General features: G+C 27.0%; 1 protein-coding gene across 3 annotated transcripts; it reads left to right on the top strand.

The window, feature by feature from the left end:
• Window positions 1–35,782: 35,782 nt before the first annotated feature.
• LOC113558818 lies at window positions 35,783–125,103 on the top strand. 3 transcript variants are annotated; one of them, XM_026964372.1, is made up of 8 exons: window positions 35,783–36,083; window positions 66,219–66,442; window positions 99,736–99,880; window positions 100,818–100,940; window positions 102,443–102,634; window positions 110,885–111,010; window positions 119,900–119,939; window positions 122,361–125,103. In XM_026964372.1, the coding sequence occupies exons 1-6, from the start codon at window positions 35,957–35,959 to the stop codon at window positions 110,989–110,991; spliced, it is 918 nt and encodes a 305-aa protein (XP_026820173.1). In that variant the 5' UTR covers window positions 35,783–35,956; the 3' UTR covers window positions 110,992–111,010; window positions 119,900–119,939; window positions 122,361–125,103. The 3 variants fall into 3 exon arrangements, with proteins under 3 accessions (XP_026820173.1, XP_026820172.1, XP_026820171.1); XM_026964371.1 differs by having other exon boundaries at window positions 100,812–100,940; XM_026964370.1 differs by having other exon boundaries at window positions 100,809–100,940.
• The last annotated feature ends 19,076 nt before the right edge of the window (window positions 125,104–144,179 follow it).

The following is a 144,179-nucleotide window of genomic DNA, read 5'->3' as shown; positions in this document are numbered from 1 at the left end:
AAAATAAAAAAAATCTTATCGCGCCTCCCTATTGAATAAATAAAAAAAACATTTTTTATTAGTGTATAATAGTACCATGTCAGTACCTATAGTTTATAAGCACAAAATCAATTTTTACATCGCCCATCCCTTGTTGAGTGCTTGCGGTCTTCCAAAAGAGGCGCGCCTCACAGTTTGAGAACGACCGTTATAAATCATTTTTCGCAACTAATTTTTAGTAATAATGTATGTATATATTGTATATCGTTAGGATGTGTTTGTGTGTGTGTATGTGAATGTGAATGAGAGGTGGGGGTAAATACAAGAACATATACAGTTATATTAGCAATTAAAAATTCTGAAATTACGAAAAAAAAATATAACGAAATTGTAAAATGATTAGAAATATATGTTATTTGTAAATGCTAAAATTAGAGTAAGTTTAAGTCATTGTTTGAACGATATAATATTGTACTTAATGATTTAATACGTGTATCACATTTACTATATACATTTTTGGAAAAATAAATATGATAATCTACAAAATACAAAATGGTTTATTTAATTAAAATACTAAATAAAAACAAACAATTTATTTAGTTTACTAATAACGTAGACAAATAATAAGAAATTAGATTTAGTTAGTAAGTTCAGAAAGTAAATTTAAAAATCTAAGTTATTTTTTTTCTATAAATTTTGATAAAAAATTGTATACTGGGTCACAAACTTTGAAAATTCAATACAAGATTTCTCATAAGTTATTGCTACTGGAATTAAAACAAAGTTGAGTATAAATTAATTATTAATAAGTTTCTGAAGTATAAATTTTGACATAGTAGAATATTCTTACTTAAAATAACGATTTACTATCGAACAATTTTCTTATTTTGTTTTATAAAAAAACACAAATAATTGAAAATACTTCAAATTCTAAATGTTAATATTAGAATTTTTTACGCATGCTAAATTTCAAAATGTTTTCAGTATTTTTTAGGTAATTGAAATATGTTTAATGCATGTAATATTCAATATACTAGAATCAAAAATCTAAATTATATATAAACTAGAATTTATATACATTTCAAGTTAAGATTTGAACGAAATTAAATATTAAATAAAGACTAATAGTTTTGGTAGTATTTTAAAATAATTTAAAAATATTTTGAGACTGATATTTGAAACTTTTATGTATATTAATATTATATTATGTCTATAATGTGCGTACACATTGTTATTTAAAACATATAGAACATAGATAATTGTTTTTATACTATTGCCTTTTTATAGTTTATACATTATACCATATTACTAATAGTAAAATAAATTATTATTATTATTATTAATAGTGATGTGCCAATATGTCGATATATTTTATTTATATGAAAATAGTTTTTCCTATGTAATGATTTATCATTGAATTTAAATGTAGCATATCCATCATAGATTTCTAGCTGACGAGTTTCACTCAATCACTTATTTTAGATATATTTTTATTTTAATTGGATTATTTAGTTATATTGATAGAACGCTTATGGTATGGCTTGATTAAATTAAACTAAAAAACAAATTTTAAGTCGTTTTAAATAGTTTAACTTAATCAAGGTTATTTCCAAAAGAATATACAGAAACGGTACAACTATATTTTACTCGAGAACCAAATCAAATATTATAAGTTAGATTTAAGATTTTGTTCAAGTCCTACGTGGATAATAAAAATAATAGTGGTACAGATAATCACAAAATAATAAAAATATTTATGTGACTTCGACGACCATAATAATTATGGTGCTCTCGGTAACGAATTTACTTTCGGGCAAAGGCGACAAAAACACGATTAGTCGTGATTCGACAAATTTCGCACGGAAAACTGGTTCACCTAATTGGCTTTGGCATAGGCGGATTTACAGCACTGAAAAAATTACCTTTGACACCTAAGCATGCAAGGAAGGGTCACGAAGCGATCGTTTATATGAGTATAGTCGAGTAGCGATAACTCGAAATAGAAGACAGATAAAAATTCGCTTCGGGATATCTAACTCGAAATTATATTAATTTATATTTTTAGTTGTATAAAAAAAAAATTCGAGTTATCGTGACTTGACTGTATATATGTGTATGCTTGGCCTTTGATAACTTGCACGAACAGTCAGTTTGGTTTATTATTTTTTTTGTCTGAATAATCAAGTGTAAAACGTATTTATTTGCATTTTAATTAAAAACTAAATTGTGTTTATAAGTACAGTCGAGTCGTAATGACTCAAAGTTGGAGGGAGATAAAAATTCGCTTCGAAATATGTATTATTCGAGTTGTCGCGACTCGACTGTATATATATTGCAAATTGATAGTTTGAAAAGTGAAAAACTTATTTGGTTCTAAATATATTTTAATCGTGTACATTTATTTTATATCCATATGCATGGGTAATACACCGGATGTAACTATGATTATCGAAATTGCAATAAACTATATCAGTTTAAAATTTAAATTGTTTAAATGATTTATTTTATTCGATAAAATTAATAAATATATTATATATTACATTTTTCTTCGGACAACTCAAAATGCAAATTCCAGAAGCAATCAATATATTGAACTTAACAAATGCAAAAACAATCATCTTAATAAACTAAATTTAATAGGTATTGGAAAACTTTTAATAAAACTATATAAACAAGATCGTTTCCTTAGGACAACCATCTGTCCATATTCTTGATGAAAATAATCTCTTTTCTTAATCATTAATATCAGATACAAATGATTATATTGAGTATTATTTGACTAAATTGTCAAAATTAATTATTTTCGTTTTTATTTAGTCGGGATTTTTAGGATTTTTATTTTGAAATACCAAAGTACCCAAGTCTTTATATTACGAGAGTCTAAAATCTGGTAATCTAATTAAATCTGGGTAATTGTTTAAATATTTATTGGGATAGGCATTAAGTTTACAGCTTTATTTATTACGAAAATGTTCTACAAAATATGTTCAATTATTATACACAAATAATATGGCTTTTAGTACAACTGTTTTATTCTGTTTTATTCAATTGGTTTTGTGGATTATTTCAATGAGCATATTGTAAAATTAAAATTATACTCAATTTAGTTTATTTTTAATATTATCATATATTATATTGTGTATTCTATACACTTAGTATGGTTTGATTGCCTAATCTACTTACTTGATTTAAAATAATAATATAAATGATTGTAAAAATAATGTTTTACTAAAAGGGTTAGTTTATTTTATTTTAATACACGTTTTACATACTTACTTAAAAAAAAAAAAATCAAGTAAAATTATTGATTAAAAGAGGCTGAAACATAAATACTGATTTATTATTTATAACCCATAATATATTATAATATTATAAAAATGCAAATTAATTTTTTTTTTAGATTTAAATTATAATGTTAAGTTTTAAGCATACTGTTCATGGAATCACACTCGATATGGTAAAATTTTAATATTACTGAAGTGTAAAAAATTTTAAATACTTATTTTTACAATATTAATAATTACTACTGTAACTAAAGGTGTAACTAAAGGTTCCTAAACCGTTATACACAAAAACCGAAAAGATGATAATGGTACATGAAAGAGTACGTCATGATAGTACTGAGTACTGAATATATATTTTTTTATATATTTACATATTATGTTTCTTGCAAATCTTATTAAATAAACTATTACTTACTATATAGCCTAAATATTTAAATGGCGGTAAACACCTATTCATAAATATAAAAGTATAAAGTATAAAAAAAACTTAATAAATCATCTAGTAACTACATTTTTGTCATTTAAATTTTTTTAACTGGAAATCATGGGTCTAGTTCCCGCTCCACCCTCGCACCACCACCTGATACTATAATAATTTATTTTAATATATAAATATAAAAAACAATAATTTGTTAAAATATTTGTATCACTGTATGATGACAATGAATAATATAATTTTCTACTTGAAATTTTATAAGGTTCCACGTCATTTGTTTAATTTCAGCACGAGTCATAAGAACAAAGTAATTTTGTTACGAACAATTTAATCGTGCAATCAAAAAGAGCGCAGTTTAGTATAAAAATACAACTATAATACAATCTAATTAAAAAACTATAATTTTAAATTGTTGTTAAATAAAAAAATATATGAATACTGATAATTAAAACAAAGTTATTATAAAAATACAATTATAATAATATAATCTAGTTTAGATATAATCAAGAATAGATTTAATCGAATTTAATGCCACAGACTTCGACTATATGAATCTTCGGATTTATCGGTCAAAATAACGTAAACTAATGGTATTACATTTGTATCTATAATACTATGAATCGTTTAAAGTTGAGTAAACTATTTTGGGGAGCATGAAATGTGCTAACGGCAAACCAATAATAATTATTCTGTAATAATTCTGAATTTTACATTCTGAGTAAAACGTTGAATGTAGTTATTTTCCTATGATTTTTTTTTTTTTTGTGTGTCTTTGTGTAATTTTTGTACACAACAAGTAATCGTCCAAATGCTTAGATTTTAATCTTTGAGGATGGTTTTGGTTAGAAAATTAGATCTTGTTTGTTCTTTGGAGGAATTCAAGATCAAAAATGTATAGTACATATTTAAATTCTTTTTGTAATCATGAAAAACGAATAAAAAATCAAGGAAAAGTTGGTAAATTTCACAAAATATTAATACGTATTATTAATTTTTATACCTACGCCATGGTATAATTTTTAAAGTAATTTGATTCTTTTTGAGATATTTATAGGCATTAATTTTCAATTTTCAAAGTGTCAATAAAAAATATTCTTGAAATTTAATACAAGATCCCACGTATGTTATTTTTATATCTGAATACAAATTTAACAATTCATAATATGCAACATTTTTTTTTTTTGCATAAAAAATTGTATTAACCTACTGTAATATTAAAACTAAAATAAATGACTTTATAGCTATTTTCCCATTTAACACTTACATAACAGTGACCCATTCGACACCTAATGTATAATAGAACGGTACAGACTTGCCTATCTTTTTTAACGTTTAAAACATTAAAATCATGTATTATCATAATTTTTTTCAAAACGGTCGTACATTAAAAATTGTTCACTTTAAAAGGCATTTTTATACCCATTAGGAATACTTAGATTAGTTAAATTTTTTACTGGATTAGGCGGGTTGAGGTCATTTTTTTTTTTTTTGTACGTTATATTATTTGTTTAAATTGGATTGTTGGTGAAAGTTGACTAGCAGTATTAATATCAGTCTAAATAGTTTTTAAAAATAATATTATTATCAACACTTTTTTGATTACAACATAATTTCAATTATTTCTTTTTGAATCATTTCTATTTAACCAACGAATTTATATTTTCTTGTTGACATTTTCATGCCATTTTGAGCGAAATAATCTAATGCAGACGTTGTGCGGAATGTGGTGAAAAAATATATCTGGGGTAAAGCCTAAAAGTCAAAACCAACAAAAAGCAAACACGTATTTTATCACCTTCTTTTCAATGCAATTATTTGAATTTCAATAATGGTAGTATTGTTGTAACAGAACACATCTAAAATCATAAGATTAGGTTTACTCATTCAAAGTTGTTGGAAGTGCTTAGATTTCATTAGAATCACTATGTAACACACTAGATAAAGTATTAATACTTTTGAACCATCAAAAAAATAGGTTTGTGGTCATATAAAATATTGAAAAATACATTTTTAAAAGTTGATATAATATGTCAGCTAATCCTATCTACCGCCAAATTTGTGTACAGAATTGTATGTTCCAAATACTAAAACTCAATTCCGGAAAAAAAAAATTTTTTTAATTATCAAAATCTATTTCTTGCAAATAATAATAATACACTTTTTAATAACTAATAAATACGGTTTTCAATTTTAACTTTAATAAAATGCAGTTTAAATATTATTTTTTATTTATAAACTGCATTAGGAACATGTAAGTGTTTACAAATATTCAATTTGATCCATCACTGGTCATAAATTCAGTTAACTAAGAATAAAAACAAATAGTAATAGCAGTAATAATAAAAATATTTTAGAACAAATATTATTAATACTTGGAAAATATTCGTTCCACTCACTTGCAGGTAACTGCGTTAGTTAATGTTTCGATGCATTTATGTTTATGTTTTTTTCCTTAAAATGTCTTTGATAAAATAACCTCTAGTTATTTTACAACAAAAATTTATTTACTAAAGAAAAAGTAAATATAAATAAAAAAAACAAAACAAATTAAAAAAAAAACTGCAACTTTCATCATTGTTCCGATTATTATAGTCAACAAAGCGAATAATAACTTGTAGGTTAGGTATAATACAGTGGTAGTGTTCATGACAAAAAAGCATAGGGTAATCGTCAGTTGCATCGCTCATTATTTTAAGACCCTAAAATATATTAAAATTATACCTCGATATCAAAGACGTTTGATTTAAAATTGATCAAAATCATAAAATACATTATATTATACATTATAGATACTTCTTATTATTTTAAAAATAAAAGTTATAAAATATTTTATTGGCTAGAAAACGATACCTGAACAATCATAATATATAATATATTTTTAAACTACTATAATTTTGAGTTTATGAACCATGATATCAATAGTTATGAGAGCGATTTATTGATTATAAATTTATAACATATTTTAGATTAGACGCATAAATCTAAAAATGCATAATATATTTTTTATACATTGCGTTATATTTTTGATTTTTTTTTTTTCTAATTTTAAGTGTGTTCCGAAGGTTTAAGGTAGCACTGTAGATGTTGAGGTGGTAAAATACAAGGCATACATTTGAATGTAATAAAAAACTACTATATTTTAAGTATTAAAATATTATGGTAGAAAAAGTGTCTTTGTGGGATGCCTTGACTAGGATGATGTGTGGAGACGGTTCAGTGTTCTCATGAACGTCATAAAGAGAGTTTACGGTCGATGTGGTAATAATCACTAAAAGATTCTTTTCAATATTTAAATAGCTTGAACCACGTTTTTCCTAATATTTATCACGTTTAGATATCGATTATTTCAGCGAAATTATATTCCGTAGATAGGATAAGTTTTTTAAGTTTTATACAAAATATTTAGAAAAAAAATTATTATCCGTCAACTATATTTTAACGTTTAAAATAGTGGTACATAGTGTGTCTTTATGAACGACTTTGATTAGGGTGCTGGTTGATGTGAGGTTCGGCCTGGGCACAGACCAGTTTGTGGTGCTGTTCTCACAAGCGTCTATACTAAAACATTTCAGTAGTTGTGACAAATACTACGATCTTACTGTCCATAAAATAAACAGGTAGCTTTTATACTTTAATAATTTATAATATGTTTTATTTTTTTCATTATCATCGGTTTTCTCAATCACAAGGAAAATATACGGCCATAAATGCCGAACAAGTTTTATAATATAAATAGGTGTGATTTTATTAGTGAAATCCGAACATACATTTAAAAATATGTATTATCATCCTAATCATTCAAAATTTATTGAGATTTGACGCAAAACCTTTAAAGACCAGCCATATTTTTATTTTGCATTATCAGAGTACCTACTACCCACCCAAACGATCAAAATTCAAATCATTATTATGCAGTATAATTTACAAGAGTTGTCTATTGACGCTCTTAATTATTGATAAATGATTATGTGTCTTATTATTACATACTATATTTATTAAATTTAGCATGTATATATACTTGTGAAAAAAAATTATGATTCATTTTTTATATTTTATTTATTCATAAAAACAAAATTATAATTACGGAATTAATACACATGATATTATTATGTATTTTATGATGAATTTATTATCATTATTATAATGTTATTATTTCACCAAGCAGTAATTTGTTATTTGCTTAGAATAACAATTAGCTATTATTTATAAATGAAAGCCTTTTAATAGTCTAAGTTTAACATTAGACTGTTATTTTTTAATTATCTTGTTTGTATATAACTGTACTCAGTGCACAATTTCAAAGTAATTAAACCATTTTTGTTCGTTCTGACGTGTGTACCTATTACAATTGAAACAGTATGATAATACGGCGTACTGGATAGACTATACGTGTTTAGATACTTCATTATTAATATAATATGGGTTCATATTTTATTTCTGTCGGTATGATAGTTTTTTCTATGTATTTTCATAATAAAATGAAGAGAAAATTGTATTATGCAAAAAAAAAACAGACATATAAACACGAGTATACACTAGTATCTACAATTCCTTGTGATCATAAGTTTATAGTTACGTACGAGGTGTGCTTCGGTGCACCTCGTGTTTGGTTCGGTTAGGTTAGGTAAGGTTCGAGTGCGCCTTAAGGCTTTTTCTTTGAGTGTATGACATGACTAGAGTGGCCGACTAGGGTATAGCACAAATGTCAATTTTATTTTTATTTTTTATCTATTTCCAAGTGTTTTATGTACATGGTATGTTAATATAAATTAAAGTACGATATTTGTGAGTATAATAATCAACGCTAGTTTGCTAGTATGTTACAATTATTATGACTATAATGTAAGAATGGAAATGGAATGCAGCTTTAGGATACTAATAATGAAATAATTAGCATAAGTATCTTATATACTTTATATTTAATGTTTTGAAATGTCAAAATCTGCATAAATATATTATAAGTATCACTAACAGGTGGTTTAAAATACAGTAAATTTTTTATGTTAATATTATTAATTTAAGAGTTTTAGTAAAAGTAGCGTTGGACGTATTTAAGAATAAAAGTATATATATATATATATATATATATATATATATATATATATATATATATGTATTGACAAATAGTTATCTTTAGCGATTGAAATTACGATATTTTTTAGGACATAATATCACTATATTGACATCATAATATTATGATGTATATACATTTATATTAAACGCACTACTTTGTTAAATTAAATGAATTTATTATTTTATTATTACCTAAAATAATAATCAAATTGAGTATAATTTTGTTTATTTTACGTCGAACTTTACTTTTACCTTTTGTCTTATGCTCCTTTTAAGGTATCCTTAATTTATTGATTTGAAATTTTAAAATAAATATTTTCTGAAACAATATCGTATATTCGTATATTAATCTTTAGAAAATGATAGGTACTATTTTAGGAACGTGATGAATAATTATTTTAAAATAATTAACACAAAAATATCATAACTCGCTTATATTTAAGCACCTTTTATGTATAAAATGTTTGTTCAAAATTTTGATTAAATTATTATTATGATAAAATATTTACAAAATTCGTTTCGAACATAATTATAGCTCCTTTTAATGTAAGAATGATATTTAGTTATTAAGTAGACAAATTTAAGAAAATGTATTTAATGAATTTTCAGCACGTGTCAAGTAAAATAGGTAATGTACATTGATGAATCTAATTAGGACATTTAATCGCCCACATGTATGGATGAGCTGTTTGAATATACATTTTTTTTTAATTGATGCACTTTCATACGGACAGGTGTATATAAATTAATATTATGGTCTCATTTATTTAACCGCCTGAAACGACATACAAGTGTGATACCGTATAAAGAAAACTGTAGTATTTCGGTTGAACTAATTATGATTATTAAAAAAGTTTACGTTTAATCGAAGTGATTTTTAACATTCAAAGAGCTGTTTAGGCTATGATAAAAAAAAAAAATACATAAAACACGGTTTTATTATTAATATTTCATTTGAATATAAAAATTAAAATTAAATGTTTAAATAAATTAAAAACTTGTCAATGATTCAGAATCCACTTTCATAATTAAAATCCGTTGAACTAAAAGGTCCAACAGTTTTTTTCATAATATGATTAAACGCTATAGTTTTATATGATGGACAGCAGTATATCTTTAATACTTGTACGAAGAAAGATACAAAAAAAATATTTAACAACTATTCATATTTATAAGATATTTTAATCAAATATCTATTTTGTATATTTGGAAATGAAAAAAATTGAGATCCTTTTCCATTAATTATATTATGATTGTATAGAGCCATAGATAAATTAACAAATTATTTTGATTGACATTTTAAATTGGTAGGTACCTATGAATTGTTCTAAGTTGATTTTATACATATTTATACCTCTATGTTAAAATATATAATTAAATATTGATCTTCAATATTATACAATTTCCAAAAACAGTGTATGGTTTACAACAAAATCAATTTTCCTTAGGTTCCTTAAATGATTCAAGAGTTTAAATTAGTAGTAAATGATTTATAGTAATTTATTTAACGTAAGAAATAAAAATACATTTTATTACATTATATCATTATACACTTAATTATGTATTATATCTATCTTATTTTATAAAGTTACGTGTATAATATACCAGATAATTCGTTTAGCATAACACTAATTGTTTCAAAAACTATTAACTTTTATGAAACTAGTTTTTTATATTTAATTTTAAGCCATTAAAAAAATATATTTCAATATTTGTTATTGTTGTCAGTTTTTATATTTTTAATAACATTTGACAATACATATATTTTCAATTCCTTATTTTAAATATTATTTTGTTTTATTACTACCTCCTTAAAATTATGTAAAAGAAATATTTTTAAAAATGTTGATTTTGATATTATGAAAATACTATAATTTTCTTAGAATGTCATTGCAATATTTGTTTTTTCTCTTGGGAGTCTCAAGGCACACATGAACCATGGATAAAAAAAACCATACATTTTTAGAATAAAAACACATATTAAAAAAAAATCAAAAAATAGCACCTGATGTAACATTATTTTATATTATTTTTCTTTCAGCTTTAAAAATAAAAAACTAATTTTATAAGTTAATTCAATCAGATATTAATTGTTTTAGACAATATTTAGATATATCGATACGTTTATAGTAATTTATACTTTATAGTATATCATATATTATAAAAAGTACATTTTATTACATTACATCATTATACACAATTCACTTAGGTTTTATACTAATATTACTTAAAAACACTAAAAAAAATTTTATTGTGTCTATTTTGTCTATGTTTTGTTTGGGCAAGAGAGAAAAAACAAACAGTTGTGCGCTGACATTCTCTTAAGATTTAATATATTCATACATTATTCATCTATAATGCACACTTTAATAATTAGTTAAACAAACATATCGATTCAATTGTTTGATAACATTATAATAATATATTAATATGTATTATTCTAAAACGCGCTACTCTGAACTTCAGTTTTTCCTCGATATTGTCTATCTCAAAGTCCGCGGGATTCTAAAATATGCAGAAGTGTTAAATAAATCAAAATCGAAAAAGTTAATTTTTGTAATCACAGGCCATCGGTCCAAACGTAAATTTAATATTATGTACTATCGGGTCACAAATATATTGTGATTAGATATTACCAAATGGCAAATACTAAATAGATAATAATTAATAAAAATTACTAGGCATTATATAATATTACAAAAAACACACCATATAAAATTGGATAGTTCTGGAGATACTTTAGATACTACATAAAGTATACTAAAGAAATCGGGCTGACTAAAATAAGACGTAAGTTTTTCGTAACATAATATAATTATTTATTTTGCTTATGTCTAATAATAAACATATCGATATTTTCATCATATTATTTGAACTGTATTTCCAAAGTTATAATCTTCATAGGGTTTTAAAAAATTATCTTTGATTAACCTAAATAATACACTATAAAAGATTCATCAACTTGTTACAACTGCATAATAAATAGATTTGAGAATTAGTAAATTCCCATATACGTTTGGATTTTATTTGATCGAACTCCACAATTTATACTTTTATTGTAAATTACCAACAGCTCTGTACTTAGGATTATATATTATTATTCAATACTATATATTAAACCAAAATAAATTGTCAAAACATAACTTTGCTTAATCTTTTAGAAAAGAATAATTGTTTATCACGATTTAACATATTTGTAATAAACATGTGTTTCAGAACTAATTTTTATTTTTAATTTTCGTAATCCTTATAACAAAATCTATATCAAGTTAAAAATTATTTTTAAAAATATATAATAATAAACATTAAGTGTATATTATAATATTTTATTTGACAAAATAATAATTTCGCATTCCTTGTGATTTATAATACTCTTATAGTAATTTTTTTTTCTCCAAATTATATTGTTTTTTATCATTACACATTTTAATCAATTCATATTCAATTTAACCATCAAGTGAAAACCACGCAAAATAGTAAGTTATCTTCATCAGAAATAATAATAAAAAAATATGAATATGATAAAACAAACACAACCGCAGTTATGTTTTGCTGTTTTTCTTCTTTTATTATGACATTATATAAAATTATAATCTCAACTCAACATCGTTAAATATTAAGATAAAACTTGGAGTGAACTAAAAACTCGTTGACAAAGCATATTATTATACAGATTTTCATTAATAATGTAGTATTTTATTTTTATATTTTCTTTTGGAATTAATAAAACAATACTATTCCTTTATTATATTTTTAATAAAGTACAAGACAACAGTATATAATAATATTATAATGTATGTAATTCGTATCTACAAAATCCAAATGTTAATTTCAACAAAAAATAAAAATAATTTTAAATATTTAACAGAAAACTCACTGTAAATTAATTAATAGCATGCATACTCTTTCATTTACTAGATATCCCCCCCCCCAAAAAAAAGACTCAATAGAAAATGTTGCTGTGATCTTTTGATTTAATTATCTTTAACCGTTTATTCCATGCAAGATATGTTACTAATGGGTGGCTGGCTTCTTATATTTATGTGACTAACATTAATGTTTCCTTTGCCTCTTTATCACGTATACATATTTTGACAAATCTGTATAGATAGTAATGATATTATATTTTAAAGAAAAAAATTAACGCAAAGAATAAAAAATAATAAAAAAATGAAAAAAGGTTTTTAAATAAATAATAGAATTCTTCCATCATAGTCCACTTAAAATCGTCTTTGCGATTATTTAATTAAAAAACAGTGTAGAGATGTTTTCTTATAATTCTTTGTTTTGGTATATAATATAATAACATAAACTATAATATTATAGAAAATTTATATTCCCCACATTATTATATATTCAGGAATGAAAAGTTTTTTGTACTATTTTCTATTTAATGTATTCTGTAAACTTTATCGATAAGAACTTGTCGTATATATTTTAATCAAAATGTAAATATCCAGTAATATAGCTAATGATCTAGTTTCCGTAACTAATAATAATAATAATGAAAAAAAGCAAGAAAAAATATTGTGTTACTATAACGATGTGTACCTATTGCATATATTATCCACTTCTGTAAATATTTCTTAGAATTTGATTTACATTATTTTTGAAAATTGTATTGGACATGAAAAATAAAAATATAAATAACAATGAAATGTTTCAATTTTTATGGTTAATCATTTTCGAAAAACAAAAAAAAAAAATGAACAATACATCAGTAGACGATATTGTCAATACCTAGCCTTTTAACATAGGCTATGTTGTGGAAATAAAATATTTTGGTAAACACCTTTACTAATATGACTGAAAAATTACTTTAATTTCTAATGCTGATAGAAAATGTTGGTAATTTAATTTGACAAATATTTAAAGTTAGTCAATAATATAAAAATATAAAATAAATTATACATACCTAATAATTGTTTATTTTCACAGTTATTGTGTGACACTTTGAATTACATAAAATATTATTTTTTTTAATAGCACATCCTTCACATCATCTATTGCTTTTTAACCATAATACTGGTAATTAATTCGTCATAACCTATTAAATAACTCTAAATGTATCATTGTCTGAAAATGATGAACGTTAACATTATTTCTGAGTCAATATCGTATATTATCTAAATAATATATAAAGTTAATTAGGATATCTTAAATACATTTTTAACGGGTACTGAAGTATCCCAATACGGACATCTAAGTCATAATTTATTCAAACCTTTAAATCATCGAAATTTTACCAAATACGGATGATTTTGTATTCCAAAAAATTGAGTATATCAATAATCATCAAATCCTTAAACTTAACACGTTTAATAAATAACCTGAGTTTGTCTCTTAATCTTGATTAATATATATATATATATATAGTAATTTTAATTTAAATATTTCGTCATTGTATGTTTTTATCGTATTCTCTAAACGAAATTGCATTATAATACGTCTCCATTATAAAATATATAGGAATCCACTATATCTTTAACCTTTGTTTCAGTTACCACAAGGACATAACTGTAAGAAGAGCTTAAAACTTATTTGAGATTTCACTAAACGCAACACGAAACTCTTTATCTTAATCAGCTGTCTCCGTGCCTTTAATTTTCTTTAGTTTAATACTTACTAATCGAGTTTGGAGCTGTCATTTGGTATCCCTATCTATCTAATAACATAAACTAAATTAAGCCATTGTAAAATACATTTTTTGATTATAAGATATTCAAAATAAAGGACTCCAATTCTTTTAAAAAAACTATTAATACTCTTATTAGTGGTTTGTTAGATTTTGAAATTATAAAATAATTTCAAACATTTGTATATTTTCAGCTTGGTATTTAGTTTTAATGTATGTATATTAAATAAATAAATAATAATAAATAACTTTCATTCCCACATTTTCACAATTTTGACGAATTTGAACTTTAAATGTCAAAATTGTAAATATGTATTTTTAACATTTTAAATATATATAAGAATAACTTATGTAGGATCATGTATTAAATTTGAAATCTTTATTACCGAGCTAAAAAAAACTGTATCAAAACATTAAATTTTAAAATATCAAATTATATTATTCAAAAATATTACAAAGAAAAGGTTCTTCGTAATATTTTCGTATTCTATTTTAAAAATGTTTAACCAGACTCTAGAGTAATTTTTTTCAACATTTATACAAAAAAAATAGTAACTTACGCATTTAGAGATAATTATTTATGGGTATTTTATTTTAATTATAAAGAAATAGCAGAATTGATTTTATCAATAACTGGTTTTGAGTAAAAAAGAATCTCATTTTCTTTGTTTTGATTTCCCACATCTAAATTATTAAGAAAAAGTGCTAAGAATTTTAATCTTCTCCTCATCTTTGATTCAATTATCAAATAGGTAATTTTGCTACCAGAAAAAAATATTATATTGAAGTTAGAGATTAAAGGATTTTTCCGCTATAAAAAATGTCTTCATAAAATGCCTACTTACATCATTGTTAAATCAATACAATAGTATCGCTTTACTTAGAATTTAATAAAGTTCATGTAAATTTAAATTATAAATTTTCCATTGTAACTAAGAAACTTAAGTGAACGCTAGTAGTTAATACTCGGTTTATGCAATATGTTTAGTTTTGACAAATTTCTAGAAAATCATATATAAATTATATAATTTTTTAAATCTTTTTTATTTTTTACTATAATTTATTTTTCTATCGCAAATAGTCTACCTTTAGTAATATAAAAAAATGTATTACTGGTATATTTAAATATAGTTAATTTGTTAAAGTTGTAATTAAATATCAAATAATTGTTATTGTCAAACGAAAATTTTTGTCTCTGTTTATTCGCTTATAAAAAATAATTTTAATGAAATTTCACTACATCGTTAACATAACGTATACCTGCTAAAACATAGTAGATAATATTGGTTTCGGAAGTCTTTACATAAGTCTCTGTTGACGATGTAGCCTTATATCCAATGCATTTTTCCAAGAATCATAATAGTATTTTCCGAATACTATTTAGTATATTAAAATGAAATACATTTTTAAGCTCATATTCCATAAATTAGACCATACTATATATAAAACTCAGAGTATCTCAATGTGGTTTGAATTTATAATATTATAAACTTATATACGCATGTGACTGACCTATTTTATTTTTTTCCCCTTATTCAATTCTAGCTGACTATGCCAATGATAAAACATTTTTTTTTTCACAATGACTGAATAGTTGCATCAGGAAACCTCTAAATTCAATTAAATTCAATACAATATTGGTTTAAAAAATGTAGGGTCAAACCTAATCAAGAGATTCAATCCCTTTACACTGCATTTGCATCACATAGTATATTTAATTTAATGAGCTAAAAAGGAATTCCACAAATTCATAAATTGTTTTGTAAAAAAACCTTTCCGTGAAAAAAAAACTACTTATTATTTAATTAGATGAAAATTCAAATTTATAGAAAACACTGAGTACAATATTTTTAAGCTCTTATTTTTTTTTAGATATTATTAATATTTAAAACGTTATTTAAATTTGAAAAACACAAAAAATAACGAATGATGGAAAAAAAATCTCTATGGCATAATACATTGATTAGTGACCACTTTAACGTGTAGTTATCTGGTTTCTTAACTATAATCGTAGCCTAATTGGTTTTTTTTTACAGCAATTATTTTTCTGTTTATCTTTTAATATTACGAAATAACTAACAACGGTACTGTCATCAGGTCACCTCTATGTTAAGTTAATCATCCTCTTAAACAATTACTTAATTCCGACTAATCTCTAAGTTGAGTTGGTAGACTTACATTACTTATATAGTTGATTCATCAATTTTAATACACAAAATAAGATTTACAATTGAGGGGTGGAAATCCAAAACGTACTATTGCCAAAATTGACAAATACGAGTTAGATATCTATTCTTATTAAAAAAAACGTCGACTAATCGATTGGTGTTGCCAGAATAGAACAAAACGTACTATCTCCCGGTCAAATCAGCCGTTAAAAATGACTGCTTAATCCAAAACGAACCTTTTCCATGCATAAAAATTATATTTAGATAATCAAAACGTACTTTTTCCAGCTTTACGCCAAAACGTACTATTGCCTATGTTAAAAAAAATAGGCACCAATCATTAACTATATCAAAACGAACTATTTCCATAAATTATTCCAAAACGTAATTTTTTTTTATGTTATGTCAAAACATACTATTGCCTATGTTGTAAGTATAGGGAAATAAAATAGTTAATCCAAAACGTACTAAAATATAATTTTTAATTTATAATATTAAGTTATTATCACAATCATTAAGTTTGAAATTAAATTAAAAATATAATCCTAGATTATTAAACACATTTGAGTCGTTTTTAATATAAATAATATATTATTAAATGATTTAAAAAACTTCCTTATCTTCAAAATAATTTGTCTATTTTATGAAGGTGAAATTACTAGAGTTGGTGTCATAAAAAGGTTTTAAAATCTTCAGAACATCGATCAAGTCGATATTCTGCCAAAACAAAACCATGTTAAATTAGAAAAAAAGGAAGATGTATTCAAATTTCAAATTAAATAATTTTTTTAAAATACCAATGGTTGCTGAAAAATTTTATAATGATATCTTTCAAAATTTAAATAATAATATTGAAAGTGATGAAGGCGGGGTTTATGAATAAGACCCTTACTAATTAAGAATTTTTATTATTTTTATTGTATTTATTATATAAGAATTAATAATAAATTGAATTAGCTGAATCACAATATGATTAACTGTATTTTATATACTTTTCAGGAGATACAAAAAAATGAAAAAGCATTTAAATACGTAAACCAAAACTATAGTCATTGATTTAAATATTTACTTATTATTCAGAAACTTAAGATCAATATTATTTTATTGTAATTCAATATCATATGAGTTATTAACTATCAAAATTTTAAAATTGGAGATACATTGGAATTAAGTATTTACGTGTCATATATTATCAAGCATATTATTTTAGAATTATCATAAACAACGTTAAAATTTAAAAACAATAAAATAATTAATAATAATTTTATTTTGGAAAAAACTCATTTTGGAGTACATTTTAATAGGTTTTCCAAAACGTACTATTTCCATTAAATTAATGAAAAAGGTACATTTTGGAATATTATACATTTTTATATGACAAAAAAATAAAGTTTATATTTAAAAAATGAATTTTTTTTTTAAGTCGCTTTAACTCCTTATACTTTACATTTATAGTGCTTTAATTAAAGTACGTTTTGGATTTCCATCCCTCAATTATTTAATTACCTATGAGATAAAATACAATTAAAACATTTTATTTTATCAATTACAAATAATTATGACTAATATTTAACTAAAACTTACAAAACACAAACGTTTATACATAAACCATTTTACACATACGAGTCATACGACATACATACCTAATAGTTATTATTAATATGAAAGTACGCATTCTTTATCATCATTGAGAGTATTCTATCAAAACTAAATACTTTTCAATTCATAACATTCATTGTTGAAAAAAATCTCAAATTCATACAATGTATATATCATACACAACATTTTTAAAAACAAAACAGTTCCTAAAGTCTTGAAATTAATTAATATCTTTATAGTTTTAATCAGTGAAAATGTAAGCAAATCATCTCTCGGGGAACTCAATAGTTATTATTAATATATACCATATATTATCTAATAAAAAAATTTAATCTTTTGATGGTTTAATGCAATAGAAATCGTTTTTAGAACACGCGAACCTTTTCTAGTCGTTTTTTCACGGGTTATCACAACTATGTCGTTACATAAAACTTTACCGTTAAATACACCAGGTGTACCACGTAAGTTTTATAGTGGTTTGTGTACTTCAAAATAAAGATTTTAGTTGTTCATGCTTTTACACAATATTAAAAATACATTGATAATATTATAGTTATATCATAGTGATTATATACTAATCTATTTTTACAATAATAAATCAAATACAATATCACCGAAACACGTGTACTGGACATTTTGAACTAAAATAATAGGATTCTAGTGTATGACGTGTCAAATTAAAACTGAAGAACTTAAAATAGTATTATTAAACAATATATATTCCTCAAAAACTAACCATTATCTTCCATCATTTACTTTACTTTCTTTTATCAATTGGATCGTATTTCTATTTGATTATTTAGTAAAATTTGATACACTTAAACTATGGTAAATATAATCAATTTTTAACCGAACAAGTAATATTTAATAAGAAAAACCGTTTTGGATAACTATAAAACTAAAAAATAATTATTGTTATTTATTTGAAAATGTAGAGTCCTATTTGCGTATTATTGCTATATAATTTTATGTACGACACAGATTAGAGGAAATATGCATAAAATATACTTATCCAATACTACACAAGTTTTGTAACTTCAATGTTAACTATAATATTGTAAGTATGTACTTGATATAAATATTAAAGTTATATTTTTTTAATCGTATGATACAATAAATTATGACAAATTAAATTTATAGTACGTGTATAAATAAATATTAACTTATAATTACTTAATATTTTTTTTAACTAAATAATATTTTAATACACAAAAACTATACTACATTACTGATGTTCCTCATCAATTATTGTATTTATTAAAATACTTATTTAATATTGTGTGTACCACAATCAAATTTTAATGAACAAATTGCAAAGTCAGAAGTTTTTAATAACTAATACTGTAAAAACGTATAAAAATAATAATTCGACAACAGTCGAATACAGTTATTACTCAATATTAAAGTGCATTATGCTGATGACTTGAAAACTATAAAAACTATTTTTAAAAAATAAAAAAATTAAAATCAATTGGATAAATGGGTATTTTATAATATTTTTTAAATAATCCACGATGGTTTTTTTTTAAAATTAATTATTGATGATTTTAAGTATATAAAACAAAGAATATTTAAATAACTTAAAAATGAGTGATTTAAAAAAAAATATATTATTTTATCAGCAAAATCTTTATAGAATTTTAAAAGTCAAATTTCTATGATAATAAATATTTTTTGTTTCAATAATTAATTAATGATTATTTATTTTATAATTCAATTTTAAATTATTTTTTTACAGAAAAATAATAACCTTCAGTATCATGGAATTCAAATTTAATTTTCTTTTTTGGACCTTCGTATTGCAATTTGGTTATATAATAAATATTAAATAGCAATGGCTAAATGTTAAAGGTTATATTATAATATGAAACTTAAGTTTATATATTGAGTAAATTATGTTAAATTAACTTGTTCAATCCGGTTGGCCAAAGGAACGTGACTTTATGTGTTGAAGTTGACCAGGTTTGGTCCGCGGATTTCAAAGGTAGATTATATTTTGCACCACCAGTAGATACATTTAATTACATACATAATTTACTCAGGAATATAAAAATATAATATGTATTTTGCGTCACGACAGAAAACGAAATGTAATATGTAATCTGTGCCAAACTTTTAACTTCAATTGTTGGCATTTCCCGGCTGATGAATTTACTAATACCGCATCGGCTATTGGATAATACCAACACACACATAATCTAGTCTAATCTAATAAAAAAAAAAATATCGAATAATATTGAACAGCAGTATCGTGATATTTACAGTTTGTTCGATATTAATCGAGTGTACGTTCATATTTTACATTTCAAAATTGTATTGAAGTAATGGATAAAAATATTGGTAAAATTATAAAAAGTACCAGATAAAATTTTGCAAACTTTACGTATAAAAAAGTTCATAAATCTTAATATTGTTCAATACGATGGCGTTGTACTGTCAGAACTTGCATTGCGCATAAGTGTATAAATCATTTCACAATTTTAAAAATATTTTTGAAATTAACGGACACGATCAACTAAATTTCGACAGAAAAATATATTCAAACGGATGTAAGAGAAAAGTAATGGAAAATCTATATACGAAACCAAGTAAGATATTAATACCGACAGAAATTGTTGAAAATGTATCTAATTTACAAACCATCATTAGGTACCAATGCTGATGTATTCCTAGTTCCACGAAATATTCACAACGCACATAGAAAAATAGTTCTACCGTGATTGCCAAAAACATAAAGTCACAAAATATAATCTCAAACTCTTTTTCTAAAGTTCTGAATGTGTAAAACTAATCATCAATATAAGAATAACCAAATAGCTTATAGTAATCATATACGTAACACAAAATTCAGATGATGCATAGTCGTCATTTACAAATCTACAATGAACATGTTTATTATTAGTAATTTTTATTTAATTATCATTATTACATTATAATAATATGTTTTAAAGTAAATTGCAATAATTTATTTACATTACATTACGAAAATAGGTATTTAAATTGTATTATTTTGTTCAGTATTTATTTTTATAAGGACTAGGAGACATTTTGCAATATTAAATTACATAATACCCTAACATCTTTTAATAATTAATAATGTTGTTATCAACCCTACTATATTTATTTATCATAATAATAATTATGTCGTGTCTGTAATATTATATAATCAATTAGTTATTAATTGCAAATAATTGTATTTGTATGGTTTTATTTTTATGTCAATATTCACAACATACCTTTTGTTTACCTATGTAATTATTTGAATAACAATTACAATAATCATCAAAATTCCAAAAATTTCAATAATCACTGGTGACTTTTAACACTCGCAAGGTCATACACCTTTGCATATTATTTTATAATGAAGTAATTTCACTTCAGTTTTACTTTATATTAATCTCAATTACATAGTACGGTCTTTAAAAACGCATAATATGTTTTATTGTTTATGAATATTAGTGAATATTTTTATCAATTTTAAAATTTTTGTGCAATAAGAGCTATTATAAAATTAATTATAAAAAAACAATAAATTAAATAATCATATAACGTATTTACATATCACGTAACATAAATTTAATATAGTGCAGTTATTAATCGTAATATCTAAATATTGCCAGTTTCGTAAAAGGCTGAAAACTCTTCTTCTTTAATATAAGATACATTCAACAATCTATTTAGTTTATAGGTCTTAAAGTCGTTAGTATATCCGTGCAAGGTATATTGCAATTACAAAAACACAACATTATTGGAATATGTTTTTTATATTTTATTATACTCGGAATATCAGTAACAAATACAAGTATGAACTAAGTGTGCCGTTTCAAAGTATAAAATCATTAACAATGTCGAGGCCATGTAATGAAAATGTAATATCATTTGCGTAAAAAAAAAAAGTGTTTCGTGAAAAGCCGCTAAAAGAAATAGTTTTTATTTTGTGAATTTAAGATTCGTAATGTTTTTTGTTTTATGCAAAATTAAACGTGAGCACCATTTGAATTAAAAAAAATATAATTACCTTATAATACCTTATAGGTATTATTATTTACTAAATCTATTATCATTCTGATAACTATTATATTAAACAGCTTTATATCCTATTGTTTTTTTTTTTTTTAAGACTAGTAAATTTAAATATATTAAGAGTGTCGTATTTTGAATAGGTGTGCAATTGAAAATTTTATATTTATTTATTTAAATATTTACAAATATGTTATTGACGGGGTAGGTTGGATTTCATGGATTTAAGATGGTTAAAAATCTAAGATTTTCAATTAAGTGGCAGTACGTGTATATAATAGCAACCTATATATTTTAATATATTATTAATGTTGTTAATGAAATTGTTTGTATAGTTCATAGTTTTGCAACACCTATATAGAATAAAATATTGTATTCAGCCGATTTAAAAATGTATTAAAACACAAAAAGATAGAATAAATAAACATATTTAAAAACAAAAATATATTTTTAAATAGTTTTTTTCATCGTTGATGGTTAAAATTATCACTATTTTATATACTATAATATTTGATATTTTTATATGAATATAATTTGAAATTATATAGAATAAAATGTTAATAACAATAATAATGCATTATTACACAAAACAAAAATAAAATAAATGGAAAAATATTTAAATTTTCACCTGAACAGCTGAACAGAATAATACTTCCTAGGTATGAGAATAATCCAAGTTCTAACCTTAAACAAATTTTTTTTAAAGAAATAAATATAAATAAAAATTCAAAGACAACTTTGAAAGAAAAAAAAAATGATTTACTGTCTTTGAGGCGGATCAGTTATAACACATTTTTTGATATACCTAATGCTCGACCATTACAAAAGACAGGTTTTTGAAAAGGATGATGCATATCTTACTGGACATAAGCCTTCTCTGGTTTTTATAAAAATTGCGAGTAAATAAAAAAAAAATAAAGAACAAACAGGCAAAGTATAATTTAAAAAAAAAAATTAAAGGATAATAGAAACCGCACAGGCAAGCAAAGGATATTTTCCTTAATACGACTTAAAGAAAACTGTACAAAGGTTATTGAGGACGTTTTTATAAAAAAAAAATAGTTCAATGTTCAGTAGACAGCTGTACAATAACCGACTAAAAGAAGCATATATTTATAAACAAGATGTACAATATAATAAAACATAAAGGATAATGAAATAAATGGAAATACCCTAAGTACAAACGTCCGTTTCAAATAAAAGTGACATTGTTATTTAATACAATATCCTCTGTTCTTTATACATAACACATTATTATAAACTTATTATAATTTTTTTTTTGTACGATTTTTGGAACTAAATTTACATCATTAATTAGCAATGTGTGTTTTAGTATTTACTGTGATTTAAATCAAATATTTTAAGTAATGCACTATTTTAAATCGTCTAAAATGTATAAGAATTCATATATAAATGTTTAATATTATATTCAGTAAAATATAAATACCATAAATGTATATTTATTTTACCTAAGCAATATGGTGATTTTAATCAGCACCCACACTGAAAGGCAGTAAAAAAAAAAGAACAGTAAATAAATTCCTCCCACAATATTTTGTTTTCAGTTATGAGTATAGTTATTTGTGACCACAGAACATTTTATTGATAACATATTATTGAGATTCAGTAAAATATAAACAGAAAAAAAGAAAAAAGAAAATATAAACAAAAATCATTGAACAATATAAATAAAAAATACAAAAGTAATATTTTATATATAGGTAAATATTGTGTAACATTACTAACATTACTTTACTTAGGTACAAAAATAACATACATATAAAATCGTATATATTATGTACGCATATAGTTTATTTTTCATTTTTTATTTTAACCAGACCAAAAATAGTTTTAGGTATATATTGAAAGCCAGCTCCTCGTGGTGTCTTCAAGAATCCAGATAATCCTTAACTAACATTACAAATATAATTGTTCGAACCAAACAATATTATTGCGCAGCAGATGGGAACGTCGGGTTTACGTGCGTGGATTGACACCTCCCCCTCTCCATCTTGACCCTTCATTGTCGTCGGTTCCAGTTTTTTTTTAGTTTTTTTTTTCGAGAATGTTCTGTTTTTTATTTGCTAAAGGCTGATTTATTGTTCAAATGCTCAAGTTTTCCTGATTTGTTACTTACTCGCTTAATTTACAAATGTACGGGTACTTATAAACCCTGTTAGTATGGAATTTATAGTTTGCCGTTCACAATTCGGTGAACGTTGAATCTGTAATTCTCAGTTGCGTCGAAAGAGAAGTTGTCTAGAAAAACTGTTGTCGAGTTGCTGATATCGCGTTAGTAAAAGTACTTTTAATTTGTTGTTTATTTTTTTATTGTTATGTGCCGTTTTATTGAATTAATATAATTTGTAAAATTGATTCAAATAGGTAATGTGATAAAAGTTTCTGACCATTACGTGCAAATGAAAACATAATTTTCAATTAAAAATCACCAATTGTTTTGATTCGTGAGATAAGCCCATAAATTAATATACGTCTTAGTCACAGCTATTTTTAAATTTTTAATGGTGTGAAAGTATTATTAGTCATTCGTTAAAATATTATTTTAACGTTATTTGATTCCAACCAAATCGAGAAAAAGAACCTATGGTTAACATTAAAGAGGAGTTGAGTCCAGTGGTGTAGTAGAGCGTGTACATGGGCTTACTGCGTATAATGACTTCTTAGAATTTTTTTAGTTGATACGTATACTTTTAAATTATAATATAATGTGGGGTGCATAAGTATTAGACGGGTATACTTATTCTAGCAAAACACAATTTTTACCTTTAGCAACAAAAAAATGTCTGTTATCTCTTTATCTCTTAGTTTAGAAGTTATGGTTATCTATGTTATCATGTTTACATTTTCAATATCTATTTAAAATTGTATATGGCATGAAAAATAGTTTAAAACGCCGTTAGAATCTATAGCTGTTAGCAGCTCAACTGTGGTAATTTTATTTTCGCTTCTCACATCTTGATAACCACGGTGTTGACCATTGACTTTTAAATTTTCATCAGTATTACAGACAGGAAGTATTAATGTAGGAAATAAGTTTGCACTTTCTTAATTGTATTCTCGTGTGTGCTTTCTCGATTTACTTTATAATAATTGTCAACCCAAACATGGAAATTGAAGCCAACAAAGTTGACGACAATGACATTATGATAAATAAAGAATTAAAATAATTGGATGTGCTAATTAAAACTTCACCAGATCTACTGCTGAATGTGAGAGAGGCTTTATTAATCTTATAAATTCAATATGTTCCGATCTCAGATCTGAATTAACAATACATAACATATCTAACCTCAAGTTCATAAATATTAATGGACTACCAATCTCACAAAGGAATCAAACAGATTATGTAAAATCGTGGCTATTTAAATACAGGTCTGCTGATAATAACAGCATTTTAATACAGGTCTCTAGAAGAAGAAAATCATATTTTGTCAGATACCTATTATTAACGTCGATATATATATATTAGGTCGTGTGTATAGTACATACGCAATCTCAGATATTTTTTTTAAATATTAAAATATTTAATATGTATATAAATATATATTAAATAAAATATAACTAAGTATAAATTATTCTGAATGTTCTGTAATTTGAAGTATCGAGAATATGACTCGTAATTTATTAAACTTGTCATTTATGTGCAATAATTGATCTTATGTATCACGTATCTTTATAAATTTAAAAATCGAAGAAGCAAAAAAAAAAAAACTATAGAACATATTATTTTCTTAGTCTAATTATTCGAACTATAAGATAATGTAAATTTCACATAATATTTTAATTAAAACCTTTAAAAGCATAATAACTAAACGATAGCTTCTACAGGACTTTATATTTTAACTACAGGATTCAACACATTTTACTTAGAATTTAGGTTAAATTATTTTGTATTATACCCACATTATTTTTTGCAAAAAAATTAACCAGTTAAGCTCATACACGCGTGTACTGTGTTTTTTTTAATAATAATTGAGAATTGAAGATAACAAAACAGTATTAACAGGTTGAATACAATACATTAATTAATTTAAATCGACGACAGTTAACATGCAATTGTATTTATTGTTATATCACAAACGTACGTATGCAATCAACAATTTATAAATGTGTACCTACGGCTAATACAGCTTAAGCATATTTTTTTCGATATTTTATATTAATATTATCTCATACTATTAATTTTGACATTTTATACAAATGATAATACAATATACATTTTGCCGCTCTTGCTAGTACTATAATGACTTCGTGAGCATAATAGCATAATATTCGGTATCAGTAAACATTTCGAACATATTGTCATTTACAATTTGAATATTACTTATTGAAGCTATAAATGTGTTTTTTCCTTTGTGGTCTTATGGATATGATTGTTATTCATTATTTTGAGTATAAATGCTATGAAACTATAATTTAATATTTCATGCAACAAATAAAATATTTATCTAGATTGTACTTAAATAACAGTTTTTTTTAAATTTCTCACTAGATTATTATCAGAAAAGTTCAAAGATAATAAGAATTTTTTAAAGCCTTTTAAATCTATGGTGTACTTTTTTTACAACGATCTAAGCAGGCGCGTCGCCGAGGGGGGGGGAGGCGATCGCCCCTAATAAGTCGTGTAATGTTCTGTCTTTGTTTTACAAAATATCCATAATTCTTTAGTACAAATTTTTAATATTTTTTTTAATAATTAAAATTGGATATGTATATAAATTTAATTAACATTTTTTTTTATGTTAGGATTACAAGTTCCAAATAATGTATTTAACGCCATTGAAGAATGTCCTGATTTTATTTTTCCTTGTATTAGACAAATTCTTTTTATATTATACACACTTCCGGTTAGCGTAGCAACTGCAGAACGCAGCTTCTTAACTCTTCGCAGGTATCATTTTCATTAACATTGAAATATTGAATGCATTTTTATACTTTTATTAAAAAATTTTTCTAAACTGCCTATATACTTTTTTAAAACACAATTTTAATTTTTTATAAGTATTTAATATTTTAAATATTTATATAAAATTATAAAATTATGCATATTGTAAATTTTACTATTAATAGGTACATTTAAATTTTTACTTATACTAAACATTTCTTACAGCCTTATTTCTCTTTCATTAGGTAGATACTATACTTTAATATTGATTACAGAAAATTAATTATTCATTAACAAGCATTTATTTTATTTACAAACTTAAATTTTAAAGTTTTTAAGTAAATAAATTATTTACTGCTTATTGCTTATGCATATGCTTCTTAGTTATTATTGCTTTGGTGTATTATAATTGTTTATTCGATTAAAAAGTTGGTTAAGAAGCAGAATGAGTGAGCAGAGGCTGACTGGATTAGCTCTTTTTAATATTCATAGAAATGAAACAATTAATACAAACAACATTATTAATCACTTTGCTGCTTCTAATAAAAGAGTTTTGAACTTTGTTATGTAACATATTATACATTTTTAAATATAATAAATATATTTTTTTACTATAATTATAATTATTATTATTTACTTTAAGTTTGTAAGTACTTTTTTACTGCATCTCTACAATATATGTATCAGAAATCGTTAAAGACAATATAAGTTGAAATTACATCAAATATATTATAGGTTTAAGTTTTGGTTTATCAAAGCGGTATGTAAGAGTTAAAATGTTTGCCCCCTACCTCCCGTAGAATTGACCTGAAGATGCCCCTGGATCTAAGGCAGTAGTTCTCAACCTGTGCTCCAAAGTGTCCGAATGGCATCTTAAATTACAATGTAGTCTCTAAATAAATAGATAAATGACACACACCACGTAAATTTAGATAACATTATATATACTCACGACTTCCTCAATCAAAACCAAATACCGAAATCGTCTTAATGTAAAACCTGACCTCCGTATTCAGTTGTCACAAATTGAACCAGACATTTTCGAACTTTCCAAAAATAAGCAACCACAAAAATGTCATTAGTTATTAGTTTTTCAGATTCGTTTTTCACTTTTAAAGCATTTTTTCTGTCTTGTAATATTTTGTTCTCTTTAATCGCAACTATAATGTTATTGTTATTTATTTATAATATGTTCAATAAAATTATTGAAATTGGTTATTAATGAGAACTAATAGTGGTAATTTTAATCACAGTCTTCGTGGTATTCACAAAAAGGCACCAATAGATAAATTTTGTGGAACAAAAGAGCATTGACTGCTAAAAAGGTTAGGAACCACAGATTTAAGGGAATTAGAACATTGTTATTCATTGAACATTCATTATTTTACAACATGGCGAGTACAGGATCGTATTTTTTTTTATAGGTTTTACGATTTGTGTGAGTAAATACTACTGTAATTTCTAAAATTAATCTAAAAATAATAAAAAACTATAATTATTTATTTAAATTTATAATTATTTTTATTTATGACGAGCATTTACATCTAAGATAAAAAACATTTAATCTTGATATATATATATTTACATATTAAAATATATTTTCATTCATAATATAATAATTAATTATACTACCTAATCTAATGTTTTATTATAAATTGTTTTGTGTTTAATTAATATAACACAGTTACTTTTTAAGCCTATATTAAATAAAACGATTAAATGGCATTATATAAATGTAGTTATTAAAACCGAATTCCAATTGAAATACTTTTTTTTTTTTAATTTACAATAAATAACACGCTACTTTTTTAAAACCTATATATGAGCGTAGTGAGGATGTGGGCATAGTAATGGGTTCGTATCTATATTGTTTTTTCCTAATATGTAAATTGTATGCAGGCCATTTTGAATATTTTAGCGTACCACTTTATTCGCTAATATATACTTTCAATAAGAACGTTTGTCAAAATATATTATATTTCAATATTATAAGAAATATAATGATTAAGTCGAATTAATTTATAAATATATGTTGTATAACATGAACAATCACAATCGTGGAACAAATATGTTTTAGATAATTTGATAATTGAATTAACTCTAAATTACTCAATGGTAGCAATCATATGAAAGGTCAAATTGTACGATTTCATAACTGCCAAACAACTATGTATATTTAACAGGTAATTAATTGGTAAAATTGTAATTAATTAAGGATTATTTCATATTTAGTTGTATACTTATGTATAGAAATAATGATATACGTAGGTATACAATTATACTTATATTAAATTAAGTATCTAGTCTAATTTAAATTGTATATATTTTTTTATTATCGCTAATTTTGATTATTAACAATGACATTAAAATGGAAAGATTATGAGTTATATTTAAAGCTAAAACTAGGAGTATAATACTATGAACAACAAGGCTATGAAATATACATTTTATTTTTAAAAATCAAAAACATGGCATGGTTATCATTGAGTGTATCTGATAATTTAAAAATTTAAATTAAATGATGAATTATCCTATACATTTTGCGTACTTATACGAAAAATTTGCCTAAGCTTCTATTTTTAAGGATATATTAAAAATGTATTTTTCTTCAAGTAATAACTTATGTTAAACTAAATTGTATACGTAAAAAAAACATGTATTACCCAGTAATAATTATTAACAATATTATTATGTAATTAAAAAATTAATACCACGTAGTTACTGTAGAATGGTGTGTGAATAGATTGCAATTAAATAGCTTAAAGTTGGAAAAATATTCTGAACATTTATATTTTATGTATGGAGAATTGGAGAATTTAAAAAGTCCCTAGGAAAAAATATTTATTAAATTTAATCAAAATAACTTAAATCCTTGGAAGAATAATTATTTATTTTTATTTAGAATTTTAAATATTATAATATAAAACGATTGTCGTAACTCATAATTACGTTTTATAAAGCGAATATTGATTACAAAAGTATACCTGAGAAATAAAATACCAATAAACAGTGCATTTTTACACGAAAATACTTCAAAAATTGTATATACTTATATTCAAATATCTATAACATTTATATATTATCCTACAGAATACAATCGCCTGCTATAGCGTCTATAGCACCATCCACCAAGTATTAGGTATTGTATCATAATATAATATATGATGTGATGTATGCTCTTGCAACTAACGCCATTAAGTACTAATATATAAATATCATTCAAAACCTAATACAACGATGGTGGTCTAATTTTTATTTTTATTGAAACCATGGATATATATTATATATATATATATATATATACCAATCTAATTTATCGTAAGGAGTTCTTCAAATGGATTAATTAACCCTACCTAATAATATTAATCTCTCAAATAATTTGAAAATTATACATTTGTATAAAGTTATTCAATGAACACGTTTTTTGTTATTTTCTAAAACTACTTTTACAAAAATTCGTAAAATATACGACGAATATCTGATATAAACATTAAAGTACCTATGTGTTTCAGATTAACTTAAGGTTTGGATCTTATAGAATTCATATAATCTTTTTTTGAAAAATCTTACTACTTATGTACAAAATAAATCTGTTTTGTGAATTCTCGACATCAGATAAAAATATAAATGTGTTTGCGGTAACGAAATTGTGAGACACCGTTACTTGAATAATAATAATAAACACAATTTGTACGTTACTAAAATTATTGACTAAAGCGCGCACGTGGTGGTGCATCGCTCGACTAGTAAATGATTCGCCAAGGAATAATCATACAGCTACACTACAGATAGCGCGCAACCAGTTCATGACGGCCACTGTCATAATATTTATCTCAATTAAATGAATAATTTACATAATAATAATTATTAATGATATAAATAATGTATATGGTGGGGGGGGTGGTAGTGACGCTCCGTCATTGTAATGATAGTCGGTACTAGGCCGGTCAGAATTTTATTGATTAAATTACCTACTTAATTTATTTACAAACTGAAATTATCTTGGGATGAAAATGAAACATTTTTCATAATCGTCATTCTTCAATAACAAAATATTTGAATCATAAAAAATGAATGGTTCTGCAAGGGGCGGCTCGTCAGGGAAGACTTTGGACCATGACGTCTGCCCTTAACAAAAAAACAGCTACTTGTGAATAATAATTTATTAAAAATAAAAATGTATAAAAGTCTTTTAGCCGAATTGAAAAATATATCGTTTATTTTTTTTTTGTTTATTATTATTGGTATTTGTAGGCCACAAATTCTAACACATATAAATAGTTATTTCGATGAATTATTATTTTAGTCATTGGACGACGGTCGTCGATTCTATGAAACTGCCGCTCGACAGTTTCAATCGTAACATGACGTAATGTTATCACTAGTGGTTGAAGAGGGGAAGGGGGTAGTATAAGTCGCGTATAAAGACGCTATTGATACTTGGTTCATGACAATATTGTATTATGCCGTGCCACCGCGCTATCGTTATAGTATAACTGCAGACTATCATACATTTAATAATTATTATTATACGTTTATGATATACTATCTGATATTATAACTTTTGTAGTTTGTAGAGAGTGTTAACGACGAGTTTGCAGATAAAAAAGATCGCAGAACCTAATTAGCTTATTATAAAAACGTATTAAACCATTATGTCATTAAACAGTATAAATATTAGTGTGTTAGTGTATGTAAATTAATAAGCTATTTAAGAATATTTAATTTCCAATAACTGTTTTTTTTATTTTTTTTTTTTATTATTATTCGTTGTATGGGATTTACGTTATGGAATATAAACGCTGTCAAGTTTATATATTTTACTCACGAGCCGCTACTGTAGTTCTGATATTACTGGACATTTGATTATAGATATAAATAAATGTAAGTTTAGAATAGTCCATGTCTATTTTTAAAATTATTAAAATATAAATTGATAAACATTTTCTCGCGCACGTGCAGTTCATTGCCCACCGCTAATCGACGTATTGTGTATCTGTTGCAGATTTCGTCTGTGAAAGTATCAAATAGGTAGTAACTAGCATGGCAAAATAATTAGGTATTTCAGCAACTCTACAGCGATACGCATGTCATGCCGGAAGGAAAACTATTATCACTATTCATTGTACTTAGGTACCACGGTTAAGTACTTTGATATTGGACCGATAAAAATCCTTGCCAGTTTACCGTCAAATTATCATGGAATGAATTAAGATTTGTTAATTATATTCCATGAACGAATACGCCAATAGAACGCATTTCAGTATTATTGCTGTCATATACCTAAGTGTTTGAACACGGTAATTATTCGGTAATAGTGGTAGAACTAGTAGTAGCTAATAAGGTAATGTGATGTATATGAGTGATGACTGCCACACAAAAATCAATTATTTGTGAGCCTTAATCATATTATTTTAGTGTTTACTTTTGATTTTAATTTTTAATTTGTAATGGAAAACAAATGGAAACGAATTAAACTTGAATGCATTAAGTGTAATAGTGTTTTTAATAAAGACTATCGTGCTAAACATTAACGTCAACAACTTGGTGAAAAACGAGTTTCAGTAAAGCATTTTGGAGCACCGAAAAATCAAAGCTTCAAAATTTTTATTTAAAGAATATTCACTAGTTGTAAGTATTTATTTACTTAAGTAATTTCCATTTCTTATTACAAATAAATGCACATAAAAACTTAAAGCATTCAAATGTATACAATTATAGAATTTAAAACTTCGTGGAATTACAATGAAATTATTAGTTTTATTTTTTTTTCTTTACTTTAATTTTGAAAAATCCTATACCTATCCAATTGATAAATATATGTCAAATATATAAGTTTTTAGATTAAATGAACATAATGACGTGTTCTTGATTTATAGAGTAAAAATTTTTAGTATTTAATTTGTCATTATTGTCCTGGTCATTAATTTGTTTTTGAGTCGGTAAGTATACGTAGTATTTGGAGTCAGCAATTTTGGTATGACTACTCCCACCCCTTATATTTTTTTTGTATCAACCCTGTTCATACTAGACATAGCAACATAGACCATAGTAGTGTGTATTGTTGTGAGCTCTGGACGGACAAGTGACAACCAGTGTGTGCGCGGATAAACGCCCAAACGCCCTAAACAACAATACTGTGGAAGTGTGGAAGTTCGAGGGCAGAAAGTAAGTTAACACGTAGAAATACACGTATGACTGTGAACAGTGTGATCATCGATAGTTAACATCGGTAATAGACTATCACACGAGGGCACGAGGGTTACGACGTTGTTGCTAACACAATATGTCAATGTATTGTCATTAAAAAAAATCTTTATAAATCTCAAATAATATCTCATCTTTACATATTTTAATGTATTTGTATAATCTTATTATATAAATTCTTCGGAATTATCTCTTGTTAAAGAAAAATAAGTATCTTATTATAAATCGATGCGGGAGAAATTAATAAAAGTTAACATTACCAAACAACGATCAAAAAGTTTTCGGTTATTATTTCAAAATATTCACATATTTTACAGGTTTTGCAATACAAATGTTTATTTTAGTTTTTTAAGTATTTCATTAAAAATAAGCTTAAAATTCCAAAATAAACGAAATTAAAATAAGTTAGAACGTTTTAATGTTTCTTATAATATATTTTATATTTACATATTATGTTTTTATATAATTTTTATAAAATGCAAAATCCAATAATTATCAAAAAAAGTTAAGTTATTCCCTAAATATTTTTATGAACGTTTAAAGTTTGTATTTAGACGAAATTGTATAATATTCACGCATAATCAACGATTTTTCAATAAATAATTTTACTCGAAAAATATTATACCATAAAAACTTAAAACATTCCAATGTTACTTAAATTATTATTTTATATTCTCAAGAAAAAAATGAATTTTTCAATTAATTCATTTAGAATATATTTAAACTATTTATTGGATTTTACAATTAAAAATGATTCAAATATTTTAAAAGAAAGTGCTGATACTATTTTTAGAATTAATATAAAGTCTTGAAAAGCAAGAGTTAAGATAAATTATTCTTGTTGAAATTTAAAATGTTAAAGTATATAAATATCATTTTTTATTTTGTCTGAAATTCACTTTGACGAAATTTGTCAAAACACACAGCTTTGCATATTATTTTGTAGTTAAAAATGTATAACAATTACAATTTGAATACCTAAGGTTTGAAAATTGAATACAAAGTTTCTCATTTATATTTCTTATATTAATACTATAATTTGTAATAATGTATAAGCATAGATTTTTTTTTATAGACATATAGTTAAAAGTCAACGAAATTAAATATAAATAAATAATAAAATATACTTCGTAGTAGTATAGGCTGACAGGCCGTCTTCACTCAGAATCGTTTTCCGTATACAATTATTTATCATTAAATTAAAATGTAACACATCCATCACAGTGACCTACTCACTGACGAAGTATACTAGACACCTACCTACTACAACTGTACGTCAGATCGGTTACGTATATACTTGCCGACTTTTTATCATGATTATCGATAGATTAAATGAAATATAATTATTATAAAACAATATTATTATATTGTTGTACATTTGATTTCATTAAAAAGCCAGCATTTGTATACAACATATCAGGTAAACGTGATTTCAGCGCATTTGTTTTTTATTTCTCGCATTTGTTAGCGCATTAACAATATAATATCGGAAGCGCGTATAACATAATGATGTCTAAGGGCTACGAATTTTGAACGGCAGAGTAGAGATTATTCTTATCGTCACGTTTAACGGAATGTCGAAAATCCGACGGCGAATTATTTTGCCATACCTTGCCGTACCCTATGCCCAGCCCTTTATCCCGCTACAGACGGTTTACCGCACGTGACCGACGACGTCGTATCGCTCGGCGCGGCGTCAAAGCGACCGTTGACGGTAATCGTAACAGCAATCGTTTAAACGGTTTAGGCCCCACTCCCCGACCGCGGCTCACCCGATGGCCGAAATCGGGTGGCTATACCGGTCGGCGGACAACGGGCGCGCGCCCGTCACCGCGAAACCGTGGCCGCGGCCGCGCCGCCGCGACCGTGTCCTCGTGGCGCGCGGGAAGGCAAATCTCGTACGGCGAATAATCCGCGTCGGCCACTCGCGGCCGCCGTCCCCGACCACGGATGTCGTCTGCCCCGTGTCCGTATTATGCTATCATAGTGGAATGGCGAACGCGGGACGGCGTCACGGCGGTGGCAGACGACCCGCGGCGGCAGAGGACGAGCCGCGCTAGGCGTGCGTTGGCGCTGCTGTTGCTGGCGCGCAGCTGACGGACGCGCCGCGCGCCGGCCCGCTGATCAATATAACGTGGGGGAGGGTGGGGGCGGCGGTATTTCGCATCATTAAACTAAACGCCAGAGCGCCCCGGCGGACGCGCGCGATTTTCGTCGGGCCGGCGGCGGAGTGTACGGCGTTGTCGGCGTCGGCGGGGAGGGTTCGTGGTCGGTCGCGGCTCGTCGGCCGAGGTGACGGTGGGCCGAAGGGAGGTCGACGAGAGTTTTTTCGGCCGCCGCCGCCACCGCCTCGGAAAGCGCCGCGCGGTACCGTCGGCGTGCGCGCGCCACGGCCAGACCGCGACACCGGCGCGCTCACTACCGCCGCCGCCATCACCTTTACACGCCGCTGCCGCCGCCGCCGCGGTACCGACAGTCGACTTGGGCGCATCACGTCGTTACCTTTGCGGTGGTCGTCGTCGTCGTCGTCGCCGCCGTCGCCGCCACCGTCACAGACGTCGCCGACCGGTGCCAGTGGTCGGACGTGACGGTTTTTTTGGCGCGCGCTCGTCCCGGCATCACGGAGCCGTAGTGGACGGACGCCCGGCCATGCGGCCACCACCGGACAGGGGACCCGGGCCGCCGCGAGGCACAGTGACTCTCACCGGAATCCTGGCCGTCTTCCTGGCGGCCGTTCTTTTGACGGACAGTGCGTTCGCCGAGAAGAACAAATTCTGTGAGTACCTACCTATCTCTATGATACCTATAACAACACCCGGTCCATACCAACGATTCAATTTTATCCGCATGCTGAAATTGTTTCGTTTCACGATAATATATAATTGATAATTACTAGTTCGTCTTACGCCGATAACTTCTCGACCGATGTCCTTTGAGTACAAATTGTATCCTTAACGACCGTCCCTACAGGACCATTGGAAAAATACGATGTCGTAGTGCAATACACTATCTAGCCAGACCACGATTTCGTATAATCACCGATCACGGGTGTCCCTTGTCCATGTCCTGCGCTCAAACTCTTACTTAGACCCACCACCTGCACCCAATAAGATTTAGGCACGTAACGGAGATAACGGCTCGGGGCGAGTATGAATTTGTAATGTCGTACACACGCGTAACGCGTTATCTGTGCCCGGAGTGTGTTGTGTACGATGGGAACTCGCTTCAGTCATGTTAGAAAAAAAAAAATGCATTTATTTTATTCTATGACACCCCCTGTATGGTCGATAATAAAAATTTAACTTAAGTTTTTCTTGGATGTTTTCACCGCGCCAATTTGATATTACAATAATGTGATCGTGTAACAGCACGAGTTTCGTCTCGCAGACTGACGTACCGATATAAAAGTATATTTCGAATTTTAAACGACCGTTTGATGCGACGTCGACGGTTCTCCCCACCACGACCAGCGCCACGTGCCACAAAGGTGTGCTTTCGCATTTGCCACCAACGTCGCCGCCACCGCAGCTGCCGTCAATTTAATAGCAATAATAATAGTGTATAATATAGTAAAATATTAAATATTATTAAGTATTACTTGTGTAGTAGTAATAGTAATGGTAATAGTAGTAGTGAGTTGTTGTAGAATTTTTGAAGTAGTAGTATTATTATTATATTATTATATTGCGGTAAAAGTAACTAGTAGGTACCTAGTAATTTACGAGTAGTGCATACGCACTTTTCAACCGTTTGGCGCCACACGTCACACACACGCACATTAGGTTTCGATTTTTTTCCCCTTTCATAATTTTGCACGTTATTCAAAGTCGTGCGCGCTCTTTCTGTGACGGGGATTATATATTATAATATATTATGATATTATAATCATAATACGCCCAAACCATAATGAGATTATTTTTTTTTTTTTTTACTATGACCAAAATATCGTTTATTAGTGAATATAACAATACATCTGTTTTAAATTTTTAAAATCATATTATTATGATTTTTCTCTTTTTTTCTCGAATATTTTAAAATAAATATATTACCTTCCTTAAATGGAGTGTTGGAATTACAAAAATCCAATTTTCGTTAAAATGTATTACTCCATTTTTCACTTTTTTTATTATTACAGTTACCCGTGTTTCTATTTTGTTTTTTTATCACATATAACCCATATTATTACTTATTAGTAATGGGTACCTACCATACTACATATTTTATTGATACCTTTTTATTCGTAATTCCCAATCATTCATTATTTATTATATTTATCGAATTTTCCACAAAATACCTAATCACTATAATATAAACCCATGGTAAACTCAGTATACAATTTGAACTAAGCATAGATTTTAAAAATAATGCAGAAATTATAATTTTATTGTACCATAATATTATATACTACTTTGTTATACTGGTACAAATATGCTTTTCTCATAGATAAGATAATACAATTTTTTATATTGTTTTTTTAAAAGAATTTTTCAACTTATAATTTATGTACCTAGTACCTACATTCATTTTATTTCTTGTTATTTTACTAAATATAAGACTAAACATATAAATTGGTTCTCCTGAATTTAACTACACATTTTAAAATCACATATTAAGGGGCCTCGCTACTGCCGTCAATTTGAGCTCAAAAGACGTAAAGTTTTGACAAAATTAAAGTTAGTTTAAGATGTCCGATTTTAATTCGGAAAAAAATTCTGAAATCGGCAGAAAATTGTCTATAGATTGTACGGAATATTTTGTAAAAATTAAATCTTATATTCTAATGAAGTGGTTATAAAAACTTGAAAATATGAATTTTTTTAAATCATAATATTAAATTTAAAATTTAAATTAAAACCAGAATGTTTCGTACGATCTACAGACATTTTTCTGCAAAATTTAAATATTTTTTCAGAATTAAGATGAGACAACGTTAACTACCTATAATTTTGTCAAATCAATAAGTAAGTTGTCGTAAAATTCGTATAGTGAATTTTTATTGTTATCGAGTATTGACATGTGCATGCGCGTACTCCAGCCGGTACCCACATCGCATTTGAATTACACTAATAATCATGTACAACTAACACATAGATCTCAGGCGGCTAAGACGAGATTATGAATTGCCTAAATTATGTCCCTTAAATAATAACCATAGCGAGGCCCCTTAAAATATCTATTTACGTGTTATCAATTTGACTAGTTTTCACATAAATAGTAAAATAAAATTAGCTATAAATTATGAATATAACTGATAAATTCAAAAACATAATTTAAAATAGATTTCCGTTACGGATCGAGTTTTTAGATATTTTGTATTCAGTTTTGACGCTTTGATTGTTACAAATTGGCTCGGTATAAATTTTATCTTAAATAGACAAACCATTTTTAAGGTATATATTACTAAAATATAAATAGTTTATGAATAAAGGCTTTGTCGTTACAAGCATGTGAAACCAATTTGTCCAAAAAATTATAAAAACCTTTCATTCTCTAGTTAATTTTTCAGCCAAACGTATTTGGTAAGGTTTTTTGTGGCCATAGTACAAATATAATATGTAATATGTTCGTGAAGTAGTCGATATACGTAGTATGTAGTAAATAATTCTTACTACTTGTGACAATCCAATATCAAGTCATTTATTAAGATATTTTTGTTTTATATACTCGTATATAAATTTCTTTTATTATTAAAAAATGTTGAATCAGATTACAAATAACTAGGTAGGTACAAAACGATTGGTCAACTATGGCGTATACATTTTTACTTAAATAAATACTACTATATATTGTGCATATTAATTATATGGTTAGCTTTTATATCTTACGGTCAAAATAGAACACCAACAAATGAGAATGACAAAATAAACAATTTGAGTTTAACAATTTATACAGTTTTTCATATGATTTCACAATTTACCGTTATAATTATTTTATAAAAATCAAATTATTTAAATAAAAGAAAAAAAGTGGATACATTTTGTATTTGATATATAATTTACGTATTTATTTATGTATACCTACACTTTATAATTTTTTGAAAAATTTATCTGTAATAATATTAATAGTATAAATATAATAAAATACCTATAAAACTATCATGTAGGTAATTTTTGTTCCAAGTTAAATGATAAAATTAAAAGATATTCGGTACAATCAACCAACTATAATGATTGCAATAATTACGATCAGTCGGGCTTTTGTAATATCCACTGATATATACTATGTAGTATGAATAGTATTTATATAAGATGTATTTTATTACTTTGTATACAAAGTATGTTTTGTTGTGCGTGATAAAATGGAATAGACATTTTACAGTAATTTTAATAGAATTATAGAAGTGAAATAATCAACAACGCATTTCTTATTAAATTTACATTTTATGAAATCATTAAATATTCAAGCCAGCTGGAATTAGAAAAATAAGTTTATTGAAAAACAATGAATAAGTATTAAATTTGAGTGTAAGAAGTAGTAAAATAAATTATATCTATATTTTCACAAAGGGTAATCATAAAATTAACATATAGTTCACGCATAAATAATTATATCATATTAATATAATTTATAATGCCTAATAAATCTAATATATTGGTTTATTCAAATAGGTAATTACTCATTTTACATTTATTTATACAAAATTGTTAAATTATAATAATAATAACAGAATTAATGTATTGATTATAAAATATAAAATGTTTAATTTTTTGTTCAAATTTGTTAATATTTCATAATTGCACTTAATAGTTAAAATGTTATTCATTATTATACTCCAAAGTAATTGTATCTTATTTATACATTTATTAGTTATATATTATAATACTATTTTAAGTTTATAGTAGTTATTAATATAGTTTAGGTCTGATAGTTCAAATCAATTTATAATATGACGATAATACTCAAAATGCATTTTAAAATCAATATCGTAATTATCTCTAAAAGGCAAAATAATAAGAAAACAGTAAAAAATAATAAAAAATATACGACAATTAAAATTAAAAAATATATTTTATGCAAGGAAGCACATTCTATTTAGCAGTCAGCATTATGATATCGCATTGTTGTATGGAAATAAGTTACCACAATACAAAAATATTATTATCTCTATAAAAAGTGTATAAACAAACGCCTCGGGATGTATTGCTCTTTATAATAAAATTCTATATAGTCCAAGTTTATCTTTTAAGATTTGGAGAGCATTTTGTTTTTTGCAAATGAGTTGGTCGTCTTGGAGTTATCTTAAATAACATTTTATTAAAATTTTAAACTCATCGTAATCATATATATTTCATTTTCTGCCTTTTTACTATATGTTGGAACTGATCGTTTACTACAAAATGTATTTATTACGATAAAATTGCATAAAAATATAATACTGACAACAGCGTTTGATACTTCTTATAGGACCAATTAATTAAATGAGATTAAATAATTTATTTGGACTAATCAATATTGGTTGAATATTTTGCTTTTATTATAAGTTACTGTGATCAATAGAATTGTTTCAATCAGGTACAATTATTAAATGCTTAAAATACAAACAAATTTCAAACACGATAATTATTGTTATAATATTACAATGGTTATATAGATTTTTTAGGTAACTGGTAGATGATTTTTAATTTATACAATTATTTAAACTGCATTTACAACAGATAAACATGATTATGTGTATAATATTTGAGTTATATCAAACTAGTTTTGTCCAAAAATCTGCGTTTTTCCTTAATTATATTCTCCATAACGCGTTTGATTACTGCTTTGAATTTTTTACTTTTGGTCCCTCAAAGTACCATCTATTATATCTACTTTACTAACAAAAAAAATATTTAAGTTGAATATCGAATCATTTTAACAGTTTAAAAAATGATGATAGACACATAAAAAAAATAATAATATGTATTTTGAAATATCAATACATTTATCGTTCTGCTCAAAATCTGAAAAAAATATCTAAGTCAATATATGATGTATGTAAATATTTAATATCATATGTGTTTAGTTAAATATAATATTTTAAACATGATAAAACGTGCCCACGTGTGGTAGATAATATTTATAATATTATTTATTTAGGTAAACTTTTACAAGAATAAATTTAATTATGTTTACAACTTCATATTATTATAACTAGGGTTAGGATGTTTATGTACTAAAAAATGTATAAATAATACATATATATGCACTTATGCACTAAGAAACAGCTAAATATGCATAAAAAATAAAGAAATGTGGACAAAAAAAATGCAATAAATACATAGAGTTATTATAATTTATTACATATTAAATACATCATATACATTACTTGTGTATTTGCTTTTGTAACTTATTTTTATGCAATATGTTTAAGTTAGTATTTATTGTATTCCATTTGTTTGATTTGTTAACTATGTATAACTATAAAATTATAATTTTATTTAGAACTAAATACAACTACAAACTTAAAATATTGTCCTTTTTTTATATTAAATTTATAACATACCTACACACTACACGGTATATATATATATATATATATAATTATTAATTTTTTTTTTATAGTATTGATTCAACTATATAAAAATCAAATTTTACTATGAATCAGGCAAAAATTTATTATTATTATTAATAAAAAAAAAAAAAAATAGTAATATTTTTAATTGAATAACTATTCAAAGTTCTAATTGGTAGTAGACCAACATTTTGCAGGGTACCCTTATCTCACCCCGCTTATCTTACTTTAAGTACTTATAAGTATATTTAATTATTTATTGGTTCAAAATTTGATTTTTTTTTATATACCTAGTATAATAAACTTGGAAATAATTCTTATATTAAATATGATATAATGCATGCATGAAATTGTCATGCAAAAACTAATAATTTAGAAAGTGAAAAAAATTCAGGAACGCATAAATTAAAAAAAAAATTAATGTTTATTTAAAAAAAAAATCCTTTTGTATTAAAATAAGAATATATTAACATACTATATTTTATTTTTAATTATTTACATCTTACAATAGAGCTTTGGTCTTATGATGTTAGCTTGTATGATATAGAATATTAATTATTATATTTCATATGATTAATTCCAATCTTGGATATTAAAAAAGTTTTCCAAGGTTTTATATTATGTAATTTAAATGTAATATAATATATTACAAATTTCAAAACTTTTAAGATAGTCATTATATCTCAAATTGAAGGAATGAACTTTTTGATTTATTAATATCGATTCTACTTATGTTGATTCAATATCAAATAATTAAAATTACAGTAATTATTTTTAAATCTCGTAAAAACTGAGTTTTTAACTTTTATAATAAATTAAAAAAAAACTCATTATAGTGATTGGATGTACGTTCAGGTTTGGGTAGAATAGTTTTAAATTGATGTATTAAAGTTAAACGATTAGTTTCATTGGTACAATGTTTATCATTGGTATTTATATTTTTATAGTTGTGTATCAACATGTTATTTTTATTAATGATTATACGTATTCAATTTTATAATTTGACGTTTTTTTCTTATACTTTGAAATTATATATAATATCTTCAATACATTATGAATCTTTAAAGAACTTATCGAGAAATGTGCATTATGTATAAAATTTATTTTTTTTAAATTTATTTAATTCAAACATTTGTAAACCGAACCTCAAATACCAATATTTCTAGAAAAAAAATCATTCAAATTATATTACTGTCATACATACACTAGAGTTACTAGACTACTATGAGAATGTTTATCGTCAAGTTGTAATTCCCGTTAATTCTAATTTGTTTCATTTCTACTTTTGAACTTTGAAATACTGAGAAGTGACTGAAAAGGATAATTCTGTGTGATTATTTTAACAGTTAACTCTAATTTGTTTAACAAATATTAATTTCTTTAGAAATTTTCTTTTGGAAAATTTAAGTAAATATTCTTGGAACTTAAGAACTTATGAAGTTGCTTTTAATTTTTTTCATATTATATTATTATGTTTCTTTTTAAATTCACTATTTACTTTCAATTGTTTAATAACCACTTATACTTTACATTTTAATAATCTAAAAATGTATTTTATAAATGTTGGAGTATAAATGCCGGTGTATTTATTATTATTTTTTTTGTATTTATAATTATTATTTATATAATCACGTTTCAATAAGCAGACTATCTAGAGGTCAAATATTATGAGGTACCAATGCCACTTCACTCTTCTTATCTGATTGATAAATGCTAACAAATTTAAAATTTAAAGTTAAATATTTAATATTTTTACTTAAAATTTTTTAGAAAAGAGTGCTAATAAACATAATAAGATTAAAAATGTAAGTTTCTATTTTAAAATACAAAATTCTAATGGGTTCACCGACAATCATTAGGTAGTGAGATTAAAATAATTGTATTTTTTTACTAAAATATATTTATAATACATTTATAGGAAATCAAAATAATAGATGATTTATATTAAAAGAATGTTATTTTGTGTATATAAAAACATATAATATAATGAAAATGTAATTTTTATTATTTTTTTTTGTATGAATTTGCCAATAGCGTAATAATTATTTTTAGATCAAATCCTGGTATACAATCAATTTAAGTAAGCAGTAACTATACCAGTAAAAAAACTTCTTGGATCACAATACGCGAATAATTAATACAAAGTGCAAAGATTGCATGCTAGATTAAATTAATAAAAAGGTTTTCTTAATTAATCATACGGTAAAGACTTCGACGAGAACAAAGTTGTCTTTTAGACGGAGATAAGTGAGTTCTGGGTAATCCGATTTTAATTACAAAGATTTGGATCGCCACGTTACTTCAGAGATACTGTTAAACCTACAAGATGTATAGTTTACCGAACCGTGTTTTATATTATATTCTAAAACATGACTAAATAATCCTATTCCTTTTCATAGCTAGTATATAATTAGGTTAAATAGTTGTATACACGGTGGAAATATTTTAATAACAATTTTATTTTTGTTCTATTTTCTACAACATTTTTTTGCTACTATCAAAAGCATACGTGTTCAATAATGTTAATTTATTTTTGTAATATTTAAAGCAATAGATTAGGGTTTTTAATTAATAACTATATTATATTATTTAAACGAATTTAAAAAATCCTATAGACTATAGTGTCTATTAATTTCAACGTATATGATCTAATCTTGATTTGTCTCCATTTTTAATTTGAAGTGATTGTACCTAATATACTAGATTAAACTAATAAATTGTATATTATAATAATCGAAATTAATAATTAAAGGAATTATTTCACTATTCATTTTCCTAACACCTAAATAATGTTACTCTAAAAGTGAAGTTTGGTGTATAATTAAAATATACATAGATCAAATATTTATTTATTTTGTTGAATGTCGTAAATGTTGATGTGATCTGTATTTTCGTTGATACAAATTGTAATTCAGTTCGCTGCTAGAATCATTAAAAGTATTATCAATTATCATCGTTGTTTTTTGGTGCCTGTATTAATACCATAACTGTGCGGTTTGCAACAGTTAACGGGTCAGATTTCAGGTCAAAATAGTTCAATTTATTTTCCACTAATCACAGAGAAATCGGTCAGCCAGATCGTTGCTCTACAATCTTTATTTTCTTACTTAGCTTTCGGCTTTTTTTAGACAATCCGCCCCGAACGGGGTTTTTTTTTTTACTGATTTTTCAACTAAGACGACTAAAATGGTAATATTATCCATGACGGTGTCATGTGTCGTATATACCCTACGCAAACCATATAACGCGTCTTGATATTCCAATTATATCAATAATAATGATAATAATACGTATTGTTACTGAATATCCCGATCCCGAATAACTGTGCAACAGTAAAACTATGAATCGTCCTATTGGTTAGCTTGGTTAGGTGATGGCTAAAATTGTTTTTCTTCTCTATTATGAGTTAATTTCAATAATTCTAGGCACCTATTCATGTTTACCCATATCTACGAGTATGTATTCCGTTCTTGGTTCACCTCTTCTGACCTGATCGTCTACGTCAAATTTTTAACAATCTATCTTTTCAAGCAATGAATGCGCTATAATATATTATACCTTCTAAACTTATACATTATTGATCGTTTAAAATATATTATGTACGACAGTATGACAATAATGTATACATTATTCGGTTCACATACAGATTCATATTTCGTTCATATGATAATTTTGTATCGTAGCTTTCCTTTATATCGTTTAATACCAATCGTCCGCGGTGGGCAAACTGTTTAACTATTTAAGAAAATCGTCTTAGTCGACGGAAATCGGGAGAATTATATTAAATCACGATGCTGCAAGTTCTTCCCCTTTATCACTAGAAAATGTTCAAGTCATTACTTTAATAGTTGCGTCAGTGGTCATGTGTATTTACTAATCTATTGATGACAGTTATAAAAATAATACAAATGTTTGAAATCAAAAATGTATTATGAACATAATATTGTATAACAATTAAATAAATATCTTGGCTTATGATCGAGTATTTGAGTATTTTTTAGAATATTGATTAAGATATGACTATTTTCATTTTATTACTTACTTAAATTTTTATTTATTATGAAAATTATTCCTAATAATTATCATATTATTATTATTATTCCATTAAAAATACTTCGTAAATTCATTTTTTTTCTGAAACCATATCGTATCATTAAATTATTATTTATCTCTTTGCGTTTATTAATTATTTTTTTTTTTTTTTGGTAAACTATATTTATTTTAACTATTTCTATTTTGAAATCTGTACGGAAGAATATTCATTTTACAATGATGTGTGTTTTATTTTTATTTATTTATTTTTTTTTTTGTGTCTGTCATCACGTTTTGACGTAGTAATAGTGCTTTGACTTTTTACTTCAGCCCATTTTTGACAAGGCAAATGAATAAAGTTGGTACATTGGGAGGTTAAAAGTAAAAATTGTTAGTAGTTTTCAAAAACTTTCGGAAAAACTCTAAAAAAGTAACAAAAAAACGGACATTTTTACGCAAACCAGTTTTCGACAAAATCGATTTTTTTATTTTGCTGTAACTAAAAAACAAAATCATTGTAAATACTTTAAATTTTTACCAAATGTTTATATTAGCATTGTTTATTTACGATTAAATTTTCAAAATATTTGTAATTTTTTTAAACTATTTAAAGACCGTTGCAATTTTCGATTTTTCTAAGTTTTTATTTTTTTTTTGAAATGTCTATAAAAAAAATTGGCCTTTCAAAAAATCTTTAAAATTTAATACAAGTATTAATATAAGTTGTACTTTTCGTTACTAAAAAAAATCAAAAATAGTTGGTCACAATTTTTGTTTATAAGCATTTAAAGTTAAAATGTTTACGAAATATGTCAAAATCGCGAAAATTTGAAAGAAATGTTGAAATTGAAAATTCATAACATTTTTGCGATTTATGCTTAAGGTTAAAAAACCCAATATAAGGTTCTCCATAATTTTTTTCTTTAAATAACTGTAAAAAAATTCTTGCGTCAATATAGAAAAAATGTTATGAGCCTATGAAATATATTTTTTTACGAAATCGCGTAAAATAACGATATTTTAATATAGGTACCTAATAATATAATATATTCTACTAATTATCCTAGACTGACAAATCATTTCCGTTCAAAATCGTTTAATAAATAATCTATTATAGTGACATATTCACCATTTCTACTATACAGCAGAGTGATGCCCACTTGCACATATTTTTTCCCTTTAATTATAAAAAAGTGATATTTCGGATCTAATTTATATATTATAATATTTGGGGCTTTGTGTTTAGTTAAGCACAGTACCTAGTGTAAAAAAAATAGTGATAATATTATGTACCTACATTAGACAATGAACATTTTCCTCAATGGCCGTTTAAAATATAACACAGTTTAGTATACTATGAAATACCTAAGTGTTATTGTCTGTTTAATTTTTTATTTTATCTACATGCAAATTTGTTTCAAATTTAATTTTCAAAATTATTTTCGAAACGCATAAGTCTTATAAAGTTGAAATACTTATCTAATAAACTCTATAAGTCTAAAATAATTAAAATCAAACCCTTGTTTTCTTTTCTTGTAATGTCAAAACAGTATATATAGGTACTTTTAGAGTTTTACTAGAGTTCTTGTAATCTTTATAACTATTTTTACTAGGTATAATTATGTAAAATAAATGAAACTTAGGAAATAACAATACGTCTATAATATTCGTAGATAAATTTTTTTCCAATATAATTTTATATTAAATTTAATACAATGTATATTTTATTCATTCTATATGATTACCAATAACATGTTTACATGAAATAAAAATTTATAAAAAGAATAACAATTATTTTTTTTCAAGTAATTATCAATAATATAAATATATTTGACTTTTTTGCAGTTTAACAAACGTCACTCGATATTAACTCTTAGATACATCTGAAAATTAAAAATAACTATTGACAATTTTACGTTAACTTGAAAAGCTAAGTAATTTATTGGTTTTCAATATATTATTATACCTATGAAAAAAATGTTAAATTTTATGGATTTCGAAAAATAAAGCAAATTTATAAATGTTTTAAAATATGTATTCTTTAATAATATTTTTACAAAATTATTCTAAATACTTTAAATGTAATTAGGTAAAATAAATTAAAATACCAGTTTAAAATTAATATTTTAATGCCAGCTTAAATACTTTAATTTTTAAAATAATATTGGGTTTTATACTAATCATTGGTTAGTACAATTTAAATTAACCAACCACAGTTTAAATTCATATTGTTTACTTTTTAAATTGCCGTTTTTTGAAAAATGAGTTTAGATAAGTCCCATACCATTTTTTTGAAGTTTATATTAATGATAAATTTGAATTTTTAAACTCAAATATTTCAAATGTATAATATAAATATTATTAAAATTATGCAATAAAAAAAAAAAAAGATTTAAAAGGAAAATATATATTCTTAAACTATCTTGTTAAGGCATTTAATATAATACAATAATTGATATTATGTTTTTTTTTAAAACACTGCACATATATTTGTGTATAATAATTTGTTTGTTTATACATTAAGAAAGCTCAATAATACATGGGACTAATACCATTGAATTAATATATGCATCGATGTGTGATTTAAAATGTCTTGAATATTGTTTGTTAGTTTCGATCTAAGTTTGTACAATATAAACTTACATTTGACTGCCATTAATATATTACCGAAATTAATATTGCTGCGACTGCTGCGAGTAAAATCGAAGACAAGTATTAATGGTGCTAAATACTTGTTTAAATGTATTGAAAGTAATTTTTCTTTAATTATATTGAACCAAGGTAATTTTAACTGAGAATATTAAAATAACGAAAAAAGTATAATAAAGCATTATAAATATTCAATTTTTGTAAATATTTACAAATTTTAACTTTTTTTTTCTATAAATGTTGATTGCAGATCTTCCTATTGTTAAAATGTTTAAAAATATATATCATAAAAAGTTCTAAGCCGATAGGGAATTTTTAGTTGTAATTTCAAACCATGTACACCACGAACATATTTACAATTATACATTAGTATTGTTGGATTGGTTTTTAACAATAATATGATATCATATTAATAGCTATAAAATTTAATAAGCGATAATTTAGACAAAAATAATTTTGATATATCTATGGTATTAATATTAATAAAAAATAAAAATAACTTTTATCAATACAAACACCTTAAGATCTCTGATTAGCTGATCTCTTCGCTAAGAATCGTTTTTCGTATCATTGAATACAATTGATTTAACAAATGATCTCATAAATTATGATATACTTTCTAAACATTCTTATAGCTCAAAAACCACTTCAGGTTTTAGTTTTTAACCTAATTTGTATTTCCACTTGTCATTTACTGTCTTTCTGCTATTTGCGTTTATTTTCCTACGAATAATATCAATATTTTTATTTTGAATGCAGAAAGTTAGAAGTGTAATTTCTAAGAATTTTCAAAATGATTTATATAAATTCAAATAAATTTATATTTTTATCTTACGTACGTTTTATGTTAGGTGTAAAAATATATACAAGTCATAAACTTAATGAGATGTGGTATAATTTAAAAAAATTTCTTTGAATCTTAGTAGATATTTATATTAAAATGTTATACTATTTCTATCGTTTATCATTTGTTTATATATTTTTTTTTTATATGAATTTCGTTAAGACAAAACTTGGTTTTTATATATAATTACAATTCACTAATGTTGGTATATGTACCTATATGATAACAAGATATTTATATACAATTGAAACCGAGTGAATTTAAAATATTACAAACTATTATAAAATTAATACATTTGAAATATTTGTATTGACTCAAAATTAGCATTTAAAATCTGTTTATCAATACAAATTCCTGTAGTTTTGGTTAATTTAATAATTGAATTTGTAACTATTCACAATATATATACTAGTTATAAATTAGGTCAAATATTTATATAAAAAAAAAATAACAATAATAATATTATACCAACCGTTGTAAGTATATACAAATATAAAAATAGTTTATTAAAATGTATTTATACTATTTATAAAGTTTCTAATATGTCCAACGATCTTTCAAAATTAGTTGAATGACACAGAATGCACTCTGGCTTAGAATTACTTCATATTATATGCACAATTTAAAACGAAATGTATTCTAATCTAATATCTGCAAATAAAAAATGTCACTTATAGAAGGTACCTACTTAGACCAAGGATGAGGAGCTTATAATTTATTTGTTGATTTCATACCACTTGTGCGCAGAGTAAGATATAATTTATCAATGACTAATGATAAGGCTACTGAAAGTTTGTACCGTTCGAGAATGCATTAAACTACATGATTAAATGAGGAGCTGAATAGAGAATACGATAGTGTATACATTATATATGCAGGATATTGTGCCATAATATGGTAAATGTTCAGTGCAAACACAAATAAACATACAGAAACTATAGCGGGACCTAAATTTCAGTCAGCGTCCAATTACGTTGGACAAATAAAAACGTCTGACTTTGAATTATAGAGAAATAGAGAACTTTGCTGTAAATACTTCTATAGTATAATAGCAATAATGATTTGATATTTTCACGATTTCTTTGTACATTCATTTTTCTTTACATATTATATACACAAAGCATAATACACAGAAAACAAAAATAGATGTACGATAAAAATTGTAAACAGGATTTTAAACTATTGTTGAAACACGTACTTGAACGGTATCTCAACCCATGAATGTACTGCATTTTATAATTCGAGTTTATATTTATGTATTTTATGTAGAACATTTTCTTGTATAAATATGAGTAGTTCCGGTGTTTTGGTTAAGATAATTTACATTATTATACTATAAGTTCAATAACATGATAGATAGTATGTATATCACTATTGCAGCAAGTGACTTGGATACTCTTAAAATTAACTTCAAATAAGGATGAATAATGAGTCGGACAGAGACAGGAATTAAGGAGCAATCGTCAATATTATATTTTTATCTTGATCATCTTTGGGAAATAGCACGATTTTGCGGACAGTTGTTAAACGTAGTAAAAAGTAAATTGATTACAATAACGTGGACATTTTAAATGTATTTTATATTAGATATTTTAACACACGATATTAATTTTATAAAAACTATTTGTTCTAATAGAAAAAATGTTTTTTTTTTTTTTTTAAGAGTTTTGATTAAGTCCAAACTAATAATATACTACTTACTAATAATATTACACGACCTGTTCTTTGTAAAATTCAAAAACTATTTAAAATAATAATGATAATATAAACAGCATATCAAGAATTAAAAAAGGAAAATTCATTAAAAATTGAATAAATACTAAATTAAAATTAATTACACTAAATTAATAAAAATATCTATCATCTAAATAGTGATTGCATTTAATATAATAATATAAAAATTATAATATATTGGTTTTTTTAGTACTTGTCATAAAAAATGTTGGAGAACCCTATATATTTTTGTGGTTTTAGACCAATAAGTGAAAGGTTAATTTATGTACTTTTTGATATCCAAATTATTGTTTTGAATCTACCTATGTATAAATTTATTAAATAATTTTCAAAGATATTTAGGAAAAATATATTCTATTTTTTATTCATCGACCCTTAACATTTATATATTTTTTAAATTATTTTAAAATAAGAAACAAAAATATTTATTTCAACTGTATACCTATATATTATATACTGAGTTGTAAATATTAAATATTTGTCCTATATAAAATACTAAAACTGTTAATAAAAACAAACATTTTGGTAAAATTTATAATGGACACTGATAATACTTAAAAATAATAACGAGCATTTGAAATATTTTAGGATTTAAGTGGTTTTAACTCTATAACACTAAAATTCAATTATTTATGCATATAAACATTCCATACATAATTAATTGTCAATATTTCAAATTGTTATTTCCAAAAGCTAAAAATACTGTTGAAATAATTAATACATTTTTGTATTAAATCTATTACATTATAATTTTATATGATATAAAGTGATTAAAGTATTTAAAGTATCAACTACTACTAAGTATCTATTCATATCTTCCTGCTTTTTTCAAATTTTATAAATATAATTAAATCATGTATAATTACTAAAATATAATATAATGAATACATAATAACGTGATAGAAAAAAAACAACAATAATCTCATGACATTTATCTGAAAAATAAAAATAAATAGATTTTAGTATAGAAATGGAGAATGGGATTTTTTAAATTTAAAAACAAAAACGAAAATTTATATTAAAAGCATTGTTAACAAAAACGTATTTATTTTTTGATAATCAAAATAATAAACTTAAAACATTTAAAATGATTTTAATCCCTGCAGTAAATTACAAGGAGATTTGTTTACCGTGAGTTCCAGCAGTGAACAGTACGGGACACCCGTTTATCGTACACGGCCAACCAACCTATTATAATATTAAACCTTTGTGAGCAGACCTCCGGTGGAGGTAGTGGTGATACTATTTTCTTTTCAGAGAAACGTCTCAATCCTCGGAGAGATAATACTCTCACCACACGTGTTCCGTTACATATTTCATATTACAACATATAAATCGGATCTCTTTTTACTTCCTAATCTCTGGCCTACGGTACCTATTCTATAACTGCAATATTTCGTGTTTCATATTTTTTTTCTTTAAATAAAATCACCCCGATGGCTCTGCACAGTCTACACAGTTACCTAGGTCGTTGCACGCAATAAAACAAATCATTACTAAAACGTCGTTATGACCTATTTAGTGCTTATAATATACCACGTTAATACAAAAATAATCGCCATAATCTATTTTTTGAGCATATTGTACTAAATTAATGAATATCATCGTGATCACAGTCGACAAGGGTACATAATAATATAAACAATCAAGAATGTCAATAAATAATAATATTAATATTATTATAAATTTCAGAAATAATTTTCGAGTAATGATTTTATGTCATATACGAATATTACTAGGTTATATAACTATATGATTATCGTCACTTTTCAGATGTTACGTACCTATTATACGCTGAGTATAATTATACTATATGATAAATACGCAACATGATTTAAACACCCATATATATCCCGTCCTAGCTGGTCGTTCTCATCCAAATTCAAATATAATATTGTTATGTGCAGTATGCACGTAGTTTCAATTAAACCACAGCACGACACGTATACAACGATCTCTACGGTTAGATTACTTTTAATTGAAACTTGATAGGTTTACATTTTCAAACGGAATACGTCAGTCTGTCAATGGTCACTATCCAGTTAGCTTACTACATGTAAGCACTTAAATACGAATGTGTCAAATATTTTTGAGCCATTTGTATACCATAACTTATAGTTGGGATAAAATACTTTCCTACAATTACACACTTACCTGAGTTTGATTCTTCAATGATTTCCAGCGAGCATAATATACGCCAGTCTTGTGAAATCATATGTTATTATACATTTTTAAATTATCAAATTTGGAAATAAGTGTAAAAATTAAAAAGGTTGTTTAGTAATAATGATGATTGGTATAATTATTTTAAATTGATAAATATATATATTTTTTATACACTCGTATTTCACGTTTAGTTTATGGTGATGTTCATGTTTTTGTTTATTATATTTCCATGAAATACTTTTCGTCTTTGAGTTGAAAACATTTTTACGTAATATAATATAATGTTATTTTCTCGTACAATACATTTGTTGAACCATAACAGTTAAACTACTACATTTTACAGTCTTGTTATATTTATGTTATAATAGTTGATATAGTATTATAATGACAATTTAATTGCTTTGCTCCAATGGTAAGGTTTTCAATATTAGATTAGTGTTAAATTAAAAAAAGTATGATTTTTATAATAGTTGTATGTATGTTATGATTATTATGTTATTATAGTCTATGAGTTTGCATGTCATATTAAACGATTTGTATCGATCGTTATATTTTAAGTAACAGTTGAAATCAGATCTTATAAAAATATCAAATAAAATTAATAGATAGAAGAAACAAAAATAAAAAAAATATATATATATTTTTTAAGGAAAATATTTTCTTAAAAAAGTAATTATTTAATTTAGGTTTTTTTTTTGTATAATTATGATTTTAATCGATAACAAAATATTTTTAATATTATCCATTGTTAAATTCTTTACTATTCTTCTGTATCAAATTATAGTCACAATTTATCTGTTTTTTATATTATATTAAATTACAAAGTAATGATAAAAATCGCATAAGTTATTTTTAATTAATGACCAAACATAATTTTAGATCCGATCTATTTAAATCTATAGTTCCAGCAAATATATCGTAAAAATTACTATTGTTTCTACATAGAGCAACAATTTAAATAATTATATTATCTAATACGACTATACGAGTGTTTTAAAAAAAAATTTCCAAAAGCAACAAACTGTTGTTTGAATTAATCAACTAACATTAATTGAAATTGTACTAAACCAATATAAAAAATTGCAGAATAGTGACATCAATAATATCTTAACAGCTAATAATATACTAAGTATTAATTATAAATCATTGGTGTCGTAATATTTTTTGTTTCAGCAACCAATAATTATAAGGTGTTAAAAATAATAACTATATGTTTGTCTTGTAAGATATACTACCTTATTAAATATAATAAACTAACATAATATTCAAAATGCTTTCGAAAATGTATTATTTATTCACATATAATTTTGAACAGTTATGTTATTTGTGGAGGTGACTATGTCTTAAAAATTATTAAGTTAGTTATGGTTAGGTTATTTAATTATTCTTTATAACATTTTTGTATTATTAATACTATATGTTTATCATTAGGTACATGGTATTCATTTATATTATTTTATATTAACCCATATTACTTGCGTTTGTTGTAATTAGAAATTTTCTAATTCTTAATAAACAAATATACTCATAAATATACAAATTTATTATATTATACATTTTAATTGTATTTATTATTTATTGTAATATTTATTAGGGATAAAAAAAAAATGATTTTCTTTTTAAACATATAAATTGTATTATTTTAAATAATTTATAAATTATATACACATTTCGTAAATCATGGGAAATACGTACTTACTTATATTTAAACATAATATTTTATTGTGTGAAATGTGAATCATTATAATAATACACTGTTCAAAACATAAGTATTTCTATAAATCGAAAAAAAATATTATATATTTGCTTGACATTTACGTTACCATAAAGGTTAGAATATTTTTTGTAAACCATAAAAAAATCTGAAATGTGTGAGTAATGAAATTTATTCAGTAACGATTTGTTATGTTTGCCTTTTGGGATTTTGGTTAGCGTCGCGTCGGTTTCACTTAACCCTTTTATTTCATATACCTGCCAATAAATGATGGAAACTGTTCAATGTTGGCCCTCGAAAATTGTACTTTAAAGTTAATTTTAATACAATTGCTACAATGAATTTATAATAATATTAAATAGGTATAATATACATTTTAAAATCTTAAAATTTCCAAAAACGACAATGTAGGTACCTTATTATATTTTATATATTTAATATTTTATTAGAAAATTTCAGTTTTACAATTTTAACATTTACATTTCATCAATATAATTTATAACTCTCAATACCTCATAAGTTATATGAAACTTGTCAGTATTAAGATGTTAAATTAAATGTATGGTGGGACTTCGTTATCTATGATTTATTAACATTCAACCTTGTGACCTGATGTTATTTTTTAGGTATATTATTTAATAACTATTTTTAATTGATATATTGGAAGTTTAAAAGATAAAAATGATAATGAACCATATACGATAGATATACCTACATACATGTATTATATACATTTTTAATAAACATTGTACTTGGTTAATTTTTTATACAATCTAATATATAATTAGAATATGTTAGTAAAAAAAAAAAAAAATCAAAGAAACCTCAATACAATATTTGCGCACTGTATATTATGTATTTTTAAACTATTATATATTCTCTAAATATAAATAATTAACAAATGTATGGTGCATCTATACCTACTATAATAATACTGGTAAGCGCCATGCCGCAAGTAAACAACGCACTGCGTGTTGTGTAGCTGTGGAAACCATTAAAAATAATACATGTTTTTATTTTGTTTGTTAAACCCTTTAAGTATTATGTACACCTACAGTCACACGAATAAATTTTTAAATTTATATTTAGTTTGTGTGTCTAGTTCTGTCTACCTTTACATCATTAAATATGTATGGGATCATTGTGTAAATTGAATAAACGGATTTTCATATGTCAATATTATTAAAGGTGAGGTGTCTTGTAGACATTGGCGCTTAGAAATGACCAGTGCTTATATAGTTGTTAATATTTTCCCATGTAATGGATACGTTAAAAATACCGATTTGTTTGGGTTCAAATCGCCATAGCTCCGTAGATATATTTCGTTAAAAAAAATATTTGAATTCGTAAAAAAAAAATAAACCGCAAAATACTGTAGTGGTGACAAAGAATTATTACGGTAATCATATAATCGTAAATACTCTTGAAATAATTTTCTATAATTACAGTGTAATATGGTACAAGTATTAAAAAAAATATATATTAGTATATAAACACAATTGTATCTTATGAAATTTCGAACACGCCGGCAATATATACGTAATACATATACTTAAAACGAGATTCAGTATAAACGTTTGTAGAATATTATATTCTTTTGTAGATGTTGCACGATTTTCATACTAGTTTTTTTCTTTTCATGCAATGAAAATCAAATAAATAAATACAAATAAAATGCATTTGAAATGTTCACGAAGACATGATTTTCGTCAGAAAATATAAATTGAATAAAACCGGTAGGCAGTTATATAAAATAAAAATAATAACAATAAAAACCGTTTGATATAAACTGTGAATTTTCTAGTACCTATACACACCATATTATCAGTAGACTAAAAATATATTTAGTATCGGATGTGACTTCAGGCGAAATATTTCAATAAACCGTTGTAAATGATCATTTCACGGTGGCGTAAACTCAATAATGGTAAAATAAACTGGTAATAACTGGTTTAAAAAATGAATTACAAATAAAGGTTATATCTTGTAAAGTACGCAATATGACTTTATCATTTTTCTTAAGTTAAAACCTGCAGTTACATCTATTTGATAAATTTTAAAAATACTTTAATGTGTAAATATCACATAATATTATATTATATTGTGTTTAAAGAATTCACGTTTTTGTCAAATAATGTTAATATGTAAAATAATTACAAAATATTTATTATACTAGCTGTAGCGTAGTAATTATTACCGTCACCAGGTAGTGGATTGTTTAAGTCAATTTATGTTATAAATTTATCCCTGCATTAAAAGAGTAGAAAGAGTTGTTGTTTATATGTTTATATTATACACTCATAAAGTCATAACTTGAGTAAAACTAGGATTATAAAAAGTAGAAACATGATGGTAGGTTGTTCTAAAAAAAAATCCAACAATTTTTGAAAAATAAGTATACAGAAATAAACAATTAACATCAAAATATGCTATAATATAAAAATTTTAATTTGTATTTAATAATAATAAAAAAAAAAATACGTATGAAAAACCAATGTGACTTCATATAGTACCTACCTAATATACCATTAGGATTGTAAAAAAAATAATAATAATTTACAAAAACCAAGAAAATCACTCAGCTGAGATCGATTGTTCTTCATCATTGATCATATCATCTGTTAAATTTTAATTCAGCTAAAAATTATTATTCTCATATTATACTAAAAACAATTCTAAAGAAAGATTGTATATATGTATATATATATCATAATATATTTCTAAGAGTTTATTATTCAAATTTTATTTTTATATTAATATATTATATTTTAAAATTAATATGGCAGGTTGAACTAATTGTTCTAAAACAAAATCGCGTATTATATTGTATTATTATAATTATAATATTGTTTCATACAACATTAAAAGCTATCATCATCAATATTACAACTTAAAAATGGCGTACTATAGAATGAAATAAATAGGTTCGTGGTATAAATAGATTAAAATCAATCTAAATATTTTGAAAATTTCACTTTGTGCTGGAAATATAATGATATTTGTAATGATCAAAAGTCCTTACAAAAACAATTTTTTGAATTACCTTCAACAAAATAATTATATCGTATAATTTTATATAGTTATACAATTAATGAGAATTTAAAAATGTTCTATAAATATCTATTTTTAATAGTTTTAAAATATTTTAGGCAGAACTAAATACTTATGGGAAATCTTATATTATAGTTTTGTATTTTGTGTCCAAGTATACATAAGAAATTTATAGACATTTGAAATGTTTATTTTTCCAATCAACTTACATAATATTTAAATACTTATAACTAATTAACAACTCATTCAAAAATTGATGTTTATACATTAGACAAGTACTCTGTTTTGGAATATAAAATAATATATGAATACTGTTATTTAAAAACAAAAAAAACTTAATTTTTTAATAAAAACAATAACGAAATGAAATACCAAAAAATATAATTGTTTTCAAAAATTTTGTTTCGCAATGACTTTAAATTATGTAAAAAAAAAATTAAAGAAAACTCGTATTCATATTATACATTTATTTACAATGAGTATACAAATAATATATTTCCATCAATTATAAAATGTTAGATAAAGATTTACCTATGAGTTATAGATAAAATAAAAAAAAAATCAATGTTGAAATTTAAAAACTTCGTTGACATTCAAATGATATAATGCCTATTATGTAGTGATATTTTAACCAAAGCCTTATCACAGTTTACAATGACATTAAAATAAATACTTAATTAAAAACAAACATCTTGAATTGTTTTTAATTTATTTATCATTTTACATTATTATTACCTGAGAAGCATTAGCTGATCTGAATAATGCCCAAATAACCTCAATTATTCCATAAATATTTTAACTTGAATGCTTTGGTTAAGTATTGTATTTGTTATGAATAGTCACTCGTATAATCCCTGCGCAAATTGGCCATTATTATTATTGTATACAATTTCGCGTTGACGCAATTACTGATTTTCCTATCCGTCGGTATTATGTGTACATAAAACACAAGTACACACATACACGACTACAAATGTAAATTTCGTGAGTCTGGATTTCTATGTATATAACCGTGGGGGCGTCTGGTGGACAGGTGAATGTTTATAAATAAGGAGAAAATAAATATTTTATATCTTACCGCGGGGCATTACAACGCTGAGTATTACCTTTGTGGGACGTTTAGGTACTTAAGGTAAACATAATAAGACGTCGCTAAGCTCGGGACGTGAAAATCTCGTGACGAAAGAACCCACAGTTTGTACGGTAGGAGGGGTATGAGTGCACTCAAACGGACTCTACTCGAAAGCCAAATCTGACTTTATATATTATATTATATTTTACCCACATAAATAATATATCTGTATTATAGGAGACCGTTTTGAGAAAATCGCAGAGAAGCGTAACCTTCTCTAAAATTGTGTTCCCCCGGGGCCAAATCATCGCTATAAACACTACATCTCCATTCGTTTGCTCGTTTTTTTCTCTCTCGGTTTTTTTTCCTCTCTCTTTTTTTCTCTTCCGCTCTTTTCACGCGCGCTCATCGTCGTCAATGCATATATCATTCGTGTGCGTTCCAAAGAAAATATTTATTTTCGAACTTTTAATCCGGAAATGCATTAGCAACTTACCCTCGTCCCGGACACACACCACTCACGCGAATACACTATTGCCTTTATCGAAACTACCGCCGTTGACACCGCGGCTGCACGATGTTGTGAAAAACCACTCCGAGGGAATCCACCGGCGCGGCGGGTGGCACCTATATTTATCTATAGTTAAATATATATAGACGAGGGCAAAGGGTCACGGGCTCGTAAGGGTTTCGGTGCGGAGAAAATAAGCCCACCCGCTGTTCGATGAGAATCAATATATTTATTTCTGAAACGAAATGTGGCAAAACGCGTTTTCGTTTTCACCACAACTGCAACAAGATGATGTATATTTATTGTTGTTACAGTTTTATATGTTAGTAGCAGCGAAGATAGGTACCGATGTAACGGATAGTATAAAAAAAAAAAATATATATATATATAAATATATACATACATAAACAATAAATATGTTGAAATATTACGGTGTCGGAATCAGTGTAGCGGTATGTGGTTGTATAACATCATAATACCAGTACTCAATGCATTGCAATACTCATGAAACTAAAACATACCGAAATATAATAATCATGGTGCTAAACGTATAATATCTATATAATATAATAAACCGATCACACCGATCATATCATACTATACAATAATTATTAAATGTAAACATTTGATGAAAACAACGTACATAAAACTCTTTAAAAAATGTAAGTGTAGGTCCTCTTGGAACACGATTTTTCAATATCTTTTTAATGTCTGACTGCTTAGCGCTTATTGTTATCAAAAGCCATGATACATATTAATATTATTTTTATTTTTATATTAAATATATTTTACCTATTATGCATATATGTATGTCAGTAGTACACGGCACATTGGTACTTCAATATTATACGGTAAATAAATTTTTAAGCAATCGCGGGTGTACCTACGCGTTTCGTGTTAAATAGTACACAGAAAAAACAGTCAACCCTAATCGAACGTATCTCATCGCACGTATACACACATTTTCGAATTTGATCAGCCAAGTGATGACATAAACCTACTGGTTACAATACAATATGTACGACGCGTCTATCGATTTAATAATAAAAACCAAATGGAACCGAATTATTATCAACGTGCATGCTTTGTATTCGCCGGAAATACGACACGTATACTTTACACAACAGGCATTGTAGCCGATATTCTTTTATGCATTAAATATAAACGAGTACAAAGATAATATTTTAATCGGTGTTATAATTATTGATATCCGTAGACACCTAACAATAAGGATGTTAAGAATCGACGTTCAATAATATAATGTACCAGGTGAATTATTGTTTGGCCATATTCAAAAATGAGATTCATCCGCTAAACGTTATTCAATTCTCTCGCGTGCCCAGCATTATTGCGCGCTAATAAAACGTGATGTGGACGCGTATCCTACGCCATAACATATTTACCTAAAATTGCTTTTAAATTTTAATTATTCAAATACTATAACCGTGTAATATTACACAATCAAAAGCTTTCAGTTCATTGAAATTCATACTGAAAATTTAAACAACTAATCAATTTTAAAACATTCCAGTGAAACTATATCGATATGGAATATCACGTTCAATCTTATTTGATAAAAAAAATCACTTTATATACCTAATAATATATTGAAACTTTACTGAAGCACTTATATTTTATTTGTTTTAAATATTCAATCATTAACTGCTATTATTATATTTTCATTGCCCTTATTTTGTTATTTTCTTAGCTTTTCAAAATATATTTTAATTGACTTACCTTTTTATTGATGAAAATTATATTTATTATTTAATTTATAATTAGATATAAGGTACTACTTATACTGAACTACATATCTTTTCAATACCTACAAAATGTTTTTACTATAATTATTAGTGCAAAGTTTTTATTTATAGTTTAGTGTACAGATCACAACAAACTATTCTGTATTTCACATAGTGATCATTTTTGTATTAAATGTGATCAATCTGAACTAAAAGTAATGTTTTTAGCAAGATCAGCAAAAAAAACTTCAATAGAATTAAACATTTTCTTTTCTGAATTATAATAAATAATAATCATAAAATCAGATTATGAGATATGAAACTATCCAATTATTTCCAAGTTAGTTTAAATACTTTAATTTGTCATATCTTTTACTGGGTGAAAACATTTTTATTGATATTTATAGAAAAAAAATAATAAAACGACGGTTATTAAGCAAAGAAAGGCTTATTCAAGGTCTTTTTTTTTAATTATTTGAATAGCTATATTATAATTTTAACGAATGTTTGTATTTATTTTTCTTCTCAATTATCTTAAAAAGTACTAAGAATTTTAAATTTTAATCTCCTAAGATTATCAACTTTTATTAAATTTTCTATCCCGGCGTCTTTATCAAAGATGATGATTAGAGCACTTTTTTTTATTATAAGAACTATCTTTAGACTCGAAATATAAAATAATACATCATTAAAAATAAATATATTCATTTATTTGCCGATTAAAAAAAAAATAAATGAATGTATTCTACCTTATCTCTTATTCGAGAAGTATGTATTTACATTAAAACATTATACAGAATAGAGCAAAGTTTCAGAAATAATACACTAAACATAATTCTAACCACTGAAAAATTAAAATATCCAAAATAGAGTTCAAGAACATACAAAGAAAATCAAATACTCTCATGTTTAAAATAGTAATTATACAAAATTGACAATGTTATATAATATTATATAAAGATAATAATAATAATTTATTTTTCTAATCCCTTCAACTATACTGTAACAACTAATACGAAAAACCTAAAAAGTCTCTTCAAATATAATACCTACATTATACGTGTCATTCCTATGCTTTATAACAGTAAAATTACAGTACAAATTGCCTATAAATAAATAAACGACCACAATACACATTAAATTTAGCGTTTATTGAATTAAATTTCCTATACATATATATATTAACAAGACAAATGGAATGTGATCCTTACATTTCATAAATTATACTTCATACAATTTTTTAAATAGGTATTTCAGTAATACTTTCATTAACTACTGTCTTAAACTGGATTGTTAGGATGATGGATAAAATAAATTATTTTTATATTTATAATATGATTAAACTTATATTAATTTTAATATTATAGGTAATGGTGTATAAACTATAAGATGATAAAATAAAATATTTTTAAAAAATAAGTTTTTTTTTTTTAGTTTGATTATACTAATCCCAAACTCTTTTCATAGATAAGTTTTAAATTTTTTTATAAGTACGTGTATATTAATTATTAATAATACAGGCGTGTAATATTCTATTTATAATATTCATGTAGTCATTATGACGCAAATGACAAAAGTTGACGGATGAGAGAGTAACGGATAATAGATGTTTTACTGTTCATATAAAACATTTTAAAAAAATTTACGTATCGTGCATTTTTTTATTTATTCGTATGATGTATACGATGTGATAGTTTTGTATGATATTTATTAATAAAAAAAATTAATTCAATGACCAACATGTTTTTGAATTTTTCTTAAGACAAAATAATGGCAGATGCTTATTGATATTGAGGATTGAGTTACTTGAGCTGATTATGTTTCATAAAAGTTTAAACATTTTTTTTATTTTTTAATAATGAACCGTATTCGCATAGTATTACTATACTTTAATTCTTTACCATTATATATTAGTTACATATACATTTTATAAATTTGTATGATAATATTATTTATTACCATTAAATCGCTATTATTTTACTATTTCAAATGACCCTATTTACGAATGTAAATATATACATAAATATTTTAACATGACTAAAATCGATTTAAGTGAATTCTATTAAAATTGCAACTTGACTATAAATTTAATTTTAATTTTATTATGTTAATTTAATTTTTTTTTAATTTAAAAATATTATAATTGGTATTTAGTTGTTGTATAATTTCCCTTTTTCACTCTGTTATTATACCTATACATATATTTATAAATACATATTTAATATAGGCTGTTTATCTGAATGAAATTCTCAAATCGAATCTGACCAAATAGGTTATCATTAAAAATGTATTGCATATTTGAGCATGATATTAATGATATTAAAACGACTTTAATAGTATATTTTCCGTAAATTTAATAATATATTTGTTCCGTTTCACAACGCGTAATACTAATATGCCATCTATTCGGTGTTTTTTTTTTCTAAAATATTTATATGTTATGAAATATGTCAGTACCGAAAAAAACACAATATTATGCATTTACAAACGTGCACTTGTAAAGGGTGATCGTACCTCTACTTTTGGTTTTTTTTTTAAGTAATTCAGAAAAAAAAATGAATTCTTTCTTGAAAATGTGACAAAAGGTTGGAATTAGTTACTTCTATTTCTTAGGAAGGAGAAATATAATGAATTCATTTTTAAAAGGAACTCCAAAAAATTGAATATATGCGTGAGTTTAAATTATCATATGCACGCGCGTGTGTGTAGACTAAAAACGATTTTCTAGAAAATACGGGTATAATAATGATAAATACCCAAGTAAAAGCACTGAGAGTGGGGGTGGATTACATATATTACTCGTGCTTTTCGTAATTTAACTTTACGGTGGGAGTGTAGCGTGTAAATGAATTTGGAATTTACGACTGAGCATAAACGACGTGGTATTTGAATTTGTTTTTATGTTTTTGCATTTTCCTTTCCTCTTATTCTTTCCACGTGGTCACTAATACATTTCACATTAGTATAACGCTTAAAGGTTCGCTTAATTGTATTTTTTGTTGGTGTTGTTATTATTTTTTTTCTTCCCAACCACCGTTTTCCCTAGTTATATACGACCAAAGTCGTAGTGGAAAGATAAACATGAATAATATAGTACATAGTACACAAGCACACAAATACTTCCATACTTCGGTTTTGTTATGTGTGGGTTTACTCACAGTTCTTTCTATAGCTATATCAATGCAATTCTAAGATAATATAACGTGTATTAGAAAAATTGCGATCATACTTTTAATTATATGTTAGCATTGATTAACTGATTCGTTACGATTAAGAAATAAGCGTAACTTTGAATTATTAGTGCTTGAAATAATCACAAAAGCATTTACTATGTGTATGAGAAACATTATTCATTTAACTGTGATAAATATGTAAAATAGCTAACTCATATTCTTCTTTAATTTTTTTAATTTCCTTTATATTTAATATTTGTAGCTGAATCCAAATTGAGCACCGAAACTAAAAAACATTCTAGTTGAGTACCGAGAAAAAAAACTACCTATATCAATTAAGTAAAAAAAAAAAAAACCGATTCTTTCTATAACAAGCTATGTTTGTTTTTTGGAACTCAATTCAAAGCACTGACGTCATTGCTCAAGAATGAAAACCAATGTTTCCGAATTGTTTGATCCAGAAATCAATTTTACTGATATATATATATCTATAACGATTCTCACTAAGTCTCAGCATAATAATATTATAAAGTACACAGTGGATAACCTATTAATCATCACGCGTATTAATCGTTTACTGGTGTAAATTAATTTTTTTCGATAGCAAATACATCCAAATGATTATTTGTACCGACAATATTAGTATTATGAATTAAGATTATTAAATAATAATGGTTTTGCGTTAAATAACATTCTTACAAAGTGTGCCTCGTACTCATTCACATCTATCTGCTGCTTATTTTGCCTGCTCTTCCTGATCCACTTACATGATTACTTCAATTATCTTTTAGAATATCCTGTACAACGCTTTAGCCACCTATTCTGCTTTTCTATCGGATCCGGAAAGTCCTTAGGTTATAGCTTATCAATAAAAATTGTATATCCCTAAATAACCTTGGAAATTGGAATATTATGCACATTTTTTCATGGTTATTAACCGTACGTATAACATTAATTTATAATTACATAAATTGTTTGTCATTATTAATATAAATAATAATATTACTTAATATGAATTTCATACTTTTATGGTTTTGTCGACTATACAAACCGTCACCATTACCATTATTAGGTAATTCATTTTTCCATATAATAAGTATAGCAATAAAGCTGATAATGCGAGTTTTTCAAAGAATTGGTTTTTAACATTTAACCATGCTTATAATATAATATAATGTAATACCTATTTGTTATATTATCGTTGTTCGACTTTTGAAGTCCACCTACATTCAAAAATACAATTATTATGTCAATTTACTTATTCGGGGAAATTTTTTCGTTAAAGTTTTTCTTGATAATATTGTTACATACATCGATTATTATTATTTTGTAATTACTTAGTATGGCATACTGATTTGCTCAGCGATAATAATCGACAACGACTTTATCGAAACTAATGATTTCGTTTCATGTGTACATGTGTTGCTCATATTATTACCTTTTATCTATGAAATTGGGGCGTATATTGAAGTAGATAACCGAGGGTACGTAAGACAATAGTGATACATATTATGTACACCTGTACGAATGAAATATTGTGTCTCTTTTAATATTTTAGTATTTTTCGGTCTTGCGAACGCAGATGCCATCAATCTGTCTAAACTATATTAAAATGTTATCATACCTATTTTGTTTTTTTTTATCACCCAAGTAGCTTTTTTTTTCAAACTAAACACTAATCCTAAAAATCTAATTTGGAATAACACAAAAACGACTTTATTGCGTGTTACAGATGAAATGCAAACTATATGCAAAACACATTTTCTGCAACAAGTGTACAGAAAAATCGAAGGTGCGGTATTGGACTCACAAAACGAACGGAACTTGGACTGTGTGACAACGTTTCAAACACATTCAATCTTACAGAGGTTTATGATACATTTTGATCGTTTGCAGTTGGACTGCAACGATCATCTGTTCATATTTGATGGCGCCCATGCAGTTGGACAACATAAGGTAGGTCAATTGATAATTGTATTACATAATATTATAGTCGTTTACTAAAACAGCATTAGGCATAATAATATGTAACACTAAATTTTAAAAGGGAGTTTATACAATTTTAGATGTACGGTAATGTTACTTGGATGAGTAATATTATAAGCGAAAAAGATATAAATATAATATTATAATAAGAAATGAAAAATATTATATTAGTTTTAGTTTTTATTTGAATAACTACATTTTAGAAATAAAAATTCGCACAGTGCCATTTAGTTTATAACTGCGAATTAGTTGGTAAAAAGTTTTTTTTATTCATCGTGTTGTATTAAATTTGTGTCACCACACCAGTAATTCTGATTATAATAGCCGCACTGATATCCATGTTTCTATGTGAAACTATCGCAATACTCATAACTCATCAGTAATGAAATAAACCGTGTCGTTTTGTGTTTCATCACTGTCGGTCCTAGTGGAATATTTGATATTGGTTTTGGCCATTTCAATCAAGTTGGTCTGGCGTTACGGAAGTAAGAATATTTCCGGTTACAAAAGCGTTGACCTCGGGTGTCGCATTTACTTTGATTTACCAAGGTCCGGTAAAGATTTTAATGTTATCGTCATTCGTTTCACAGTTGCCGGAAATGAATTTAGATTATACGTATAAATATGTGAATATATAAATCTAAATAATATAATACGTATATATATATATATATATATATTATATAGCATAATGTATTTTCAAACAGTCGATTTATCGCAAATGCTATAGTATAATGATTGTTTTGAATACAATTCTCATTTTGGAAAGAGAAAATGTCATTATAAGTTATAAGCATCTATCGGTTCTTTTTAGTACATTTATTTCTATTCACATAGTATATAGTATACATTATACTATGTATAAAATTACTCGTGTTCAAAACACGTTTTATCACGTACCTACCCACTTAGTTTTAATAGGTAAAATTATGATTTGTTTTGCGACACGGTATACGTATATGTGCGTGTTATATTATTATTGAAATAATTTAACGGTTAACCGAATAATAATAACCCTGCAGGGCTACAAAAAAATGGGTCGATTTCCCTTTTGGCCACACACATAGTTTGTGATGAGTGAATAAATGGGTCGGGTGGCAATGCGACAAAAAAAAAGCATTTAAATTTTCTGCCGAAATATGTGTACGCGAAAGGGTCACCAGTCAAACACCGTGTACGTACGTCATTTACGTACTATTTACCCTCTGATGTGTTGTGGATGTATTATTAAAATAGCTAAAGGAATAATACCGTCAAGTATCGCTTCTGCTGTTTATGACTCATTTCTCATTGTTTTCAACACCACAACCGCGGTATGTGTAGTATACGCATCAAAGTGACATGATTTCGTTCATTTGTATCAAACTCACTGATTTTAATTATTATCATCCGTACCTACCTACCTGCTGTAGCGGCTCACAACCCAAAAGTTATTATCTCGAATCATCGTGATCACGCGGGCAGCGGTAGTACAAGTTTGCATTATTACTCTGCAATTCTGTATTAGTCGTTCGTGTGGAGCTCAAATTTTGATTCAGCTATACATTAATAATAACGATCGAAAACATATTATATGTTTCACTTAAAATGGATTTTCAGGTTAATTGACTAAAATATACTTTTTGTAGTATGTATACCTACCTATTTTTTATATATATATATATATATATATAATATAGGTAGTGTATAAGTCTAAAAAAATAATAAAACTAGTTTATATAAAAATTTAGAAAGCTCATGTAAAGGATCTGAAATACAATTTATCTATAAGGTACTCTGATCGGAAAATAAATTCTCTGACAGCTTCTATAAGATATAAATTTAAATTTCCTATATTATATTATTTTTAATTATTTAATATAAATATTATATATAATTAAGTTTAATTTTAATGTTACCTACTCATAGTAGGTCCGAAATAAGCTATATTTTTCAAAAGTATCATATAACAGAAATAAAGTATTAAGAGATTATATAAAATAAATAATATCCCATCAAAATTGTGTATAGATAAATTGAATTAGTTATATTTAGATACACAAAAGTTAATCGATTTATTAATGAAAAATCAGAAAATATATTAGGTAAAAAATTGAAACAAAATTTATTGTATTCATTTTCGTTTAATCGACAGTTCCTAACCATATTAACGTACTTTTTGACTATATTATACTTTTAAGTTTACTCGTTGAACTATAGATATTATTTAACTAATTATATAACTATAACGATGTCATTAAGATTTTTATTTAAATCATTATAATTTTTTAAAACTTTCAGAATAGTATTTACAGTCAAATATATTAAATATATATCAAAATTATACACCATATTAATAAAATATGATGGCTATATAAATATAGGTGGCTCCAGCTACTTATTTGAAAATTACACTGAAGTAATATAAATGCATAGCAGACTTCAATTTAATTTAAAATGTGAATGTTAAGTATTAAATCTTAGAAATCATACTTAAACTGCAATATTTTATCTCATACAGAAAAAAATGTGTATTTTTAACTCTATTTTTTTTTTTATTCGAATGAGTGTATACAGTTACACAAATCTTCTATATAATAAAATACCTAATACAAGTTTTGTACTAGAATTACATATTATTATGTAGGTTGATTTAATATTTAAGTAACAATTTAACTTATAATTAATGACAATTTTTTTGAAAATTATTATGTTATAAATATTGTAATTTATTTTATAACGTTAAAATGTATTATAATGTTAGTTATTGTTTAAATAGAACTTTTATTGGAATTATAGACAGAAATATAATAAAAAGTTATAAAAAAGAATGGTTTCATCCCAACTACTATATTAAAATGGTCAAAATTAATCATTAAATTATTAAATTTTACTTTAAAAATATTGATATACCTGTATATCTTTATTACATATCATGTATCTGTGATATGTGTACAATAAAAAGTGACCCTAAAACAAATAAAAATATTATTTGTTTTCCTTGTAAACACCACTGAACGGTAATAATTAATAAAGCTGATTAGGCAAAGTTATACGTTTAAAATTCATTAACCAATATGGGTGAATACAGTCCAAACTTAAATCGACTAAATTGTATACTTGTGTGAGGAAACTGATACATGGGTGTGAAAAATAGGTGATGATTATAATAGTATGAATGATTTAATATAAAAAAAAAACAAACAAAAAAAAATAATAATAATAAAATGGGTGAATGGAGGGTTACATAAATACGAGAGTTCAAAATAGCGTGCAGAGACAACTTGCGTTATTGCTCTCAGACAAAGCTTTATGAAAACTATTGAAAAGCAACGACAACCTTATATCTTACGGATGGAAAATGCGTCCGAGAATGCACTTCAAACACAAATTCTTCTTCTCTCCTGACACCCGCCGCCGTTACTCATTTCCGGGTGGTCGGCTTTTGTCTGCCAACGATATATTATAACGTATATATATATATATATATATATATATATATTATAAATGTTAGTGTATATGTGTGTGTAAGTATGTGTATGTATGCGCTTGTAAAATTGAGTAATAATATATATATATATATATATATTATATTGTAAAGACTATAGTGTTGTGTTCTCAACATGTGTGTTGCTTATGCGATGCCGAACAAGGTCTTGAGTAGGATATCACTCAACAATTGATAAGAATATTATAGTCATACCATGCACAGATTTTAAGTATTTGTTTGAAGGGCTTGCGTATATGTAAATATGTGAGATTATAATAACAGCATAACAATAGTACCATAGATACTAGTTCACATTTTATTTTTATTTGGTATGCGACTAATTATGTAACACATCCTAAGAGAATGCCAAAGGTTCTTAAGGACCAGGTTAACCTTAACATATCAGAAAACTTTGACTCATCTCTCGGACCAAAATAATTTGATTGTTAAGTTTTTAATATCAAATTATTTGTAAAATTATTAAATACATATATGTGTATAATTGAGTGGTTATAATTTAACCGATGTACGAAAATATAATTTGTAACATTAATAATAATATAATATTTAAAACAATTTTAAACGGTTATCTATAAAACATATTCATTGTTTTTTTTTTTGATACATAAAATAATAATTTTAAGGAAATATTTATTTTAAATTGGTTAAGTAAATCATTACATCATAAAAATATAATACTTCTACACACTGATTTTACTTGAATTATAAACAATTTGATTTTATATTAACCAAATTAAATACAAATACCATACTTAATATAAAGATACACTTAAGTAAGTTAAACGATTTTAATTGTTATATAACTGCTTAACAATGGATAATAAAACCTAATAAACACATTTCTGTACACATCACAAATAAAAATAAGTAACGTAGGACTGAGTTCAATTTTGTATAATGTTAAGTATATTTAGAAAAATTTCAAAATGTGTAAACGCCATATTAATAAATAATTTACTCATTGTACTATATTATTAAAACTTTAATAATGCAATAAATTAAACAGTTACTGATGTATCATTATAGCTCCACGTAACCTAATCGCATCATTACATGTAATGTTGACTGATTGCATTTTCCAGTTTATAACTAGGATCCATTTCACTCTTTAGTTCACTAATTTTTCCTCTTAGAGAATAAGGTTATGTATCATGTATATAAAATAACATATTGTAACATATAAAAAAAAACATCTCGTCTTGATCTCTGAACTACCCACTTGTGATAAGAATTAATAAAAACCTTGGGGTAATCTTAATTTGTATTAGTTAACAAGCTATGAATTACAATAAATGTCGATTACAGAAGTATTAACGGATCCGATTTTATTATTATTATACCTCGTGAGTATATAAATTTTAAAAATTCATTCAAAAATATATTGCTTAACATTTTAATACAGTTTAAATTTACGAATTACTTAACTAACCGAAAATAAGATAAAACATATAACCATGTATGTAAAGTTTTGTCATTAAAAAAATAAAATGTCACAGTATCTATAATGTATATCTATTAAAGTTTAAACTATCGTTATTGAAAAATTGATTTCTGCCGACGGCAGCATATTTTTACCAACCTAACGATAAAATATTACGATGCATTTATATTGTACATTAATGAAATCCTACAAACTTCATCACTGCTTGTGAAAAATATTTTATTTTAATTTTTTTTTTTTGATTTGTCATGAATTAAAAAAAAATAGTTATTAGAAAATAAATAAATTATATATTAACATTGATTTTTAGGTTGTTACTCTTCAAAATTATATTGGACTTTTGCTATTTTTACTTGAAATTTACGAAAAAAAAGAAAAAATGTATTTAGTGAGTGATATCTATAAAACCCATAGTCAAAAGCATAAAGTTAATGCATTAGTCTTTGATTGCAAAAGGTATAATTTATTACAAGATAAACCGAAAAATGGATATTCACTCAGAGATGTATTTTGAAACTTGAAATCTTAGCGATTCATCTGATAATATTATACAAATCTAAGTTTTGAATATACAACTGTAGTTTAATATTGTATTTTGTTGGGCATGATAATACGATAGATATATAGTGGAAATAAAAGTTTTTAGTATAATATTTGGACGAGTATAATAATTTTAAATTTAAAAAAGACTCACATATAACTATGTTATATTGATATAATATTCAATAAACAAAATAGTAAAGTACCTGATTCAAATGCACATTCAAATATCGGCAATTAACTTTTAAAAATTTACCTAAGTATAATGTTGTATAATATGAGTACAATAAACATTTTGTATAATGACCTAGCTAGTTTTTAAATCTATCCCTAAGTACCCACCGTATCTTAAGTTTATATTTTTTATATAGTATAATCACAATATGTATTATATGGGTCCCGATGGAATTTATTATCTCGTTTGCCAAGTCATTATCTGTTCTACGTTTAATGGTATTTGTTTTTAAAGAAACTCTAAACAAATTGTGTGTATCGTGTTACATATTTTATAAACAACTAATTCTAATTTTACAAAGAGGACTTTTCGAGATGAACGCTTTTCTGTTTATGTGATTTTTATGAGCTCAAAAAACAATCAATATATTAATCGGTTGTACGTCTATATTATTATGTTCCATAAAATCCTTAGAGGACTATCGACGACAACAGTGTTATAATAAGAAACTTTTATATAAGTACCTACATTTTTATTATGTCATTTTTTCAACCTAGTATACCATCTCCACTGCCACCACAACTTGCTATTTAAACCGTCTCTGTTTATCGATCGTTCGTTAACGAGAAATGAAAGTTGTCTTGCATTTTATATAATAATAATTTTTATTCTTTTAATTTGGATAATATGCTTTTAAATGTTAAAATCGTATTATCTTTTTGATTTCCGTTTATAATATATTGTATACTATTTAATATATAAATACTTAATAAATGAGTAATTTATTAACGTTTGAAATCGTATTATATTTATTTTTCCCATTTACATATTATATAAAATATAAATTGAAGATTTTTCCAAAATTAATTGTGTATTACACGAACAAACATGATTCCAGTGCTTAGTAATCTTTTTACATAGTTTATTACATATAAATATGCATTCTGTTGTTTCTAACTGGTTTCATTTTGATAACTATTGCAATAAGTTGAAATTTTATTTTAACATTAATGTTTTATGAAAACAGTTTTATCATTCGTGAGTTGAGTGCACTAAAAAGTAATTGGAACTAAAATTGTATGTTTTAAGTGACAGAGTTCCTCTTGAGTCACGTATCTCTCTTAAAACAAAATGTCAAATTATCGCGGTACTGTCACCCTTCAAAAATTTATAAAAAAATCTCAATTACATTGTTAGTTAGGTTAAAGTTTTTTTAATTATTAAAAAATTCTGATTTTTTTAGTGCGTAGGCGCATTATATTGAATTGAAATCTTAACATTAATGTTTTATCATTTTTACTTACTAGTTGGAACTTTTAAGTTTCACTTCAACACATATTATTTGTTTTATTTTTAAACGATTGAACATACACTACTGTTAAGTGAGTCTCATTTTATACTATTTTGTTGTACATAAATGGTTAAGCACAATTTTTCAGTCGTGTATTTTAATCACGATTAATTATTTAGACTTAATAAAGTTTAGAGCATCTTAAAATTTTGATTATCTATGGCGTCTATTATTCAGTATTCACTGCAGGGCTGTGTCTGCTATGAAAGGATTTGAACAATTTCTGTCTATTAAAATTGCACCTTTGTACTGCGAATCTTATTATAATAATATATTTTATAGGTTGGGTGCCGTTTTCACATGCCATGCGGTAACTAATAAAACGCTTATTTATCGTCGGGGTATTTTCATCACTTAGGTATTCGTGTGCACGTTAAAACTTTACAGCGAGAAATTTGAAAAGTTAACGTGAAAAACTCGAGTTTTGCTGACTTGAAATATTATGATATCGATTTGATCTTATACCACCGTCGAACGTACAATAAACAATGAATGTAATATATTTCACTGTGTATATTAAAATCTATAAGGTCACAGGCTTTCAGTGTTTTAGTAATCTAGAATTTATTATTCGATAATATTCATCTATTTATTAAACTAATTTTCTATGTCAAATTTTATACTTAAAATGTTTTATTTATTTTGCTTATAGTATGTATTAACGTGATAACTGATAATTCTTTTTTCACAGACACTTTAGTGGGTTATATTATAACCCAATTAATTTTATTATTTTATATGATATATATACTCGTATTTATATAACTATATATTATATTATATTTATAATATATATATATATATATGCATATTCCATATATATTATAAAATATGTAAATATTAGTATTATTTTGGATGGTATTGGTGATGAGTTTTTATTATTTTTCTAAATACGTGTCATTATTTGATATATATATATTTCTTTAAATACCTATCTATATTTATTTTTATTAATAATTTATATTTATTTTAAAATACAATGAATACCTAAATGATAAAGAAAAATATATAATATTTTATCAATGAAAATTATTCAAATGCTATATGTTTTTTCTATTATCTAAATAATTTATTGAAATATTAACATTTTTTATAAAAGCAAAGATATCCTATTAAATAATAATACACGTAGGTTGTAATTAAAAACCTATAACCTAAAAAATCCACTCTGATTAAAAATAATATAGATAACATTTTGATTTATATATATTAATGTAATTTTAAGACTCATATATATATACAAATGTCATATTTTATAAATAAAGATAAAGAAATCTATTAAAAAACGTAATGATTAATATTTTAGTATAGCTATAGTTAACCATTTCAATATATTGAGTGCAGACTGTGCTGTTTAATATTACGAATATGTTACCATTTGTTTTCATACACTGATTAAAACATAATAAATACGTAAAATTTCGTTTCTCAGCAAAATTTTTAAATTTTTTAAAATAAAGTGCAATGTATTATGACCAATATTTTCCTTTTTAAAATATTATATTAATTTAAAAACATAATTTTTTTCTAATTTTAACTATACGAAGAATTACATCTTTAATATGAAATGCATAGTAGTATTTTTATTTTTTTTTAAATTATAAATATAATAAATTAATAAATAATTACAGTATTATAAATTGATTAAATAGTTCATTGGAATTAATTAAATATTATTACTCCAGTAGAAGAAATATTTAAAATGAATAAAATTAAAATCGAAAAACTTTACATTTACCCGTTACACCTATTGTACGCGTAAATGAGATCGCATATTTATCTAACTAGCATAATATTATAAAAATAATGACGTCGATGGAATTTATAAACGCCTACGTGCGCATACTCGTTTAATACTCGTATACTATAATAATATTAATAATAAAAATAGTAAACAAATCAGACTTACGTAAGAAGATGATAATATAATAGCAGTGATCAAAACGCACGCGTATCTGAGTGTGTGTGTGTGTGTGTGTGTGTGTGTGTGTGTGTGTGTAACCCTATTGTTATTAATCCTGATGCTCGCTAAATGCGCGGTTGCCATGCCGACGTCGGCAGCGTTTGAAAAGGACAGCAGCAGCAGCAGCAGCAGCAGCAGCCCGGATGTCCGTGCGTGCATGTGCAAATAACCGTCTCTGTGGCAAGTGATTACCACGAACGACACATACGCGCGCGCGCGTACTCACATTCACGCATATTTGGATTTATTATTATTATTATTATTGTCATCACACCGTCGACGTTCAACAATTGTTTTCGTCAAACGATGTGTCAGTAATATTACTAATTAGTAATTATTTTACTACTTTGCACGCGGAATAACGACTTGTTTACGTTTATATTCACTTAACAAGTCAATCGTTTCGTACTTCAGTGATATTAGAATCTTGAGCTATTCGAGGAAAACGAGTATTGCAGTTTTACAGGATGGATTTAAGTGTATTGTATTATAAATTACCTATAATATCTACCCATTGAAATAAATCTCATTTTTTTAAAAATAGAAAATCTAAATTTATTGTTATCGTACAACGTGTCCAACGCGTATATTGGCATGCGTCTTAGAGGCCATTTTTTACATAATAGTATAGTTATTTCGAACCATACATTTGGCTCTCCCCTTTACGACGTTGGAGTAGCTAAATTGCCTATCTATGTAGCCGTGTTATAAAGTATAGCAACGATTACTGATGATATAGTTATATTTTAATCACCTATCATATTGTTATCATTAGGTATAGAGCATTATTAAAAGTAACTACATGTTAGGTATTTTTAAATGATAATAGTCAACATATTCCAATATTCGACCAAAAATAAAATAATTTTACGAATTTATATTGCGTTCATAATAGCGTGTCATTATTTCTTAGGTATTAGTAATCACCTACAATTTTATATGCACGGTATTGAAATTAGATTCAAATAATATTATTATACATATGATATTTTTTAAATATTTTTTTAAATTTTATAGTTTTTAAACACCCAAATAACAACAAAAAAAAACTTGTGAAACAAAAAAAAAATAAAATACATTTAATAATAACATATTGAGACATTTTTACAGAAAAAAACTCATCATCTGCTTTAAAAGAAAATACATTTTTTTTAAGTGGAAAATTCCAACAAACCGATGGCCTTTAATACTTACGCACTTCTGTGTCGATTTTAAGAAAAATAATGTAAAAAAATATTTGAAATAACAAAAAAGAAATATAGTATTAAAATAACGACTCAAATACTTAAAAAAAAAAATGTGGCAAATACTTTTAAATACAAAATATAATTTGTTTTATAACAGGATTAATATTTTTGTTCGTCGTATATGACTAACAAACAGCTACACGTTTGATAGGACTCTGGTATAGGTTAATTTATATCTAAGTGTATACATTATAACGATAGCAGTCTGTAAAGGTGTTAGCAGTTTTCCTCTTAAATTTAAAAATATTTTATTTGTTTACTCCAATATTTAAGGAAAATATAATACATATATAATGCATTTTTTGTTTTTATTTCATTATTTGATAACAAATCAGTAATTATTAACCCAATATAATAAATTGATATAGAAATTAACTATAAATAGTGAGTTTTATTTCAAATAAAACATCTACATTTTTTTTTTTATATTCCCGTAGGTAAGGTCGTTGGTGTTGAACCATATAAAAAAAAATACTACTGAACGATTGAACACGTGTGACCTTTATGACCATACGATTGAGTATAAAATACTTAATATTTACTATATCAAAGGACTAATGGATGACTAAAAAAAGTTCTAACGTTTGACCACGAAATTGGAATTATGCAATAATGCCTTATTGTTTTTTTTAATGTTGAAATCATTTTTATTTCTATTTTCAATATCGTTATATTTTATTATATGCATATAATTACTATAGAAATTTACAATGTAAAATACACTTTAAAGGTTCTTCTTGTCATTGACGGTCGATACAAATATTAATAAACAATTTTAGTAACCCTCTACGAGTTTGTTTTACTATTATTGGCATACACCGCATTGGTATATGGGTACTGGTATTCAAGGGTGTCACATCACGAATGGCGAGTATGGTGTTGCCTAATGTTAAGAAAGCTCTACGGAGTTTTCTCTTATTTCCCAACCGTTTCCGATGTTATAACAATTTCCGTCGACCGCACAGTGTACAATTGCAATATCGCACGCATGCGATTAACGATGCAAGCGCATGTATATAGAATTTATTGTATGATCTAATAATGTCTGGCGGTGTATCCTGGTCTTGTAAAGACAAATTACGAATGTGAAAAACATGGTTTTTGCAAACAGTAATTAGCAGAGATGGATGAGGGGAGGGGGGAAGAGGTATCTTACTCGTTCAAAACAATATATTATACTACACGTTGAAGTGACACGCGATCACGAATGTAACGGCCCCGATACAAGAGCAGTGAGCTGCAGTTCTCCGAAAGAGCCCGAGCGCGTTTTTCACGTAATAACGTAACGACCGAAATATTAAAGTGTGCGCAAAAAGTGGACAACAGTGGTCGTAAGTCCACCTGACGTTGTCCAACGTGATTGCCGAATAACGCACGTGAGGCCCGCGCTCCAAATCCAATATGATATCACGGCGGGCCCCGGGGTTATAGGAAATCCTATGGTAAGGTATTATTGTTGTGTTTTATTTTCCTTACCGTATCCTATATTATTATTAAAGACCGCCGTTGACCAACACACCGGGCGAGCCGTTATTGCACTCGGAATGTCTATATATATACACGTACCGTATTATACATTTAGAAAACGTATTGCAACAACGAAGCCACGCGCCGACCACAATAAGGCGATCTTTAGTCTACGAAAATACAATAGTATGCTATACGCCCTCCGTACAAAAAATCGTAAATAAATCGTTTGCCTTTTTCCAAATTCACAGGTCGTAATAATAATATTAAGTGTACAGTATTCAGTGTCAATACACTGCAAGCGAACGTATATATATATAATATATATATATATATATATATTACATCATTTCACTCGTCGTTACCACGGCGTAAGTCTTCTTAAAACCGTTACACTGTTCAACGTGATTACCGAACAGCACACATACATTTCAAATCCAATAAAATTTTATAGCTTCAGAGTCATAGGAAATCCGAAGTACGTTCTCTTTACATTATCGCCATTTCTAACGTTAAATATTGCAATTGACCACCACGCCATTTCTCGTATATACACTACAGGGACACATAGCCAACTGGCGGTTTTCCAACACCTTTTTTTTTCATTTCCTATCTTACTTTTAAAACTTTTATACAAATAAGTCAATTTTATTATATTTTTAATTGACAATTTAAATTCGTATTAATCGGTTTTATATTTCATTGCCCGCATTTATGTAAATTATATCATCGTAAGTAATATAGCATAGTATTCAAATTAACATTAGTTATTTTTTCAATTAGAGACCTAAGCTATACTATGACGTGTTGTGACTATTCGCATTTGTCAATTTGTGTAAATGTAATATTTTATAATATTTTAATAAATCAGAATAATATTTTGACATGTAATAGGATAGGTATTGCATTTACCTACACTTAAATATTGCATAAATCATTTTCTTTGTACCTCTCCGTTATAATAACGTATTATTAAACAATGAAATAGTATTGGATAAATTTTACCATTTAACTTATTTTTACATACGGCTATTTTAAAATCAATATTCAATAAAATTTACAAAATATTTTACTACGACAATAAATATATGGATACGTATTTTATTATTATTGAGTTTTAAAAAAAAAAAAAAAATAGTTAAATTAAACATTTCCTGGTACATAAATGTACATATTTAGTGGATCGATAGTTTCCATAATAATATATTAATTATATTGTAATATCGTTACAGCTACACCACATATTTGTATTGTTACTACATTTAGATACAACACAAAATAAATACGAATTTTTAACTTAATTAATTTTTTTTTTTATATACACAGCATACATTTTCATTAAAAAATTTAAGTTTGTATTTAAATATAAGTAAAAAGTTTCATCGTGGTTTAGGTGGAATTAAAATCATTACATATTATGATATTTTCCCGCGATGTTATCATCAACATTGTAAAAAAAACCAAATAATTTCGTTGAATATTTATCTTTTCTTGTATTTCAAAATATTATACTATAATTCATATGTTAATCTAATTTTAAAAGATCATGTGGGTATTATAATATAGTAATATTATAACGTACCTACATTTATTATATTCACATACATTCTCGTGTTTGTAGTATACATGTTGTAGCTATGCATTGACCGAGTGATTGGTATAATTTTTATTTTTTAACAAATACTCGTGAAACATAAAATTTGTGTTGTTTATTTTGCACGTGATTGAATTTAATGTGTGTCATAGGTACAAAGCTACTGTGTTAACGTCAAGCGTTAATTGAGGCGATGAACCTATATATATATATCATTTTAATGGAAAATAAATTATTTAAAAGCTTAAAAACAGCAAATTAAAATGTATACCAAAAGAGAGATTGTCAATTGTAATCACGATATAAGTTAGTTGATAAATAAAATATTAATTTTCTTAAATCACGGAATTTAAGTATATTTTTTAAAAATCTTGGAGCATGAAATACACATTTATTTCTGCTGATGTACACGTTACTTTTATGAAGTATAATGGGAATTTAATAATTTAAAATTAAATAATTTAGCTATAACACCTACGTATTTTTTTCTATTGTTAAGTACAAAAATTGCCATTTCTCAGCATACTGACATATGTATTTCTATAAACTGTATTTTAAATACATAGTATCGCCTTTAATAAATATAACTCTGCAGTTTTAAACCTTTACAGTTTTATCTTATATAAAAATATAATATACTTGTATGAACTACTTTGGTATATAAATTAATTTACACAAAATAAAATACTAAACAAAAATTGTATTTTTTTGTTGAAACATTTTTGGCCATCATAAAGTAGTAATGAGTATACAATATTTTCAATACTCTGATTGATTGATCTTTCAGCTTAACATAAAACAAACGCAGTGTTCGACGAAATATTACAATCTATTGACAATAATATTTTAATAAAATCATTTTTTTTCTGTCCGTAAAAACCGTACTAATTTGAACACAATTTTTAATATTATATGTGTCACGTGAGTTCCATCATCACCACCGACATCGTAAAATCTCCTAACCCTGCGTTTAATAATATGTAGATTAGTAGATTGTATAACTTTTACAATTTACATAACTCGTTCATGAATATTTTATTACGTATTAAACTTATAAAAATACACTAGAAATGTTTACGCTGAAAGTTCTATAATCTACTACCTACCATTTTCCGACCACAGTCAACCAATATCGACGGTATATTAATATTATTTTATCCTCATGTCAGGTCATACGGAAGATCGATATTAAATTGTTGTATAGATATTATTCAGCTATTTTGTTAGGTAGACATACACACTTAGAACATCTATTCAATTTCGTATCTACTAGTCCATGTACTTTGTATTCGCAAATGTACTGAATTTTCTTCGTTCATATATTATATTATGCTACAGTTATATTGTATTCACCTAATCTACTGCGTACTGCATATACAATTATAATAAAGTACTTAAGTCTATTAGTTTAATTATATTATACGCAGATGAATGGTTTATTAACATGCTTAGTTTTAATTTTTAATAACGCATGTAATATTTAAAACTTTTTAGTATGACATATTGATAATATGTACTGAACAACCATATTTCTAAATACTTAAATGTTTTTAACCTTTTAAGCAGTATCTGTTCTGTGACGATACAAAATTATTAATTTTTTTTTCTCAATTCGAACGAGTAGCTTATTAATATGTATAATTAAACTGTATGTATTATGGATAATAATCTTTAATAATGGTTTTGCATCAAATATAAAATTTATGCGATATTATTTAGTTTAACACTCAATATGCTCATATAACTTTTAAAAATTTAAAAATATTTATATAATGATATTAATAACTATAATTATTTTTAAACCATCGTATCTTTAAACCTATTCTTTCATAGAATTATATATAGGTACTTTATTATACGTTATACATATAATTTAATAACTCTGATTTCTGAAACGTCATGTAAGAATTTATAAATAGACAATTTATATTTTCAGTTTGTAATCAATATTTCAATAAACTCATAAATAAATAAAAAAAAAAAAACGGTATCGATCATTCTTGGTAAGCTATTTTGTATATTTCTTCCAAACTGTGGACGTTTTGAAATGATTTTTGGTGGTATTTCCCAGATTCTCGGTTATTTAGATTAGAGAATATATTATTATAGAATCAGAGAGATCACGTTAACCGCTGTCCATTCTACATATTACATTATATATTATAACACACTGACGACAACCATTATTTGAATAACTCGAAAACCGTTTTCAAAGCTTGTCGACCATAAAATATGGTAGATGTGTGCGCGTTAGTGTGAATGTTAATAATATATACAAACTAAAAGAATTTTTGACAGCATCGGAATCCAAACTTATAAATAAATAAACAAACTACGTCTTCTGAACGTTTTTTTTTTTTCAAATGCAAAGAAAAATTACGCACGCAGCTAGCGTAAAAAAAAAGTGAACAGAACAGTTAGAGGAATACCGTACGCACGCGGTCGTGTGCCACTATAATATTATCGTCTTGCAATCGAACCCGATCGTGTGTAAAGCGTTTTTTTCTTTCGACCGCAATGGTCGCCGACGACCATGACATCGATTTTTGTCCGGTCTTCGTCTCTCGCCGCCGCGTTTCGCCGGGTAGCACAATGTCACAGCCGGCTTAAACCTGCCTGCCTGCTTACCTACTAACTAACCCTACGGGAGAACAATCAACTCAGATTCGCGTTTTGTATACTCTCCCCAGAGATATACAAAATGTAGGTGCCCTTACATGCATAGATATAAGGTATACATAGGTACGTATTGTATGTCACAAAATAATTAATGCCATTGTTATGGTCGTATAATAGACGAATCGGTTCTCAGTTGAATTATGAAGTAGGATATTATATGTCGTGGAAATATGCGATTTATAAGATGATTATAACGTGGTGTACGATTATTAATGATCCAATATCAATGTCGTATTATTCCGCGAATGTTAACTATTAAAAAATATAATATGTCTCAATTATCCGAACGTCTCTATTGTTTGAAAATAATTTTCTGGCAACGAGAGAACAATTTATTATTTATTGTTCTACGTTGATTTGGATTAGGGGTGCACAATTTGTTATCTGTAACGATTTATTTGTATAATAATTTCGAGTTTAATATTCCGTGGCAAAATGCCACATCTGAAATATTGTACACAATATGCTCTTAACCAGATATAATAATATTCAAGATACAAAATATAAAATGCTGTTTCGAATCTGAGTTTTTGAAAGAAAACAAAATATTAAAATTATAATTAAACATTTGGCCTTTAACCACAGTGTCCTGATATTAATAATATTCGTTTGTTAACTATTATATCATATATATTATTAATATGATATTATTTAGTACTAAAACTAGACGACTGATTTAATGGGATCTAACGTTAAAGCAATACATTTATTTTGGTAGTTTTTACCATAGATCACAAACGCCTTCGTTATGTTAGGTTCAGCGATGGTGGTTTATTTTGGAAAAGAGGATATCCAACTCTTTGGTACTCCTCTGCCCCAATCAGCATTTTTTCGATTATTCTATTTCAGTGTTGGGAAGGAACTCGTTCTAAAAGGAACGGATTCCTGGAACAAGTTTTTTTTGTAAGAACGAAACTTGAAACTGCTTCCTTTAAAAATAAAGGAAAAATAATATGAACGAATTCTTTATACTGAGGAACGTGAACAAAAATCACAGTTCCTCTTGAAATTAAAAAAAAAAACACATTTTTTATTTAATTTAATTTATAAAAATCAGATAAAATAAAGAAAAATTAAATCTATATTATTAATTACTATACATTTTTATTTTTTTTATACATAAATTAAATTGTTTAGTACTCAATTCCTGTTTAAATTCATTTTTTTTAAATTCTAATAACCATTTATCATTTTTATCATTCATTTATTGATATCAAAAATAAAAAGGTAATATTCTAAAACCACTAGATTGGTAAGTTAAAAAAGTGGAACGATAATTGGAACGAGTTCCTATTATAGAGGAACTGAATTTGGAGTGAGTTCCTTCTTTGAATAAGGAACGGGGATTTAGAACGAGTTCATATATTAGGAACTGAACGAGATCCATTTAAAAAAGAACTTTCCCAACACTGTTCTATTTTATATAAATTACTAAAAACCAACCGTATAAAAAATAAAATGTACTATAATAATTTTTCTTCTTAAAGGCGATACGTTTTATCTATATTATAGGTACCTACTGAAATTATTATAATTCACTTGTTATATACCAAACGCTTAATTGACATAAATAGTGTGACATATGTCACTTTTAGTTATTAATATATTCCATGGATATTTATAATTTTTGACTCGAATTAATTGAAATATTTTAAATACAGGAAAAATACATTTTACTGTTTGGAAAATTAATTTTTACGGGTATTTATAGTTCAAAATTGTTATAAATTGTAATAATAATAACTAATAATACTGCAGTTCCATTGATCCAGACACTATATCAGACTAGTTAATATAATTATCAGGGCTAGGATTTGTATGCGATAAAAAATTGTAAAATATGTATTTTATTTACTAAAATATGCAAAATATGCATTTAAATTTTTATTAGATAAAAACAAAAATATAGTTACGAAAAAACTATTTATTTTTATTTTTTTGAAATACATCAGTGATTGGCTGTTTGTCTTAATATAGTATAACCGAGGAATAAAATAAAATAATTTAAAAATAAAATTTATAATTCACATTCAATAGTGGAAATACGTGTCACATGCTACGACCACATACTTTTTTAAATTTTCGATTATAAATGATCGGCGATTAGATCGCAGTATTGTCTTATATTGACTGAAGATTCTATCGTATACCTATTGTACCATAAAATTGTATTTATAAAAATAGAATTTATGTTTGAAAAAAAAACAAAGTTTTATACTTTAATCAGCGCAAGGCTATAATTAAATAAGAAATATTAATATTAAATTATAAATATTAATCACGAAATATACTATAAAACACGTATTTTTTGTATTCTTACAATCGAAATATGCAATAATATTCATTTTATTCAATATATGCAATAATATGCATTTTATCCAAAATATACGAAAACATGCAAAATAAAAACACCACAATTTATCTCATCAAAGGTGATTCGTGGACATTACTGACAAAATCAATAATCAGAAGTTGCAAAAAAAACATTCTGTTGCATATAAATCCTAGCCCTGATAATTATAATAAGCTATTCTGAATTTGCGACGGTTACCGTGTTATTTGATACCAGGCTTATGATATTATAATTCTCAGACCAATATTTTTAAGTCTGTACAAACTAATTAAAAAACTGTCTATGCACCCATAGTACCTAAATCCAGACGTAATTGTTAAGTAGTGATGATGACTTATGGTATTATACTATTTAACTATTAAGCACAACTAACAAGTCAATTAATATCACAAAATCATAATAACTGGGATATAGAATTACAATCAGTAAATATTATGTACTCAGAAATTGTTTTCATTCCATCCAACATATTTTTCGATTTTTTTTTTTACCTCATATACGTTTAAAAATTGTTTGGTTTGAACATCGCTCACATGTAATTATTGAACTTGTCTTTAACTATACCATCGTTCGCATCGATTCTGTAAACTGATGGTCAGATAATTGCTTAATATTCATATGTTATCCTTTATCCGAGAAACCCAAATGTTATATTATATTTTATCCTATATATAAATAATATAACGTTATATTCATCATTGGGATAACATAATAAATATTTATTGCCAATAAGAAAGCTTGTTGACAAAATATTTTATACGTATTTTGATTACTTCGTGGCCCACAACTCTAATAACATTTTATAGATAAAACTTTGTTCTCGTATATATTTTATTCTCTTGATTTTAAATTTTAAAAAGTTTACAAGTGCGATTAATATTAGTATCTGTTGTTCGAACTTAGCTTAACGATTTTGAAACAATTGTGTAGATGCTTTGCAAATTACTTTCGTGACCTTACACCTAAAGTATTCGAATATAATATTACAGTATAAAATGTGGTAAAATATAAAATTTTGTTCTGCATGAAATTTAGTACCTACACGGCTACACGCATTTAATTATAAAATATATATTTTACATAAAAGCGTCTTATTTTTTACATTAAAATAGTAACCATATTATAAAACTATTTTTCACGAAGCCAAGCCTTTTATAGGTTACATAATAAGTTTAAAATGTTGGTCTAAGTACAAATTAAGATAGTTGCATAAATAGTTGGCCGTACTTTTAAATTGATTAAAAGTGGCAAATTAAACTCAGTGATGCTCATAGCCGTTGGATCAAAATCAATTGAATAGTTTGTTGAGCAAACGGTTTATTACTAAAAGAATGTTGTACGTGGGAAGTTGGATTCCAGCCTGTTCGATAAAATTCCAATGACGCAGCCTATCCAAGGTGTCTCTTTGTACTAAAGTTTTTAAACTAGGTACACAAATACCGCCGTTTGCATTCATTAAATTTATCAAAAAGACCAGTAAATCAATACTGGGACATTTTAAATATTTAATACACTTCTCGGTCCTAAAGAGTATTAATAAATTGTATTCTGAACGTAGAAAGTGAAGGTTCGAATTAATGTCACTCTTATAACTAATACAGTAATTTTTTTCTTTTGTACAGTTTAGCTACTCTTTACTAATATCTAATAAGATATTTTATGCTTTGAAATTATAATTATATAATATTTTTTGTTAATTTTTTTTTACTATCGTCTATGATAACTTTAAAATATTGTAGTTGATGATCAATCAAGTCATCCAGTTCTAATTTAATAAAAATATATTTCTTAAATTATTCGACCTAATATTTTAACAAAACTAAACAATTCAATATTATTATAAGTTGATCCCACACTTTGATTACTCAAGATTGTAAAACTTTTATTTTCTAAATTAGAAAACATAGAAAATTTTTATACTATAAGTCTATAAGTATTATCCCCTGATAATTCAAAGTATAATTGAAAAAGAACTTTAAAGCTATTTATTTTTTGTTTTTACTTATTGGTTATTTGAGGACAATTTTTTTGATTTCCGAATCATTCAGGTCTCTTACTTGTTTATTTTTTTCTTAAATTCATTCATAAAACTATACTTAATGTTTTTAACACTTTTGGTTCTCTTGTCCATTGCAATAGACTTACGTTATTCGTTTTTTTTAATCTACTTTAATAAATTTCAATCCTAGACCAGTATAGCTATAAAATCAAAATAACCGTCTTTTCTTTTTACACAGCATGGAAAAATAAGAATTTCGTTATCATCAATATTTTTTCCGTCTATGCACTTATAGTTTGTCTTGTCTTTATTGAAGCAAAATCTAAAAATGCAGCTTTAATATATACTTTTTGTTATTACATTCAAAAAATAATTGTTAATGATACTCAGTCCACCTTAAAATACCTAAAATCATATTAAATACGTAATTGTCCATACTTTGAACAAAACTGAAAAAAATCATCCTTTCATAAGTATTTTCAATCCACGTAATGCCGTTGATCAAATCAAAATAGGTACGTGGTACTCACTCTCAAAACTTGATACAACACTCCGAACACTTTAATTTCATATAAGTATAACTGAAAAATAAAACAACACGATGTTATACAAAAATAATTAAAATAGTGCCAATAGGTTCTAAGACTTTACCGAACACGTGAAATCAAGATGATCATTATTTGATTGCCTGAAACACAATTTTTATGCACCGGCTCCACTCAGTTTTGATGAATATGATATTTCTGAAGAAAATTTCATGCGAGTGTACGACGACGACAACAGCGACGCGATACAGTAATATTCCTGTAACATCGGTGGCTCGTTTAAAGTCATACGACCCTAATAAGTGTGCAGTAGTCCCTTGAGTCGAATCCATTAACGGGCGTAATTTTGCGGTAATTATTATTTTGGGAATAGAGCTCAGTATTATATTATAGATATAGTACAACGTCACCATAATATATTATTTCAGGCACCATATATCATTACATACGTAGACTATGTTTTAGTATTACAATCGTCTTGGTTACGAGCTGTCGCCAGTGCGATTTTACACCGAGCAAAGTGCGTTTGTGTTGATTATTATTCCGAGTGCGCGCCACCGTGTGAAAATGCGACGATAATGCTTATTATCCTCGAAAAAAAAACACAAAATATAAATATCACAAAACAAATTAATTTTAAACTGTTAAATGGACAAGGCAGGTACTTGTCCTCGTGTGCATAATTAAAGAAAACTGTGGTATGTTTATTATAACACTACTAACGCATTTACATATGACACAAAACGCTGCATACTTTGTTTTTCCACGTGAACTCAAAATAGTTTCTACGACACGAATTTATCGTACGTCGTTGTTGTTGGAGATCCATTACAGTGTAATGATATTAATATACCTAACTTATTTGACGAACGTTATATCGTCATACGTACACGGGCATGCCAATGATGCAACTAGAACAATTTTTATCTCTTTTTGAGGGATAGTAGATCTACATTTTAGCCCTCAAATTTATATAAATTTCTTGTAAATCATTCTTATACTAAATGCACAACCATATAAGGAATTTGAGTGGATTAGCTTTTATTAAGAATGACAATACATCAAAAGTATGTATTTAAAAAAACCCAAATAATATATTTTGAATTAAAATACAATTTCATGATTATAATATATATGTTTAATTGTTATAAGTTATTTACAAACGTAAAAACTTGGTAAAATGTTTAAAGAAAAATTTCACATTTTATACTACTGTAGTAGCTGTATGTAGCTCACGCAGTAGTGGTTTTGTAATTCATAACATATATAATGCTACGACTATAATACTATATACTTCTAACACACATATGTTCAAACTTACTCAGAAAGTCTAATCAAATTACCCGCAAAACTAACACAGATTAATTCGAACACGTATCTCGAATGTTCTTGATGGATACAATGTGTTGGTCGGTCAAGAGAAAACTCAATTTTTTTGCTGGATTATTTGGGATTGAATTAGAATTATTCTTGTCAAACTCGAGAATACCTATAAATACAAATTTAGATAAACATTAAAAACGTTCAATCCCCGTGCTACTATTGTGTGAAGAAAAACATATGAACTTATAACTTTTAAATATGAACACCTATGTTATATGTATTAGTCGATGTGGATACAGAGAGACTGACACAAAATATTGTTAAAATAATATTGAATTCGGGATGGCCAACTTTATTATTTTATTATATGGAACATGATTAAATAAATAATATTATATTATATTTAACTTATATTAATAATTTTGAATAGTCAAACAAAAAGAAGCCAAAAGGGTTCTAACAGTCATTATTTATAGCTATATAAATGCCACTCTGGTCACCCTGTGTATTATAAAGTTATAATATTTTAATCTATTCCCTTTACGTCTGTATATTATAGTTTTCATTTTATATTTTCGTTTTTGCACTGAAAGATTTTTGAAAAGTCATCTCCGAAAGGCTTGATGTTGTTGTGTATATATATATTATTACCATTATTTTATTATTATTTCGTTCGCTTTCTCATATTTGTTATAAACAATGCGAGTTTGTATGTTTCTCACCCGACGTGATGGGAAACTAAATTGAGAGATAAAAACTCGAAGATCGCGCAACGGACCGTATGAGTGAAAGAGCCATGGTACACTGTGGCTTTATTATTATTGCGTTTTTAATTGTATTTGTACACGTGAAATACCATTGAAAGCCCGAAGAACTCTATAAAATGTACAAAAATCGTATTAAAACCTTATAGTTCATGCAGACGTTAGTGCAACGGCTTGTAAACATTAAATAATCGTATCGGCGAATATTTGCTTTTCGTTGGCAACATATTGTTTCAAACGCTATATAGCAGTAGCTTATAATATATGAGTCTCTAAAGACACACTTAACTCATAAATATCTATTTAATATTTCGTATTTAAACATTTCTCTGTACAGTAGATTTGGTTAGTTTACTTGGTATTAAAAAATAGATATAGTTTGCCAAACCAAAAACTGATTTCCCCAACGTTTTAGCTAATAATTTATCACCTATATTGTGCAATTGTTTAATTTAATATTAATTTTTTTTGTTTTTATTTTTTGATGTGTTTATATACGATAATATAATATTTAATATTAAAGAATCGTCTTTTGTAAATAGTTTTGTGTAGAAATTATTTATTTAAACTTACAATAAATATTATAGCGTAGTTACGTAATTATTCCATATCACAACTTTATACAATTTATGTAGTATTCATATAAGCCATATCATCTATTTAATTAATGTATTCATTTTTTTAATTCTGTATTTTATGTAGGTTGTATAAAATGTATATAATATATATATCAGATTATAATTAATTATTAATTATACAAATATGGCCAATTAAGTTGGTATAAACGAGTAGGAATTATTCAATCATATTGACCTTTTGATATTGATTTCATTATTTTATGTTTTTATATAATATTTTTTAACGAATATAAAAATTTACGAATAATACATTTGCTACACACTGTACACAATACACACAGTAAATTCATAATACTAAGCCCGCATTTTCTTTCCCGCGCATAATGCTATGACATTTTATTTGTTGACCTACAGATTTTTTTGTTTTAAAATTGGTTTTCTATAATCCAAAAATCTTAGTCCCTTCTCTATTTAGGTATAACGTAGGTTTTCTGGTTTCAATTTTGTGAAGTACATCATTAACTTGTTACAACTTCTGTCAGTTATACTGTTCATCAGTGTTTTCGAATTGCTTATACAATATTGTTGTTTATTTAACAAAAAAAAAAAAACTAACGGATTTTTTTATAACTCCGTGTTAATTACTTAAGTATATGTAAATAATGAAACAACATATTATAAATTAAAGCTTTTATTTTTATTTTTAAGCTTTAAACTAATTTGAAGAGAGGACTTTTATTGCCATATCGAATATTTACCATATTTGCTATAAAGAATTATTCTAATTTTTGTAGAATATCTAGTAAATCTTAATTAATGGAATTAGTTTTATTTTTAGTTATATTTTTATTATGATTTAGTTATTCCAATAATTGAAACTATTTTTTTTTTTGTTTTTTAACAATACATTTTATCAAATTTACCACTTTATTATTTTTCTGATCGACAAAAAATTGTATTGACTAAAAATCGAATGTACCTAAGTAGGTAACACATTAACAGCTACAAAATTAACTTATTATTGTTTATATCATTTTTAGCCCCGGATACTCTTATTATTATTTTTCATAATATTTTATAAATATTTTGTTATTTCAAAAATTATCACGATTATCACTATAATGATGAAATTAATAAGCAAACATTTAACTATCAATTACCACTTATAAAACTTAATGTTAAATACAATTATATTTTATCTATATTTCGTTATATTTGAAACTCTTAAATTATTGTTGTAGGTAGTGGAATTAATTGGTCGTAAAACTTAGTTTTTGAGAATTAATCGTAGCAGTGAAATGTGATTTTGCAATAGTGTTACATAGATTCCACGAACGAGTTTTTTTTTCTTGAAAATAAAACTCACAATAATTACTTCTTTTAGAAATTAAAAAAAAAAAAAATGTGAAATACTTAATTCTTTTTTGTGGGTCGTGCGAATGAACGACTTACAATCCATTTTACCAAAATAACAATTCAAAATCCTCTACTCGAATACTCTTGTATAATCTGTTTATTCAACCATATTCTTTTGGTACTAACTAGTACGATAATGATCAAAAACAATATATAATATAGCTCAAGTCTTGGATATTAGTGATAACCATTAACCTCCATTGATATTAATACAAAAGAAAGAAAAGTGTCCATGATAATGTGTCTAATGACGAATAAATTCGTATTTTTATTTTTGAGAGACCGAAAAAGAGAAGAAACGAGTATCTGAAATCTGAATTCGAATCTCGAGGAAATCTCCAATACTGTTTTAAAACTACATTTACTTATTTTAATCAAGGCTTGAAATCGAAATAAAAATTTTTGATTTTAATTTCAATTTTGCTTATCGATATCATTTTTTTTTCGATTTCGATTTAAAAATAATACATTGGTTTTGTGGTTTTATGATTTTTTTATTGATGCAGAATATCGATTTAATTATATTATGATTTCGATTTTAAATATAATTTTCTTTTTTTTCGATTTAAGTATAATTTTAAAATTTACAACATTGGAAAAAATATTTTTCCAAGCATTTTATTTAATAAGCCAAACGTGTGTAGGTACCTATCAAAATAAAACTTGCAATAACAACAAGTCAACAATAATCGCTCGTCGAACCCCGATTCCTATTATAGTATTATCCTATAATATGTATACTACATTGTAAATATTTTATTCTCAGAAAACAAAATATTAGATATTAGTTATTAATTATTAGTAGTTATTACTATACACACTATTGTGCATGATATGCATTATGTATAATCAATGTTATTACCTAATTTAACAATGAGTGTGCCTATGAACAATATAAAATATAAATAGACCTGATGTCTGTATGCTTGTATACTTTTGAATTTAAAATTAAAATTTTTTTTACATTTATTTAAAATCGATTTGATTATGTAATGATTTTGATATAAATTATCGATTTTAACTTTTTTTAATTTTAATAGAAATTTTGAAAATCATTAACAAGCATTCACGATTTCGATATTACTTTTGATTTTTTAAAAGATTTTTAACGATTTTTATCGATATTTAAAATCGATTTCAAGCCCTGATTTTAATAATATATTCAATGATTTTTAATAGAGTTGATGTATTCCAAATTTCCCGAATTAATAAATTAGATCCGGCGTCGTACTCGTGCAATACAGCGACGAAAATTTAAGATGAATAATTCTTATACTGCAGCTTATTTTTACGTTCTATTAATATGTGAGGTGAATTTTGCAGAGCGATCAAGTAGCACTATTTTTCGCCAAATGCTAAATAAATACACATATCTTATGTTAATGTTTGTGGTAGCACCGCATAAATCGTCTACAATAGGACACATGGACGACAAGGAGACAACAATACAGTAACCCACATTATGTGTGTAGTTCTATTTACAATTAATGCTAGACAACGGTTTTTATATATAACTTCAATGTTACTTTATAGTTTATAATCTAAAATGCGTTTTAGGATTTTATGCTTACATAAAAACGAGATGTCTACCTGGTGTTTAACACCCTATAATAATATAATTTATAAACGTTTTCCTATAAAAGTAACATTATTTGAAAGTGACATTATGTTCAAAATTAAAAACAGTTCAGTGCAAAAAAACATTCAGTCGGGTGAATATTACGCTATTTATATTTTACGGTCGTAATTCAAAAGTTCAATCGATAATCTATTTTCTTTACCCAGTAATCGTATTTTACAACATCTAATGAACGTTGTTTATACATAGAGACAGCGTTTATAAAATATCGGCCAAATACAGATATATGAGTTGGAATGAGTAACTTGATCCTAAATAGATACATAAATGTTCAGAAACTTGATACTTCATTTTATTTATAACTTAGTTCTAAATTACTGTCAAGAGTTCTAAGACACATGATACGCGGTACATTTTAATTTGATTAATTTCAATACACCTTATAATTTTTTATATTTAGATTATAATATTAAAGAATATATTATAATATGTTGTTAATTCGTATTATTATGTCGTCTATGCACATTATTTTGTTGGAAAAATTACGTTAAAAGATAAGAACAATAAAATATTTTATTTTATTATTATTATTATTTTTTTTTTTTAGAGAAATGTCATAGTTTATGAGGGCCCGGTATATAACAAGTCCGAGTATTACTAAATACGCACATATTTGTGCAAAAAAAAGTTTAAAAATATGTAAAATAAGATTTTGCCCACTTAAAAATTAAACATTTTAAAACGTATTACAAAATGTATGATCATTAAAAACATAATTAGAGAAATAAAAAATACCATTAAAATTAAAATTACAATTAATCTATTACCCTTAATTATTATTTATCATTATTATATTTATATTAATGTAAAACTAACTACATAAACGTAATATTAATTTGGAACGAATATCCACGCAAAATTACAAAATATGATCTATGATTTTCAAACTGGATAGTTCTGCGATTCTCACATACCATAAATTTATACTTAAAAAAACGTATTTCTATCTCATAAGACGCTATAGGCGCATATGTAAAACAAGAAATTTCTTCAAATGAAAACTCTTTAAAACTTTCATTGTTGTTGCTTATTTCTCCAAAACTTCCATTACATACTAGCAGTATTGATGTTACTCCGTCCAGGTGTTTATCTGAAATTGCTCAAAATAGCTTTTACAAGAGGTTAAACCACTTCTTAACGAAATTTAAAATAATTTTGATTTACTTTTCATAAAATATGAAACGTTTATTCAAATGTATAAAAATATGCAATTTATAGTCATTTTTACTTAAATATGCAAAAATATGCAAAATAAAAAATTGACTATAGAAACTACACATTACGAAACGTCGACATTTTTAATCAAAATTATTTTAGGCGAATTGTAGAAGAATATACCTACATTTGCATAAAAACCTGAGACCTAGTAATAAATAATAGTTTTTATCGAACATCAACACAACCACATTCCTAATTTTATGATTTATCTTTAATATTATACAAAATTACATCACAATGTATTTTTTATTTTATTTTTCAGTTTATCTTCGTCTTATGGTATACATAGTGATTATTTTATCAAAAAACACCCTTTACATTGAAATGTATTATTTTTTTCTCATAATTTGAAAGTATTATAAAATAACATACCTAGTTCGAAAATATTATGTTTATATCGTCATAATATCTTGTATAGAATTCTAAAAAACTGTAAAAAGTAGAAAAATTATAGCGATAAAAAATATATAGTATGTTTTTTTTTAAAGACTTAAAACTTTGTCGTAGACATAATAAAATAATACTAAAACCATTCAGAGTATTATTGTTTTGTTAGGACAAAGATAACAAAACATTTAATGTTTACAACATCTAAAAATATATTGCATTTGAAATTATAATTGTTGTGCTGCAGGTACTGTTCATCTCCGCAGACGTTGATGAAAATAAAATAACAAAGTCTATATGTATAGAAGGTGTATATGAATAATGTATACAATTATAATATGACATATGAGAAAGAAATACAATAAACAAAAAGTCGGATGAGGAATATTGTAATTAACTTTTGAATAATTAAAACGGTCGTAATGATAATAGTCACTTGATTATGTGAAAACAATTTCAATAATATATATAAAAAAAAAAGTTTAATCTAAAAACGTACCGTATTGCGTGCGTGCAGAATGCAGATATATCATATTTTTACTCACGACAGAGCAATTATAATAATCATCGGAATCAATGGGTATTCATATTAATATGCTGTGTATGAATACGTCTACGATATATATTATTATTATTATACGTATAATACGCCTCCCACCTGCTGCAGACCTCAGAGTGATATATATATATGTTTGTGTGTGTAATTCTATATTTTAATTAGCAAAGTTTCGCGAAACCGTTTGTGACGGAAACACGCAAAAACATTGTCCCCGGCCGCGTTCGGAACAACCGAGTTTGAGTGAAACGGTTCGGCGAAAGTCCGACGAGACTCTTGGCCGCGTCTACCGATCCATAACTCGTCTCGGATTACGATTATACCGCCTACGTATTAATAATATTTTTACTCGAATCGCGAACATGTCACTCGTTCCCACTCCCACCGACCATCAACATCGTCTCTACACATTATAATGCCGTGCCGACACAGCCCCGTCAACGCCAGATATACGCCTTGATATCGCATCGTTTTGAACGGTATCTGGGCTTATAATAGACATTTGAACACTTGAATATAAAAACAAAAAGGTGGCTGCATAATGCATACGCAATGTGCTGCTAATAACGGCGTCGGCGTAGATTTCGTCGGACAGAAGTGCACGGTACAATCGCGGTCAGTTTACAAAACTTTGTGCAGCCCGGACTAAAATCAAAATTGTTTATTCTAACGTGAGGTAAAATTAAAAAAAAAAAAAAAAAAAAAACATAAAACATTGTGTTTCGTGTAACCAATCAATATCAAAATGACGAGTGAATACAGTTATCGTGCAATACTAATCGTTTGTATACTATGCTAAGTGCTAACACATGATTTGTATAAAATACTGTTTAAACGAGTGCATTTTTTTTTTTATCTCGTCAATTAAAATTTAGTCATTTATTCGACCAATATCTTTGATGGAAAAAAAAATTAACGCAGGAGGTCCGCTAGTGTTTTTAACGATTAGTATATGGCTTTTCCGAAATTCCGTCGAAAACCGCTGTAATTGTAGATCCTCTGTAGTATAACAGTATTATTTTATTAACAGTTGACAAATTTATTTAAAAATGTATAAAATACGAGTATACCGTTGCATTGATTCAGTAATTTTTAAAATCTCTATAATCAATTGAAAGAACTACTTTTGGTATCTATCGAAATATTTGGACAATCTGGATCGTTAAAAGTTAAAATATACGTTCATACAATTTGGCTGGATACAAAATTTAACTGTTTATTGTTTAATAATCAAAAACAAAATAATAAATTATTCTGATCAAGCGATACACGGTAAAAAAAATAATAACTAAAACATTTTGAGAATGTAAATATCCGTATTGTACACGTTTATATCATACACAAATTCATATTTGTATGGAATGCAATATTTTTCGGCGGAAATATGTCAAAACGTACATTTAATAATATATACATATATATTGTATCGTGTACTAAAATCAACTATTTAAATTTAATAAATAAATGGTATATGGTGTATAATAGCAGTAGTTAAATATGTTGACTTTGGTGTAATATTTGGCGGGTCCATTAGTTGCTTAAGTTTGTTGAAGCTTAGTTAGTTGATTAGAAACGTAAGCTTCTAAATAATATTAAATGGTTTGCGTGAAATGATCGTTTGTTAAATTTGACCGGCATTTCGACTTAAATACACGTTATACCCGGAAGTGCTGTCTCTGTGTTATAAACGTATCACAGCAAATTGTAGGTTAATTTAGAATAATCCTTTCAACTATATTATTATTCTTAACATTAGAGTGACTTGATATATTATCAAATTATTTAAAAATGAAAATATTATACAAAAGTCTCGGTATTAACGTATTATTGCTATTTTAATTTAGAATCGAGCATTTTAAAATAAAATTTTTAATTTAAAAAAATAAAAATTAATAATTGTTATTGTTAAGTAAATAAACTTAGAATTGATTGTGCAATAACATTATTATAAATTTAAAAAGTTGTATCGTGTTCTAGACTATGTTTTGAACGTCATCTTTACGATATTATATATTTTTTAATTACCGTCGGAAGCAACGGAGTCCCTACTATAGTATTATATCGATCACATAATACGCCTAGACGTGCGTGTGCACGTGCAATATGCACATAATATAGCATATCTACCTCTTGCAGCAATGAACTTACCGCGTCCATCATATATATATATATATATATATATATATGAATTTCGACGGTCTAAAACGGAAGGCATTTATGACTGCTCGTCGGAAATCACTCGATTACGTACCACCGCGTGTAGGCAGTCGTGTAAACAACGTGTCCCTCTACCCGGGATTCGGTGAACGAATAATACGCATACTTGGCACCGATTCGACCGCAAATCGGACAGGTGCCCTCGTTAACACGTTTCGAGTCTCCTTTGATATTACTATGTTATGAAGGTATCTACCCCATTGTTGTACATACGCCAACGCATTATTATATAAATTATGATTTCAGGAATTATTAAGCAAATAACATAATATTATATTACAGATTATATTATAATATAGAGGTTTATGACGACGTGTTTGTTCGGCGGGCATATTCGCGTGTGCAAAATAATATTAACCGTTTCACGCGGTAACTGCTGATCGCCGTGTACCCGTGTAGAAAACAGTAGATGCCTATCCTACTTTTGAATTTTAAATATTTACACGCGAATTCGGCAATTTTGCGCACCAGACGTTTCGTCCAAACCAAAATAACGAGCGACTATGGTCTTTGTGCATGGGCGCACGCGGAGAGTACCTACTTATATTATAACATTAAATTCCGCGCAAAGCCAATAATAATAATACGTCGCGACGTATCGTGTACTTAAAGCGGCGGCGCGCAGGTGTTTATATTATCCGAAACATCGCAAAGCCTATTTTAGAACTGTTTTATTGTTAAATGTAGTCGGAAAATTTCAATACTTCGTGAATAAACCCTGTCTGTTTTATTACTTCGTAATAATAAACGCATAAATTACACACAATGTGCGTTTTTCATTAACGTTTGCGAACGGGGGGATTTCTTCACGCCACCGCACTAGACGAGTATGTAGAGATTCCGTTTTCATTTAAAACAAATGAATTATGTGGTTTTATCGCGCACGAGAATTTGGAGACTGCCTATTCATCCGTAATGAATTCCTACTAGAAAACTATACAAATAAATAATAATCATACAACACGATAATAATAATATGCTATAGCTTTTACGCTACGTGTTAAAGTGTATTGAATGTATTCGTATATTATAATATAATAAACTACCATTATAAATAATATTGACTTATATTCGTTCTCGTGTAGCATTATGCAACGATGCGTTACAAAATGTTATCATAATATCATAATAATTATATCATCTGATATGATTTTGCTGTACGGGCAACACACATAATATTTTACCCGTCGAAAGAAAAACTGAAAAAATCTATCTATGGTGTATGGATAACATACGAAATTCAAATTTAAAACGTTTCGCCTAAAATTCAAAATATGGTAAAAAATACACAATACTTCGTAGTTTGTACTTGTTATCATAACAAATATTCACAACATATCGATAAAAATGTATTACTTTTTGTTTGGGGTAAAAATTTAAATAACAACAGAAAGCGTATAATATATAAGTATAGTTATATATTTAACATTTTATGAATCTAAATCGCGACTGTTCTAAAAATTAAAACATTTTTGTAGGCAACGTTAATTTTTTAAATGTTGTAAAGAATTCAAATAATTGAAAGTATGATGTTCAAGTATATTTGGAAAATTCTAAAAACCAGAAAATGATTTCTTCTTACAGCAATATTGGGAAACACTAAAGTGGTAAAGCATTAATAAATTAATTAACTATTCAATTTTTACACAAAGCGCGTTCAGTTATACAATGGCCTGTATAAAAATAAAATCCACTTTTACCTTTAGGACGCCTATGGAAACATTCAATAAATGTAACTTTGGAATAAGCATCACTTGTGAGTTTCCCACACACACTTAAGCATTATATATATATATATATAATGCTAGGGCTTCAAATGAACCTCCACTCCGGATTATACGAAACCCTACGTAATTTTCTCCTTTAAATCAATTTTCAAGTAAGCTCAAAGACGCCCATGAATATTGGTGTGCATGTACTGCAGTACTCGGTTTGTCGGAAGTCTTGAAACGTACGTTCATTATTGCTATACACAATCCGGGGTATTTTTTGAATACAATCAGTAAGTTGTTAATATACCATTTTAAAATTGTTAATAATATAACCGTACGCGTATACATGCATTGACGGATAAAACTATTAGACATGTCGCAGTGCACCTACACACGAATGTCTGTAATGTTACCAATAACGTTTTAGTATAATATAATATATAGGTACCGTATGAATGATTCTCGTACACGGTATTACATTAGGCGGTGTAAAAAGTACACGCCCACGCCCTCGTGCGCTGTTATACATTATTATAGTATTTTTTTATTAATATTATTATTGTTTTCGATAAAAATCAATTCATTTCATGTGTTTTTGTTTCTATACAGGCCGACATCACGTGCAGCAGTACGAAACAATCCGTCGGCGTGATATTTACGCGTACGAATTTTGTCACGCTCAAGTACGTGACAGATTCGTGGGGCACGCGTGTCAACGGTTTTAGATTAATTATAACCGCCTTCAAAGATCCTTGTAAGTATTTTTTTTTTTTAGAGAGAGAGAGATAGATAGATCCCAAACAGTATACTGCACCCCCGTCTCACAGAGTCCTGCGTTTCCTCTCTATCCGCCGCCGCTCGTCGCCACCACACCCCGTCGCCGGAATCGTTTCGTATACATCAGTGTATAAAATACCGATATCAAGCTCTGTCTCGTCTCGTCGAATATTAGTCACGGCGTTATTTGTCACGCACACAGTACACACACGCACATGTATATATATAATTATTGTGTATCGCATATATTATTATGCATAATACATAATATCAAATTCTTACGCCCACTCGGTAATAACGAATACCATCAACACATCCACCACACCGTCATTGTAATACATACGAGACCCGTCGTCGCCGTCGTCATCGAAGATAATATTATGTATCTAATAAAATAATAAGTTTCGCATTTTTAACGGTCCTTAGTATACTTCCGTCAATTCGTCGAGGCGTCAAATCCCGCTTCCACCGTGTTCCTACCGATGAAAAAAAAAAAAGTTTTTTTAGTTGTACCGCGTGTATTCGAAATTCGCATTACATGTACCTAACGCATAATAATATTATAATACGATATCAGAACAATACAGTAGGTAACTTTATAACGTTTTTGGTTAGAATCGTACGCATATTATTGTATCTAATATTTTTTTTATTGTCTAAATACACGCGTAAGCCCCAATTCCATCGTCCAAAATAAATACAATTTTTATCAATGTTTTAATTCCGATTAAAAAATAAATAAATCAAAAGTTATTAAAAACCACAAAAGTCCATAAAATCACAACCGACGGAGCACAAATGACATACGCTGCAGGACACCTAAATCAATATATTATATTATTTTTTATGCGCATTACCGAAAGTTCGATAAATCCACGTTAAAAAAACGTGTTTTTTTTCTACTGTTGTTCCAGTCCACAATTGCAGGGAGTTCAAATGTCAAACGATGTCGCAATGCATCTCCAACGACCTGGTGTGCGACAACATCAACCACTGTCCCGACGGTACGGACGAAGCGACGACGCCAACTTGTCAAGGTACGGCGAACGGTTAGATTAGCACTTTTGCATTCAGGCTAGCTTTATGTAGGGTCATAATAAACTTGACGATAAAGTAAATTAAAATACACGTACAACAGTGGGGGGGTGAGGGGGCGGGGGACCGTTTTATTCGTATTTTAACAATTACAATAATAAAATCGTCGCGTTTATTATTAATTTTTTCATATTTTGCCGTCGACCCGTCGCGCGTCGTAACGATGGCTACGTGACAGACGATACAATTTTATTATAATTTATGGTTAAACGTACACACTCATACACACACATACACAATATATTATATGATATTATTTCATGTGTATGAAACACATTTTCAGATTCAGAGCGGAGCGAGTTATTCAAAATGATAATGATTAATAATATTTTATGTAGGCTTACCGCTTACGGTTTCATTTTTTCGGTCGTTTTAAATCTTCTCAGTATTATATTATTACAAATAATATAATGCCTTGCTGTAGGTAATAATTTACTACCCGCAACGACAAAATAATGATGTCGAAAAAATGTATAAAAACCCAAGGATTTTAGCTAAATCTTGATAAACTTCCGAAAAACAAAGCTTTGCTCGGAATTTATTCTCGAATGAGATCTATTGCTTTCAGAAAAAGTGACCCACCCAATTATCGTCTGGTATCGGGTACTTTTTTATTTATTTTTTTTTTTTTCGTTTACTTCAGATGCCATTTAATATTATTGTTTCGAATGACCTACCTTTTGCACTGCAACAATAATAAAAAAAAAAACCAACTGCAATTAAAGGCCCACTGAAAAATTCGCTCCTAATTGGGATCGTTGAATATTCCAGTTAGTTCCCATATTTTACGCTATTTGAGGTTTTAATTCAATACAGTTATAATTGAATCCCACTTTAAACTCGTCATTAAATTACGTCCATAACAGAATATTATTTGAGCAAAATACCTATGCAATATTTTCGCTTATATTTTTCTGACTTTTAGGATTCTGTTTTGACATTCTCTCTTGGTTTGTGTATATCAAAAACTATCGAATTTCATTATATTAAATAGATTAGTCCTATATCTATGTTAATTTCTAAAACAAGTGGGACGAACACTTACCACAAAAGAAACTGATATATTATCGATAACTGTGCAATTTAAGCGTACCATAATGACCGTCAAAGTGCATCAAAATTATTATCTGACAAAATAAAAAATTCGATTGATTTGATTAAAGTATAATAATAATAATATATTATTATTATCGGCTACCGCACGGTTCGGTTGTCGAACTGTTTGTTAAACTGCGCATGAGAGTCCGCCAAATATTATCCAATATCCATAACTTGTCCATAAAGACTATAACACCAATGCGCGCAGCTCCTGCTTAACACAATTAATACTTAAATGTCATGACACGCCTTGTACGATTTATTTTATCGTATCTTAATGATATAAAATTATACCGTTTCCGTTCATCGTGCAAAGTCTGTACCGAATTTATTATTTCGTCCACAGGTGCTTCGTCGTTAACGCTTTTGGGCATTAATATCACCATACTCGTGGTCGCCTCGCTCATTGTAGTCTCCATACTGGGCGTGTGCGTCATCGTGTTGACCGTTTACTGCATATGTTACCGGACGTCGAACGGTACGATCCCGACTTCCAGGCACTCAGCCTCGTTACACGACACGTCAAACAATTTTCAAAGTAAGTCATTTTTATCATAATATTATATTACGATTTTCAGGACCACTAGTCAATTGATTTCGTTTTTTAAAATATTATAATATTTACTAGCGTAGAGTACTCGCAGTGTAAAAAATTCATTATCGCTATCATGAGTCGATGGACAGTAAATGCATTTAAAAAAAAAACAAGCGAAATAACGTGCGAATTACTAATCTGTATTTTAGTAATTCGTTTTTTTATTTAATCAAGGATCTTGAGTTGAAAAATACTAATACTAAAAAAAAAAAGACCAGAAAGTCCACATGTCTACTACATCGTGTACTGTATCTTATCTAACTACCAATTATTATAGATTACATATTGTTATAAATCGCTGTTTTCATCCAATGTTTTTATTGATAATTAGACTTTTATGACACGAATATGATATTTTAATCATGGGAATGTTATTATTATGCCTGTGAGTTTTAATCGTTTTTGACAGTATTTTGCAGCGTATTTTTTCAGGAAAGTTAAAAACTTTTTTAACGTTTTACTAAAAATTTAAATAAACGAACTTACTTTAAATATATAAATCTCATATTTTAAAACACCATAAAACCTGAAAATCCTAAAAACTACAAACTAATACTTATACGACTATTATACTAAAAAATATCCCCCCCCCAAAAAAAAAAAAACATAAAACAAAAAAGCCTATAACGCCTGAAAAGTTCAAATGAAATTTCGTTTATTTTATTCTACGTAGTATGAATTTAATTTATAGCTTCGTATAACAACAATAAAAAATATCAAATGCATGTACAATTTAAACTCTAATCATTAATTTGATCTAAACGTAATAAATGGATATTAATAAAAAGTCCACTAAGCTAAAAAAAATATCTGTTTAACTTATTGTAACCTTTTTAAAGTGTTTGGGTACTCTAGCATTTAGTTATATACAGGGTTATTTAACCATTCTTTTATCCTTTTGTAATGCACTTAATCAAATTTTGACATTTTGAATTTTGAATTATATTATATTTTTAAATGCTTATTTTTTTCATACCACTTAACGAGTGTCCAATAAATCAATACAAAATTATTTTTTAAATATTAAAACCACCCTTGATATTTGTTACGTATAGATAACTTTTTTGAAATGTTGATGGGTGAAAACTGAAATTGAAATCAATAATTACTAAATGATTAAACTGTATATACTAAGGATAATAACTATCATTGATACTGACCTTGATTTTGTATAAAAAGGACATTTTTATAAATAATAAAATTGTAGTTGATTAATTCATAATTCTAATTTTTAAATAATCACAGTCCCTGTATATTTAAACCTGATATATTATTATCATTACCTAAATAATACCCTTAGTACAGTATTTTAAATTATTATTTAGATACTATTCATTTAAATTTTGATATATTATAGTATATTATGTAACAAATTTATGATTAAATAATCTACTTAACAATTTACGGTGAAAAAGAACAGTTCTTGTTTAAAAAAAAATAATAAGTTTTTGTAAATCATTGCATTACTATAGTAAAATATATTTATTAAATATACAAACAACTGAAAACACAATAATAATAAAAATGATAAAGATAATAATAATAAAAGCTACGACTTGCGTGTTTGACGATAATGATGATAATTTTATCGCCTTATGTTACACTCAAGACTAAACAGATACTAAATATCGCTATTAAAACATTTTTTGACGTGTATCTTTAAACAGTGTAAGAATTATAAAGCTTCTCTGAAATTTAACTCGAAAATACCAGCTATTATTTATGTTCCAGCATATTTCTTAATATATAAAAATATTGTTCTTTCGCCGTTTATCTGTTTATTTCTTAATGGAAGCAACTTTAAACATCTTAACTATGTTTTATGTATTTCTATTAGATTTAATGTTTAAAACGTGTTTTTAGAAAACAAATTTGATAATTCTGATAATATTTCTTACGGATCAAATGTCAAGTAATTTATTTTGTCATATTTTATACTTTGGTTAATTTTTCATGCAAGTTTATTTTACGTAACGCCTTTGTAACCATTGTAGCCGGTCTGTAATATTCGAACAGTTCGAGCAAGATATAATTGTATCAAAATAATACAATAGTCAATGATATTCAATATAATCAATACATCTCGTTGAAAGAAATAATAATAATAATGACATCTCCCTATTTGTAACTAGATAACGTATATTAAACATTTTTTTTTTCAATACGTATTAATAGGTCGTACGTTATAGCTCATAATAACTGTTAGCCTAGACCCTAGGAATTTAATAAATAACTTATTTATATTAATAGTCAAAAATTGTGTTGATAGAAATAAAATTGCTTGAGTAATCAGTATTTTTTTTTTATTTTTTACTTAAAAATACTATTATATTGAGATAAAATAAAAAATAAAATCATTTTTTTTAAATATTAAAATAAATTATCATTGATAGTATTTATTAGTATTGAACGTAATTGCATTATGCGTAATAAATATTTTTTTTTCAAATTATATAAAATAAATATAAATATAATGCTAAATTATTTTTTTGAAATTCTAAAAAAAAACTAAAAAGTTATTCTCTTTAAGTAAATCATAATATAAAAATAAAACACTATTTTTTTCATAGGTAAATAAAATTTCATATAACTTAGTTTAAATTCGATGTTTAAAACTTATTTTCCTTTAATTAAGCCATTATTATAATTTTATGCAGATACAAAAAAATTATATGCAATGGCTCTCATAATGTAATAATTTTCAAGGAGGGAGAAAAAAAATCGTAACTAAGATAAAAAAAAAGTCCTATCTATTAAAACAATAATAAAATGTGACTTTTAAAAACTCAATAACTATACAATTTATTATACACTCAACAACTATACAATACATTTTAATATATTAGTCTTTTTTTCTCATAAGAAAAATGTACGTTTACAATTATCTGGGATTGTTGGTTACATTTATTATAGTAGAATATGACCAAAACTTCCATTAATAAAAATATAATTTATACATTTTTATGAGAGAGTAAAAATATATTAACCATAAGATGAATATCAATATTGCCTATTCATAACGACGTGTAATGTTAATTGTTTTAAAATAAAATATTATAGTATAATATAATAATTGAAAACAAGCCCAATAGCATTACAGATCAAGGGACATAGTATAATGTTCTTTCGGAAGCGTTCACTGAATATGCGTATGAGTTTTAATAAGTCTATGTCATGGAATTATGCATTTTATTATTTACAAGACAATTGACATTTTATACGGAAACGTATGTGTACGAGGTTTGGACTTAAACAAGTTTAACATTAAGTCAAAAGTTACTTTTAAGATGTGTTGACTAATTAATTTAGCAAGTTATTTTAACACAATATAACGTAAATTTACTTAGTTATGTTATTCATAATGACAAAAGTTTGTATTAATAGAATTATAATATACCTAACATAATTTTTATATTATAATTAATATATAATATATATAAATACTTTAATTCCAAATTAATCAAAACAGGAACAATTTTTCTTAAAATAATATAAATTTAACTATATATTTTAATAATTGATTACAATTATATTTAGTAGGTTTGTAAAACTCATACAATACATATGCTTTGTGGGCTTGTGAAGTCGTATAATCATTAAATTGCATAGTAGAACAAAGTATAAACTTTTAAGTTACTAATAACTGAGTTTAGTAAGTATTAAAATAATTTTAAATTTCATCTGTATAAACTCTCAAAAGTAATTACAAATATACTAAACCTTTTATCTACTCTTTAAACTCTATAGCAATATATAATCAGATTTTAATTTTCAAAAAAAAGAGGATATTTGTTTTTTTTTTATACGCTTTATTTAACCGACTTGGGAAGGATAATATCTTAAACTCGGAATAAAGGAGTGACCAAAAGTATGTATTTTATTTCGTCCATCTTACGTGAATCACCGGACGGGAATTGGTTTTTAACATCGTTTCATGGCATAAAAGTAGAATTCGTACAAAATAGTACTAAGTAACATAAAAGTAAATCTCCGTGACCGTCATCGTTTAGACACAGACACATTAATACCGTCGTCTGTGCTGCGTATTCTCGCGCGCACATACAGACACGCGTGTGTGTACATGTGTGTGTGTGTGTGTGGGTGTGTGTGTCACTTGTCTGCGCAAATCTTTCCTTTTGTTTCTTTTACACTGCAAGTCGTTATTCCACCAACAATGCCGTCGTTTTAATCGGTTTTCTAAACTTCCGGTCGTCCGTGCGTATCCACCACCGCCGTCACTTTGATGGTTTTATTAACGAGGGAGCCACTAAGGTATATATATATATTATATATTATAGTGAGCATGCGTATATGCATATATATGCGTTTCCGGTCAGATTCGAGGGACTCTGGTGAAAACACTGAAAACATTAGGGATTCGGGAGTCTTGCCAAATGAAACAAAAACGAATAAAACCGGAAAGACGTTTAGATAAAATTTCATATACCTACATATTATTGGTCCAATCATAATGAGTACAGCAGTTTGTGTATGCATTGCGTGGTTGCGTTGTTGATGACGAACAAAATGTGTTATAAATCAATATTACCAGTGCCGGGTTTGGTTTATCAAGCCACCCTCTAGGCTAGAGGCGATAGCAGAACTATTTTTTTTTATTAGAGTGACATTAAAATGCTTTTAACTTAAACCGTTAAACGTAATTTAAATTAAAATAAAACAAACTTATTCTTTACACCTATAAGGCTATAAATAGGTATACATTTTTAATTATTGGTGTTTTTTTTTAGGCCACTTATACTCTGAGGTTTTTATTTTGTTACGAGCATATTAAGGCGGACTGTTTATGTAAATCTATTCCTCATTATTAAAAATTATTATAAATTAATAAAGATAAAAATGTTGATACAAATTTTTGAAACATTTTTTTTTTGCATTATTACTGTTTTTGGTTTATTTGCACACGAAAAATCAAATGTAAAATCAATTGTAACCCTAGTGTGGAATTTTGGAGATATCGTATACTACAGATTAAAGGTGCACTTTTTACAGATAAAAATATAATAATATATATTGAAAAGTAGTAATAAACTGCAGTGATATTCAAAAAATAATTCTGAACCCAGTTTGTTTTACTACTCGTACATTTATTTTAAATTTAAAACGTTTAAAACCTTTTCATTTAAGTCGTTGTTATTAAGGTATATTTATCAGATTCATAGATTGAATCTGTGATCGTGTATTTCATTAAAATCACATGTAGTACGAGTATTTTATAATACAACGAAAATAAACTAACATCGCTAAAAATTCAAACTATAAACGTTATGGAAATGTTATATTGGAAATCTCCACGTAGTACCACTGTAAATGTGTGGAATACAATAGCTTCAAAAGTGGTTACTCAAGTCCGCCACATCCCAGTAATGCGATCTGTACATAAGTTCACGCCGCTGTGAGTATACTGGCAGTGCACATAATAATAATATATCCTCGGATAACATTATATTTATGTGTGGATAGCGTACATATTATAGCGAACCGGGTACCTGCTGTATATTATTATCTATAACCGCGATGCTGTATAATATTGGCGCTTGAATAAACACGCAGGCGGTGGTCGTGTCAGCGTTGCCACCTGTTTGTCTATAATATATTATTATTATTATTATTATTATTATATCGTAATACTATTATCGTATTAATATTATAATATAAGGTAGTTTATACTAATTTAGATCGCTATTCGAAACGTCCCTCTCGTCTCCGAGCGCAACGCCAGCGTTGCAAATTAAACCCTTTACTACCGTATAATATAATAATAATAATAATAATGCAAGTAATCACGCGCTATGCGCGTATCCGTAAAATAATCGTGCGTACGCGATCGGCGGCAATTATCAGACGCTACTGAAACCGTCCGTTGCATCACACGAAGGGATTTCCCAGCGGACGCCCTCCTCATCCTCCTGCCGCAACGTCGTCCCACGCAATCCTGCAGCAATTTTCCTGGCCGTGTCCTACCGTAAACCGACTCCCGTAAAACCCAGACAGGTGCACATGCATGAAGTCTACGGCTGACGGTTTTCCCGGTAGTGTGTATGTACCAAGTATGGCTGTGTACAGTATACACACCACACGCCTGACCGTCTGCCGTCGGTGTCATTGTGTGAGTTGTCTGCGCGCAATAAAAACGTACGATTAATATTGTAATATGATTGGCAATAACTAATTTTATTATACGATACGTTTCACACGGTCTATCTGCGGATTTTTCCGGAATACGATCGACCGTAATGTGTCAAAAAACCGAGCTGGGTTGTTCGTATGTTTATTATATATTTTTGCTGAATCTGCGGCGCGGTGATTCCCAGAAAGCAAATATACTCTATGTATCGACTTACTAGTTTGACTGTCGTTACGTTTTTACGACACTGCGACGCAGAAGAAAAATACGTATTGTTTTTGAAATATTTATTTTTGTTTATTTCCATCGAAAGAAGTGTTAATCGCTTAGCATTATAATTCAAATAAGCAATTATTGCACAAAATTTACATTCGTGCGTATGAAAATTAACACAAAGTATTCTTACATTTTTAGAGGGACACGATAACACGATATTATTATCCTAATTTTTTAAAATAACACCGTTCGAGAGACTAAAATTACACGAAGTATTATACTGTGGTTTTTAAAACATTTCAAACTATTTTTGTATCCTTCTTGTTGCCGTTAGGACTACTTTATTTTGTCACCACCTGTAAATTATATGCATGCTATTTCACTAAATCTCTGTAAAATCCGCATGGCGTTGTTCTATTAAATAAATAATAAATAAATATAATATCGTAATATACGGTATTAGTGTCAACATCAAGTTTCTATTATTAACCGTTGACAGCGTCTATCGTCTGACCGTTCGCTAAGACGCTAACACCATCGTTATCGTACAGTTCGATTCAAGTATATACTATTATACTAACGAATCCCCAGAGACCCTGAGGGTCGAACGACTTATTTCCGGTGTCACAGGCGACACTAGTTTCCGGTCGAGAACAATATGCACGTCTTTAGATATACACTTAAAATTACTTTGCCGCTTTCACACTCCATCGTCTTACTCGATACTTTCACATGCACACATGCACCGTGCGTACAATAAAGGATGTCCCTATAGCGTGGTCTACAGTCGTAAAAAAAAATATATCACGCGCGCTTATAAAAACGGGTAGTTTCTGTCATTCACGCACCAATCTGACCACACACAAACATTCTCTCGGGGATAAAAATGACAGATTTCAATATTGACTCTTTCGTCGTTAAGTTTGTTCATGATTGGCAACAAAAAAGTGCCATTTTATATTCAATAACTACCACATCAAGTACTCCAGTTGAAAGCTGGTTCTGGCTTCGTACTGTTATCATAATTAATCAAATAAAAAATAATACGTTGGTGCGTCAATATATAAATATTATATATACTATTTACCATACAATATATTATGTGGCCCTAGAATGAAAAAAATTGGATGGAGACCCCCTGTAATATAGTACCATTTCCGATTTCTATGGTATATTTTATACCGAATGCATTCAAATCTATTACATTTAACACTCATAATTATCTAGTGTGCCAATTGATTTAAAAATGCAAGGTTAATCGTGATATTACTTAAAGAGCGTACAAAGTTCACTGCGAAAATTAGCATAAATTATGTGTTAATTAATTCATATTATGTAGTTATAACCACTGAATGACCGTTCAAAACTTTACTTTTAAACAAATGTTTTTAAATTGGATTGAATAAAAAATGTATTAAGTTGTTTTTTGTACTATTATAAATAACGTGTACATAATCAGTATCTGTTTTTGGTTTTCAATAATATTTTATACGCGTTGCATTGAGATATTCAAAGATTTTAACACAACGCGTTACACGATACAATAAAAACTAAAGTGTACATTCTATTATGTAAAAAATCGTGTGTGCCATGTAGGTAGATAGTTATGTTAGATATTACGTGTAATAAGTCTGTATGAATGTTATATAAATCAAATGATGTAATTCGAGTAATAAAATAATGTCAACAATGACGTTTGAAATGTGGAGGTGAATTTCTGATGTTATGACACTAATGATAATATCTGTTGTGTATCGTATTGAATAGTTTTCAATTGACCATAAGTTTTTTAACGAAATCTAAATAGTAATATTATTTGTTGATAATTTCAGTGATTGGCGTTAACGGAATTGGACGGTCGGGAAACTGGCAGCACCCTGCGGGCCAACAGCTAGGGTACAGCTCGGCACGGGTCCGTCTCTACTGCCAGGCAAAGTGAAATATACTGGCTCTGACAGGTAAAAAAAAAATTAAATATAACATTTTTATAAAAAAAAAAAAAAAATTGCTCGATGAATACCTTTTCTATTATTTCATCATTTCGCATTTTCGCGTTCCTATACATTATAAACATTATAATATTTTAAGTATGTACTTTTCTCGTCAGTGTCAAAACCAGCGAATGTTTCTAGGTCCCCATTCCTCGCCTTGTTAGCTTGATTTGATTCTTCAAATCGATTTTTAAAAAAGGTGAAAGTAGTTTAAGTAGTTAAGCGCTCGCTTTACAGTTGTAGGTGTTGAGTGTACCTCGTCATTGAGTAAATAGCTGTGATGTATGTGTTAAATTTAAATTCAATAATTGCACATAAAAAAATGATTATGTGCAAAGTCAACCTATATTAATAAATATATGTTTTTAAGTAATCAGAATAATTTATTTAATATTAGTTACACAGTATATTGAACTAATTGTCGACGAATTATCATCTTTGGTTCTCAATAAAATGTGGAAAAGTGGTTTTCTAATCTTCTTCACATTAATAATTGTTCCGACAACCCATTTCCAAATTTTTTTTTTTATCTATTTTATTTTAATATTATAAAATACTTTAATTATTTTATTTATCAATATTATAAGTAGGTATATTTTACTCTAAATTGAACAATACAAAACACAAAGAGTTCGATATTTTTCATTATCATAAAAAAGCATATTTAACTCAAAAAATTATTATAATATACTCGTATCATATTACTATGAATAATAAATAATAATATCATTTTTACCTGCATCCTATATACCTAAAAGTCCGATTGCCATATATATATACGTAGATAACATTATAAAAAGTTATTTCCAATCGAATTATTATATTATATATACTAACAATAACCAAATGTATACAAGGATATCTTGTAATATTTGCCATATTGATACCTAAGTAAACTTTTATACAGTGTATTTTTTAAGTATATTAAATTATATTTAAAAAGATTTACAGAAAATCCATTACTTAGGATTTACAAAAACTATTATTCCATAATGTTTGATGGCTATTAGATACGCACTCGTACCAAGACAACTGCTTATAGCCATGAACAGTAAAATAATATACGACAGCCAAATAACTCGTTTCATTCCGTTAATTAACAATGTTCGTCGTTAATTTATTTATCGGTCATTGACAACTTTTGACTTTGTAACATTTTCGAGTGGGCCGCTTAAAAAAAAAAAATATGTCCTTTGAAGTTAACGTTATAACGGCAAGTATGGCACGTGTGTAGTTCAAAAACAGCGACAATGTTTCGTCGCACGAACTCGATTAAATGACGGCCATCGTCAAAACACAATCCAGTTATCGCCAAAAACTTTCAACGCGGCCACACAATAGCTTTTTGTCCCTTTACGCAAAATACGACGTTTACATGATAGGTACCATGTGTGTGACCTGCGCCGTATATATATTTGAGTATAGTTATTATAATATAATGATATTGACTCGCATGCACAGTGCAGACATGAACTTTTTACTAACAAACATATTTTAATGATAAAATAAAAAATGACAGATAATCAAAAAATTCATTTAAATTTATGGTTGTCGATAGTTCTTTTGCTTCATATAACTTCTTTCAGAAGTACATTACAGATTATTGATTATTGTTTGTTAAATATAATTATTTTACTGGCATTTAAAAAGAAAAACTAGTAGCTGTTAACAAGCTCCGATAAAAAAAAAAAAAAACAATTAGTTTAAAATAACATAAATGTTATGGGTACTTAAAACATAATTATGAAACATTTTTGTTAGTATAAAACAAACGCCTATAACATGTTTAATATTCGAAATTTTTAAAATTTAAATTATTTCTGTTTATATTATTCGATAATTTGATATTTATAATAATTAGGAAGGTACTACAAATATTTCTAAATCGTTAAACCCGTCAATGCATATTACTGTACCATAACTTAATTGTTTGAATCATTTTAATTGGAAAATTATAGATTTTGTATTAGAGTGAAGTAAGCAGACGGGATTGTACTGCTGGTATATGTTTAGATATACCGGGTGATTTAAATGAAAGACCTTTTGTGACGTTGTATATAGGTATTTTGTGTTTTTGTATTAATACCATTTTGATACTATGGACATGTTACTTAATTTTATTGCTATATGGAACCTAATATAACTTTTTACACAAATAGGGGCGTACAGTACCAAAATAATATTGTTTTTTTATTTTAAAAAAAGTTTGGAACGGTTTCTATTTATAGTTATTAAAATGTGTAACCACGATGTCTGTAAATATGAAAATATCGAATATTATAATAATTACAATAATTGTATAGTATTCTACAACGTTCCAGTAGTCGTAATTAACGGTTTATTCACCAAACGGATAGTCAAAATTTGTATGCCCTGCGATTTACACAAATTAAAAAAATGTGCGATAACGATATAATACAATGTGACTCCAATTTTAAATCCTGCAAGAGACTACATAGAAATATCAATTTAACAATAAATGAAGATTTTTGATCAGAAATAAATACTTAATAATGAAAGTGAAAGCCTATGGAAAGTCTTGGCAAAAAGCCGACAGGCATAAGGCCAAGAGTTTATAGATTATTTGCAAAAGCCAATGAAGATTATACCATAATATTTACAAAGAACAAAAACTTTACTTCGGCCAAAAATCGAAATTACACAAGACATAAATCATTATAATATAATATAAAATATAGGTCCAATATTATATTATAGTTATTGGTAGTAATATTGGTTGCAATATATATATATATATATATATATATTGAATAAAAATATATAATATTTATATATTAATATTATTTTATTTATACAACCCACATAAATTGTTTTCATTGGTGTAATAATAAAAAGACGGTTTTAAAAATATTTTTAACTCGTGTATAAGAGTTAGTTAATTGTTTTACAGTAAACTTACATGATTATAAAGCTTTTAAACAATGCCTGACTGGCGTCTTACATCATATATTAATTTATTCATAATATAAAACAGTGCTGGTACAACCGTACATATTTCAATTCATTATTTTTACTATACATAAAACATTGTATAGGCATGTTACTACCCGTGAACTTAACATTATAATTAAATATGAGTAGTTCACGTATGCTTAGAACTTTTTTGATTGTTCATTATTTATTAATTTAATGTGAAGGGTGTGTACTTAGTGTCTATTTTTATTTTTCAATTTCAAACTTATTATTAATTATATTTTGCTACAAAAACGTAATAATCATACATGTAATATTAAAAATACAATATTGATCAGATAGTTAAGATTAAAATGGTAATTAAATTAATTAGTATAAAATTGAAATAGGATAATTTAATCTATGAAAGTACACTATAAATAGAATAAATGTAAGTTTCAAAATGAAACTGTACATATTTAAATTGTATGCATACTACAACTCGCAGCTTGCTTTATAATTAAATAAGATTTCTCTTAAGAAATAATTAGCGGTATTATTATAGTCTTAGTTAAAACCCCTCGGTAACGAAAATACAATATTTTTTTTATATACTTTTCAGTCTTCAGTGTCTGTTATATGAAAAAAAATCGGAAAAATATTGTAAATTCAAAGGATGTAGTTATATTTTAGTTTTTTACTCTTTATATTTAATGCCAAAAAATTTGACACGAACACGATATAATAATTATATCAAAGTCAATTTTATATTTTTCTAAGTTTAATTATAATCTACCTAAGTGACGTGTTATATGATTGGTTTACAATAATGATTCTTCATCCACATTTTGTTTTAACAACATTAAATTCAAAGCTCTAATCATAATGCGAATTTATGAAGTGAATAAGTAGTATCAGTATGATATCTTGAAGTTCCGACAGATGTTTGCTACTAAATTACAAATGAGAAGATTTACTATTATTATGATTATAAACTCGAAATATTGCGAAAAACGTCGTATCGATGTTTATTATTGTTCATCTAACAGCCTGAATAGATTATATAATAAGAATCTAACCTGATTTTGGAGACGAAGGAAACCGGTTTTGAACGTCTCTGACTTTATCGCTACCTCTCATAATAATAATTATTATACATATATATTTGTTTGTTTATTTATTATTGTTATTATTATTATTTAATTATTTATTTGTTTGCACTTGCATTTTTCCATTCAAAATATATATTATTCATTGAACAAATAATTTATTATTACATTTTTTTCTACCTTATCTCTATATTCTATAATAAAAAGAATAAAATTTACCACTCCAGTAGTTGAATTCAAAATGTAGAATATATAGAATTTTCAGAAATTAGCAATAACAATAACTACAATGTGTAATTATAATTTATATTGTTTGTGTAGCAAAAGAATACTAATACAATTTTAAATTAAATTATAAAAAAATAATTTCTTCCAGAGGAAGTTCAGGCTGCTAGTAATTTATAAATATTATAATATTGCTTATAAACATTGTGCACACAGAACGGGAACTATAGGATTATCAAGTTACAAATTAAAATATTTACTCTTACAATAATGGATATTATTTTATCATAATAATACCCATCATTGTTTTCAAACAAACAATGTTTTTAGAAATCGGGGGATAATTTGGGATCTTAGTTTCTCAAAAGCTCAGCAAACGCTCACAGAAATCACGCGGTTATAGTAACAACAGATAAGTACTATACATTATGTTCCAAAGGTTTCAGTAAATAAATTATTTTTGAGTTTTGTATTTTTCTGAATAATCAAACTTCCAATTTGATAAAAATATCAATAAATTATTTTTGAAACATTCAAAACAACCATTTTGTTTAACTTTTTTTGAAAGTAAATAGTATAGATAAATGTTTGGTAGCTCCTAAGGATCATCCTTACACGTCTGAGAAAGGACAGATGTGATCTAGAATATTACAACTGTGCAATAACTCTCATAATTTCTACAAGTCGGGATTATATACTGAATATAAATCCATTGTATATATTATACGCAGACGGTGGCCGGTGGCGTGATTATAGACTTAGGCTTTCCGTAATTACACACATAGGTCGTTTGTACGAAGAGGCCTAAAAGCTGATTACATATCTCAACAATACCAATTTAAACAATAATGTATGTAATAAATGTACACATATTATATGCATTATACACAATAACAAAATATGCACATACGGTTACTATATAATATACTAAAATAATCATGTATAAGAAAACAGCACTACGTGTACACACCCCAATGTAAAGAGAGTTATCGATTTTGAGACTAGACTAATATATGCGTACGTAATAATTTATTAAAAGGATACGCATGATTAGTGCATACATAAACGAGGGTGCTATATTATGTATATTGTATACATATTTAATATAATATAAACTTGAAAGTATACATTTTAACTATTTACCAATAACGCTAAAAATAAAGGTTTAGAAGGCTTAAAAATGTTTCGCCTTAACAAATGAAGAGGCATATTTTCTCGAATAATGTATACCTTTAAGTTAACTATGGTCATAATAATTTTATGCAAAGACGTTTATATAATATTGTATAGAAAACTATAATTTAAGCTAAGTTATTTGAAATTAGGTATGTTAACAATTGAAACACGCGTTATTTCATAATTTAAGCATACGTTTAATACAATTTAATATCAGCATAGTTGGTAATTACGTAATGACGTACCTACATAAAAAAAAATAACTTAAAATATTAATTCCAAATATTTTTCAAAACCTTAAAGATAAATTATTATGAATTAAAAATTTAATTTTGTGAATATAATTTTAAGTACTAAAACAAAATAATACAAAACTATATACTTACAATTATTAATTAAAGTTTTCAAACTAACACTAATAAATATTTAAATTGAACATTATTTTCTGGCTAATTTCTCATTAGTTTAAGTGACACATAAAAATAAATAAATCCTTTAACTTCAAAAACTCTTCTAATATTCTTATAATATTATTCGTCGTTTAAATAATTCGAATACGTTTTGAATAAAAGTTCATTCACGGTACAAAAATTGTCATTTTTTTCAAAAATTACAACCAATTAAAAATGTTAAAATGCAATGTCGTCGTCCTTTAGGATATTATCACAAAACCGTTATTTAAATCTTGATTACGTCCAAACTGCTTTCTATGCGTATTCTTTCTTCGTACTTTAAACTATTTTCTTTTGTTATAAGTCATCAATACCTTTCAAATTTAATCGCTCAAAACAAACCCACGGTTTTTTCCAAAATCATTAATATATTATTATTTATAACATGACTGAGGGATTACGATTTACCAGAGAAAAACAGCATAAATGAATAAAGAGAGACCTCACTATCGTAGAACAATAACACTGCAATTACTCTAGGGTGACCGTCACTGCAGGTAATACGCGTATTAGCTGTGTAAATCTATTATGTAATTCCTTTTATAATAGTTTAGGATGAAATATCTGTATAGCCGTAATACAATACTTCCGTACTAGAGTACTTTATGCCTCATACAATAACATACTGCGACATATTACACTACTGCCCTATCGTTCTCCTCTGCAGTAGAACGCATTCCAGCAATAATATTTAAGCAACCCGGTGATGATTATCAGAGTGGTATTAAAACGTCAAGATTAGAAAAAATATTAGTTTTGAAAATTGTGTTTATCTTCATAATTGATTTTTTCGACTAACTAAACTTGGGCAGTTTTAAAATTCAAGATGGAAAAAATATGTCTGTATTTTTTATCTTTTGGTAATAATTTTTTAATTTAATTGTATACATATACGTCTATAATGCACGTCTTGAAGATAAAACAATTATAAGAATAAAAAAATAAAAAACGAAGAATATGAGCATTTAAAAAATGTCGATCAATTCGTTCTCAGTGTTACGTGGTGCAAGTTTACGTAAACAACAACAAATACATTTCCATCACTAATAGGAAAACATAAATATTTACTTAAAAACCGGCGATAATATTATTGTGCGCGTTTCGCCGGACCTATGTAATCTATGATGCGATAAACGTGTTTTGACGAACGAAAAAAAATATTAACACGTAAAGTTCGCACTACTCGGATACCCAAACAATATTATATTATAATATTTATAATATGCATGTACACCTGTGCGCGGCACCGATAGAAGGTTGTTTTAGTTAGGGATTTGTTTTCTAATTAAATATCCCCAGCCTCTCGCTCGAACAAGATATAATACCATTATAATGTACTATATGCATATTATATATAATGTTTTATGTACGTGGTGTTTCGCCGTGCGCCCTGTCGGCGGCACCGCACCCAATTATAATGTACGTACATTAAGCATATTAAACGGTTTTTCGTACTCGCCGCCGTGCTTTCCCGATCCCGGGCAAACGCGTATTAGGGCTAGACCGCCGTAATATTATCTGTGAGGAGCGTATTTTTACTTTATTATCCGGCTCACGTGCATCACGCAGTATTGTGTTTTCTACTATTACACGTAAGCCGTTTATTGTGCAACGAGCATTTACCCGAAGCGGTTGTAAATTATCTTATTATTTTAGGTATGGTCGATTCGTAGGTAAGGTTCCGCAAAACAAACAAATATTTTGGATTTCGCGCGCGTAAATACTGAAGGTGTTTTTTTTTAAACCACGAAATAGGTAGCCTCATATCGTTTATTATCGTACTTCTGCAGTCGATTTTCGGTCGTATAATGATTCCGCAAACATAATATATCTTAGTATAATTATGTTTTACCGCTATTTTAGTGTTCGTGTTCAGGCCGTACTGTCTTTAACGCCGTCTATTCAGAACCATTAAATACCATTTTTGAGGGGCTAATGGCTGCGCGCTCATAATGAAAAATGGTCTGATGTATGATAATAATATTACGCAAAAAAAAAAAAGTCTTTCGGAAGCACTGTTATTGTTCAAGAAGGGTCTAGCGTGATGCTTCCGCCAAAACTATAATAACATCAGTAGGTATAGGTTATTAAAGTTTGCTTTGCACCGCCGTCCGTTTGAAACGGCCGCATAATTGTTATTATTGCACATGTATTTCGATGCGCGGTGTTTTCGGTCACAACAATACACGTATATTATCGTTTTTTTTTTCTGGGTTGGTATATTATCTATAAAACCTAAAGCGACCGGAAAAAAGACGAGTATAAGTGCAGAGCCGTTGCAAAATTCTGAGTAGGTGTATCATAAATTACAGAGATGCGATGAGAATTTAAACAAACGTTTCGTTAAAATATGTTCAGCTTGGATACAACAATGAACTGGTATGGAAAAACACGTTTAAAACAAAAATGATGTATAAAACAATACGATCGGCGCGTGACGCTTGTAATACGTTAAGCTGTCATTAATTTTGTATTCTATTATTAATTACACGATATTATGCCATTTTTGTTTGAAACGAATAGAGCTGGTAATTCGCCGGCGGTACAATGTTTCAACTTAACATACATTACCCCAACTACGCATTTGACAAATTACTGTTTTTAATTTTATTTTTTAACAATGATTGCAAACGATCAATTGGTCTAAGTCAGATGTTTTAAACGATAAGAAACCGTCAACCGATGGACTTCTTGACGATTATCACACTGTGTTAATAAGCAACAGAATTTTTTCCCATACTAATGACATTATAACACTATATAATATATTGTATTAATCGATCCTTTAATTTTAGATCGTTTTTATTATAATGAAATATGCATTTTAATAGTTATAAGTCATATAATAATATTCATAGTATGCATTGGTACGACATGTACGACTGTAGCACTATATTTCGTCTACCCACAATTTACATGTTGTAGTTAAATAAACACGCAAATAACTCATTTTTATATGATTACTTATTGTTTTGTTTCAGCGATATTTCCTCAGCTCATAAAGAGGAATGGTTCGTGTAGGTAAGTGTACAACATGAAATTTAAGATTTTTATCAACTCCGTTATAAATAATAACTCATCAATTGGTCGTGGCTTAAATTATTTTACTTTTGAACACCGATGGGTTTAGTACTATAATAACACGGGTGTGTTACACATTTATGTAGTAGAAAATAATAAATAATGATCCAATGAAATAATAATTGTTGCAATATCGAGTAAATTACGTTTTAAATTATTTCCGTACCCGTAAACGACGGTTGTCGCTGTTATACGATTTAAAAATAAAATACTCGTTGGTATTGTTATAGGTATCACACATAAACGTAGGTATATTCGGTACTTCCACATACGCGTGAAAGTACCTACTATACATTTATGAACTTCGAGTCACGCCATTTTTCACACAAAATAATGGTTTTCTATTTACTCGATAAACAAACTATTAAATGTTAAATTATGCATGAGCTTATAAAATACGCATACGATGCAACACGGCGTTATTGTTATTATTATTACTATAGTTTTTTTTTTTTTTTTTTTATGTTTGTCGTAAAGTATATTTTACCATTTCAATTTTCCGTAAATTTAGAACAATATTTCATTGATACGATTTTTATTTTACCGTATATAATACACCCACCACTGACTACCTATATATTTTTCTTTATGCGTCCCGCAGTGTCACATAATGGTGTACGACATAATTTTATGTCCATCGCGAGTACTGTTCGGTCAAATCTCTAGTGTATCGAAAAACAAATTCGATTACGCTCACAGACGATAAATCGTCTTCGTCGATGGATAAGCATTTATTTTTTTATTTTTCAATTAGGCGCCGCTATCATGCACTATTTCATTATTAACCATATTCGGACAACCGTATTAGTTTTATAACGATATACGATAGTGTTTTTTACACGCACGTCGGACTGCCGACGAATTTGCTAGACGCGTTTCAAACATTCAAACGCATTATCCATTTATACGATAAACTTGGGATATTCGTGGCAGTCTCGATTATGTATTTTTATGTGATATATATAAAAAAAAAAAAAAAAACTTCAAATCCGTGGAGAAATCAGTTCGATGTTGTGGTGTAGATGGTACTATTTATAGGTAGATTCAATGCAACACCAAATATACCGTCGTGTCACTACATACGCAGTCATAACAATAATAATCGTATTGCACATGATAGAATATATCTATATACTCGGATCAAACATTACTCGACTGATCTATCGACAACACTACGGTATAATAATACATTAGCAGCATTTAAGGATTGATAATACAAAAGGGAGTAGATAATTCTCAGACACAATTGTCAACACTCAGGAATGTCACTCGTCGAAGTATGTGATGCGTATTATTGTATACGTACAACTACGTCTCTGTCATCATATTATATTATATTAGCCAGCACAAAGCTCCGAATATAAGTATTCGCGGTGATATAGTACAGTTCGAGAAAGCAGACGGTCATAGAAAAAATAATATACAAAACGCCTCGGTAATAGCGGCAATAATGAACAAGCACATCTTCCAGACCTTATCGCCTTTCACAGATGAGCCGTTTCGGGGGTAGTTTTAATTTTAAACCTCCCGGAAAATCGATTTGTAGCTTTAGATAATTTTTCGCGACACTTCTCTTCATAATAATTAATAACCTGTGTATAATAAAACCGAGTGGTTTTAAACCGAAGATGTTTCATAATATTACACCGTACTGTTTAAATCGATTGTTTATACAGTCACGACCATCTTGATAATGTATGCATAATATATACATACTTATTTTTCATATCGATAACGATAAAAGAAAATAATGATCATAATGGTAATAATAATAATAACAATAATCCGCCAGACGTATAAAATTTAGATTTTAACTCGTTATTTGTTGGTAAATTTTATCTGTTGGATAGCTGTGAAGTTTTTTTTTTTTATTATTATTTGCTTGATGACTAGTACGTTGGTGCAAGTCGATTTCCGAAAGACGTTCCGTTCATTTGTGTAATACACGGATACGTAAAGAATTTAAAGATATTATTTTCCACCTATATAACACCGATAACAAAACAAATCGACCGATAACGGTGTGATTTATAGCCCGAACCATTGATATCAATACGATACCGTAGTGTAAGGTTATACAAGCACAAATGGCTATTAAATTGTAATTTATCGAAACCGGTAAGAATGAGTGATTTCAATTTTGTACACTATAAGTATACATGGAAAACGATATATATATATATATATATATATAAATAATGCATTTATCGATGATGATAATAATAATAGTAACGATAAAAGCATCGTAGCTATCCATCCATATACGACTATAATGTTCTATAGAATATTGGAATAAGAACATTTGATGTGTTTAATTAAAAATATTATTGAACTAATTTTGTTTTAATCGTGTTTTAACAGGGATGGCCTAAACCGTAGCCCAGCAGGGTGTTACCGGTAGTACCTCGCCAGGCCGGCATTTGCAGCATTCGGATTGTTGCACTTTCCTATAAACTTTTTTTTTTGCCTATAATATTTATGTTCAAAAAAATATACTTCATCAGTTTTATATACTTTTATTTCCATTTCTTTTCTAAAAAATAAAAATAATCATCATATTAAAATCCAAAAAAAATTATATATATATTATCATAATCGTTTAGAAAAAAAATACATAAATTGAGTGGAAAAAATTCTAAAAACGCCCTAGGAAATCTGTGATTACAAGAAACAAATTGTCATATTCATTTTTATCAACAAAAATATTATTACAACCAAAACTTTATAATAACTTTTGATGTATTATCCCTTCCTTCCCTTATAGCCAAGTACCTTTTATACTATAATTGTAGAATAATATATCTATTATACAATAATATAATTTCAATTATTAGATTAAACCATTAATTTTTCAAATAGCAGCACATTTTTCTACTTTCTTGAAAATCAAAGACAAATTTTTTTTTCTCTTCACATTTCCCACTTATCGCCGGGAAACTTTGACGCAATTCACTCGATGCACATACAATCGAAGTCTTTTCTAAAGAACATTGGTGAACTTGCTTTTAAAAGAGTAACATAAAAATATTAAAATCAATTAAACGATAATAATAATCTTTGGAATTCATAGTTAATCGAGAGTATAATATTTCTTCCTACCATCTCCCACTTACTACATAAACAACATACCCACATGACTCCAAATCTGGTAGTTCACTCGAGATCCACTACCTTTAACCCGGTACAACCGTGGCTATTACCATTATATACCATATCTTTACTACGCGTGCGTACACAATTTTACCCCTCCCCCTCCCTCCTGGACCAAGATATAAACATATAATTTAAAAACTATAGTATTATCCTCACACACAGTGTACTTTCATATTTGCGAGTGTGCGTGTGCGCGCGTTTGAACCTATTGCATATCCTTTCATCTCCTCGTCCAAGAGAGATTTAATTTTTCATATCTTTAGAAATGTAAAAACGTTAAAATTTATTTTTCACTATTAAAATTCATGAAATTTTCCAAGCCTTCTTTAAACCACGTAATTCCATGTTAAAAAATGTATTTCCCACAAACGTCTTATAATTTTGCATATCATGTTATATATATTTTTTAAATAAATATTAATGTTACCGCGTCATACAATTTTCCACGCGAATTTCGCTCTTCCTTATCACGTATGCATCATGTTTTGTTATTTTTTTTCTTTTAATTTACGTCACTCGATTATTCGGCTAAACAGATTAAATTTTATAATGATATTTCGTTACAACGAATATGGACTGACAGATACGTTACTAATACTTCACCCCCTTGAACATTTAACCGACATTTATACTTGTTTCAAGCCAACACTCGTTCCGTTAATTCTTACTTTACATTAAAGAAAAATATCTAACAGTTATTATCACGTTTTAATTCAATGATGTGTGATTGTGTGTGTAGTACAGTTTTTCAATGTTTTTATCAATGTCGGTCTATATCCGTCCATTCAATACATTTCAAACGAAACAATAATTTTAATAATAAATAGATTTGTATAGTCAGATTGCGTTTCACACACATAATATAATATTATAAATATACATAGTTTTTTTTTCTTACTTTTTCCGAATACCGGATAAACTACGAAACCGTAAGACTCCAATGATCCACGTCTCAATTGATGTCTATATTTCTACCTCAGCATTACATATTAATAATTGTACTATACTTAACAACAGTAATAATATCAGAGAACAATAGTTAATTGCCACAACCGATTCTTATACTATAATATATATATTTTTTTTTTATGTAGTGTTTTTGTATGTCGTACTCGTACTACAGTTGTACAAAATCGTAACAATGGTGTTTGTATCATTATTCTATTTAGGTAAATTATTTTTGTTAACCTTATGTTACCAGCTTATAATTTTATTCAATGATAGAAAATTATTGTAACGGTTGAGTGTATCACTTATATTTTATGTATTAGATTTAATCTAAAGAAAAAATAATATTTGTTTTATTGTTTAGTAAATGTGTTAGTGTATTAGTGTTACGAACATCAATAGCCAAAAAAAAATGTGTCGATCAGGAAGCTTATTCTTTGAAAATTCCTCATTAAAAATAATAATAATAAAAACTTAACTATAATTTGTATGCTATCTATGCGTGAGATTATGGTAAATTAGTTGAATTAGTAATAAGTCAGTTATAATATAAATATATTTATAATAAGTATATCATATTTATTCATTAATTTTAGCGTTTAAATTATATACACAGCCCAATACCTCTAATTATGTCTTATATATTATTATGTTTACAGTATGTGTAAATACTATCTGTGCTCTGTATATTTCTTGAACGTTATTTAATACCTAATAATATAATAAAACTGTGGTCTATTAGTGATTTTGTGTTAAGCACAAAACCGCATTAAGCAAAAGAACGTACCTAAATTATATTATAATTAAATTTTGTAAAAGAATACAATTGCACAACTTTGTCTTTGGTTTAGCTTGTAGATTAAAACGTCAATTAATGTAATGATGACTACGATATTATGACAATAGACATTCATATATTTTATATATAATTATATTTTTGTTTTGTAATCATGGTAATAACATAATAATATTGTTCAATTTTTTTTTTTTTTTAAGGCCTACAAACTTGTGAAAATTAACATATTTAATTGTAATGTTCAATAATCAAAAAACTTTTCTGAAAACATTTTTAATATATAATAATACACAGATAATAATTATATTATAAATACAGATGCATTAAAACTTTAACGTTAACAATAATTTATTTAATATAAAATAATAATAATATGATAATAATAATTATTACAACTGCCTAAAATATATTATATTATATACAATTAATGTTATAGATATTTAAGTCAGATATTATACAATATTATTCTATTATTATTTAAACGTACACCGAGTGTAATATAATGTGTTTATATTTGACGTGTGTACATTTACCATGCATTTAGAAAAATATATTTCATTCCCCATAATATTATACTATTACATGAATAAATACAAACATTATTTCAAAAAGCAACGGTATTGTCGTTTTTTTTTTTTTTTTTTTTGTACATTTTTCTCCTCTCGCATTTCATTTTCTATGCAGGTACCCGACGACGATCAAACGACGATGTCAAACGAGAGCGAGTGTTACAATAACATAACACGGGTAATGGCCAGTGGTTACGGAGTGTACACAGGGCACGGACGTCGTTTCGGCTTTTCAATATAGCCGAGGAGGCGTACATTTTAAACAGGGCGATTTTTCTTTCCGCCAAGCCATTTCTTTTTACCCCATACCCGACGACCGTCCACGATGGCGTATAATATCTTCAAACCGCGTTCATACGCAATCGTGGGTACCTAAGATCATTTTTTGTGTCCGCAATAAATTCGCAAGTCACCGGCCATTAAAGGACGACAATTAAAAACTGATTGTCAACGTCGCGCAATAAACGAATTCGTCCAGAACGCTGCAATATTAATTCATAATATTATTTGGTTACAAGTTTTCTGTGACCGTTAAATAGCAATCGCTGACAGACGTTCACTTAATAATAATTGCTATAATTTGTACTATGATGTACTATGTTGTTACCACGTAAGTTTAGCACCCGCGAAGACGCGTGCGACAGGTAAGTATATAGATATGACGGTAAATGCACGGCCGGGCTCCATCACACGATACCACTGGTCGTAAGTAATAAGACACGTCATGACGATGTAAGAAATCGTTGTTCGTTTTTAAGAGTTTTCCGAACATGATAATATAATAGTTCATAGTATTCGACGACGGCCGTATAATATATATATATATATATAGACACCAGATAAATCAATGTCGGTGATCAGGAGGAGAGGATTTTAAATATATAAATATTATGAAAAAATATATATATACAAATCTATTATTGCTCCACTCGAAAGACATCGTACTATTTGATAAAATAATATTGTCTTATAATACTAAATTGTACTAAATTGGGGACGACAATGGTTTTTCCTTTTTATTTTATGATTTAACAAAAAAAATAATAATAATAATAATAAGCTGTTTATTGTCATTATTTCAATCAATATAATATCTACTATTTATATTAAGCACTTGTTTCTATGGACAATATTTTATAAAATAAAATAGAAATAAGTTCAACCAATGATGAGTCATCGTCTCAATCAAAGAAGTAAGTACATGGAATTTTTAAAAATAGTGCTACGTATAATAGTGTTAATATTGTTGTCGCACTTATTTTCTACTTTAAATTTGTGTATTATATAACATATTATATAAAGCTACGAAAACTTAAAAGTAAACGCTAACGCTACGTGTAAAGTGGTGATAATATTTATTACGTTGTTAATGTCTATAATTTATCAGATTTTATATAGGAATCTTAATAGGTATCGAATTTTAATAGCCAACATAAATTTCAAACTAAGTACCCGTACATAGCATATTAATATAAGCTTATGATAATAAGTGTGTACATAAAATGATGATTTTCTATTAATTAGTGAAAAATGAAGAAAAACAAATAAAAATATCTAAAATCACGAAAAATCAACAATCTGAAATTTATAGTCATCTGCAGTCATCACGGGTTCTTGTGTTAGTGAAACAAATTTGTGTTTTTCGAAAATACTAGTTTTTTTCCTGAACTAGAAAATCGTCGACTAGAACGATTGAAAAATTAAAATGCAAAGTGAATCAACATATTATTATCCGAGTCTATGCACGCACGAGACGAAAAAAAAAAAAAATAACCGTATAAACTGTCGAGGTGGGCGTGTCTCGCCGGCGATTGTAAGCAATGGCTAACAACCGTTTTGTTTTCTAGGTACGTGCATTATTTTTATGTAATCGCAGCATCCGGAGAAAAGTTTCTCGGCGAGAAACTTTTAGTATAACAGCAGTAATCTGCAATAGTGAATCCTAGAAAAAAGTTACTTGTGAAATAAATCGGGTGCAATAAAGTACTTAGACGATAGGCGGACAGCCTCGACGTAACCGATGATCAAGAACGATATTATGATTTAATGTAGTTTTTATACCTTTGACCGTTATTTAGTGACGATAATATTTACGGAGTAAGTATATACCTACCTGTACATCAAATATCGAAATGCAATATTTTTCATTGGAGCACGGTACACGATTTATAACGTAGGCGCTTAATCAGGCCCTGATTTATGCAAGTGCAGATGGAGCACTTGCACTTGGCCCCCAACTTCTGGGGGCCCCCGGGCTCTGTAAGTTGTAGAAAATTGTTTTTTTTTTTTTTTTTAAATTCCACAAAAATGTATTTTCCAAAAGGTAATACTAACTGTCGATGTTCAAAGTTTAGTATATTCTTATCATTAAATTGTCAGTTGAATTTTGGTTATTGTTGTCATTCCACACCCCAAATGCTAATCAGTTACCATCACAAAATATTAAAATAATAATAATAGAAAATTGTTTGAACATCGTAAATATTATATTTGATAACTAATAACTAATTTAAACTTTTTTATGATAAATAAAATGTTATAAAAATAGAAATTATAGTAATCGGTCATTTTTTATTTAATTTTAGTTATATAAAATAAATAGTTAAATTAATAAGTTATTTTCCATTTTTATAATTTTATGGAAGACTGAAAATTAATTTTAATTTAAATTCATATAATAAAATCCTTAAGTATTTTTAATATTTTAACATAGTTTAATTTAGTTATGTTATTTAATTAGTATTGTCTTTTCATTGTCCTTAATTTACTGGATCAAGTAACTAAATTGTATGTGTAGTACATGAAATAACGTACAAATATTTTATGAGTTTTGAAATAGGTATTTTGGCATTTAACACTTTTAACCATAGAGTATACTCTTGCTTTTAAAATATAAATATTTTTTTTTTTATTATCAACATTCTTTAAATAGATTTTTTCTAGAACATTTTTTTGACTTGAGGGCCCCCAAAAAAATTGAGCACATGGCCCTAATTTTATTAAATCAAGCCCCGCGCTTAATAGAAATACAATAAAATACAAATTAAATGAGCTATTTAATTTATAACAATAATATTATTATTATAAATCCCGTTTTAGCGTACTATTTGAAAATTTCGTTACGAATACATTTTACGATATAAATATAATTCATTAACAAGAAATTAAATTTTTATTTTTATTTTTAAAGAGCATCCGGGATTTTTTTTTACACCTTATACTCGTATACACCTAGATACACGGACCATAAAATTTGTAGAAAACTTCCATAGTTTCCATAACTACAAACAGCTATATTTTATAATCGCTAATAACGATGGTTTTTTTATTCGGACAAACGCTTTACTGGTTTAACGTCTAACCAAATACTTCAGTTAGTAGTGACTTACCGTAACCAAGTCGATCATACATAAAACTATAAATTATATTATAACTACTAATCGTCTCTTTAAATACATATTGTTAAATCAATTTAAATTCAAATATTACTTACGTGTTTATTATGTCAATATTAATTATTTTACGGTTTATCTATATAGTTTAACTTTGTTATCATTAGTTAGTAAGTTATGTTATAATTTATCATTTCTAATGGTCAAAATATGCAAAAAACACTATTGCTAACATTATTTAAAGTTTTATTAAGTACAGTAATTTATCACTAAAATAACTATTAACATTTATTAATATTATGATTTTCATTTAATAAACTAATTGTGCAAGTAGCTACCTAAGTTGTTATAGTTGAGTTATATTAAAACGCAACAATAAATAAGTCTATTAGTATGACGATAATATTACAACTTACCTTCATCGCATCGCAAGTTCGAATAGAATGAATAGAATGGATCGTAATGATAATAGAATATATATTAGTCTGAAATATACCGCAAACGAATCCCCGTAAATGTTCAGTGGCAGCAACGTTGTCAGTGTTTTTACGGATCATAAGAATCACTTAGACGCGTTGCATATTATATTCATTAAAATGCCAAGTTTCAATGCACTTGGAATGACAACCACATTACCATCAATCATTCACGGTTTATAATAATTCTTTACTGGTACCACTTTTAAGTGCAAACGAAATTAAAACGTTAAGATTACGATACATTAATTGTAACGGGCAGACTGTCATCCTAGACTTAAATGTTGTGGAGTTGAGCTTAATTTTCTTTAGTTAATTAAGGTTTTATTTAATAATTATTTTAACACAACACTAGTTGGTATTAAAATTTAAAAGTACAAAAGTGCGAGGAGGAATAGGGACGATACTGTCGACATCTAAAAACTCCGTACGGCAGACTTCCTTGTATATATTATATATGTGCGTCCACCACGTTCTTCTTCTCCGGGATCAAAGGTCCTGTGATTTGGCCAACGCCCTCGCAGTCGTTTTTGTACATGTGAATGTTTTCTAATATAAACGTGATTCGAACATGCCGTTTTCGTGGAATTCTGAATTGCGGATTTCTACACCGAAAATGCTAATAACAATATGATAGATATACAACATGGTCCGCATTTCTTCCTAACAACTGTATTGTAATGTGATAGTATGCCTTTATCGCGAGTTTCTCAGTTATAAAACAAATAATTATACCTCTTAAAAAAAAAAAAAAAATATTGAAAACGTGTAAGCAAAAAACGATGTTGGCAAAAAAAAAAAAAAACGAATGGTCGACCGATATAATAATTGCTTAAGAATATGAACCAATATTGTATTGTGGTATATGAATTGTACAATAATATCAATAAAAATAACAATGGAAAATGATATATTCTATACAGGTATAGACAACCATATTATACTTCAATAAGTATAATATTATATTCATTAAATCCGACAATAGCAATAATGACTGCGGTTCAATAAAATATAATAACTAGCTACCGGAGTAAATATATACGCGTAAGACCGTCGGGAACATGATTTAATATTTCAATATATTTGCTTAAAACAATATTGATCATTGGCAATAATTTAATATAAAGTACGATTGATTTCGTTTACTAGTAGTTTTTTTCATAGTATTATTTCATCAATATTTTAAAACCGTCCTTATACTTACAAATTGACAAATTTAAATTTACTGAAATTAATCAATATGAAATGTTAGATGTACCTTATCGTTATAAACTTTAATGATCACTTACTTAATCACATCACACATTTTCTCAGCGTGGGATAACAATCATTGGCAATAATGGGATATAGTACCTATATTTAATGATTTTTCTTTTTAACTCTTCGAAAACTAATTTTAAATCTCATTAATTGTTAGATTATTTATTTAAGTAAATAGAATTAATTTGATTGCTTACAGACCTCGCTTTTTTAATCGCATTATATCATTAGAAATTGTAAACATATTAAAGCATTATATTGACGACAAATAATATCACTTATATACTTATATTATAATAAACCTATTATAATTAATAATCAATACACAATTATGATTGCAGATTACTCGTACTTTCCTAATTTGTTTAGAACTATTTTGAGATTACTTATCACTTAAACATAATCATGATATTAATGTTAATAGTTTTTCACAAACAATGTAGTTTATACCAGTTGAATGCTATAAGAGTTATCTAATCATAAAAACTGTGTTATTTAAATAATAAAATTAATAATTCTCAAATCTATATTATCAATTTTACTTATATATTTGTATATTTTACATTTATTTTAAATAAATATATAGATTTATAAATTTAAACTGAATGATATTATTTAATTTAAATAATTCTTTTTACTCAAGTTAATTCAAGACTAGGTATTTATATATTTTCTTCGTATATGTGTTATATTCAATAAATAAATAATATTTCAATCAGTTTATCCAAAGAAAAAAAAATAATTATATTTTAGTAAAATAAACTTTTCCTTTAGCAACTTATTGTCACGTCAAAAAATAATAAAGTTGTTTATAGTATACGTTTCATTGTGATAAAAAGCAACTCGTTAAGTTAAAAGCAATGAACAAATAACTTCAATGTCAACTTTTAACTTTTAAACTTTTTGATACCCAGACTTTTATATTGGTACCCAAATACAATAATGATATTGTATTGACCAACCACGGTACAACAGAGCCGTCTTAGTTATGGAAAAAATCGATTCTATCGTCTCACCCAAGACATTGTGTTATCTTTATCCGGTTTAATTTTTTTGGATTTTAATAAATAAATAAGTCACTATTTGAATTAATGTGAATATCATAATGTTCGCGTATTTATTTATTTAATATCGTTGAAATTTCGAAGAATGACATTTTTACTGAAAAAATAAATAAAATTAGGACGTAATTGATAGAATCTTGATTTACTGTTAGCAATTTGTTCTTACTAAATTAATGTTAAAATAGCTAAAATTAATTAACGTTAAGTTTCATTCGAGTGGCAATAATCAAAAAAAAAAAAAATGTTTAAAATTAAATTTAAAAAAAAAAAATCATCCAATTTAAAATATTAGTTACATTTCATTCATTGTCGTTTTATATTTATTTATTTTATATGACGAGTATTGACTGGAATCAATTTTATTGATAAGTAATTTATTTAGGATGTGTTTTTGCTAATCCCCAATGGCCACTTTAACGTCAGTTAAGTTCCCTTCCGAAAGTTAGATACTGTCTGTGACTATAGATTCAGACGCAAAGGTGCACAAAGGCCTCGTATCAACTTTGCCAATTGATACTTTTATATTAAAAATGTATACCTATTCACTATACACTATGAAGCATTGTGCTGTGTGGTGACTGAAACGCCTTAGAATTAAGTTATCAAGTTAGTTTATTAATCAATTATATAATAAATATTAGATATACAGATGGTTTCGATTCGGTCAACAGCACCTACTTAAATGGCTATCACGGGTGGTGGTCATTAGTAGGTACATTAGACAATACTCTAGCGTGACGCTTTAATGCAATCATGGATAAAGAGGGTGATGAACAATGGTCATGGCGCGCGGCGGTACGTATCCTCTCGAGCAATTGATTTTGTATACTCCGATAGGTTTGTCCAGTTGGATGACTGAGCTGAATCAGGCACGTTGGGGTAGGAGTTCTGATAGCCGTTAAATAGGCTATTTCTATATTCGATTCGGTGTCGTTCTCATTGATTGTTTATAAAAACCATGTCAAGTGACTTGGTCGTGGGCTTGAGATCGCTGCTTAATTGTCGGACGGGTATTAGTTTATATTAGTTGCCGCGTCGTCACTGTTACATTGAACGCTAGTATCGGGCAACTATAAGATTTTCGCTACTTCGAAGAAATTGTATTGAACTGCCATAATGTTAGGTAACACTATTTATAGTAGCCAAGAGGCTGTTGCCACTGATCGTTGGATTGTCGTATATATACAAGAAGAAACTAGCATGGTATTCGATAATCGTTTGATGGTATTTTAGGACTTATGACTGACTTTTTCTGTGTTTTGAGTTATAAAGTTTAATATTCCTGAATTTAATGATGATTAGCAGTAGTTGTGCAACTAATCGTTTGGCTTTACTTGGCTTTGATAAAGTGGCTTGGTTGATATATTATCACTAATGCCAAAACATTGCGTATTTTCTAATAGTCAGATGTTTTTTTCAGATATATTTATAATTCTATTTTACTTCATATTTTCTAGATTAGTTTCCGTACGACCGTGGAAGACGTAGTCCCAGAGATTTTATTTGAATGATTTTATCACGGGCTATTTAGCTCCAAAGACTCAAGGAGCATATAAAGAACTAATAATAAGTTGGAATCCGGTGGGACACAAATTCCAATTTAAAACGATATTTTGCTCACGATTTTTGTTGAGAATGTTCTTTGTGCTGAAAGCGATTCAGTTATTTTTATTAGCCTAGCTAGTTTTGGCGTTTAGACAATTTTATATAAAACTATGGTAAACCATATACAGTTGAAAGCTTTTTCTATGTCTAGAAAAATCGCCACCATATGTTCCCTGTTAGTGGTGTTTGTGCTGATGTCGTCAATCAGATTTATAAGATCGTTTACTGTCGATTGCCTTGGGTGAAAGTAAATTGTTCAATTCTAATTCGGCTGTAAGTTTTTTTTTTTTAGTGTTTCTGAGATAACTTTTTCATACACTTAAGATAAATATGATTGAGAGAGATATGTAATTTTCTAGTATTTTATGTTTTTTTCCGGACCAAAATGGTTATTGCATTTTTTCGAATTCCAGTGAATAAGAAGCTTTTCCTTTAGTAACAGTTGAATGTTTTCGAGAGTCGTATGATTTTATGGGAGAAACTGAATTGTTAATTATTAAGGCCTCGAAGACGAGTTACTATTGATATAGTCGGAATTAGTCACCGGGAACATTTACAATGTCGATCACGTTTACGACACCAGATCCTACTCTTACTAAACTGAATCAGGACACTTCCGGTATGTTTCAACACACGATAGGTCAGGTGGACTTTTAGAGTATTGAGCGTGACATCCTTGATAGTTGTGACTTGGGGTTTTATTGGGTCCATGGATTCTAGCCCGAGTGTTGTATCTGACAGCAGATGGTATAAATACTGTACGGTACTGTATCAGACCTCAACCACCTGGGACTACAAGTAGGTATATATACATAGTACTATAACAGTACTTATATAATACATATAAGTAGGTCAGAGAAATTTTAAATCGCAAATAGAAAATTTATTAAATCCACTGAACTAAACACAAAAAAAATTAATAATGTATTTAGTTCAGTGATTAAATCATAATATTATATATTAAACGTATACGAGTATAATTTATATATTGAAATTGTCACCGGAGAAATTTGCAACTTCTTCCTACATAAGGTTCATTCGTACGCTGAAACACTGGTGGCACGCAATATCATTTTATTTTATCATCATACAGTTAGGTACTTCAATAAAACTACAGATAAATCAACTCTTACCTACGCGCACCAACGACGAAAGTTTTGGCTGCGTCGCGTCGACGTTTTCGCAACGATCTCTGCCGCTCCCGCGTACTATAAACACCCGATGGTTATCGGTACCTGTACATTAGCAGGGAGTTTAATGTTGAACCCCGAAATGGTGGATAGGGTCACACGCACAATATTTATTGTAACGTAAATAAAAGCATACGCCTTAGTTGGTTTTATTTCACAGTTCTATTAAACGTATGCCGATAAAATAATTTTTGATATTTGTTGTTAAATTATAACAATAATACATAGGTACAGTATAATCATGATATTTTATACTATCGTTATTTTAGATTTCGTCTGGGTACGTTTTTGTGATAATGTGACTGTTTGGTTAATGAATCATTGATTATTTTTCGTTGGAAACTAACTGCTATAGAATGAAAAAAATACAAAACAACTTTCATTAAATTATTGTCCATTAAAGCCGTTAACTTGAGAATAGCTTAAACACTCTAGTCAGAAATATGATACATATTCCACATATTTTTTATTGAGATCAAAGTACAACTACGATCATACTCGCCACTCACGTACCTACATTATAATATCAAATATAAATGATATTATAATAGCTAAAATAAATATTTTCTATTTATTTATTCGTTTATTTTCCCCAAAAAATAGCCGTAGCAGCTGTTATTATTTTGTACTATTGAATTCATGAGCCACGAACCAAATGGTACCAATTCAATTTTTTAAATAACCTTTTAAATGTGCGTAGTGAATTTGATCACGTACAAAAACCGTTTTGATATTTATTAAAAGAACCATAATATATACCCACAAAAATTTATACTTAAATTGGAAATTTTCGATTTCAGAAGAAAATACGAATAAAAAAATATATATATTTTTTTCTACAACAACTTCGGGAAAAGTATAACATTAAATTGACATTAGAACGATATAATAATCCTTAATAAAAGTTTGTCAAAAAAAAAAAAAAAAAAAATACACAGTGTAATTGTTTCTCAACTTTAGTTTAGTTAAAACACGTCATAACCAAAACTATTACAATTAACTATATTTTTTAATTACAATAACATTATTGTAATAATAAATAATAATATTATAAATATAAAACAATGTTTAGCATTAAAATATTGATCAATTAAATATAATACAAAATGTTGCTACAACCCTAAGCCAACAATTCGTAATAACCAGTTAATTACGTAACTAAAAGTAGATGAACAAATGAAGAGCGAATTTTAAAACATAATATTATGTTCACTGGCACAGTTATAATATATAAAGTAAAATACACCGTACAAACTAAAAACCATATTATCCATTGCTTTATTACAATATAATAATATGACGAGCATTATGGTACATTTTTTATTTCACGATAACGTTTTATATTCCGTGTAAATCAAGAAATGAACGAATAAAATTTTTTTTTTCATCATTATCCGTGAACAGTTTTTGGAGTGAAACGTACGAATCTGTGCAACTAAATTTTATTTTGAATTGTTTTTGATTTTATTTTTAGTGAATTTTTCCATGTTTTAAAGTTTTGTTTTATAGTAATATAAATTATATTAATAAATTTAAATATTTACCGATAATCGGACGAAAAATCGGTTTTAGATTTTATGAAACCGCACTGTATGTAAATATAGAATAAGACATAAGACTACATATAAAATCACAGATAAAAATGTTATCTTTTAAACTTATTTACTCGTGTAAGTGGTAAGCCAGTGTTCTACTGACATTTATTTTCAATTTAAGATGAAATATATACACAATAAACTCTTATTCTTATCGATACATTTAGTGCCATTAAAAAAAAAAAACACAGATTGTCACCAATGGGAAGTGTTGAACAAATTTTTGAATTTCAAATGTATTGTTTTTTTATGTTTTCGTAGATTCTTATAGCTATTTTTTCGTTTTTTTTAGGATCGTTTTGTGTGGATTTTTATGACATTTATGTCCTTTTTTTAGGACGTGGATGAATTTTTCTTAGACATCAATCGCACATGATTTCCAGGGCGGCAACAATGTCCTAGTTATACTTATAATGTTTATTCTTGCAATATCGTTACAATCGACATTGGCAGATTCGGCCGCAGTCATAACGCGAACGGCGCATTTGTTATTTTATTTTTTTTCGTTGTATTTTACGACATTTTTGAACAATAAAACACGCGTTATTACACTATAGAAGAAAAAAACGAAACTCACGCACAAATGTAACGACTCTCTTTTGACCAGGTTGTTGTAATAGTATTATATATACCGTGTTTGAAGTGTTCCTAACATTCAACGGTATGTTTTTTGCGTAAATATTTTATACGGTCCACGAGCTTTGCGTAGTTGAAGTGCTTGCACACAGTCTGCGGGGGGTGGGGAGGAAACCGTATTTTTCGCTCGCATAGCCGTGACGAGAAAATATTTGCTCACAATTAAAATCACTTACATACATTTCGCGTGTAATTTATACGGCGTATCGGCATTCGATCGTAATAATACAGTGCGTTGCAATACATAATATAGCGAGGTGGGACGACACGCGCCAATCTATGTATACGACGGCGACGCGGTGTTCGGGAATTCGACCCGACCGGAACCGTATACGCGCGATGTAATATATTCCCAAAAATATTCTTTAGATGTTTACCGGTTACCTAAGTTATTTTTACGTAATTTTTATGCAAACTCTCCAAAAATACATTATTTTTTTTATTTATTTATTTTTTTTTTTTTTGTTTACCTTATACCTCCCGTGGGCGGACTGTGCAAATCTACAGCCACTTATCGTTACGGTGGGTTGGCGGGTACATTCAGCGTATCTCGTCAAATTAAAACTTCACATATTTATTTTGATATCGGGCACGATATTTTTCACGATAATTACCGTGACACGCGCATGATTTAATTTAAAAATATCGACTTGTTTATCAAAACGCGCTCTGTATTTTGCATCCACTGTTATTATTATTCGTTCGTCTCGCGTGAACACAGTAATTTCGTTTTTATTATCGTTCGCACCAGCCGTTTTTCGGTGACATGACACTGAAATGTAAGCAAATTTTTTTTTTTTTAACTTGAGTATTACACAGAAGCTTATCTACTCGTTATAATATGTCAATCGAACACGCAAAGTTCTTACACTCGAATGCAGTACGAGTATATAATATATTATGCCAGGGACACGGCGTGTCTGTGCGATACGAATTTATTATTGTAATGTTGCCCTAAATAATAATGATAAATATCGCAAACCTCGACATGTGTCAAATAGTATAGTATTAATAATAATCAACATTATAGCCGAACGAGGATTACATAGAATACATAAGCTCAGGTGATGTTTCGGTAGCGGTTCGACTTGTCCCATGGCGTATAACTATATCATTATACAATTTTCTCTATTATAATGATTAAGGGTCTGCTGTTTATTATACAGTCAGTATTAGTCAACGAAAAGAGGCGTTTTAGTAGACAAAGATATGAGAAGTGTGTACGTGCGCTTTGTGTTTGATCCGGTGACTTCGTGTACATACAATTCCGCATATAATCCACTTACGGGACACGAATCATCATATTATAATCTTAATATAGTACCTATTGCGATATTGTTTATTTATTGAATAATACAAAACATATACGTGCAATACAAATAGTGCGCAGAATATGAATTTAATATGATATTTAAAAAAAAAAAAAGATTTATTTTTAAATAGTATAGTTCCAATTTGATATTAAAAATCAAAAGAATAGCTTTTAGCTAAAAATAAGTTCTGTCCAGTTAATATCGTTACGTCAAGTCATATCGAAAGTAAAGGGCAATTATTTTTCAAATTATCAGAGCAAAAAAAAAAAAAAAATCCTGACCGAAAACGGATTGGAATTTTTGTTTCTCATAAAACCTAACTGGAACTAAAACCGAAATGAGCTATCATAAACCTTCTGGTTTCAGCTGATGTGGTCATTTTCTATTTAGCAAGAGTGTTAATTATACTGTTAAGTATCGCGGTATGAAACCGTTTAGCAGTTTAGCATGACATATTATTTTTGGTTCATATAAAACGATTTATATTCGTATTTGTGTAGAAATAGACATTTTTTTTACTAGACGATCGAAAGGTGTGGTCTGCGGTCACTAAATGTCGGTTTGACGTTTTTCTGAGCACATTTTATTTTTGTGGTTTTTATCGTTAAAAATAATCCGCTGGTGAATATAACAGTATCGTTGTATTACGCGGCTATGCGATTTTTGAAATTTCGTAATTAAATTATCAGCTTTATTTTTGTAAATGATAAATAACAATATTATCAATAAAATATTAGTAAAAACTATACTTAAAAATATTATATTATGAGTCATTATTAATAAAGTATGCAATGAATTATAATATGACGATTTATTATATCGTTAAGTATTTTAATTTTATTTTTCAGATCAAAGTTCTTTGCGCATATTTTATATTATACACAAGAACCATTTTTATAATATCAAGAATATTATACTTAATTAAATCAAAGAAACTTAAAAAAAATATAATATCATCGTCAAAATACAAAAAATTCGTCGATGTTTACAAAAATATTTTGTCGACAAACGTTTTTAGCGTACTGATATGAAAAATAAAACGTATCATCGTGTCTCACGTCGGAAAAAAAATATAAAACAGGCTTTGAGAAAACTCGAGTGGCAGTATGGTGTTATTTTATTATATATACACATTTATTGTATAGGTACGTATAGTAGGTAATGTACACATCTAACACACTCCATAATTGAATATCTATAGAATACAATATATTTTGTGTGTGTGTGTGTGTGTGTGTGTGCGCTGTTTGTATAGTGCGAACACAGAGGTCCTGTGCGTGACGACCAGATACGTCTTGTTTGCTTCTTTGATAAATAATAATAATAATAATAAAAACAGTACTACGTGTACGACGTACGTGTATAAATAATCAAACAGTCGAAACCGGGGGGGGGGGGCGTTTCGAACAAATAAAATAAACAACGGTTTTTTCTGTTGGTTTTTTGAGTGTTTCGACTGACGAATGTCAGGGGGTGTAACACGGCCACGTTTTACACGGTTTTACACGAGCATAATATCATCACGATATGATAGATGTAATAATATTTTAATTCGACCAGGACGACGGGGAATCGACGTGCTCTCGCGATAAACGTCTATTGTGGTGTGCCCTCCGCGACGTCCCCGTACCTTTGTGCGTACATATTCCACCGCCTACGGGTAAATAATTTAACGTCGTACACGCGGCTATGCCGTACACAGAGATATATATCCAATGACGACGTGATACTAAAAAATTGGTTTACGCCAAAACAGAGAATAATGTTATACTAATAATAACAACGAAATCGCAGAAAATGTAATAATCCTTATTTATCGTAGTGCCGCGATAACACCGCGTTGTCTTGTTCGGAACTTAAATATTTTAATAAGCCTCGTGCGCCTCCGTCGCTACGACTACACGCGATTGAAAACTCATCCCGTACGGGATATATATAAATTCGAATTCAAATAATTCGCAAGTGTCATTCGTTTTGTCGTACAATTGAATAGATAAACGGCTTTTCATTAATAACGGAGGGGAACAAAACCATAACTTAAATTTTCATTTATGTAAATCGAAATAATAAATACCATATCACACTTATTTTCTACAGCGTCGTTTTTCTGTTATTTTTCTCCGACTTCCCGAATCAGTCAAATCTCTCTACATTTTCACTGGTATAAATTTTAAATTGACTATTTGATTTTTAGATTCTCACTGGAGCGATAAATGTATAGATTTTATCATGATGTGTTTTATTTATTTTTTTTTTTTTGTGTGTGTGCGCGTACGAATAAACGATAAGTTGCCAATGAAATACTTGGATTTTCAAAAACGGAAATAGTTTTGAGTATAAAATTAGATATAGTTAGTACTTTCAAGAGGTCCAACTTAAATATTTTCAGTGCTTATTTAAATATAAGGAAAAACAGGAATTTTTACGAAAATAAAATTTTCTACAAAATCAAATTTATTTTTCGCTCAAAAACTAATAACCGTAAATACGCGAAATCTTCACTGAATGTTTAGATTTTTGTTTTCTATTTATAATAAAAATTTCAAAGTATTTCGGTTTTTGAACTATTTATAGGCATAAGAAGTTTTCATTTTTTTTACTTATTTTTATATATTTATAAATATTAATTAAATGTTATTTTCTGAGTAGAAATGCTTAGTATAATAGAAAGCTCTTTATAAGTTGCTAATATATATATAAATATATATATCTTAATATCTCAATTCAAAATTATCGTTAATCAATAGTCGTATCTTTGTATAAGCGTTTAAAGTTAGAATTTTGACAAAATTCATAAAAATCACGAAATCGAGTAAATTATTCTGTAGTTAGAAATTCATATTTTTTTATTATTATTATTATTATTACCCAAGATTTAAAAATTAAAACAAGATTTTTTATTTGTTTTTCAACTTATACATGAAAAATTAGCGGAAAGCCTAGTTAATTCTCTGTGAGCATTTCAAGTTCAAATGTTAACGACATTCGATATTCACTCATTAAAAAAAAATTGATAATTTCTCCTCATACAGTTTTTAAAGATAAATTGCTTCAAATAAATAATCAATTGATGAAAAAAAATTAATGCATTACTTACGTCATTCGAGAATTGTAGTCGTGTTACTATATCTTTTATAAGGTAGTCTCACTTATCAGGTAAGTTCATTCTTATTACATTTTATAAATTTATATTACAACGTACGATTAAGTAGATGCTCACGTTTACTGCATTCGTTTCATGTATGTAATATACACATTTTGCACCAACAAATCGATAGAAATGTAAAATATATTTTGACAAAATAAATAGTATCTATCATTTTGGCTCGTCACAATACTTTCAATTTTCTTTTACGTTCTGAAGTTGCAATCTTTTAACATACTAGCGGCTGCTCTTTGCCACACATAATATGGATTGAAACTTGTATTAATAATCTCGTATAATTTGAATTAGTTAAATTTATAATGAAAATAAATTATTTAGTGATAAAAGTATACGCTAAACAGTCTTAAGTTCTAAACTTTACGCGGAATATCAATTTATAATTTATGACATTTAATAAAAGATTAATTTATTTTGTTAAACCTCTATACTCATTAATAATTAATATGCTATGGATTCTGTACACTTTATTCAATATTACGGCCATATTACATATTATTTTCTACTGGTTTATCGCTTTTATTTTTAATAAAAAAATGTTATTAATAAAACTTCATTCAATAATATTTACTTTACTTTTTTATTTTTTTACAATTTATTCATTTGATTTTTATGATTTTTTTTTTAGCAAAATTATTATTTTACATTTAACGTTGTAATTCTTTATTTTTATTTAATTAAGAGCTTATTTATTCAATTTTTAAGTTTGTTTTTTTGAATTATCTACTTACATAATATATGTTATCTGATAATTATACCTAATTCTTATTTTTATTATAATTTTAGTGTTTTGACGAATCGAAAATTATAAAAAAATGCTTAAATTACTTAATTAAAAAAATTTCTTAAAATTGTTTGTAAAAAACATTAAAAATGTATTAGTACTAAAAAGTAAAAAAAAAAGTTCTTTTATAAATATTGATATTTCAAAAATTGGTTGGTGTCCTGTTGATCCTACTTAACTAGACGTAATCCTTGTATGAGCTTATCTCGAGAAACGAAATTAATTAATAAGATATTATATAATTTATGTTCATTGCTATCTGGCCATCGACCTCTGTGTACAAACATTTTTAATATTTGTAATACAAATTAAAGGCCATAAAAAATACTCCAAACTTTGAAAAATGACGTAACTACACCAAAAAAAAAAAAAAAAAATGCAAAATAATCAGTATTATCTAAAACACAATTTGAACTTACGGTTTGAAATACCTACCGGAAAAAAAAACACATGCATAAAAATCACAGCCGTTTTAACTTATAACTTAATGCTGTTAAATATACCACTATTACAGCATAATAAAAAATGCGATGTTAAATTCTTTTCTTTTTTTTATTTTAGATTTTTATTCTTATTATTTTTAATGTTTGAATAATTTTTATAGTTCGTTCTATGTGTATTAAGAATATACAATACGCATATGGACATGTAGTTCGCCGCAGTGGCGTACGCAGGATTTTTTAAGCGGGGTGTTATAAAAAAATAATTATACGCATGAATTAATAAAAAAACCTTATTTTTTTAGTCATCGCTTCATCATTTTAACAGATACTTAGATGCTTATTTTTAAGGGGGTGTCATATCTCCCCGACACCCCCCCTCCCTCCCTGCGTACGCCCTTGATTCGCCGTCAAATTGATTGTTTATGTGTAACTGTGCTAAATGATTGCATGCTTTAAACGTTGTGCACTTGTGTATTTTAATAATATTCCATGTGGGTATTCTTTTTTTTTTTTTTTTTTAACCGATTTCAATAAGAACAAAATAAATTCAGTTTTAACATAATTGTATGATTTATTTGTTTCTATTTTTTTTTTTTTACCTACCTATGCAAAAAAATAATTTATACCACGACATACCGTGTGTTTAGGTCTCTAAATTTTGGACATGGACGGTCGACCTGATAGAATAATTAGATAATCATGCAAATTAACTATCTGGTCCGCCATCATGACTACGCAGTATATCATTATTATGTTAAGGGCGGTGTGGAATACCGGGAAATGTGAACCGCGAATACAAACAAATAATTTACAATATTGATCATTAATCTTATTAAACTTTAACATACTACGCATATTTTAAATCAATTATAATAATAGTTATATAATATATTTACATAATATCAAAAAAAAAAAAAAAAAGTTAACTAATATTATTGTTTTATTTTTATTTATCGTATAGATAATTAAATTACCAACAATCAACACGGTGTTCAATAAAATTGTCAATTATATATGCACAGGACGAACAGGTGAAACGCGTTCGGGTCGTGGACGGTAAATACGAAAATTTGATGTCGATGGTTACTGTGGAAAACTGTGGCTGCAACTATTGTGCACGGTGATGTGCAATATAAGGTAACATATTGACGATTATAATAATTGTTATGGGTCGGGATACGATGTACTTATAACTGATTGGTTAATTACTGCGCGCGATGACCGATTTTCGACGACGGTGAATAATAATATTTTTTTTTAAAAAAACAGTACCTATCAATTAACGATTACGGTGCACGTTAAGTTGAAAAGAAAAAAAAAATACAATTAAAGCGACAACAACGGTGGCGGCCGAGGTGTATCGAAAGTATACTATAAATGCTGATCGGGCGACGCACGATGAATTCAACGATTTACAGACAGAGACAAACCAATTGCACTACAGAAAAAAATATTTGTAAAGAACTAATGTTATAAGCATTTGCGATTATTATGCAATTACTTACTACTTTGGTATTTAACAATTTAGATAATATTTGGGATGATTTCGGCTAAAATAAGTCTATTTGTCTTGTAAATGGCACGCAAGGAATGATTGTACAGATATCAAGTCAAAACAACGATGACAAATTATAATACAATATGTACGGTGTACATGCATCGTCATAAGCAGTACAAAATTCGTATTCCTACTACACATTGTACGTAACATCGTGAATAACGTAAGAAAAATGTAATATGATATATTTCCATATTCTCAGACGTGTTTGAACTATAAATCCGTTTTAATGACA

The sequence above is a fragment of the Rhopalosiphum maidis genome, chromosome 3, assembly GCF_003676215.2.
Source record: "Rhopalosiphum maidis isolate BTI-1 chromosome 3, ASM367621v3, whole genome shotgun sequence".
In the NCBI taxonomy this organism is placed as follows: domain Eukaryota; kingdom Metazoa; phylum Arthropoda; class Insecta; order Hemiptera; family Aphididae; genus Rhopalosiphum; species Rhopalosiphum maidis.
This window is presented reverse-complemented; position numbering and strand designations above follow the sequence as displayed.

Coding starts and splice junctions, on each gene's coding strand:
- LOC113558818 (XM_026964370.1), top strand. CDS start 35,957: ATGCGGCCACCACCGGACAGGGGACCCGGGCCGCCGCGAGGCACAGTG. Junction 99,881..100,808: donor AACCGCCTTCAAAGATCCTT/GTAAGTATTTTT, acceptor TTTTTTCTACTG/TTGTTCCAGTCCACAATTGC. Junction 102,635..110,884: donor CACGTCAAACAATTTTCAAA/GTAAGTCATTTT, acceptor TGATAATTTCAG/TGATTGGCGTTAACGGAATT.